The following is a 144179-nucleotide window of genomic DNA, read 5'->3' as shown; positions in this document are numbered from 1 at the left end:
TATCCACCCAACATTCAATAATCTCCTTATAAAAAGGCCCACTTCATCTCCTTGCCTAAATCCCCCAGTGCAACGCCTTCCAGTCAGTGAGGGGAAGCAGAGTTTGTCACCGCAGAATAGCCTTTGCGGATATTGATTGTTTTAAGCGGGTTATTTCTGAGAAACAAAAGACCGAGGAAAAACCTTTGACCTCCCCCTAACCTAAAAGAATTGAGATAGAGGATCTGCTCCAGGAAGGGCGCTATCGTCACAGATAACTACAGTTTAATATGAACTAGATGTGATAGACGCGCAAGAGTCTAGCAAGGCCTGTCTGGTCAAAGTCCTCTCTGTGTCCCATTGTTAAGGATGACCCAGCAGACATTTATTTACCAAACATTTGCTTTTCCACCTCCACGTGAATTATCTTCCTCCCCTTTGAAGTCCCAAACCATTATCCCCCTTTCTCCTTAGCTCCAGATGACATGTAAGTTTCAACTGCTTGATTCCCTCTCGGATCCTATGTCCTTATGGCCCCCATACGTACGCATGTGATAAAGTAGGGTATTTACTCCTGTTAATCAGTCTCATGTCAATTTGACTTTTAGACCAGCCTGAAGAACTTAGAAGGGTAGAATAAAAAGTATGTTTTCCTCCGCCACAGTACTGTGATATTCCTCTGCCCCTCTCCTTCACTCCCCAGAATTCTCAAGTTAACTGATAGCCAATCTTTGCCCCTAGTTAGTGTCCTGGTTTTGGAAAGTGCTGTTCAAGGCCATTCACAATTATTTGTTCACTGCCTGTGCCCTACAGACCAAATGCCAAGCGGAGCAGTTCATAGACAGCAGACATACACTCACAGTAGACCACCGGCTGTTTCCCTGATACCCTATAACTGTTCCATTTAGCACAGCAGAACTTATTTATGTCATCTCCTTGTGCTTGCCAGCCCTATCTCCCCTTTTCTCAGTGTAGGGAAGTAGAGGAAACTGAATTAATGTCCCAAATATTGACTACCCCTCCCTGGGAGCAAGGGAAGCCCTTTTCCTGCCCCATTGATGGCAGACTTTGCCCATGTGACTTATTTTGGCCAATAAATGTGAACAAAAGTGGGATATGTCACTTCTGGGTAGAAGTTGAAGGAATCAGCATTTGATCCACCATATTCCTTTTTCTTCTGCCAAAAGCAAGAGTGATGCTTTAAATAGAAGTTGCTCTGTCTCCCTGAGTCCTAGAGTGAAAATGACAAAGAGTAAATAAATCTGTAGCCAACGTATAATGGACATGTTGTGAGCAAGAAATACATTTTTGTTACTGAAGGCTTTGGGGCTCATTCTTGCCACATGACATGCAGGGGGTGGCAGCACACCCCTGCTCTCTGTGTTTCCACGAGGGGAGGCATGCTTTCTGTTCTTCGGGAAGAAAACACTATGGTAGAAATCCTTCCAGCTTTTCTGCATCCTCCTCCCTTCTTAGAAGATACGGGCCTTATCTGACTGGTGATGTGGGAGAAGGAGGCGGCTCACTCCTGCCAGTCTCCCATCAGAGTCTGCATGTCTGTAGAGAGTTGGCATCTTCTGCAAGGGGCTGAGGGGTAAGCTCCCGGAGGCAGGCCTTGTGAGGGAGGGAGGTGGTGCCAGTGAGTTAGACGGCCGGGAAAATGTTAAGAAGCCCATTTGGGCAAACATCTAAACCAATCAAGCTTTCATTAGTGATAAAGATGATTTCTTGATCTCCACATAACTGTCGTGTCTGAACTTTGAAACAAGGGTGCAATTCATTTGCCCCTTAGGACTCCAAAGCACAACATCTACGTGGTTCGAGTCCATTTCCCCAGCTGGTCATATAACATAAGTGACAGCCCCAAACATTCCCGGGGGGTCTGTGAGCCATCCAGAAAGACTACCTGGCACAACCTGGCAAGACATAGACGGTGTAAGGAAGATGTAAGGAACTCCGATGGCGAGAGAAAGGAGCCCACCCAGGAGCAGGGTCAGAGGACTGCTGTTTGTGAGGTGTGACAACTCAGAAGTCATCCATTTTCCAACTTTCCACACCATTTCTCAGCAAACTGCTTCAGTAATTCAAAACAGGGACTTACTCTCTGACTGAGGAAGTCGTGGACTGAGCCTCTGGTCCGCACCTCTTTGACCAGGTTCGTTCACTTAGAAAATACATTTGCGTCATCTGCCTCACTCATCTCTAACACTTGCCTCCCTGTGAGGAGCTAACCCAGGAAGAGCGGTGATAAGAGTAGACCGATCCATGGCACCCTCCACCCCAAGCCACCGAAGCTTTTGGTTTAGCCTGCTTCATCAGGAGGGGACAACGGCTTCCGGTGGAACATTAAATCTGTGACTTATGAGAACTAGAGAGGTTATGGGACTTGGTGAAGGCCACACAGCTGTTGTCTCTGTGCCTCCTTTCAAACCAAATAATAATCCTAACAGTGACAAGTCACTGAGTGTTTCCTGTGGGTCCAACCCCACACTAACCTCTTGCATTTAATTAAATTCTCATCTAATTCTCACACCAGCCATGTAAAGTGAGTCTTATTATTTATTAATTTAAGGATGAGGAAACTGATAGGAAATGGATAATTTATAACTTGCTTGAAATTTGATTCCATAATTGATTCTATATTGTTGTATTGTAAAAGTTAGTATTACAAAATTATAATACTGTATCATAAAACTTGAAAATTGAGTCTGAGGGCTACTCAGTGTCTTGCATGTGGGGACTCAGACCCTACATGTCCAGAAAGAGATGAGAATGTTAGAGCCGGAAGGCATTACTGAGGGCCTGCTGTTCCCGGGCCTCCACCCCACCCTGCTTTTCGCTGCCCCAAGTGAGTACACACACACAGAGCACAGACACTCAACTGAGCTGCCGCAGAGCAAAGCATCCTCCCAGGGCCGGCTACGGCTGGGCCCTGCAGCCGTGCCGATCACTTTATCCAGACCCAGAGCTCTCTTCCAATGTGCTCGCTGCATTGAGATGGAAACTTGTTAGCCTCGGTTGAGATGTCTAATTTTAAAAATTAAATAGTGTGCTGGTCCACTGACTGTCCTCACTTCTCATGCCTTTGTTAAGAAGGAAAATGCTGGGAGAATGTTCACCACTCATGGGCTTTTATTGTTCAAAGCGTCACCACAAGACAAATGAAATAAATCAACCTCCCACCTTAATGGCCTCATTGGGCGGGAGCAGTGTGCCACACGCCAACGTAAGTAATAAGGAGCAGGCAGGCAGAGAGCTTCCTAGGTCTTGTCCACAGACGAGCACCAGCTCCGTGTTGTTTATTGATCATTTATCTTTACTCTGACACACAAACGTATACAAAAGTTGCGATTAGAGGGCAAAGAACTTAATTTTTCTGACCTATTCCAGTCTTGATTGCCATCCTGACGCACCTTGCCCTCCAATTCTTAATTGCATTTCCTGCCAACCAGCAAAGTCTCCTACGTAACCACAGTACAACCAATAAAATCAGGAAATGAATGCTGTTCCCATCTAATCCTTAAGCCTCCAATCATGTTTTACCTACTGTCTCATTGCAGCCCTTTTTAGAAAAAGGACCCAGTTTGGAATCGTAGGTTACATTTAATTGTCATGCTTCTTCAGTTCCCTGCAGTTTGGAACATTCCTCAGTCTTTCATTCACTTTATTTTTATTTATGTATTTGTTTTGCAATCATCACCTGAGGACATTTTTTAATTGCGTTTTTAGAGAGGGAGGAAGAGAGAAACACTGATGGGAGAGAGAAGCATCAGTTGGTTGCCTCCCGTTCCTGCCTGCACCTGGGGTGGTAGGCTCCTAGACGGGGGACCAAACACACCACCTAGGTGTGTGTCTGGAGGGGGAATCAAACTCAGAACCCTTTGCTCATGGTACAGCACTCCAACCAATCGAGCCTCACTGTCCAGGGCATTTCCTTCACCTTAATGACCTTGACACATTTGAAGGTCACAGGTCAGTTATTCTGTAGAATGTGCCTCAGTTTACGGTTATTTGATGTTCCTCACGGTTAGACTCAGGTTATACATCGTTGACAGGAGGGCCACTGGTGTGATGCCGTGGCCTTCCCATTGCATCACGTCAGATTTCGCATGACTGTGCTTTGTCCTGGTCCTGATGATGCTTGTTTTGAGCGCTGGATGGAGGTGGCTTCTGCCAAGCTTCTCACTCTAGTTACTCTGTCCCCCTTTATCATTAATAAGGATCTGATTGAAAGATACTTCAGGAATAGGTAACTATTTCATTTTTCATTGAGTATTCTATTTACTAATTTCGTTTGGACTTTTGGTTTGCTATTTTATTCAGTGGGCTGTACTCCATTAATGTCATTATTTATTCGAAGCACAAACTGACCCCTATTTGGTCAGAGGGAGTGCTCCGCACTGGCTTCTGGTTTCTTGTGAGTGCCCCCCACATTCCTTGAGCACCTCCTTAGTGTCTTATTGAGCAGAACAGATGTGCCAGGCCGCCTTGTCATTTCCCTGCTCTGATCCTGGAATCAGCCATTTCCGGCTCCTCTCACCGGAGAGTGGTGTTCAGAAACCAGGATCTGGTCTCCAGATGTGCCCCCTGCTGTGGCAGTACCTGGGCTCCCGGGCCTGCTGAGGGGTCAGAGCTAGGAAGTGTATGTATGTATGTGCATACACGCATTCAGACGTATTTAGAAATGGATTGAGACACAGATATAGATGTATGTGTCACATTTTATATCTACATATTGATCATTCATCAATGTATCTTTCATATCTGTGATTTATCATTTGTAGCTATATATATCTGTAAAAAAACTATAGTTCACACTGGTACCTACAATTTAAACTTAACCCCACAGGGTTCCTTTTATCAATAGTTTCTCACTGTCCATATTTAAAACCCCCTTTTCTGACCATGAGAAACCTGGCTTCCACGATCCTTAACATATTTACTTGTGTAATCAATCACCCTGCCAGTGGCCCGCAGCTACCAGCACGCCTCCCCCACGGGGACACCCTTCTCCCCCACTCAGACCCCAGCTTCCTGCTCTAGGCTGCCTCGCTTCCCACCCTCACCCCATCTCCCAGGCATGGAGGGCTACTTTGTCGCCCCCACCTAATGGATCTAGGAAGAAGTTGCTATTAAACTGTTCATGAAGGGAAGGGAAAAAGCTAAAAGGGTGTAATTTATTCTTTTGCAAGAGGAAGGAGAGGAAAGCCCTTTCACCACAGCACTGTGTTATTTGAATGTTCTTAACAGTGAGTATTTGAACAGGCTTAGATTTGAAGGGACTAACTCTGGATATAGTATGCTGAAAATTTTACACCAAAAGGTGTTCCCAAGTATATAATCTTTGCTCAAAGACAGCTTCAACAAGCCGTGATGACCTAACCCAGAAATGACAAAAACAATTTGTACATAAAGACCCTGTGAAAATCTCCTTGTGGTTTGTCCTTCAGCAGGAGGTGGGATGGGTTGGAGGTTGGGGCGAGTACGCTGAGCCAGGAGGCAGGTTTGGGTTCTAATCTTGGCTCCACAACCCACTCACGGAGGATCTCCAGACAGATTCTTAAGCCTCTAAGTGTCAGTCTTATTAGTAAACCCGGATACTCTCCCTAGGCCTTTTCAGTCAGGCAGCAAAGGGTCCCCACAGCTCTCTGTACATTTGTACTGTTGTCTCCCACCCTCCTTTGGGGTGAGCACCAGGCCTGACTCATCACTTCTACTGTGCCCAGCCCTTGTGCGTGGGTGAGTGCATGACTGAATCTCCCAGGCTGGGTAAGTCCTCCTCTTTAGAAGTATCCTCTGTTAGCCCAGCTAAGAGCTCACTTCCAGATTGCGTTGCCCAGAAGTCATGCTTATTAGGACAGCTGGTGCCCTGCAGGAACTTACATCCACCCCACCCAGCACTCATAAAAAGCCCCGATTCCCCGATAAGGAGAGGAAGTGACTGCCGCAGGAATTTGAACTGTGATAACCCGCTGCACCACTCAGTGCCCTGTGGTGTGCGCCTGCAGTGTGCGGCGGCTTGTCGACGAGGCAGCAGCCGCTGCAGCCTCTAAAAGGAATGCGTGTCCCATACTTGCTGCTGAAAGGCTGGAAGGAGAGGCAGAGCCCGGGACGTGTCAGGGCGGAGAGGTCCTGACGAAAAGGGCGTGAAGTGGCCAGCAAGTGGGGACTGGGTCGTGGGGAAGAATGCAGAGAGGGTTAGGAGGTCTTGCTTCCCTGAGTATCAATTTTTAAAGAAATAGAGAATCTATCCTTTTAATATTTCATAGCTGTTTCTCTTTGATCTTGCAACCTGGCCTCTCCTAAGACAGTTTGAAATGAACTTAAAAGTTAATGCGTCTTGTGTTCCTTCATGAACTCTGTAAGCAGCACCCTCCCTCTGGGAATGGGGAATGGTCTGGCTTCTGAGTTTACCGTCTAAGGACCCCATTAGAGTGGCGATGGAGGAAGCAAAGTTTCAAAAATAAAAAGCCAGGTGAATGACAGGAATTCCTGGAGAAAGAAGGTAAAGCCTACACTGTTTAACCCCCTACAGGCATCCCACCCATTCGTTAGGATTATCCGTCAGTGGAAAGAGCTCGGGATTAAGTGAGCAAGATCTGGGTGTCCCCCTCCACCCGCCCTACCCCCACCCCACACGCAGCATTGCCACCTACTGTTCTCTTCCAGAGAAAGGAAGGTGTACCCCTGAACCTCACATTCTCCATCTGTACAATAAATATCCTTCTCTTAGGCAGCTCCAATGCGAAAGTGCCGTCTAAAAGGCCAGCGGCTACAAACAGGCAGAAGGCATTAGTATTATTGGTGACTTTTCTTTTAAAACACACACATTCCCTGGAGGATTAAACCTATTGCTATTCACTTCTTAGTGTTAATTGCATTAGCAGATAGCGTTCTTCTAATGCTTAACTATAATTAGCAGTGCAAAAAAAGAAAATTTTGTTTCAGATCAAACTTCTCTCATGGCACCAGCGGACAGGGCAGAGACCCTCAGAGCTGAGCAGCTGCAGGGAGGAAGAGAAGGGATTAGCTGTGGGTGCTCATGTGAAATGATGGAAATGCTCTGGACTCACAGAGAACTGGGTTCAAGTCCCAGTGCTTCTAGTGACAGAGGGAATTACCTGGGAAAAGGCCTTAAACATCTATAGGCTGAGGTTTTCACACCTGCAGTTCAGTGCCGGAGGCTTCAGTCGGTGATCTGCAGACACTAACACTCTTGGATGCTGTGGTTTAGGTTGTGAGAGTACGATACCTCTCAGAAAATGAACAACTGTCTGGGATATGATATGCTGTTATTGCGAATTATTACCTGAAAAGAATTAGGACTATTTCCTATGAAGTAGTACTTCAGGGCTAAAGTGGGGACAGGTAATTAGTGTCATTTGTAGAATCCCTCGTATAAAGCCAGTGCCTGGCACACAGTGGTTGCTTACGCATTATGGAGACGCGTTCATACAACACAAGCCTTCACATTAGTGCGAGGAAAAGTCAACCCTTATGGTTGTACCGCTGACTGAGTTGTGAGTTCATTCAGTCTGCTTATGGCAGGTTCCCCTGTTAATCTTTCTTTTGGTACCGAGAAGTATTTAAATCGTTTTTTTTTAAAGGAACAATCTAAATATTTAATAAGAAATTGGCTAAACAGATGTAGCTTTATGCAAATGGAGTTTTCCCCAGCCATTTAATAAAGATTATATAAATGTATATTTATATAAATGTCCATTGGCATAAAAAGGTAACAAGTTGCATTGTTAAGTGTAGAAAGGTAGAGTACAGCTCTCAGGCCATGGGGAAAAGTCCAGGACGCTGGCACACCAGAATACGTATAGAGGCCATGTGTCTTCACAGTGGGATTAAAGGTTTGTAAAACAAACTGCTTCTTCCTTTTTTATTTTGTTCCTTATAAAAACTTAAATGGCATCTATGTAATTCACATACATATAACTCACCCCTTTAAAGTGTGCAGTTCAATGACTTCTAGTGCATTTGCAGAATTGTGCAATCATCACTACAGTCAATTTTAGAACTTTTTTAACACCACAAAACAAAAAGCCTCTTATTCCTTAGTCATTACCCCTGAGTCCCTCCATCCCATCCCCTTGCAATTACTAATCAACTTTTGTCTCTATAGCTTTGCAAGCACCCCCTGGTTTATGTTTTAAATTTACACTGATATGTATTAAATTTGCATTTCAGTGGAACTTACCCGAGAAGGCACATTCAATGATTATGCGTCAAAACAACCATCACTTAAGTGTATCCCCTGGACCAAAACCAGGGACCAAAGCTGCATCTATTACTATAGATGGTTTAGACCTGGTGATGATGTTGCTCAGCACTCGGGGTGAGATCTCAAGCTTCCTTTGACTTCTCATGGTGCTCTCAGCCCGGAGGGAGAGCTTTGTAACTTCTGGCTTCTTTCACCTGGGATCTCCTTTTATTGTTTGGAGAGGAGCAGAGATATGACTAGAGCTCTCACCCTTTAATACCCATGTCCATGCTATGGTTCGCCCAGTTTTATTTTTCCAGAGCCACTGGTTCGAAGTGAAGTGCTTTCTGTGTGATAGACCTAGCTCCCAGACTCCACTAGGTCAAGTCATATGTATTTGCTACTCATGTTTTTAAAATGACTGTGTCAACTTGATCTTAGTATCAGAAATGGAATTTTATAATCAAGAGAAATAGGGTGATTTTTTAAAAAAAGTAGTTGCCTATTTCCTAAAGTTAATATATATATGAATTCATTACTCTAATATTTATTAATCAGCTCTTATGTAGAGAGCCCCTAGTTAAGTACTCAATCAGGCAAGAAGGTATAATTCTGACTTAAATAAACTTATAACTTGTATTCCTGCACCTCCAGTCGTTGCACACCCTGTTTCTGTCCTTGTTTACACTGTGAAGGAGGCCAGTCTCCTTAGCTCTGCTGGCAACCAGCATAAGCCCTCTAGAAACCACGGCACACATTGAGTTGAACCCTATGGGGTTACTAACATTCTACCATTTCTGATATACAAAAATGGCAATTTCAAATGGCTCCATCTAATAGCAAAAGAAAAATTTGCACTAAATAGTGACAGTGAATGCTTCAAATTCACCTGCATTGGACTTTCACAGGCACCAGCTCATTTTAGTCTCACACCACCACCACGATGCAGGTAGTTATTCTATCTACATTTTATAGATGGGAAAACAGAGTATCAGAAAGATTCATTAATCAGCTCAAGTTCATGTGGTCAATAAGTAGTCTTACTATCCGGTACACAAAGAGGTCTGCATGACAAAAAGACTATGCTCTTGAACATTGCATTAAAGAAAACATTAAAGGAATTGGAGAGGCAGTAATAACTGTGGGAATAGTCTTATCCATGGGTCTAGCATATAGTGTTTGCTTAATACATTTAGAAGGCAGAGAAGGGAATGATTAATGCTAATAAAAAACCTGAAGTATGAAATCCTTTCCATATCTTTCTTTTATATTCTGAAGGGTACAGAACAAACGACTCCCCTCCAGCTGTAACATGTGCCCCATTGGGTCCCATCTCCATCTGATTTTGTCTCCAGAGATTCTGAGAAATAGAGGCTTCACTCAATTCTCCTTTAGTCAGAAATCTGGTCACTACCAAGAGTCTTCAACCTGTTGGACAAAAATCTCATTTTCACATTAAGCTCTTCTCTTTCCATCAGGGCCTCCAACACTCCCACTATCTACCTACAGTTAAGGATAAGATAAATATTCATGAAAATTAATACTGATAGGAAACATCAGTAGAAGAGTTATACAGACTATGAATGGGTTCTGTCCTCACTGGTACATTCCAGCAGAATTCTACTGCATCTGTGATTCGCACAGTCTCTGGGCAGAAGTAATCTGTCTGGTAGGATACCTCTGAGTTTACTAACAACAATCAACAACTGATAAAACACCAATGTGTGAGCCACTTGACTCCGTCTTGTGATGAATCCACTTTCCCAAATTCCGTCATTGTTACCCACCGCTCTGTACGTTTTGTTTGGAAACGGTGTGCTAGCAACTGCTCACGCAACTATTTCAGACTCCTGGACGTCTATCGATGTTTTTTCGGCCATGGAATGATACAAGTAGTTCTCATAAATCATTGGTACCAAAGGGCAATGCTAAATTCTTCCAAAGCATTCTGGGAAGAGCATGATGAAGATGGCCATAAATGCTATCAGGCACTGCCTGCCACATGAGCAAACCATTCAGTGAGAGGAGAGATACAGAGGAGTGTGACTGGGGTGAGCATGTGCAGGGTAACTAAAATTAGTTTCCAATCTGAGATCCTCCTTTCTGCCTTCTCAGGAACGGCTGTCATTATCCACACTTTTCCCCATACATGGCCCATTCTGGAATAATTGCCATTCAGAGGTCTAAATGTCAACTGCTCTGAAAAAGCTACTGAGACTCTGATGATGAATGAATGTATAACATTTCAAACAGATACTCTGTGCAATCTTATCACTGCCAGAAAAGCAGCCAGGGAGAGAACCATGGTCATATACTGGTGAAAGGCCTCACGTAGGGCCTTGTAAAGCAATGTCTCAAATATACAGGCGCATAGTTGCAGGTTGATCCCTCATCCCAGTAACAGATCTCCGTCTTGACTACGTGCAGTTTTCCAGCCTTCCCAGGGTTGCCTGTAGGCAGCCCGCCCCCCAGCAAGGTCAGAGGCTGGACTGTCAGTAGACAAATGGAAAAACGCTCTCCCAGAGTCAAAGCACAGAGCCCCTGAGAGACCCCCCTGTTGTACAGGCAACGATTTCCCCAAAGTTCTCCCTCAGAGGAGAGGTCACCTTATATTTGAGGCCTTACGAAATCTCATCCTGCAATTACTGTCTCAGTGACTTTCTTTTGACTAATAAAGTACTGCTTGGGGAAAACATCAACCTACCAACCTTAGCTGAATATTTACTGAGGTCTGTCTGTTTGAACTGACAAAATTAAAAAAGAAGCAAATAAATTTAACCCATATTTTATAATTATTCCTGGAAGTATGCTTCCCAATAGCAACCACTGAATGTCACAAGACAACAAAAAAAGTCTTTTAAAGATCAGCTTTAAAAAGCAATAAAATGAATGGTTACCTTGGACAGGTCATAAATATATACCTCAGAACAATAAAAAAACTAACAGCTAATTCTATCCAAATTCACGTTTGTGCTTGGGGCCAGTTTTCTAGTGAATGGAAGTGAGGATGATAAGATCTAGGAATCATGCTAAATGACTCAAAAAATGGCTGACAGATGGCACTGATGTTGAAGATTCAAGTGAAGAGTTTACCTAAAAGGGGGTACAAATAGTTTCAGTGTCTGGAGCTGCATGGAGTCTATATTCAGGGTAACAATTATTAGAACAAAGCCTTATTACCTCAAGCACCATTATTCTTTATTTGTAGATGGTAAAAGTAAAGCTAGGAAAGGTTAAAAAAAACCTGCCTAACCAAAGCAGGTACCAGGGTGCTCTGACCACAAGTCACACTCTAGACAGCAGCAAACCCTGGGCTAGACTGTGTCTGATTCTGGGCCATACATTTTGAGTTATATTTTCAAGCTATGAAAGTGAAAATAAATTATCCAACTTTCAAAAAAAATTTCTAAGAATAAAAAGAATAGAAATTTATCCACAGATTATTCACAGCTGAAGTGGGAATACTACTTTGCTGCAGGGTAAAGAACATTGAAGATGCTATAAAGGAGAACCCCAGAGGGTTGGCTGCTTCCTGAAAGCCCTGCAGCTGGCGGAAGTCCCTGCAGGTTTCCTCCCGGGAGCATGAAAGCAGGTGTGCACAGAGCGGGGCAGTGTGTGGGCTCGGCCCAGGGTGAAGGGAAAGAGCTGATTGAGGGCCACAGGAGGGAACGGAGGGAAAAAAAAAAGTAAAAATCGTGTTATAGACATTTACCAAATTAATTGGGGCATTCATTAATTTAGTAAAACACTTGAGTGAGTGACACTGGAACCTGACACCTTTAACAGCAGAAATTTAGCAACAAAAAAAGGAACCTCTTTCTATGGAGAAATTAACCTCTCATTGGCTCTGTACCAAGACAAGAATAGCAAAGTAGCAAAGGAAATAAAGCAGAAGCTAATCTTTATCTTCTCCCTGGAAATACCCCTATTTCTCCAAGGCCCTCTCCCTCTGCTCCTTGGCAGCCTCCTTTGCAGCTTCTTCCTCCTCGTCTCATTGTTGAACTCCCGGACTGCTCCCACCGAGGACCTCGTCCTGCTCTAACAGACCGCTCTGCTGCTGCACACCATTTACCCGTTTTCTTTACCTGGATGCTGGGTTTGTGTACTGTCTCGGGCCGCCCGCAGTACTCGTCATCATCCCAGGGGCTCTGCGGACCCAGGCGACTTTACTGCTGAAGTTTACAGTGCCACTTTAATACTGCTGAAATTCAAAGTAGAGCTGACTTGTTGATTTTAATAATTCTGGAGATGGCTCTAGTCCTACTTGTATTAACTGGTTAAGATTCTTTAGGGATTCCTTAAAATTGTTACATTTTATTGAACTTTATGGAGGGAAAATGATATGTCTTAGTGACATTTATAGGTGCTGGGATTTATCTATGGGTTGAGCTGCATTGCTCACGAAGTCAAAATTTCAGAACCTATGATACCTATATGACATATTGGTACTATGAAAAAGCTACACATAATTCCTCTATTGAACTTCAGGTTTGGTATATCCAGCTACCTCCTGGACATGTTGATTTTGCTGGTCCATTTCAGTTCAAGTGTGCTAAGCTAAAAATTTCCCCCCAAAACCACCTCTAAGGCCACTGATTTTCTAATTTTTTGTATTTTAAACGGAAGTAAGTTCAACATCATGTTTTTACATGTTCCTCAGCAGTCTTCTCACTTTTCCCTCAGCTGCTTGGGCTCTGAAATCAGAGTTCCTGGATTACAATTTTAGTTCTCCTGCTTGGTACATGGTCTGCTATGGGCACGTTATTTCATTTCTTTGAGCCCCAGTTTCCTGGAGTGCAAAACAGCGCCCTCCGCATGGCATTGTGAGAATTAAGAGAGATCACTCGTAGATAAAGCACTGCACTGTCAAACACAGAGGGAGCTCAATATTTGCTGTTATTATTACCATCCTCATTATTGTTACTTCTACCTCATTCTTGCACTCATTTTACTCATCAGATGATTTCTTCTCTTACTTCCCAGGCTATTAGGTATGGAGTTCCTCAACTTCCCCTACCTCCTCACACATGGCTGGATTTCCACGCATCTTTTCCTCTCTCTGTCCATGACAGACAAAGACATTCCCTTTTCTGTGCCTTATCTTCCGTCTCCCAGCTGTGGTCTCTCTGCCATCCCCTTACTCCAGCAAATCAACGCCTCTTGGGAACGTGGAATAGTGTTGAAGTGAAGGACTGGCCTCTGGAATTGCCAGTCTAGGATCTTCTTCTTCCTGGCTCTCGGTCTCGCATCTGCTTCTGTAGAATGGGGATGATGACAGCACCTAGGTCATGGGATGTGCCAGAGAATTAGATGAGGTAACAACCAGAAGGCATGGGACTTGGCACCTGGCACAGAGTAAGGTCTGAATAAATGGTAGCTTTTTATTGTCATTGTCATGTCTGTTAGTGTTGCCAGAGCAGCGCCTTTCTTTGCCAGCGTAGTGCCACTGTGCACGACACAGTGTAGGTGCTTGACGAACATTTGTTCTAGTGCTGGTGGTGAATGATGAATTATTAGCCATGATAAGTTGTCTCTGGCTGGGGCTCAAGATTCCTGATTCCTCAAAGAGCTGCCTGATATCACCAGCACAAGTTCCAGAGGGCAACACTGATGTGGCGGGGAATGCTCCAGGCAGAATAGTTTTATTTCTATGAGGATTTTCTCCCAAACCTAATGTAGTCTCCTGATGAGCTGGGCTGGACCAGGCAGAGGAACACTTTTTCTCTGGCCACAAGCAGGTTCAAAGTTTAAAACCCAAGGGCAGCAGCAGTCTCCTCGTCTCTTTCCTTGAGGACCACACTTCAACCCAGCTGAGAAGAAAAAACTACCCTAGAGAAAATAGTAAAAAATGAAGGGGCTCAGAGACCCTCATCCAAAAGGTGGGTTGAGAAGGACATGCCTTCCTAATTGAATGATGTCCAGACCCTTCTTGTCTCATCACCCACTGGGAGGACCAGGATTCTCATGAGTTAAGCCCTGGCCAGTATTTCCCAAATCATTCATTTACAGAGAAATAGTCAGTGGGAATGTCAATGTTTTCAAAGAGACCCCTGAGGAAGGAGAGTAGGTGTCTGTGATGTGGGACAGAAGGAGGATGGCAGGATGTAAGAGATGCAAGAGCACTCGGGAATCAGAATGCACCAGCAGTTTTGAGGAACCTTGGGACATTTATGAAGGCTAGTATCCTTAATTTAAATGGAGAGTCCTTGGAACCTTTTCATGCTTAATTCTCTGTACAGTGCTATATAAAAGCCAAGGCAGATAAATATGGCATAACATTCATCACAAATGTGCTCCTTTATTTATTGATTCATTGAGCATGTATTATGCGTCAAGTTTCGTACTAGGTTTGGGGGATAAATGAATAAGATGCAGTCTGCACTCTCAAACTGCCCATGGTATTCAAGGAGACAGGCACTCTAACCTTATCTCGGGGAAGCTGACACAATTCACAAGTGTGCCAGCCATGCACCAGAGCACGACCATTCCTGTGCCTGGAAAACAGCTTGGGGGGGAATATTTTGGAATTCTTTTGATCACACATTTTGTCATTTGGCTTTATTACAGAGTTCCCTTGGGTATGTCATCTTAGCTAAGCCGATGATTGCTGTGTGGCAAGCAGACATCTCCTTAAAATAAGTCTTGACATTTTCCTATTATTCAGCTATCCAAACTCCATTTGGTTGTTTGGCTATTTAAAGAATTCTAATGTTATCCTCAACCAGAATTCTTTCTAAGTTCTGTTATTAATCCCAACTCCCCAAAATCCACAGAGGTAATTAACCAATGAATCCTAAACACAAAATCTGGATAGATAATTCACTGATAATGATTTTGGTGGGCATGTGAAGGACCCTATAAATGGCTCTGGTCTCCTGGACTTCCACACAATGTGAATTGCATCAGAACGAGCTTAATTGAAGGCGCTTATCTAACATTCACTGTGTCATTTTTCAGTTATATGTTCACATTGCTTTGTAAAGATCGCTTAAGCAGAATTGCTGTCTTGTGACAACATATGATTAGATTGAAACTTGACTCTGTCACCTGAACTTTTTACACCGAAGAGAAGAAAAAAAGATTTTCTTTGGGAGTAACTGGGCTTTTAAGGGAGTATTTCCCACCCCTTTCTGTTTAGAAGCCAGAAGATTGATTCTATAAATAGATCTGCCATTTCCACATTACCTAAAACCAAAGATTATCCATGGCTTCAGGTTTCCTCTTCTCTTTGTTTTGTGAATGGCATTTAATGAAGATGGGTTACATGTAGACTCTGATTTCACAGAGAAATGTACGATGCTCACCAACAGTTCCGTCATAACACACTCAGGCTATCGCTCTGATATGGAAGACCTTCTCCAAGAAGCCCTTCTGGCATGCAACCTTCTGAACTTGACAAGCGAAAGTAGTCAGAATAGTGGCTGCCCGCTGATAAGGCCGGTCTCAGTTATTTCTCTCTCCTTCCTTCTCTCTTCCTGCAGACTGTCTGAGGCCGACCGGGTAGACCGCCAGTGTCCCTCCCAACTTTGAGAGTCAACGATTCTAGAGATCGGATATGCCTCAGTGGGCCACGAAACTGGGGAGCGAAGGGTTACTTCTGTAACGAACTATAGAAATGATCCCTGAAAGTGAAGTCTTAAAGGGGTTACTTCTGTGACATTCTGTATGGTTATACACTCTCAGTCCATGACACTGACATTCACAGACGGATATGGTTGAAATAAATCTTTTTTTAAATAAAACCATGTTTGTTTTTCTTCTAGTTATTCATCATCTTGTCATAGTCACTTTCCAAGTTCAATTATATCATGGGGGTGGCTTGTCTTGACCTTGCAGTTCTAAAGAAGGTTCTGCTGGTAATGACTTGAAGAGGGAATGTGCTTTGTTCCTTTAAAGTGTATGTATGATGAAATCTACAGACAGGTGACCATATTTTTTTAAATAAAAAAAGAAAAGAGATTCGTGTTTTGCCCATCCTTCTGGAGAAACAGGACAGAACATTTGAAATTGGAACTGTCTTAGGAAGTTTAAAAATATTAGAGGATTCATTCCGCTTTCAGGGAACCGCATTAAGGGCCAGTGCAGAGAGGCGCATAACGCGCAGCCCGGGTTTCCCCTCCCGCCCTGCCCACCTGCTCAAAGTCCGACTCCGCGGGCTGGCGAGTAACCTAGCAAAGGCGGCTCGGACAAATCGGAAGGAACAGTGGCAAGAGGGTGAGTGTGAATCCAAGTTTCCCCAGCATGTGACCTTGAGGTGATTCATTTAACCTTTTGAACCTCAAGTTCATCTGTAAAACGAGGAAGCAAAACGCCACCTTCCATAGCGGGGCTCGGGTAACACCCCGGGACTACACATTTTCTTTTTTTAAGACTTTATTTATTTATTTTATAGGTGGGGGGAAGGAAAGGAGGTGCAGAAAGATATGAAGAGAAACATCGGTGTGTGAGAGAAACGTGGATCGGTTGCCTCTCCGACATGCCCCAGCCAGGAACCGGCCTGCAACCCAGGGGCTGCCCTGACCGGAATGGAACGGGTGACCCTTCACATTTCGGGACCACGCCCACCAACTGGGCTGGGGTTATTCCTTTTTCCACATGATCCTTCCCAGAAAGCCCAGAATATGTGCTCTTCATGGCTCCTCATGGAAATAGGGTCAAAACAACTTGAAAACTACTAATTTCATTCACCGAAAAAATTGTACTTATTCATGGCTCTTAGTTTTTCCTCTGAGCTGCTTTCCAGATCTGAGTGTCCTGTGAGGCGTGAATGGCAGCTTATCTTGCTGAGAGTGTGGAATAAACCCTTAGCAGCCTCTGGTGTTAAAGGGCTTGACTTATCTCAGTGTGGTGGCAGAACGCCCTGGCTGGGTTTACAGCTTTGTCTTTGCACTCGGCACGGTTGCTTAGCACAGCTGTCAAACACCTCTAGTGATTCTAAGGGCAGGCTGATGGACAGGCCATTCCACTCCGAGGATATCCTAAATCAGTGGGCATGGTCATTTTTAGCATTTACTACTTAAGAAACACATGCCAAAAATTTTTTTGTTGAAGAACTACGAAAATGTTATTTAAGATACAAATAATGTAATCTCCTGCAACCCGTGAAGCTCGCCCCAGTCTGTGAGCAAATGTGTTTGGAACAGGAGGTTAAGTGTAACAACCTCCATTTCAAATGTAATTTGGGAACTCACTAGCCCAAGGAACTCTTGGTGAAGCTTTTTCTAAAGCTAGTAATAATAATACTATTTTGTTACTTTGGAATTTGACAGATAATATTAATGTACATACCTTTTCTAAATGTGGACTGTCTCCTTGCCCCCTCCTTTTTGAGCAAAGAGGGATAGGATAATAATTTATCTCCTTGTTTTCTTCTTCTAGGGTCGGAGATAGCACATGAGGTACCAGTTCTTAGGATGAAAGGCGCCCCGCTCCCAGGACTGCTCCCAAGGCCTTCATATGACCTAGATAAAGGTTCACCATTATTTTTCCAAGTTTAGCCCTTATTTACCCTTTTGTCCAGGAGACTGGCTCATGCTGTGGTGCAGCCCGCAGGGCTGAACGGGAAGAGCAGCAGAAGAAAGAACCTCTAAGCCTCACTCATGTCCCCAAAGTCAACCTATGCCGGTGCCGGCAAGGATGAGAAACAGTGGGAATGCCTGCTGGGAGGAACGGAATTGAGGGATCACCTGGGAAAACAGGTTGGCTGTAAGACTCCTCACAACACACTCTGTGTGACGGGGACGAAGAAACTGTCCCGGTGTCTGTCAAGGGCGTAATGCACAAATATATAGTTATATATGTTTAAAACAGTGAAAATCAATGAACTACAGCCACATGCATCAACATGTATGAAGAGCATCAAAAAACATTCAACATGTGCATCAAAAACCATTCTGTTGAGTGCAAAAAAGCAAGAAAAAATATAGCATGTGTTCATTTATACATGATAATAGGCAAAACTGAAGTATATGCCATTAGGGATATGTTTTTATGTCGTAAAATCATAAAATGTAACAGATTGATTAGCAGAAAATTGTCTAGTAGATAATTGGGTGAAGGAGATGAATTGGGAAGGGTTACATTGAAGGTTTTGAAGGTACTGGTCTTTTCTATTTTTTAAACTGGGTGGTAGGCCCATGGTGTGTTTGTTTTATTATTATCTTCAAAAGTTTTTGTATACTTTATATAAACGCTTTGTGTATGTGACACATGGCATAATACAATTTTAGAAGAATAGTAAACTAATTCTTTGCAAATATTTAGATGAATAGTGTGTATGGTGGTATAGAAACCAACCTAGCTATATAGTGGGTCTCAAAAGAAATGCATGCAACTATAATGATGGATATTTATTTTAAATGGCATTTATGTGTTTATGATGTTACTATAAGTAATCCGAAGAGGAAAACATTTAATTGTTTGCTACCACCTGTTCCTTCAATGGCTGTTTATGAACTACTACATGCCAGCTCCAGGCACTCAGGATACATCAGGAACAAAACTAAGATCCTTGCAGTTGGGGAACACATATTCTAGTTAGGGGGTGAGGGGCTGGCAGAGAGAGACACACAGAAAGCAAGGAGAATGTGGTCGTAATAAATCGTTCCTTATGCTGGCAGGTGATGAGTAAATGCTAGAGCAGAGCAGGCGGTTCCAGGTTGCCTGATGGACTGCCCTTCGAAGAGAGTGGTCAGGGCAGCTTCTACTGAAGAGGGCAATTCTGAGCAAAGACTTTAAGAGGTTGAGAGTGACCGTGTGAATTATCAGGGGAAGGTTGTTTCTGGCAGAGAAAACAGTTGAAGCAAAGGCCCAAGGTGGAGTGTCTAAGAGATAGGAAGGGGCTCTGGCTGGTGTGGCTCAGTGGATTGAGCGCTGGCCTGCAAAAAAAAAAGGTTACAGGTTCGATTCCCAGTCAAGGCACAAGCCTGGGTTGCAGGCCAGGTCCCTAGTTGGGAGCGTGTGAGAAGCAACCACACATTGATGTTTCTCTTCCTTTCTCCCTTCCTTTCCCTCTCTCTAAAAATAAATAAATAAAATCTTTTTTAAAAAAATAGGAAAGGGACCGTAGGACTGGAGTGGAGTTAATAAGTGTCAGCGATACCAGAGAGGTAACGGAGGGATCCTAGGACTTTTGCAAGACTTTGTCTTTTCCTCCGAGAGAGGAAAGACGTGATGAGCTAATGTCGTATCAGGATCTGACTGCCGTGCTGAGATAGACTATTAGGAGGTGGGAGCAGAGGCAGGGGGCCAGCTGGTAACCTGTTTCCTCAGTCCAGGCAAGACGCTATGTGGTACAGACTACTAGTTTCCATTTATTCCTGAGACTACTATTATTTTACAGAGAATAAATGTTATTTGACCACTCTGCTTTTTTTCTTTCTCCAACCCACATTTTAAGTAAACAAATATATGTATTGTGTTCTCAATTTTACAGTACATTGGCACTTGTGTGTCGAATCTAAACATCCAATGTCTTTACATTTCAACAGAATTGTTAGTTTTTCTTTACTACTTCAAAAATTCTCTTACAAGGTTATGGGACAGCCATCCGATGGAATTAGGCGGTTACTAAATTACTGGTTGTGAAGATTATGTGGCAACATGAAAAACCCTTAAGATGGAATGTTCAGTGAAAAAAACAAGCAGCAAAGTTGTGTATTTGTATAGTAGGACTTAAAAAAGGTCCATCACCTCCTAATTGGTCCAGACTGCACTTAATCTTGGACCTCATTTTCTGTAACTCTCCTCTTTTCTTGATTTTCTACAACTATCCTGACCTGGCTGGTGTGTAAGCCTCCCAAGCATGCTGTCACTTCAGAGCCTTCACACAGGCTGTTCCCTCTGCTTACAATGCCCTTCCGGCATGGGCCCCAGGGTCCTCCCTGGCCTCCACCTGCAAGGCCTTCTCTGGCCTTGACAGTGAAATAGCAACCCCTTCTCTTGGCACTTTCTATCCTCTTACAAATATAACTTTGGTTTGTTTGTTTGTTTTTTCCACTGTACTTATCACCACCCAACAGGCACCTCATTTTATTTGTATATCGGTTCTATTGACTCTTTCCCTCCAACTGGAAAGTAACCTCCACGAGATCAGGGGTTTGGTCTATTTTCTTCAGGTTTTGTGTTTAGGGAGTACCTGACGCAGAATAGGTACACACAAGAGATCTTGTTGAACAAAATACCCTTCAAAGACCTCATATTTTTTATTGTTCACCTAATTATTGAATTCACATTATAGGCCTTACCAGACAATGAAGAAATCATGTGAAAAGTTACTGAAAGAGTGAGCTTAGGGACCATTTAAGTCACATCACTGAAGGAGCTGAGTGGAGTTGAGGAGACAACCTCTGTGTGCTAGTGTGTCGGAACCACTGCGTATCGGAACCACTCCGCAGACTGATAAGCCTCGAGTAAGCAGCAACATAAAGACTGAGGGGTCAGTGGAGGCAAGGAAACATTTCCCCCAGTGAAAATGTGGGCTCTGGAGGACGGAGTTGATGAGAAATGCCTCTGCCAAGGCAAATTCTAATCCTGGAAGGAGGTGCTGGGGCAGATGGTATCAGAGAAGAGCGGAGCTCCCTACCTATCCTCCGGGCAAAGCTCCCCCCACGGTGGATTCCTAGGTCTGGGAACAGTGAAGGATGAGGGGACAGCCAGAGAGCAGATTCCGGTGGCAGTCAGGGGATGATCAGCGCATACTCCCTGTCCTCGTATTGAATTTGTAAATTCCCACGCATGTAGCTTGCAGCGCTGCGGATCAGCAATTTTAGGCTGACCTTGCAGTCACCTGCAGTACGCAGTACAGCAGGGCTGAGCAGTGCCAAAGTATCAAAACAGTGCCCTGAAGGTGGGTTACCGGCTGCTACCCGAGCCCTCGTCTCAGAATCCCACCTCCTCTGAATCCAAATCCTCACAGTCAAGTTTGGGGCCTCTGGGCTGCTGTGCTGGCAATACAGCTAGGGTCTGTTCTGACTGGCTGGGGCCTGTTATGTAGCTGGTGCACCCCAAAGTTCTGATAACTTCTGAGTAGGCAGCAAGAGTAGTGTAATGCTTCTGAAGTGGGGTCCAAGGTGGAGGGGGTCCCAAGAACCTGGAGTCATGTCCAGAAACCTCCTAACTTCACTGACCTCTTGTCAGTCAGGAGGGCTTGACGGGTTACATTTTCCAGGGTCCTTGCTGGACTCACAGGAAACAGACAATTCCCAAGGCTGCTGCCCAAGGGGTCTCACCTTGTCTGGACCACGGGTCCCTTTGAGAGGCCAGGGAAACTCAATCTTGGATCCTTCAAATTTGAACAGTTATTGAAACTAGCCTTGAAATAGGGATAATGAGATCGTGCAGCTATAAATTATAAGCTATCGCAGGCCTAGAAGAGGGAAGAAGTCCATGTCCCCTTCTTCCATGCGTGAACTCAGTCTCCTTCCTCATCCACCCCAGCAGAGGTGAGAGGGGCTTAATGACCTTGCAGTTCAGGAAGTCACAGGCATTGAGATGTAGTTATAGACATTTTCTTATTCTATCTTTCAATCAACCTCAAACCTAAACATTTCTTGTTCGGAGACTGGTTCAAATATTTAACCCCATAGTTACACTGGCACCGAGGACAGGGCAGCGAGTGGTATCTCAGTTCGCGTCTTCCCCCTGAGGATGTGAAGAACCAGAACTCTGCAGGGTGGGATGCATGTCTCTGCTCCTGACCCCGTGCACCCGGGTTGTAAGTACCGCCACTTACTCTGCTGTCCTGGGCGGTTACACGCACATGCCTGCCATTCAGAGATTTGGAGTGTGCGTTGACATCTGTGTGTGTGAAGATAAACGGGGCTTGTTTTGATGCAGGACATGATATAGGAGCCCTTCTGGCGTGCTGTCAGAAAACTCACTTTAAAAAGCACCACCTGCAGGTGGTGGCCCGGCCCCTGGACTCACTCACTACTGGACCTGTTCGGGGTGTAACCTATTTTTAGTATGTAGTTGTCTTTTCAGTGTAAGAGCAGAAGTTTCAACTGAAATGGAGCAGCGAAGCGCAACTAACAACTACTAAACAAATGGACAGTTTTGAGGAGAGATTTTCTTCTCAAAATTCTGTTTTTTCTATGATTATTCAAAAAAGTTGCTGCTAAATATTACATTTTAGGAGAAGAAAGAATCAAAAGTTGACCATTAAACTTGGGAGCCTAGAGGGGGAAAAAGTGAAGATATTACAGCTAACCTATTGGGGTAAATGCAGGAAAAGTTAACTCAGAAATTAAGAGTATCCCAGCGTGTCCACTGTCTAGACACAGCCGTCCGAACACAGTGCCGGGCGCCGGAGTGGTCACACAGGGAGTGCACTGAGCAGGCAGGGCGACACCACCAGGCCCTCTGCCTCAGTGGCAACACCCCCCAACCCCCAAAGTTGTCCACAGGACCATCCCGACCGGGCCATGCTGCCACCCCCACTAATTGGAGTTGGAAAGTGAGATGAACTTGATTTATGTGTTCTAGACCAGACATACAATGTATTTCAGACCACGGCATTTGTCATTTTTCATTTGCCTAATAATAGTACACACCAAGCTTTTACTGGAGCCACTTAACGATCAGTTTGAGTGAGCCACGAAGATAGATTTGGCAGGGATTTGGGTCGTGTTAGTAACTCATTGCACGAGTGAAGGACTTGAAAATTGTTGCCTGCCTGCTGACTGTGGACTTTCTGGGAAGAGCTGGGCCGGGGCTTGGTTAGCCTTTCGGTATCGCTGCTCACGCCCCAGTCTAGGGGAACACTGGTTCAAACGTCTGACGGTTTCATTTTTTAAATTAGAGTCAGACTGCCTGGGTTCAATTCCTGGTTCTACCACTTTGTAGCTTTGTGACCTCCAGCAAGCTATTGACCCATAGTGACCCATATAGGCATGGGGATAATAAGGTTATTACAGGGAACACATTAGGTGATACATGTAAAGCACTGAGCACAATGCCTGTTTGTAGGAAAGCATCTAATAAATTTTGGTTGCTTTTATAATAAAGCACTGTCTCTATTTTTCAAAAGCCATTTTAGCCAGGTCAAATCTGTACAAAAAGAAGAAGGCTATTGATAGTGAAATTTATACTTCCTATTGCTAAAAACATAAGATTTTAAAAATTTATATACATTCACTTATATCTATAACTTAACCTGGAGATTTTTGATATGTAGTCTTTCTTAAAAATGTTTACGTGAGGATGAAAGCCCCGTTACTCGAATTAATACAGGTTGCCATTGATGGGTACTGTGCTCGCTCTTAATATTTATTACATGCATGTGTGAAACTGAACTGCGTAAAAGCAGAATTTAGGCATTCCTGCCAAAAGGAAGTGAATCAAAAGGAAGAGAAGCAGAGCCTTTGCAATGAGAAAATTGTCCTATCTCTCAGCCAGTCAGTCAGAATGTGAAAATGTTTACAAAATGCTCATTAAAAGAAAAAAGGATTGCAAGATAGAAACAAAATCTGGTGCACAAGTTTACACTAGAGAGATAAGAAAGGCTAGGCCCCTATAGGGGATTTTGTTATCCAATTACTGCAACCTGACTTTGGGGGAAGAGGAAGAATGGTAGGGGGAGGGAGAGAGAGGAAGAATTTCCAAACTTGTCTCCAGTGACAGGAGACATTTACGCTCGGCTCCCGCAAGATAAAACTGCCACTTAGAGCCCAGGAGAGCTAGACCTTCCTGGGTTGGCCTGGGGGCTCGAGCAGAGTCATGGGTCCTCTGGCCCTGCAGCTGTGCGCCGTCCTCTGCCTGGTGGCTCACTCTGCTTCTGGCAGCCCCATCATGAGCCTGGAGCAGTCGCCTCTGGAAGAAGATATGCCCCTCTTCGACGATGTCTTCTCGGAGCAAGACGGTGTTGACTTTGACACACTGCTGCAGAGCATGAAGAATGAGTTTCTCAAGACATTGAACCTGTCTGACATCCCTACGCAGGATTCAGCCAAGGTTGACCCTCCAGAGTACATGCTGGAACTCTACAACAAATTTGCGACAGACCGCACCTCCATGCCATCTGCCAACATCATTAGGAGTTTCAAAAATGAAGGTAAGTTGACATTTTATTGATGAAATTTGGTTTGGATTCTTTTCCCAAGAAGTGATAAGTAAATTTATAAGGCTTGGGAATAAAATAAAAGGGTGTGTACACAGATAACACAAAACAATGCACACGATGGCTTATTCCATGTTAATGCTTATTTTCCAAAGGGTTTTAAAAGGTATTAAAGAATATCTTTTAATTCGCAGTCCTAAAGTGTCTACCATTTCCACATTATAATTGGGTCTTTAAAGTTTTTTAATTTTGACAGCAAGTAATACAAAAAATTAATGTTGGCTTATTACTCCACCCTTATTGTTACTTTTCCAGATAGACCTTGGTTTCTATTTGGCTTTTGATTGATTACAAAATAGGTCAACTTCTACTTAGACTGAAAATTATGATAATAAAAAACCCCAGAAAGTTGTGATTTGTGTTTCGCTCAAACTTTGGATGAGTTTCCCTTTTGTGACCTTAGTTAGAAGTTGTTCAGACAGGATGGAAACTTATCATAGAGAGCCTTCCTAAAGTTGTGCTGCATTTGATGTGACAAGTATATCCTTGAAGCACCGTTTGTAGTTCAGGAAGTGTTCATGGCCCAGTTAATGATGCAGCTAATAGCTATTTCTTTACGAGAGTGATGCACAATCTTTAAATATCAGTGGGAAAGTGTTTTCTCCTCCCAGATCTTTACTCAGTAACTAAATCTAATGAACTAGAAAGTTAATCCTTTGTTTATTATGGTGTTAGTAAGCAAAACAAACAAACAAACAAACAAAACCCCAAAACACCCTGATACCTATGGTTAAAAACTGTGGGTCCAAAGAAACTAATATTAATATTTGTTAATATTTACTAATTATGCTTTTATACTCATTAACCAAGTACAAAAAAGCATTGTTGCACCTGGTACAAAAAAGTGAAGATTGATGTTGGCCAGACCTTCTTAAAAAGAGAAAGGTGGTGTCAGAGAAATAGCTCAGAATTTCGAATTTTGAGAGCAGGTTGACTTTGTAGCTGTGAACAATGAGCTTAATTGTTTTGAACCTCAATTTCCTCATCTGTAAGTTGGGGATAATATAACTATATAATATAATCAAGCAATTCAAAAGAGATTCTGAGTAAGAAACATTCCATTTGCTATGAAGTGTTGAATAAATATGAGTTATTCTCTGGTTGGCTTTTTTTTTTAAGATTGTATTTATTTTTAGAGAGGAGAAGGAAGGGAGAAAGAGAGGGAGAGAAATGTCAATGTGTGGTTGCCTCTCACACATCCCCTACTGGGGACCTGGCCTGCAACCCAGGCATGTGCCCTGACCGGGAATCGAACCTGCGACCTTTTGGTTCTCAAGCCAGCACTCAATCCACTGAGCCATAGCAGCCAGGGCTATATGAGTTATTCTTGACTAATTCCTTAAATTCTAGGCATTACAGAAAATTTTAAGTAGGTATTGCTCAGTCCTTGGAGATACCATTTGCCTTAAAAATTTAGTTGACAGATCAAAATTTCTAATATTTAGTAACATATTGGGTATATTATTTAGCAACATTTAATAACATTATGGAAATGGCATGATGAAATTGCAGATTCCTTTGGAGGTGAGTCTGAATTGAAAATGAACAGTCTCCTTCTCTGGGAGCCTTTCCTTCCTAATGTTTCTGAGCCCTTAGCCCTAGGTGCCTGGTTTAGGGTGTGAGCGGAAAAATGCTCACATTCTCCATGAAAATCAGAGTTTTTCAGTTCTCACTTCTCCCACAGAGGATTTGGATGGTTCAGGTCAGGAAGTGGAGTTTGCAGAGCTTCTTTATCATTACTGGAGATCAGTGAGGGCAGGAACACCTCTCCCTAGACAACTCAGGTGCCTGCACCTCTGCCAGTGTGCAGGAGGAAATGCGCAGCCCCCAAGACATGAATTCTGCACTGGGCTCGTCCTGTCAGCTGCTATTGTCTCTCTGGTGACTCTTCGGGTCTGCTCAGTGCAGCTTCCTAGGAGATAAAGTCCAACAAAACAAAACAAGACAAAACAAATCCCCCAATCCCTCCAAACCTAACTGATCAGAAGGAAACAATTGTCACCTCCAAGGTGGAAAAAGCACTACGTGTATTCCTGCCACTGCTCTGACCTAACCTTGTCATCTGGGGGAAGTCACTTCTCTGCATCGAGCTTCCATTTCTTCTGTGTAAAATGAACAGAGTAGCGATACCTGCATCGCAGGGACAAAAGAGCTAAATACAACCATGCTTGCAGAGCACCTGGAACAGGAAATTTGCTCAGACACATAACTCCTCCACCTATTACTATGTTTGCAAGTACACAAGAGACTTTTTTAAAAACAGCTTTATTGAAATATAATTGACATACAATAAACTGCACATATTTACAGTATATATAATTTGATAGGTTTTTCTTTTTTTTATCCTCACCTGAGGACATTTTTTCATTGCTTTTTTAAAGAGGAAGAGAGAGAGAAACATCTATACAAGAGAGAAGCATTGATTGGTTGCCTCCCATATGTGTCCGGACGGGGCATCGAATGCACCTGGGCTGGGGATCATATGCACCCAGACTGGGGACCAAACCCGCAACCTTGGTATGTGCCCTGTCCAGAAGTCGAACCTGCAACCTTTCGGTTATGGGATGACGCTCCAACCAACTGAGCCACACCGGTCAGGGCAATTCGATAAGTTTTAACATATGTGAACAGTCACTGAAACCATCATTACAATCAAGGTAGTGAACATGTTCATCACCACCAAAAGTTCGCTAGTGCTCCTTTGTCGTCCTTCCCTCTCACTATAGTGAGCCTTATTCTGCACTTTTCTCATGGTCAAGCAACCAGTCTACTCCCCTATTTTTGGTCTTCACATGTTCCCTGTCCAAGGGGAGTCATCTCCTCCATTCTTTAAGGGGGGGACAACTTCCAATCTACTTGATGTAATAAGGACATATGTTATGAATCAGTTTGATCTGATGCCCAGAGTCATCAATTAATCAGTATGTTTAAAGACCTGCCTCTAAGGCATCACGGCAGGCTGAAGGTAGAGAAAGGAGTTTAACATGCAGTACCCACCAACATGATGACAGTCTAGTTGGGAAGATCCATTCATGAAAAGATAACTGAAATACAAAGATGTAAATGGCAAAGGTCAAAGGCAAGATAGAGAGTGAGCACTCAAGTGGTGCAGAGGGGCGTGAATGTCCAGAGAGGAGGAGGGGAAGGGTCGGTCTCACCAGGGGAGTCACAACTGGACAGGTGCAGATGAGGGGATGGATGGGGCTTTCCGAGAGTCACAAGAGCCTAACCTAGCCTACACTGGGTGTCAGGTGCAATACCCAGTAAAGGGTTGTTGTGGCAAGTGGCAAGGATATCGGTCTACTTTAAACAGAAGGGTTTATAATTTATTTCATCTTTCAACAAGAATCAGTGGAACAAATGCCATGTGTCCTGCACTGGAGAGGATCCATGAAAGTAATGACTGGATCGAGAGGTCTAGACCTGGTTACAGCTGCTCCTGAGAGCCGTGCTAGAGAGCTGAAATGCATGCCATTGCCCAACACTTCCCTCTGGCCGTGTGTACAATGGCTGTAGGCCATATCCAGAGGAAGGGATAAGTCCTGTGAAATCATTGTACACTTTTATTATTGTGAGCTAGAAACATATCCCCATACCACCTCAAACCCATCATTATATAAATGCTATTGCTTAGGACAAATCTAAAAGGGGTAGGAAGTATAAAATAATCAGATCACATTAAATAAAAATATTAAATTCACAAATTGGGTATGTAGTTGGGAAAATGCTGCCGAAGATGATAGAGAACCCTTCACTGGTGGTCCTGAGCCTCGCTGGTCTCATGGAACCCTTTGATGGATGACCAAGTCCCTTGGGGATTCCTTTTAGAAATGTATTACCTGGGGCAAGAGTACAAGAATTTTGGACTCCTATAAAATTCTTAGAGAGTCAACTTGATAATATTTGGAGATATGCTTCTAAGACTAACGGACCTTTAAAAATATATTTCAGTAAATACTCTTGAGCGATTTGACTTGCCCAGCCCTATGCCACGTGCTGAGGGGGTAAGACTAAGGCGCCAGTTTATCCCTAAGGTTTATGTCCCTCCTTCTCACGGACTGCATACCCAAAATCACCTGCTGTGACCCCTTTGGTTTATGGCCAGCTTCCTGGCCTCGTGAGGAGGGGTCAGCAAACATTTCTGGTAAGGGGCCAGACACATAGTACATATTCTAGGCTTTATGAGCCCTGTTGCTCTCTTATGACTGTTTATGCCTTTGTAGTGCAGGTAAGTCGTCACGGATAATACAGAAACAGAGGGGTGAGGCTGTGTTCCAATAAAACTTTATTTCCCAAAACTGGTGGCCCGTGGGCTTTAGTTTACCATCCCCTGGTCTAGATGGAGGTCTTGAGGAAGACCAGTGCCCAGCTAACTGTGTGGAGATATCTGCCCCTTACAAATGCAAATGTGACAAATAATGAGGCCCTCATCCCCAAAAAGCTTCAACCCCCACCACATGTTTCATTTGTTAGCTCTTTACTGGTTAGAAGAATTGGGGGCTTGCCCACACAATCCCCAAGGTCTTCCCAGTTCTATAATTCTGTGGCTGGCAAGCTACACGGGCAAGCCTGGGCGACTTTTCCACCATTCATTCAGCTGCCATTTTCCTCATTAGTCTTGACAGCTTAACTCAATTTAGCATTCTACCATTGACTCGGTATTCTCTGTGTCAAAGAATGCTAACATTGTGTTTATTTTCTTTGATATCCCCACATTTTTTCTGTATAAAACTTCCTTCATTGGAGGCCCTTGTATGACATGAATAGTCTGTTTTTTTCTGTAACATACTGCAAATCTGATTTTTTTTTTTTAGATCTGTTTTCCCAACCAGCCAATTTTAATGGGCTCAGAAAATACCCTCTCCTCTTCAATGTGTCCATCCCTCAGCATGAAGAGGTCATCATGGCTGAACTCAGGTTGTACACATTGGTGCAGAGAGATCGCATGATATATGATGGAGCAGACAGGAAAATTACCATTTTTGAAGCACTTGAGGGCAAAGAGGACAACGAGGGGGAAAGAAACATGCTGATCTTGGTGTCCGAGAAGGTCTATGGAACCAACAGTGAGTGGGAGACTTTCGATGTCACCAGTGCCATCCGGCGTTGGCAACAGTCAGGCTCATCCACCCACCAGCTGGAAGTCCACATCGAGAGCAGACACGATGAAATGGAGGGCACTGGCAGGGGACAACTGGAAATAGACACCAGTGCCCAGAATAAGCATGTCCCTTTGCTCGTCGTGTTTTCTGATGACCAAAGCAGTGAGAAGGAACAGAACGAGGAACTGAGTGAAATGATCACCCATGAGCAGCTTCTGGAGCTGGACAATCTGGGCCTTGATGGTTATTCCAGTGGACCCGGGGAAGAGGCTTTGCTGCAGATGAGGTCGAACATCATCTATGACTCTACTGCCCGCATCAGAAGGAATGCCAAAGGAAACTACTGCAAGAGGACCCCGCTCTACATCGACTTCAAGGAGATTGGCTGGGACTCTTGGATCATCGCCCCGCCTGGATATGAAGCCTACGAATGCCGTGGTGTTTGCAACTACCCTCTGGCAGAGCATCTCACACCCACAAAACATGCCATTATCCAGGCCTTGGTCCACCTCAAGAATTCCCAGAAGGCTTCCAAAGCCTGCTGTGTGCCCACCAAGCTAGAGCCCATCTCCATCCTCTATTTAGACAAAGGTGTCGTCACCTACAAGTTTAAATACGAAGGCATGGCTGTCGCTGAGTGTGGCTGCAGATAGAAAAGGAGTTTGTTGCTTATTTAATAACTGTATATGTGTATATTTTGTGTCCTTATTTAATAAGATTATTTAATAAGGGTGTACAGATCATAGAGGTTTACTGCCTTAGGGAAATGGACAGGTGAATTTGTTGTAGGAAATGCTTATTATGTTACACAGTCTCATTTCTTCCAATCTGTTTTTCTCTGGACTTGCCATTTTCTGACAATGCCACCTCTAATGGCAAGTGGCAAACCCATACTGCTTGTCTTCTATGTCGATTTGAAGCCAGGACCCCCTAAGCAGAAATATAGTGTCAGAAGGCAGACATTTGTGTATGTATATGTGTACATAGATAAACTTATAAAGCTCTCTGGGTTCTATAGAGGTACATTAGACTCACACACATGCACGACTCAATCAAATGCGTGTATACCAAAGCCAACGGTCCGTTCTCAGTCACCTCTTCCCTGAGTAGGATTTACGTGAAGACAATCTGCACCAGGAATTTAACCCTCCTGGGAACTATTACATTTTCTAAATACTATCGAGAATACAGGTGAGCTTTCATCAGTTGAGTTTCTGACAGTGTTCAGAGCAGCAGGGCCTGGTAAAGGATGTTTTATGTTTGAGGAGAGGGGTTATTTGATGCAGAAACCAAATGGGTTCAAGAGGTAATGGCCTTAACGTACAATAGCAAGGGGTAAACCCATGGGGGTATCGACATGCTCTAGAGGGCAGCGCCTGGTCAATAATGGAAAACAGTGGGGCTTCAGGGTGGCATCTGTTTCTGAGATAAGATGAAGGCAAAGCCAATGTTGGCCTTTATTGCTGCAGGGGGTAGAGGAGGTGGAAGGGGGCACATAGGGGAGGAGGGGAAGAGAATCTAGATGTTATCCTAGGATGTACCTATGAAATTATAAGCAGTTCTAATTGGAGAATTAAATCTTTTGGATGAAATAAAATTTTCAAAGAACAAGAGGAGAAAAATCAGAAGGGATCTGTCTGTTGGACTCTTCACTTCTTAATATTTTTCTTCCATCCTTAATATTTCTCCTTTGCCTCTGCCCTCTACATTTGTTCTGTCCACCTTTTTCCTTCCCTCTTTCTTCTTTGCCCCAGAGCCTCACGTCCTCCCATTCCTATGTCCCTTGACTTCATGGGCCTTCATTGTTTCTGCTGTGACCTGGAGGGACACCTAAAAGCATTTCTTTCAAGATGAATGAAGTTAGAGCTCTAATTTCTATTTTCCTCATGACATTTAATTTGATTTGCTTTTAATAATATCTTTTATGAAATGGCTTATTTGTGAAGCATTCTTAAGTATAAGAAAAAGAAAATGAAAGTCCAAATAGATCCACCTAAGTAATGAATTCATAAATACACACAAGCAAATGACTAGAAAGCTAAGCCTGAATTTTGAAATCAGGTTTGTCCCATGGGAGAAGTTCTATAGCCTTCCCATTCTGCAGTCTTCCCATTTTGGAAGTGGCCAGGACCAAGGGACTGGGAAGTATTGGCAGCAATGGTCCGCTGGGTCGGCCAGCAGTTGGCCAGCGGGAAGGACCCTGAGACTCTGGCTGTGGTCTTAGCCCGTCCCCACCTCCCGTAAGGTGTCCTGGTCTCTGTGCAGGAAGGACCAGAGAAGTGGAGTTCTCAGACTGTTCTGACACCTGCAGGCAGGAGGCACAGATGTTTCACGCTAGAATCTGGAATGGGATTTCGAGTACATTGTCCCCCCTCACCCTATTGAATGTTTCCTTCAGAAGTCTGGCAGGTTTTTTACCCTTAGAAACCTCCCTTTCAGCCTCCCTTTCACAAAACTCTTGGGGTTATAAACTCATCTCACACTAGAAAGCAGAGGCAAGGGAAGCTATTTTGAAAGACATTTTGCCCAACTTGGACCTCGCCTCTGTACATCTGGATGCATAGATTCTGGGAGCAAACAGAGGGAAGGTCCTGGGGAATTCACTGTCCTGAAAAAGTGGTATTCCGACCATCAGGGACTATACAGTGAGTGATATTTGAGGTGGTCAGCAATTCAGAAACATTCATTTATGGAATAGCCTCCCTATACAACGGTGTGTGTGCATGTGCGGTGTGTGTGTGTGTAACTGGCTCTGGAAAGCCACACTTAGAGCCCTCAGCGGGATGTGGTGCATCCTTTACATCCACGGTACACACTGTATAATCATATACTCTACGGTACTTCTTATCTTTTCTAAAGGACACTGTAATAGATATACGATAAAACCTCAGTTGAACAAGATAGTTCTAGTTTGATAAGAGTCAGGCAATATTTCGTCTAAAATATGTAGGACAGCTGGCAAATGCTGTACAGCCAGCAGTCCTGGGGTGAGTGTGCCCTGATGTGTATCTCCCACCCTGGCCTATTTCAAGGTACCAAAGTCATGTCAACCAGCTTGTAAAAATTCCCGAACTTCACAATTGCTCTCAGGAGCCATGCTTGCTGACTCTGGCACCCCACTGCTATTAGCACCCTGCTCACGCCCTCTGCTGCCTCGCCCTCTGCTGCCTCGCCAGGTTCCTGGAGAAGTCTTGTCGCGAGCAGCTTTGATCACTCTTCTGTGAAAGGCACAGGAAAATCTAGGCTGTCTGCAGTCAGGCTGCACATCCCAGATGCTGCTTCTTTTCCCGCAGCCCAGACGTAAGCATGCATTTTCCTGATTTTCTTCTTCCCTGTGGAAAGAAGGTGCAGAAAGCCGCATATCGGTTGTTCAAATGTGCTAGTGACTTTTTAAAATTTTTGCTTTCTTCTCATCAGAGAATGAAAGAACATAAACCATAACCAGAGGAGTCCTCCCAGCTCTCAACAGGCCTCTTGCAGCGTGCCTGCATGTCTCGAATGTCGCTGCGTTAATATGAGGCCATAAAATCATCAGAACCTTAGGAAAGTAGGGCTCACTAATGTCTTCTCTGATCATAGACCTTGGCTACATCCCACGCCAGTCTTTTCTTTACAGGTTAATGGCCACGTTATCCTCACTTAAGTCGATAATCCCAAACAGTTCTTGAGGAGAATTCTAACAGGGAGACTTGGGCAGCCAACAGCCACAGTAGTCACGTAAAAGTTTCTAGGTGTCCTGCTATTTATTGATGGATATATTTATTTTTGTATGATAGTGTAGAATACCAAATATTTTATTTTTATGTTTGTAATTCCCTCTTGGGTAAAATAGTCTTCTGTGCTCTTCAAGTAGTGCCTTCCCCGGAGTATGGCTCCTTAACAATATCTGGCCCACATTTTTATTCTTTTTGCATCATCATTTCCCATTATTTTAGGGAGTCTTGCAATAAGCCTGCCATCGTCTTGTATATTTGTGTCTTGGAGGCATGCTCTGAGCCCCTGGCATATTTTCTGATGTGTAAATAGTACAGTTTTAACTGAATGGTACTTTAAACTGAAGCATAGACGTTCCAGAAAATATGTACCCAATAAATTCTTGTCACTCCATGAGCTGACATTGTCATTTTTCCATCAGAGACAAATGCTGTGAGGGACTATGATTGCTGCTCAGTATTAATCGGCGCTTTTCATTCCCAAACTAGGTGCTGCTCTCCCCACCCCCCACCCCTGACTGCATCCGCTGCTTGCCTTGGCCCACCGATTCAAGGACTTGGTTGGATAAATCCCTTTGTAATTGGGCCAGCTACTCTATTAATGTAAAAACTGTTCATTTAGTAATTCTTAAAAGAGTCAGCCTCAAAGTGCCTAATTCTTTGCCTGTGTATAATTTTTGGCCTGGAAAAATTAATGGTAAATACTTTTCCCAGAACTATTAGCAATTGGTTTGGTATTATTTATGATCTATACTCTTCAAGTATAAGATATTTTCCTAGAAAGGAATTTTACATATTACTTCTTGTCAAACTCATCGACACCCCATAAGGCCCAGCAGTGTTATAGCAAAACAATGTATAATTTGTCTGTAGCCCAGAAGGGACGTTGCCCTGTTTAAGAATTGTTGATCTTTTCAGAGAATCACTATGGGTTACACGTGGCCCTTTGCCATCTGGTGAAAAAGGAACACCACTGTGACTCTGCATTTTCTTGCCCCCAACAAGCACACTTGATCTCACACATCAGAGGGAAGGAAAGTACCTAAGGCTGTACAATAACCACATACAAGGGTGTTTCTGGGCGTGGAAATGTATCCTTGAGGTTCTAACTTCGTCAGGGATGACTGCTCTGATCAGCATGCGTCTGTTGCGCATGAGCACTTGTTTGTGAGTGTCTGGCCTGATCACAGCGGGATGTGGACAGGCTCGTGCCCAACTAACCAACTTCCACAAATACGGAAGATCAGCTGACACCACGGTCACACCGAATCAGCTGAGGCATGTTCATCTTCTTATGTTCAAACCCTGTTTGTTATCTCTGTCCAAATGTATGTAGAAATTATTAGACTAAAAGGAAGATGGAAAGAAATATTTTACACCATGTTGGTAAATTAAATGTGTACATTCAGAGTTATCTTGTTAAATAAAATGGAAAAATTATTTTGATAATTATTTGAGACTTGTTTTTCCTTGAGATGAAATCTGACTTGCTTTCTTTCCTCACTTTTTTTTCCATCTCCACTTCACAGTATGTCCAGGTGGAATCGAACTTCCTGCTATGTCAGTAGCAGATGGCCTGAAGAAACAATAAGTAGGTTTTAGCTTCTGAGTGGCCTCACCAGAGAGGGAGGTTCTCTTGTTACATGACTCTCCCACTTCACACTACTTTCTGTCTGTAAAGCCCGTGAATTCCAGAGATTTATGTGGCAAATGATAGAGTCTCCTCTTTGTCAATTACTGAGAAATATTTCCTCTCTGAGTTTAGAATGAGGCACACTAAAGAGCAATTACTTTTGGGAAAATATCCAGGTTAAATTTCACTGAAATTTGATTACTGAGCCTCGTAGAATCTCAGGCTTAGAAGGGACTTTTAAACGTTATCTTGCATGCTCCACTCCCTTCAGCAGCCCAGCAAAAACACTCCTCATATCTTGCAAATGTCAGAGAAGGGAGTGTGCTGCCTTCTTAAGGGCACCTATTACGTTTTCAGAGGACTCTGCCTCAATTGTACTCAGTTTAGCAAATAGTTCAGCTCTTTATGCACATAAGTCACCGCAGGAGAGAAAAAGGTAAGCAGAAGGTTGTTAGAGAGTTCTCCCTCACACGGAACTGAAGTCTCTCCCAGTGTCCCTCATAAAGTCCCAGTTCATAGCTCTACCTAATCCATCCTCGTGAAGGCCCCACAGTTTGCAAATAGCTCTCCTGCCCTTCTGGATGCGCTGACCCCCGTTTCCTGCAGTAGTGTGTGTCTGACCACAGACCAGACGCAGTGAGCTCCCTCAGCCAGATGGAAACTTGTGGAAGCCTGCAATGGGCGTAGACCTGCCCCTGCCACCCTGAGCATGTAATAGGCCTGGTGGACAGACAGACCCTGCTGCTTGTTCTGGAAGTTCATTCTTATGGCAGAATGTGGGTATTGAAGGACCTAGAGTCCCAGGTGGATACAATTCCTTCCATCAGATAATCATCCTGCACCTCTTTTGGGGGGTATCCTCTGAAGTCCTGGCTGACAGGCTGTATCTGGCCAGCGTGTTAGCAGGGAGCAAAGCCCTTGTCCCTCAGTATCAGGACAACTGATAAGGGCAAGACAAGCATTCTAGTCATGGAGGAAAGAAAGCTGAGAACACACGTTGGGGCTTAGGCCAGGGCTGGACATAAAAAGCCCAAAATACCATTCTTAGTCTTCAAGTCGAATTCTTTAGCAAACTATTCATTCTTTTCTGTAAATAATTCCATTTATGGATGTCTCTCACAGTGTGGTGCCTGGACCGGGTCTTCACAAGTGTCTGACCAGAGTTTGGCAGCTCAGAACCAGCCACCTTTGTTCTGGGAGTTTCTTGTCTACTAATACAGCCTGGGACTGCATGGGGCAGACATGGCTGCAAGTTATTTGGGGGTAGAAAAAATTATTTTCAAAGCTGAGATTATACATTTAATAATAAGTTATGGCTGGTGTGGCTCAGTGGATTGAGCACTGGCCTGCGAACCAAAGTGTCGCTGGTTTGATTCCCAGTCAGGGCACATGCGTGGATTTCGGGCCAGGTCCCCATAGGCGGTGTGCAAGAGGCAACTACACATTGATGTTTCTCTCTCTCTTTCTCCCTCCCTTCCCCCTCTCTAAAAATAAATTAATAAAATCTTAAAACAATAATAATAACGTGATATGGTTTCTAATAGTGCTCCTGATATAAATTGATCTTTGTAGTGTTGTAGGAAAATAATTCCATGAGACTGGCTGTTTGTGACTCCAGTCACATGGCCAAGAGCCCACTTTTGCGCAGAAGTGACTATTTGTAAAGAAGGGGCCTATTTGGAGAAGGTGAGAGCTTGTTAACTTGGGTGGTTATAAATGGATTATGTGATTATCTCCGACTCACTCTCCCGAACTGTCAGTTTACAAGAACCAGTTCCTGCCCTCTCTTAACCTTCCTTAGACCATTAGCACAGATCCAAATGCTCATCTTGTCCTGAGAAGAAAGTCCAGAAACACATGGACACCCCAGTCCATTTTTACTCTTAAATGTGGTTCTAAGGATCTTATCAAAAATTTAGGCCAGTCAGTTCAAAGTGAGGTTCTTTGGTGGAAAGCGCGAAGCCGCACTGTGAAACCCGGCTTCTGCAGAAAATTCTCACTCATAGGACACGGGCCAACATGTTTGCACAATATGGGAGTGGTGTTAGAAAACCCATTTCTACCCCCTTATTACCATTTCTACCTAAAATGCATGACGTGACCTGACCAATCATGAGGAAATATCAAATAAACCCATTTGAAGAACATTCTGCAAAATAACCAGACTGTACTCTTTAAAAATGTCCATGAAAGGCAGAGAAAGATTGAGGAACTGTTATAGATTTAAAAAGACTACGCACACATGGCCACTAAATGCAGCCTGTGATCCCGGATTGGATCCCAGGTCCCCTCAAAAACGGGCAGAAAGGACATTATCCTTTTGTTAAATTCACTGTTGCTCAGCTGGTGGTGCCCAACTCTATCAATTGTACACTGGCAAGTGACATTCACTTTTAAAACTCTTCTGCATGATTATTGCTCTTTTTCCGAAGCTGGGAGAAGTTGTGTGGGAGGAGTAACTGGGCTTTTGCCTGATACAGTGTCTAAGCAGCAAGCAGGCAGCGTTAAAAATAATGCCTTTGCAGAGCAGGCAAACGCCACGGAAGAAGCAGACGAAACAGGCATCAGAGGAAACTGTTGAGCAGTGTGGAAAACCTGAGGTCAATACACGAGCTCCAGCAAAACATTTTCCTGAAATAACCAAGCTCAACCCTGCATTCCCTGAAAAGAAGCATGCTTTTCAGGCAACGAACCATCTGTTTCGAGTGTTTAGAAAACGGATCTCCAATCACGGGTAATTTAAACTTCCTTATACCCCAGTTCAATGTTTGATAAGAAAAGAGTGCTAACAGGATGGGAACGGAGTTACTATATTAAGCCCAGCCAGAACAAAAACCAGCCCCTGGCAGTTATTTTGTTTATGCTCCAGACCCTTCTGCTTTAATTAACATAATATTTACATGAGACCAGCTCCTGTTACATCTTTTGCTGCAACGGTCACATGTTTTGTTCTTTGTTGTTGTTGTTACTTTTTTTAAAAAAGTTCCTGCAAAACACAGTTGAGAATATGCCTGAATGAGGTACAAACAGTGAAATCACGCCATAGCATCCTGCCTCCCAAAGGACCAAGCCCACCTGCTTTGCACAGTTTGGGGTCAGGTATCAATCATGTCACCAGGTAAAATACAGGATGTCCAGTTAATTTGAATTTAAGATAAACAATGAATACTTTTTTTTTACATTTTTTTTATTGTTGTTCAAGTACAGTTGTCTCCATTTTCCCCTCACCACTCTCCCCAACCCCAGCCATCCTCACTTCCCACCCTTGATCCTACTCCCCTTTGGTTTTGTCCATGTGTCCTTCATACATGTTCCTGACAACCCTTCCTCCCAACCCCCCGCCCCTGTCATCCTTACCCACCTCCCCTGGTTACTGTCAATTTGTTCTTAATTTCAATGTCTCTGGTTATATTTTGCTTGCTGAATAATTTGTTTAGTATAAGTAAGTCTCAAATGTTGCATGTGACATACTTATACTGAAATAAAAAAGTTCATTGTTTATCTGAAATTCAGATTTAATTGGGTGCCCTGTGTTTTTATTTGCTAAATCTGTCAACCTTAGTCAAATATTGCTCAGAAGTTTGCATGAGTGGAAAGAGCCAGGGAAATATGAAATATTTATCCCCTCCGTTCCCAAATAAGCTATTCAGAGGGTCATAAATCGAGCTACCAGGGTTCATTGTTAAAGGACAGCTCCGAGAGGTGAAGCTGAAATCCACTTGGCCACAATACCTGCCAGTGCTAAAACAGTAGCGATACCTAACACATCATCCTCACATTTCCCTGGACATCTTACCCTCAGAAATTCTCTTGTTCATGTTGACTTTGCCTATTTTAGATGTTATTATATTGACAAAAGTGAAATTATGGAACAAAAGATGTGCACATTTAGCATATATCATTCTGAGAAATATTGGCAAGTTACACTCCAAAATGTTTACCTAATTATACTCCATCAGCGGGTACAAGAGTGTTGGATCTATACAGGTTCCAATGTTCAATGCTATTGCTTTTCTTAGTGAAGGCTGAAATGGTTGACTTGTGTCCCCTAGAAAAGGTATGTTGAAGTCCCAACCCCCAGTGCCTCAGAATGTGACCTTATTTGGAAATAAGGTCTTAAAAGAGGAAATCAGGTTACAATTAGGGTGGGCCTAACCCCGTAAGACTGACGCCATTATAAAAGGGACAAATTTGGACACAGACAGACGTGAACACAGTGAGAACATCATGTGAAGATGAAGGCAGAGATCAGGGTGATGCATCTCCAAACCAAGGAACTCCAAAGATGGCCAGCAAACCCCCGGAAGCTAGGGGAGAGACACAGAACAGGTTCTTCCTCCTGGCCTTCGGAAGGAACCAGCCCTGCTGACACCTTGATCTCAGACTCCGGCCTCCAGAACTGGGAGACAATACATTTCTGTTCTTCAAGCCACGCAGTCTGTGGTACTTTGTTACAGCAGCCCTAGGAAACTAATACAGATGCTAAGTACAATAAATTTGATTTAAAAAATTTAAATTTATCTCTGCAATGATTGGTGAGTTTGACTATATTTCATACATTTCTTTTCTAATTCTCTTTATTCCATCAATAGACTTTTCCTGTCTCTAACTTATTGTTCATATTACTTATATTCTTTGAACTGATTTGTTGAAATTCTATATTATATACAATTAATGCTTCGTTATATTCTATCAATAGTATTCCTGTTTGTTCCTTACCTTTCTTAACTTTTCAAAAATTATGTGTTTTGATGTTTAAAAGTTTTACATTTTTATTTAGTCAAATCTGTCAGCACTGCTTGTCCTGGCTTCATAGAGGAAACAGGAAAGTTTTCCCTGGCTAGGCCATCATAAGCCAAATTTTCACTAAGGCTGGAAAAAGTTTAAAGCTTCACTTTTTTTAAGTTCTTCAAAACCCTCCAGTTTTGCAATTGCCTCCCAATCTATAGTTCTTGTAACCTGAACGCCAGTTGCTTACTCCTTCTGTAATGCCCAGGAATCCAGGGTCCAGCCCCAGGTTCTTCTGTAGTAATGGCCCTTCATGCCTTTAAGCAGTGTTCTTGGATGGTGTTCCCATTATCTCTCACTGTGTGACACTCTGTACCCAAACAGGGTTTGCAACAACAGTTGCAAAATGATGGCTGGGGCTTCGTCATCTTGAAGCCTTTCTCATTCACACGTGTGACACTTGACCAGTGGCTCCTTGAGTCTCTCTCTCGTTCGCTCTCTCTCACACTGTGTCTCTGTCTCCTTCCTCTTCTCTCCATGTTGTGTCTCCACATGGCTACCTCAGGTAACTGGATTTTTCATATGGTGGCAAAAGGTTGCCAGAGTGTGTATCCCAAGAGCAGTAGTGAGGCAAAAGCTGTATTGTCTTTTATTATCTAGCCTTGAAAGACATGCAGCATCACTTCTGCCACATTCTATTGGGTATGAGTAGTCACTAAGGCCAGCCCGCAATCAACAGGATAGGAATTAGACCCCATCTTCTGAAGGAGGGATGTGCTGATGAATTTTTAGACATCATCTAAAACTGCCATAGATAGTATCCAAGCAATCGCTCAGCCAGTTCTCTCTTCCGTGCGAAGCCCATACCAGGTCCACGAGAAACACACAAGAGTGCCTTGCCTTGCCTAACCCAGAGACAGCATGCCCATCCCTGCTCAACAGTGACATTTCTTCCGTACTCTTCCACCAGATTGAGTGTGCCCATCCCTGCTCAGCAGCAGCATTTCCTTTTCACTCTTCCACCAGATTGAGTAACCAGCTCGTTTTTTAAACCTGGATTTACTGGGTGGATGTCAGAGTTGAGTTCTTGACACCCCTCCCTGCAAAAATAGGACACACATATCAAGCGCTCTGAGGGGTACAATTTGAAGCAACTCTCACACTGGAAGTGAGGAGCAGGCATTCTCCTTCCTCCCCTTAATTCCAGCAACAAGAGCTAGTCTAAGAATGAGGATACAATTAAAATGAATTCACAGTCACCAGAATCAAGTGTTCAAGAGTATTTGTAGGCATGGAAAATATTTCCTTAATAGGAAAATATTCTTTCTTAAATGAAGTCAAATCATAACAGGTTTCAAAAACTCAAGATGGCTAAGAAATACATTTAAGCTAGAACTATAAGTTTCTTTAGTTCTCTTGTTTATTAGATTTTAAAGCTCTATTTAGAATTCTCGTTCTTTGGACAAAGAAGTCAGAAAAAAATTAAGTGACCTAACTAAAGTTATCTAATCAGTCAGTGAGAAAATTAATCACAAGACCTAGATATCACAACTTGTTGCATCAGGATTCAAACTCATGCGACCAAGATGTTTTTAGTAAAGTTGTATTATAAGATCTGCCTCAATACTTGCTTGTTTTAATGGTCAGAAAATAAACAAAGAATTCCAGATCCTACTAGACTATACTTTTCATTTTCTAAGCATTAATGAATGTATTTTAACAAAAGTCAATTTTTAACAAATAAATACTACTGAGAAATTTTACTTAGTACATATGGATCTAACTAATAGGATTGAATGCCATTGGCTTGAAGAGCTGCAAAGTCAGAAGCAAAGTGCTTTTGAGACAACCCAGGTCATGGTGTTGAAAAGCTCCTCGTGGAGTTAAGCAAAGGCTGAAGGCAGTGTGGATTCACAAGGCAAGTACAGTAACCAAGTCCCATGATCCATCACCTGCAGGTTTGTTGTTTTTGCTATGACAACTGCTTATCTTTGTTAGAAGCTTTCGGATCCATAGCTGACACTTGAGGAAGTGACTTTTCTTAACTGGCTTGACAAACAAAGACTGAATCCAAAAATGCAGCAACACAGCAAGAGATTTCCATATGGAGGATACTAGGGAATTTATTATAACTGATCTTTTTATGATCACACAAGTGATGTCCAAAAGATGCTTCCGCAGCACATATACTAAAATTGGAACAATACAGAGAAGGTTCACATAGTCCTGGCACAGGATGGCACACAAACTCATGAAGTGTTCCATAGTTCTTCAACAACAACAAAAAAGACACTGCACGGAGAGTACTTGTTATGCTGAGCTCTGATATTCACCCGTAAGATGCAGTTCATCAATCGCCTAAAGCTAATTTGAGCCCCTTAGAGCTAAAATTAGTGCTATTACTAGCACAATAATCTAAAATCAATAATAGAAAGATGGAACTGTTGGCCCTTGTGCTCAGGCCAATTAGACCAACCTGAAGTCCCGATGCTGAACTGCAGACTCTGGTATGCCACTCTGAGTCTGCGTGGCCATCTCGTCCACTGGTACAGCCCCAGGCCCTGTCTGTCTTCTTAGACCATCAAAGGATCCCACCATTCTCTGAGAGTAGTCTAGAAGAGGGTGGCAACACCCTACCCCCCCACCCCCCCACCCCCACCCCCTGCCCAGAGGCCACACCACACACATAAACAAGTAAGGTGGCCTGGCCGCTGGGGGCCACTAGAGGGCTCAGGCTCCAACTGTTGGCAACAGCAGCTGTGCAGCTCCAGACAGTTGTTGCCTCAGTAGAGTTTAGGCCCTTGTGTACCAGATCTTCCAATGTTCAAGATAAACTAAAAATCTGGAACTTAAAAATTTTTGAATTTTTCCAACTGATTCCAGAAAGTGTCTACATTCTGGAAAGTACAACTAATGCATATCTGTGAGCCAAATTTGGCCCATAAGCTACTTCTTTGCCTGTTCTGGCCTTGAGGTTAGTTGGAACATTGGGAGAAACACATTCCTTCTGACTAAGACTATGACTTTTTCCTCCACAACCCATAGTTGTGGCCATTGTTCAGAATTGGGAAACCATTCTTCTTGAGGGTCATTCCCTCTGTTTGATTCCCAGCTGCTTCTTTTGGTCAAGATGGATCAAGAGTTGGGCACAGTACTTCCTCACCTCCCAGCTCAGGGGAGTCTGCCTCTGCTCCCTGGTAATGAAGAGCCAGCAGCATCCGTAAAGTCCCCAACAGCCCTGTTAAAGCCTACCCTGGATCCTGGCATTGTTCCTACAGTTCGACACTAGAATGAGACTTTCTTTAACAAAGGGGCACTCTATGTCAATGGTTCTAAAGCTAGCTTGTGCATCAGAATCATCTAAAGAACAATATTTAAAACAGAGTCCATGGTCTTACCCAGGACAATCAGATTTAGCCAAAAAGTATGATGTCAGGCAGCAGCTCTCAAATGTCTTATTCTCAGGACACCTTGGCATCCTTACAAATCATGAAGGACCCCAAAAGTTTGTGGTAATATGGGTTATATCTATTTATATTTACTATATTATATTAGAAATTTAAACTGAAAAATTATAAAATGTATATCATTTTATTTCAAAATTAAACTCATTGTGCATTAATATAAATAACATATTCTTGTGAATAATAAATATATTTCCCAAATCAAAATTCATGTCATGAGAAGATTGGCATTACTTTACAATTTTGCAAATTTCTTCAATCATCTGGCTTAACAGAGAGCAACTGGACTCTCCTCTCTGCTTCTGTATTCAATCCGTTGCCACACATTGTTTTGGTTGAAGCAGAGGAAGAAAATGTGATCTTCAAATTTGTAGTTGAAAAAGGGAGACATATTTTAATAGCTTGTTCAGATAATTGTAGATATTATTCTCTAATATTACACTAAAACTCACTGAATGAGTTTCCTAAAGCAAGGTGAAATCTTAAATCAAATCAATGAACTCTGTACTTACACTAAAATCCATTTATCTTCTCGTACTTTTAAGTGATCTTTCACCCAAGAGTGATTCTATAACATCATGCATTTGTTATTTAAAAAACATCTGCTCACAGATCTACTAAAAGTTGCATTATACAGCATCATCACATATCACATATCCCCTGAAAACCCCGTCGCACACTCTGTGACAGGATGAGAGTGATAAAAACAAGTAATGCCTTGGTAATATTATGAAAATAGCTCTGGCCTCTGTGGACCCTCTGGTGTAGCAAAAAGAGCACTTTCCTAGAAATATATACATCTGGATTCTGCCTCAGGCTATGCTACTAACTAGCTCAGCGAACTTAAGAAAGTTTCCTCGCCTTTCTTTGGCTCAGTTTCTCAACTGTAAAATGGAAGTTTGGAACATGAGTCAGTGTTTATCAGAGGACACCAATGGCATTCAAGGCAGAAAAAGTTGTTGGGAGGGACAGTGCCTCATGCTGTAGGATATTTAACATCCCTGGCTCTCCCACTAACTATGAGTAGTGCCATACCCCACCCTGTGACACAGCAGACCCTCAGCAGAACCCTTTGGAGGGTGATAGTACCTTCAGTCCAGACCTCGTGGATTAAATGAACTTTAGGCTTTCTTTCCATTTTGAAGCCATCTCTATTAAATAATTTAACATAGGACTTCCAGCCAAGACAGAGGCCTATGGTAGATACACTGTGCCTCCTCTTACAACCAAAGGACAATGACAAATTTAAAAACAAAAAACAACCAGAACTGACAGAAAATCGAACTGTATGGAAGTCTGACAACCAAGGAGTTAAAGAAGAAACACTCAACCAGACCGGTAGGAGGGACAGAGATGGGCAGCTGGGTGGAAAGGACTCTCGGCAAGGCAGCAGCTGGTGGACAGGGAGAGGCAGGGGCTGGCAGAGTGGGTGGTCCCACATTTGCATGCAGATAAACTGGGAGGAATAATTGGGGAGCGAGACAGACTGTGCAACCCAGGGTTCCAGCATGAGGAAATACAGCCTCAAAACCTGTAACTAAAAAAACCTGTGGGGGCTGAGGCAGCAGGAGAAACTCCCAGCCTCACAGGAGAGCTCCTCGGTGACACCCACAGGGTCCTAGAATGTACACAAAACCACCCACCTGGAAATCAGCACCAGAAGGGCCCGATTTGCTTGTGGGCAGCAGGGGAAGTGACTGAAAGCATGCTGAGAGCTGAGCAAGTGGCATTGTTCCCTCTCAGACCCTTACCCCACATACAGCGTCACAACACAGCAACGTGGATTGCCCTGCCCTGGCCAATACTTAAGGATCCACCCCCTACTATGTAATAGGCATGGCCAGACAAAGAAAAAAAAATGATCCACATGAAAGAACAGATCAAAGCTCCAAAAAACAAAAAAATACAACTAAGTGATGAAGAGATAGCCAACCTATCAGATGCAGAGTTCAAAACACTGGTAATCAGGATGCTCACAGAAATGGTTGAGTATGGTCGCAAAAGAGAGGAAAAAGTTAAGTCTATGAAAAGTGAAATAAAGGAAAATGTACAGGGAACCAACAGTGACAAGAAGGAAACCAGGACTCAAATCAACAATTTGGACCAGAAGGAAGACAACCAGAACAGAATGAAGAAACAAGAATTCAAAGAAATGAAGAGAGGCTTAGGAACCTCCAGGACAACTTTAAACGTTCCAACATCCAAATCATAGGGGTGCCAGAAGGAGAAGAGGAGGAGCAAGGAATTGAAAACTTATTTCAATAAATAATGAAGAACTTCCCCAATCTGGCAAAGGAAATAGACTTCCAGGAAGTCCAGGAAGCTCAGAGAGTCCCAAAGAACTTGGACCCAAGAAAGCACACACCAAGACAGATCATAATTATATTACCCAGGATCAAAGATAAGCAGAGAATCTTAAAAGCAAAAAGAGAAAAGGAGACAGTTACCTACAAAGGAGTTCTAATAAAACTGTCAGCTGATTTCTCAAAAGAAACCTTGCAGGCAAGAAGGGACTGGAAAGAAGTATTGGAAGTCATGAAAGGCAAGGACCTACATCCAAGATTACTCTATCCAACAAAGTTATCATTTAGAATGGAAGGGCAGATAAAGCACTTCCCAGATAAGGTCAAGTTAAAGGAGTTCATCATCACCAAGCCCTTATTATATGAAATGGTAAAGGGAGTTATCGAAGAAAAAGACAAAGGTCAAAAATATGAACAGTAAAATGACAACAAACTCACAACTATCAACAACTGAACCTTAAAAAAACAAAAACAAACTAAGCAAACAACTAGAACAGGATCAGAATCACAGAAATGGAGTTCACGTGGAGGGTTGTCAGCGGGGAGGGGGAGGGGGGAGAATGGGGGTAAAGGTACAGGGAATAAGTAGCAAAAATTGTAGGTAGAAAATAGACAGGGGAGCTTAAGAATCAGTAAAATGGAGTAGCCAAAGAACTGTACAATGGTGGGGGGACTGCCTGAGGGAATGGGGGGTGTTGGGTAGAGGGGGGCAAAGGAGGACCAATCAGGACAACTGTAATAGCATAATCAATAAGGTATAGTTTTAAAAATAAAAACAAATGAGGCTGATCTGAAACTATCTCTGTTGGCAATGAAAGTCCCACAGATATAAGCCAAAATTGCAATGAATGCTGAGAAGAAAATTCCAGATTTTGAAAAAGAGACAACCGTTGCCAGAACTTTTCCTTTGTAAGCATCTGAAAAGGTTCGTAGGTGAATCTCGGAGCAGCATTTCCCCTTCTATATTTGGCAGTTCACGCCAAGTTTGTATCACTCCCTCCTCCTCCAGAAAGAAAGAGACTGATACAGATTTGTACATTCTGGTCCTCGCAGAACCTCTCTTTAGGTCCCAGAGAATGTTCACTTCCACATCACCAGAGAAATGAGCGTCGTGAGGAGATAAGAAAGCAAAGTTACCTACCACTAGGGTTAATGGTGCACCTGTTTGCAACTTGGCTTCCAGCTGACTGGGAATTCTGAGAGCAGAATTCTGGCAGGTGTGTGTATTTCATCATCGTTGCAGAGAGGAGGGGAAGGTAACCTCCGGGTAAAGCTTCTGTATGCTTGTGTGTCTCTGAATTAAGCACTCTCAAGTGGACCTTCTGGGTCTGTGGTTCTTATTTCTGTTCTTAAGTGGCCTAGAAACTTAGCCACTCTTTCCTGAAGCTTCTACCAATGACCAATTTAAGTACTTGATGGGGAATTGGCAAGATGATTTGAAGCTCTCTTCCAACTCTGTAAGTATATAAATTTACATATTTGTACAGCTGGCAAAGGCTTCAAATTCATCCCATTCAATCCTTTTATTTTTGACATGGAAGCTGAAGCCAGAGAGGCTAAAATGAACTTCCTAGATCAGAAATTTCTTTTATAGCAAGAATGACTTTCTACTTATTCCAGGGTTCTTGAAATTGAGACCCCTGTGCTTCCCCGAAGCTGTGTAGCTATGTGCACGAGGTACACAAGAGTGATAGGATTCAACCTGAGACACCTTCCGAGAGCTTCAGTTTTACCCTGAGGCCAATACTTAAAACAAGTTTCATGTCACATGGACTGCTGTTCATATCACATGTATCATATGTCCCCCAGATCTCAGAAAAGAGTCTGGCACAGTGGGTAATCAATAAATATTTGTTGGATGAATGAATAAATAAATGTTAAAAATAAAATATATTTCATAAAAAATTTTAACTCGCAGTGGCCTGAGGGATGTCGTGGAAATGTCTGAGAAAATTATATTGAAGCTAAAACCAGGTGTCTCAAAGAGGCAGCTATATTGTGGCCGTGTGCCTCATTTGAAAATCTTTCTGTATATTACAACATCTAATGTATTTAAAAATCAGTGAATAAGGAAATTGCCTCATTTGGTCATCTCTCTGGGACACAGTTTCTCCCCTTGCCACCTACCTGCATGATTTCTCATCACGTTGACAGAGAAGGATTTCCCAAACCCCTCAGACAAGGCTGAATCCTCCAGTTGTTCTCCGCTGGGCCCTGCCCTTCTCCTTTGTAACATTCAATACATTTAATTAGTGTCTGTCTTCCCAGATAGACTGTAAGCTTCCCTCATGAAGCATGACTCATGCTGACCTCCCTCATTGCCCGAGATCTTTAACACCTTGACCAGAACCTGACACATGGTGGGGACTCAGTAGTAGGGATTGGAGGTGCCTGGCTTATTCTGCTCCAATCCAGAAGCAATGCCTGCCAGACTTTCAGCAGCTTCTATCAGAGACTAGACAGTGTCTCCTGCTGTTCTACTTTGAGAAGCTGAAACAGCTGCAGGTCACTGACCCTTCAGATCCCATGGCCACTCACGGTGACTCAAGATATTTGCCCATCTCTCTCCACGAGGGTCACTGGTTCCCAAGGTTTCCCTGTTTCCTAGTTGAAAGCTATGAGAGATAGGGAGTCAAGGAAGGAAGCTGGTAAAAGACCTGGTTGGAGGCAGCGTAAGTGCTTCATAAGGGAAGAGGATGAATTCAAGAGGTATTTTCAGAAGCAGAATGACCTGAGTTTGGATGTGAGGAGAATAGAAAGCAGGGTGTTGAGAATTCCAGATGATTCAGTGTTTTGGAGCTTGGATGCCTGGTTGAATGGTGACACTAAGAATGGTGAAAGAGAGGAGGGTGTCTGAAAGGAAAGCCAAATAGGTCCAGTTAGAAAATATTGAGTGTGAGGTGCTCACCGCTACAGTGGATGTGTCTAGTAGTTAGAAATGAGAAAGGTCAAGATTGAAGACCCATAGTGGGGAACTGGAAAATGGCTTAACACATCACCACCATATGACTCCCGTTCATAGTCAGGTACCGGTTTCTCTATTCAGGATCCCAGGGTACAGTCCCCTGTTGGATACATCCTCTTTTTCCTTCAGTGACTGCTCTGCCTGTGGCCTTTGGGTCAGCATCACAGAGGTTGTGGTGGCCTCAGTGGGAGACACACAGGTCAAGGCACTGGACTTGGCCCAGCCCCAGGTACAGACTCATCCCTAACCATGACCCAGGAGGGGGCAGTCATTGCAGCACCGTCAGTCTTTGTGCTAATGGTGATGCGTTGGGATGTGGAACACATCAGTGAAAATACAATAGAAATACACGGGAATTTATAAATCTTGATAGAAAAATGGAAACTTGTAAACAATTTTATAGAAACACATGCCAAACAAGGTAAAACTGTGATGCATGTCACAGGAAGACAGGAAAAGTTTATTGGGTCCTCATTTTGGGGGGGGTCCTCATTTTGTAAGGGATGCTGCGTGGTCTGCCCCCTGTAGACACTCAGCCACATGTCCACTCTTCCAGCTCTCCGTTCAGCACTATCATTGACTGTACCTGTTCTTGGACTTAAAAAGACCCCAGATCCCTTGCCCCCACCCTCCATTTCATCCTTGTTTATCAGCTTCCCCAAGTCTCATTCTCCCGTTCAGGTGTCATGGGTCCGCTGTCCATCAGTCCATCTGCTCCCTGGCTCATATCCTCATGTCACTTTGTCTCCTGTCCTTTAAGCTCATCCACAAGGCAAAGCTCTTAGCCTGGATTTATATGACTTTTGCTCTCTTCACTCCTCTGGGGCTGCTTGGGGAAAACCCATATAGCCAGGAGATGGATGCAGACTCTCCATCCTCTCATAGCCTATAGGCCACAAGACTGACTATCCAGGGCTGATGAGACAGGATCAAAAGTAAGTAAGAGCAAAATAAAAAATAATAACTAACATTTACTAAGCTCTTACTAAGTGCCAGGCAGTGTTCCAAGAGTATCACCTAATTTAATTCTGTGGCAACATCATGAAGTAGCAGATGACAACAGATTCACTCACTTACTCCGGCTTCTTTGCTAAGAGACCCCAGTTTTGTTCATACCCATGGCATGGCTCATCTTTGGGCTGAGCAAACCAAGGTTGCTGACACGCTTTGCCAGACACACACTTCCCCAGCAGCCAGTATAGCGACAGGTCATCATGTGACTGTTCTGAGTAATGGGAACTCTGGGATGTCTTCTGGGGAGGACTCTTCATCCAGATGAAAGGAAAGGTATTACTCAAAAAGAGAAAGGCATTTGTCTTCTGCTCCTTCACTTTGAATGTGATCATGTAGCCTGGAGTTGAGGTGGCCATTCTGTTAACCTGAGGTGACCAGTGTGAGACAAGCCAAAAGGCTGAAGCTGGCAAGGGAGGGGACCTGTTCAAGATGCTGGAAGATGAGCTCTCCTCTTGAGAGAGTGGCTGATGCACTGGTAGGCACTCTCCCCTTGAGAGAGTGGCCATGCTGTCCCTTTTCCTCCACAGGACTCGGTAGCCCATGTGAATGTGTCCATTGCAGCCACAACACACGGATCCTGTGGCCCATGATCCGCATCAATCGAGGTTAATAAAAATAGCAGATACAAAGGCTCCCTAAGGCATTCCCCGGACGTTAGGACAGCAGTGGAGATGTAGTTAGAAGAAGGGACTGCGAGAAGGCAAAGCTTTCTTCACAATTCATTGGAGAGTATTCATTATCAACGATCAACATAGGTTTATTTGAAGCTGGTCTTTCCTGAAGAAAAAGAAAAGAAGGAAGAATGAAGGAGAAAGAGGAGAAAGAAGTGAGAGAGAAAAAATGAAATGGAGATAGAAGGAACAAAATGAAACAGCAGGAGGAGGAGGAGGAGGAAATTGAAATGGAAAAGGAAGAATGCTGAGAGTTCATGTTAGATGTTTCTCCTGTTTTCAGCAAACTATAGAGAAAATCAACTGCTGAGATAAAGAGGCAAGAAAATGCAGGCTGAGTGGAGTAGAAAAGAGGCTTACAGAACCTGTTAAGAAGAATGTAGACAGACGATCAGTGATAAGTCAAAGTATTGAAATTTCTTCAATCAATAAACAATTACAGAGCAAAAAAAAAAAAAAGATGCTGGAAGATGGCCCAACACATCGCCACCAGATGACTCCCGTTCATAGTCAGCTCCCTGTCTCTCTATTCAGGGTCCCATTCATCACAACCTGCAGTTCTTTTATTTATCTGTTTTCTTGTATCTGTCTCTCTCTCCCTCTAGAAGGACCTTGTATAAGGACCAGGACCTTGCTTTCTTGCTTCTCTCACAGAGGCTGGCATTCACTGGTGCTCCAAAATATTAGGTGGAAAAAAAAAATAACACGCCTGGCACATGGTAGTCAAAAATACCTAAAATTCAACCGAGGCTGCCGTATTGCCTGTCTTTCCAAAAGCTAATTATCAGTAATTTTTGTTGTGGAAAACACACACAAAAAATATTCAGGTGGAAGCCATGGAAAAAATTGTTTCAGTGGGATAGTGTCCACAGTGACAAGGACTCCATACTTCTCTGGGAGTCCTGATTCTTCAGCTCTGAGCCAAAGCACGCTCTCTTTAAAACCCCTTCTTTTGAAACTATTGGACATACCCTTGAGGTATTGAGGAATGCCCAAGCATCCCATTCTAGGTTTTAACAGAGCAGGGGCTGGACATGAGGGATCTGCCCTATAGCCAGTGTTGAGATACTTGTGATGTAAGCACCAGCCCCCCATTCCAGTCCCCATCGATTGATGCCCCCAACCTACCTGTTCAGATGGAAATGATGAATTCAGAAAATATCATTCCCTTAATAATTCCTCCAGCAAAGGGTAATATTGGTTGTCACCATGCAATAGAGAAGAAAAAATCTTTTATTTTTTATATTGTTTTTCTTGGCACACCTGTCCTTGAGCGTACTACACAGATGATTGTAAAAGAGGTGGGATGAGGAAGGACCCTGAGGATGCCCTGCCCACTGCTCTCACCCCGTCAATCCAACACAAGTCACTCCCCCAAAGCAATTCTCTAATTAGAGGGAGTGCCCTGTCTCTGAGAGGCCCATGTGCTCCCAGATGGCTGTGAGACTCCTCTAAAAAGAACCACAGACTCTTAAGGAGAGAAGCTTCCTCTGCCATCACATTTCTTTTCTTTTCTTTTCTTTTTTTTTTTTTGGAACTGTATCTTTATTATTTTTATTGTTATTCCATTACAATTGTCTGCATTTTCTCCCCATCCCTCCACCCCACCCCAGCCAATCCCACCTCCCTCCCCCACCTCTACCCATCACATTTCTTGAAACTCCCTGTTGTCTCAGGACCCTGGCACACAGAGCTACACAAAAACACAATGAAATTTAACAAGCTTGCTTCTCTACTCCCTGCTTTTGACATCAGTAACTATTACTTGCCTGTAAGTACTTTTTCTGTGTAGGAACCAGGTTTCCCCCAACAGCTCCTTGTATTTTGCCGGCATTGTTAACATGGAACACAGTCTGAATTCGAAAACCGGTTCCACCAGCAACAACAGTGAGATGCTCGGCGAGTGATGTGATCTCACCCAACCTCCTTTATTTATTTGCTTGCTTATGTATTTAGTTAGTGAAATGGAGTCATCCTAATAATACGTACGGACTTTATTATCAAATTAAATAGAATAATCCACGTAAATGGTTTGCATAATGTCTGGCCTATGGTTAAAGCTTAAATTTGAGCAATAGTAATCAAAGTATAATTAGCTGGAATTATAACAAATGATGACAACTTATCAAAAGTTATCACCCTCGTTATCATTACAGTGATTTTGAAGAGAATGGGTGATGGTGTAAAGCCCCCTGCTCTTGAATGCTGCAGTCACCCCTTATCCTTTGGGGCTGTTTTTCTTCTGTAGAACAGTCTCCCTCAAAAGATTGCTGGAAGGATTAAGTGAGGGTCCGTTAAAATATTAATAAATAAAGTGGTAGGGCCTGGCTAGTGATTAAGAATTTAATAAACAGTAAGTTGCTCAAAAAGAGCACCGTGACAGAACTGTATTGTCTGTGAGGGAAAACAGAAGCTCAGCCATGCTTTTTCTCCAAGGGTGTTTTTTGCTCATTTTGAATTACTTTGTAGGCAAAGTGATTAGGCACAGAATTGCGATTCTGAGTTCCTCAACCAACAAATTTTAATTAAGCCAGAGGTTCCCAAACCTTCTCAGTTCACACTGCTCTTAGTTTGTCAGTAAGTGGTTTGTGGTGTCCTCAGGCCAAAAAGAGTACCCAGTGGCACCATATACTAAATAGTTAAGTCTAAACAATTTACTAAGCATTTATGTCCTAGCAATTTAGTAGCTTTTTGAAAAAATACATATACATCAAAATAAAGACAATACTAGTTTTTGTTTCATTTTAAAACAACATAGAAGGAGAGTGTTAGGGTCAGAGCGGCCTCCCTTTCCAATTTTGTAAAGTATGCACTTATATGCAATATAATATGCAATATTATATTATATTATGCAATATCATAATATATATATCAGTATAATATCAGTATAATATCATACTATAATATTATAGTATGCAATAATAAAGTATGCATTTTACTAAAATTATTAACAATTCAATTACTAATGGGATATGTGTTTTCGTTGGGCACTGCACGATTTCTCAAAGCCTGGAATCAGCTTGGATGCTGCCACTCTTATTTCCCTCTCCACAGTGATTTTGGGGCGACACACTTTACCATAGCGACAACCCAAAGCCCAGCGCAATGGATTCGATGTCACTGAAAGGAATGCAGTTGATCAAATATGGAAGCTGTGAACTCCCGCAAGCTGGTTTCTGCTCCGGACCCCGTAGATGTTGAGAATTGCTGTGTTTCTCTTGACAGTGTAAGATATTGGGGTGCCCTTGTGAGTTTGCTGTAGCTCGCAGAGCGGGGCGCCGCAGCACAGCTTGGGAGCCACCAGAGTAGTCAATTACTGTGTACCAGGAGCTCTGCTACACGGGGTCTAGTGGGTGACCCAGTCTGTGCCCGTGAGTCTTACAGGTTAGTGGGCGAGACCAACATCAATCAAATCCTCTTACCAAAACAGGCACTATTACAAACTACGGTAACTGCAATGAAGAAAAACCAGCATGTTGCCAGAGGCACCGTTCGCAGGCCAGAGGGAGCACTCTGTCCACATCCGGCCTCAGCAGGTGTTTCCGTTGGCAGCCACAAACCTTCAATTGTACTCATCCTTCCTAAAACAATGACTTGGACAGAGAAGGAAACCGGTATAGCCAAAATTGAGGCATTAAAACTAACAATGTTAATAGTAATGAGATGCATCTGACGGGGTCAAACAGGCCCATCCCTCACTCAGTATCATCTTGTTACCCTTGGTTCTCCGTGACGATACTCAGGGGAGCTCTCCAAGGAAGACCGCTTTACTTCAATAAGGCTGTTGCTACAAATGCCAGCAGCTGGGTCAGAGCGCGGGCTTTCAGAATGATGCCCTTTGTCCAGGTCCCCGGCAAGCTGACGCGGACAACCTGGAAGCAGGCTGTCCGGTCTCCTGGGCCTCCGCGCTCTGGGCCTTCACCCTCACCTGTAGATGCCATTTAAAAAAAAAACTCGCCATGTGAGAAGAATTGAAGAGGTGGGGCAAGGCCCCAGGCCTGTCTTGCCCCTTGCCGTGTGGACTAATGAGACTCTCAGAAGATAATATTGTGGTGGAGAGTTTTGACCTCAGCCTCTCATCCCCCAGTCCCACCATTTTCAACGTTTTTTATCTCATGGCAAGCATAAACTAATTGCTAAAATTCTGTGGCACACCACAAAATATATTTTTCTGCCAACCTGGCAAAAATAGGTATAATTTTGATTGATTTACCATAAAAAATAATAATAGTAATCACCTACCCTTTTTGCACCAGAGTAACTTAAAAAAAACAGGTGCCTATACTTGTATATAAGGATTTCTGGTACCAAGAATTAACCAAGCAGATGCAAACTCATTATGTAACATGACCAATGAGATGCGACTCTGTTATATGACCTGCATGTTTATGGTTCAAGACAGGGCATTTGCCCCAGAATGCTATCATTGTGCTGGCTGTTGTTTTTTTACTTGACAATCTAAGGGGAAAGAGGTCAGTGCCCCTGACTAAATAGTCAGGTATTGCATGTTTTAAAGATTCTTGCGGCACATGGTTTGAAAATCACTGCCCTAGTCCAAGGACCCCCTCCAGCCCCTCCCACCCCCAACCCTGCCCCAAAATACCCTCACCCTGTGTTCTAGCCCATCCTGGGGTTGATGGAGAGGCATGAACCTAGAGCTCCCACTAGTGGCAAGAGTGGACCACCACCATTTCTCGTCTTTCCATTTGTTTCTTCCCTGTTCTCATTGGGTTTAACAGCCAGGACTATGATCTACAAGCAGCATTCAAAAACACCATCTTCACCTTTATGGAGACATTTCTACAGACACTAACCGTTCTCTCTATGGACCGACAGGGAACAATGCCTCCAGGCCTTTGTGAGTGTCTTGGCATTGTTGACCTCCAAAGTCTCAGTTACTGGGAGGGACTTGTAAAGTCACTCACTCCTACCACCACCTTCCCCCACCCCTTAATTCGTTCTTTTCCTAAGGGCTGTTCAGGATCAAGAGATGTGAATTTTACACACACACGTGCAATCAGGTTATCTCTGCCTTCTACCAGCTGGAAGATAGGTAGGGCTGCTGGGGAGTCTGGAAGGAGTGGCTTAGGAAAGCTCTACACAGCCGGCGATTAAGAAAAATACTCTCCCCTCTCCTTTCCTTGATGATGCTTCTCCCTGTCTGCCTTTTCTCAGTGCCAGGGTGGTGAGACGGGGCCACCCAGCATAACAGGTGCAAGTTCACATCAGCCCAGGTGCAAAGGGCCCCTGTACTACCATGAGGTCCAGCACAGGTCACTGAGGGATTAAAATGTAGTTTGGAGCAAAGTAGTTATAGTAATAAAGAATGTGCAACTGTCTGGCATTTTCCCACAAATCCACCACCGTAATAGCTGGGTGAGTGCGGGGTCGGGCACTCGGGGTTCTTGGGTCAAGTTAAATACTGTGTCATCACATCTCAATAATAAAATATATTCCAATGATAGTTTAACAAATAATCTAATTAAAATGCTGTATATTACACGTAAAAGCCAGGTTTTCTGACCTCCACCCATTGCCCTTTTTACACCTCTATGAGTCAGCAAAATTTTAGACTTCTGATGTTATTCATCTTCTCTGATAGGAAATTTTAAATAAAATGAAATGATTACCCATGGTTTCTAGTTATGAAGATATTAAAATTCTTCCTGGTGGGCAGAAGAATGTCTGAAGGATGGGATGCCGCTTCATTAGAGATCCCAGTGACAGCACCAGAAAGGGCGGCAAGTGTTCAGGGCTGAACTGTGTTCGCCTCCAAAACTCCTGTGTTGAAGCCCCAACCACCAGCACCTCAGAATGTGACTGTACTTGGAGACAGGGCCTTTATGGTGGCTCAGGTAAAGTGAGACGTGAGGATGGGCTCCCCTCCGATCTGACTGGTGTCCTTATAAGAAGGGGAGATTAGGACACAGAGGAAAGACCACCCGAGGACAAAGAAAGAAGGTGGTCAAGCAGACGGGCATCAGAAGAAACCACTCCGGTTGATGCCTTATCTTAGACTTCTAGCCTCCAGAACTGTGAGAAAATAAATTTCTATTGTTTCTGGCAGCCCTAGAAAACTAATACAATAAAGCTGGGGTGGGGGGCAGGGGGGCGGTGCAGGGGGGGAGTTCTGATCATTTTAATGGTGTTACAGAATTTAAAATAATGTTATTTAATAGAGTAGAACTGGGATTCAAATTCAGGTAATTCTCACTCTGAAGTCATTAGGGAAACGGAAAATGGTATTAAATGTCACCACCTTGGGCTGTTCTGAAACAATGGATGTCAAATGGCTATTAAAGAATGTTTGGGGGAAAATGTTTTTGTTTTTGTTGTTGTTGTTGTTTTAAGTAGCAAAATTGCCTTCTAAGGGGCGTGGAAGGGTGGGTATGTTAGGGTCACTTCGTCTCTGTCCTAGCATATGAGGCATCCAGCTCAAGGCTCAAGTCTGGCTTCTGACCCCTTCCAGGCATTTCCTCCACTCCAAGCGCTCTGCTGGGAACATGGTTCCCGGAAGACAAATCGGAGGAGCCAGGTCCCTGTGTAAGCACATCTTACACTAAGGGTCAAGGACTTAAACCTCCCCGAAGTGACTTTATGTACAATAATAGCCCATTTTCTCAGACTACATCAGGAAGCCCAGATGCCCTCACGGCGGGCAAGGATCCTCATCCTCCAGCCCATGCACTCAGAGGAGCTGGGAAGAATCTCTTCTGGGGGAGAACAGCAGTGGCCCTTTATCCACGGTCTCACGGTTCATGGTTTCAGTTACCCGCGGTCAACTACAGTCCTAAATTTCCCCAACCATCAACACCATGTGCTCCTGACATCCAACCAAGGACACTGTCACGGCTCTGTAATCCAGGGTCATCCAGAGCAGATGATCCTCCTCTGATGTACGTCAGGAGGTGGATGGTGGCCTAAGGCTACATCACAGAGCCCACGTCACTCACCTCACTTCATCTCACCACAGAGATGACATGCAGTGATAGGCATTTTATTGTCTCACGTCACCACAGCAAGGGTCAGCACAGCACAGCAAGGTATTCTGAGAAAGAAAGAGACCACATTTACATAACTTCTACAATAGTGTACTATTATAATTGTTCTGCTTTATTGTTAATTGTTGTTAACCTCATACGATGCCCAATTTATAAATCAAACTATATCACAGGTACTTATGTATAGAAGGATACATAGTACATACCGGGTTTGGTGCCGCCCTTGGTTTCCGGCATCTGTTGGGGGTGTGGAGTGTTCCCCAGGAGGAGGGGAAGCTCTGTAGGTTTTGGGTCACAGAGCCTGTTTGAGGGAGAAGTCTTCATTGTGGGGTCTGGAAGTGCAGGACACCCTGACCCTCAGGCTAATAGCTCACATTTGTGTGGCTCCGTGCTTCAGCCTTGCTCAGTGGGGGGATAGTTCTCAGCATTACCCCAGGTCACAGGTGAAGAGAGTGATGGCTCACGGGTGACCATGAGGGGCTCCCACAGTGCCAGTGAAGTGAATGGCCCGACACTGCGTTCAGAGGAGACCCCCTTAAAGCAGCTGAGTGCAGGTTCCTGGGGAAGCATTGTCCTGGCCATTGCCCTGGGCCCCAGGGAAAGGCAGCCAAGCTGGCTGGGGAACACGTCCGGCTGGCACGGCAGCACCTGGAGGAACACAGGGACCAACGGTGTCTGCACGCACAAAGGGTGGGAGGGGCAGGCACTACAAAAGTGGCTCTGGCCTCACCATTCTGTACGTGCCCACGACACTGAGAGAAGGTATTTGAGCTCATTCTGTTGGTAGAAAAAGGTATATGAGGCACAGTCTCCTGATGAAGCTATTAGATGTATAGTAAGCCTGGAAGAAGACTAATTACAAACTTGCTACAACTGCCCCAAGGTAATACCCCTGTTTAAACTTAACCAGGGCCACCCGCCACCTAGACTGGAGAAAGGAGGTAATTTTAGAATGGGGAATCTGTGCTTCTAAATTTGCAGCCTGCTGGTCTTCTCCATCACTAAACTTTTGATAGTGACTTCCTTACCGACAAAACGAGCTTCTCATCTGCCATAAGTAATAATGATAGTTAACAATAATAGTAACAGCTTCACTTACTAATAAAGACCTATTTTAAGATGGACTTCTTGGAAAGTCTCCTGTGATCTAAGAATCCTCTTATCCCCTCTATCTCTGAGCTTTTACCAAGGTCCATGCTACAGGGGCAGCATGCCTGAACGTTCCCGTTCTCCAAGTGCTTGGCTGCCATTTCTGCCTCCCTCCCCCCACCCCAGAGCACCCACCGGAGAGCCCTCCGGCAGCCTGTGTGGCTCCTTGGTGTGACTGCAAACTGTGCTCACTGTGGGCTGGCACAGCACAGCAGTCACTTTGTGTGGAAGAAAAGACCCCTCGCCCTGGGGGAGGGGTCAGGGTGCAAGGCTTGAAGGGCAGGATGTGGACTTGGATCTGCGCTCACCCCCTCAGCTGGACAACTGCACAGGGCAGCCCAGAGGCAGGGAGCTCTCACCACCCCCAGTCCACTCCCCCAGAGCTCCAAATGGTGAGCTCTCCTTGCCTTCTCATCCTCTCTACAGGGGTTCTAACCACCTTGCCCGGCCTCTGCTTTGATCAGTGGTCCAAGAAGAGGCCTCAGCCTTGCATTGTACTTTCTGTGTAACTCTTTTCCTGTCAGGTGCGAACTACACTTACGCTCTTGCCTCCCTTCTCACTTCACTGTGGTTTCCAGTAAATCTGTTTCCACTTGGCTACGCTTGGCTGTTAATACGTGGAACAGACTAATTTGCCAAAAGCCAATTTGTCAGGTGAGCAATTCACCCAATCACTGGAGATTGCATGAAGTGTTAGCAGTGCCCCAACGTGCCCCGCGTCCATCTCCACCCCCAGAAGCTGTCAGGAGAAAGTTTCCTCTGGACGTGAGACAGTTTGCAGAGTCAGAGTCAAAGGCAGGGGCAGCAGCAGAGCGAGCTGCTTTGCTGTGAAACAGGGATGCTGCTCTCGAGCTCTGGGCTTCGTCAGGGTTAACTCAGTCATACAAACAAAGCTCTTGGAACAGCCTGGCAGGCAAAATTCAGCACCCGATAAATGTTAGCGATCATTACTATTAAAACAATGATGACTTTTAATTTCACACATGTGTTTAAATTATATGCATAAAACTATACACTAGATGAAAAATAAAAATAGCAATTTAAATGGGAATGCCAGGACAAGAAGGTAGATAGAAATCCCATGGGCCAATTCAGTGGTCCATACCCTTGGCCTTGTTTACTGGGGAGGGGGAAGGGGCTAGAGATTGAATTCAATAACCAGCGGCCAGTGATGTAATCAATCATGCCTATGTAATGAAGACCCTACAAAAACCCCAAAAGTTGGGATTCGGAGAGCTTTCGGGTTGATGTATACATGGAGATGCGGGAGAGCACAGAAGCCCCGCATCCCTTTTCCCGTTTCTTGCCCTGTACACCTCTTCCATCTGGCTTTCCTGAGTTACATTCTTTTATAATAAATGGTCACATAGTGAGTAGAGGGTTTCCTGACTTCTGTGAGCCACTCCAGCGGCTCTCAAGTTCCATGGATTTGTTCACGACTAAGTTACTATTATACTGAGATGATTAGGTAACATCGATTGTCAGGCTCAGTTTTCCCCATTTGCAAAATGGGTATATAACATGAACCCATTCTGTACCTCTCAGGCATCTCATATCCTAAATGAGTGAATACATGACAGGCCAGGAAGTAGGGTGGACAGGAGTTTCGCTGTGTGGATTGGACATGGGACAGGGGAGCAGGTAGATTTTAATATTATCATTAGTCATGACTTGAGCCAAACTTAGCAGTTTTAAAACCGTGTTTAATAATACTACCTGCATATTAAAATCAACAGGGAAGACTTTTAAGCAAACAAATTCTTAGGCTCTACTCACCCCCTCCAAGATTCTTATTCAATTCATATGAGGTGGGATCTGAGCATCAGAATTTTTTCATAAGCTCCTGAAGGTGATTTCATTGTGCAGCCAAGACTGAAAACCAGTAATCAGTAACGTAAGTCAGTAGTATAAAGTAGGTGGAAATGGCATCATATAAGGTGGGCCTTGGTTATGACCACGGGTGAGCCCAGCTCTGCATTCTGGAAGCACTCAGCAACTGGCGTTCAGTGAGTTTCCACTCAAGACCCCGGGGAAAAGGACACTTGGACAAAGGCCAAGAATCCCAAGGATCACGGAAGAGCGGGTTAGAGGAGCCCTCAAACATCATCCAAACTTAATTCCCTTCCTGATTGCTGTGTGAGCCCTGGCAATTCATGTCTCTGGGACTCAGTGTCGCTAGCCATTAAATGAATAGGTTGGATTGGATAAGCTCAAGAGTGTCTTCCAGTGCTGTTATTCTGTGATCCTAAGATAGTTTTCAAGCATCAGAGAAAAGAGATGTTGCATTGCACATCATGTTGGTCTTCTCTGTGCATTCCTTGTCTGAAGTCACTCAGCAGCTCTCTCTGATGCTGGCGGAATGCCAGCCTGGGCCCCTGGAGTGAGAGGCAGCTGGAGCTCCATCCTTGAACTTTCCTCCACCCAGTCTTCTCAGGCAGGATGAAGGCTTTTGTGAGACTCTTGTAAAGGCAGGTCATTTGAATAGCAGGGGCAGGCTCAGAGTGATCTCTCGGCTCCCCAGCAAGCACATGGCCTGACCACTGATGGTATCTGCAGAGGAAGTGGTGGAATGTGGAAGTTTGCATGACGACAGTGCACGTACATCCTCCCGTCTTGAGCCAACAGCTGCTGTGCCCTGATTGTCCTTGATTGTCCTCTCACTTGGCAGCCTTGGGCTGCCTCAGAGTCCCCTGCTGCATGCTTTGCTGAGGGGTGGGCCTCTGTGCAGAGCACTTAAGGCATTGGTCAAAAACAACAACAACACTGTTTATTGCTTACATCTCCGGCTGAGGCTCTGTGCTGGTGATGCCACACTGGATCTCGGGGCCTCAGACCTGGACCAAATGCCATTGAAAGGGAATTGTTGTGTCTGAGTGTTTGTTGCCACCCCCAAATTCAAATGGAGAATTCCCAACCCCCAAAGATGATAGTATTACAAGGTGGGGCTATTGAGCAGTGCATAAATCACAGGGGCGGGGGAGCCCTTGTGAATGGCATTAGTGACTTATAAATGAGACCCCACAGAGATCCCTAGCTCCTTCCACCATGTGAAGATGCAAGGAATAGTCTGCAACTTGGAAGAGAACCCTCCCCTCACCTTGATTTTAGACTTCCAAGCTCCAGAACTTTGACAAATAAATACCACCCAGTCTGGAGTATTTTGTCATAGCAACCTGAATGGACCATGACAGGAATCACCCCAGCCAATCCCCTAATGCAAAGTGTCTTCTCTGGTGCACAGACTTACTAGAAAACCATCAGATCTGCCTCAGACGCAAGAGAAACGTGCTTATGTGCCAAGCTTGAGGTTGTGAGGGCAATGAGGAATTTTAGTAGGAAGAGGACAAGGGGTTTTAAAGTGTATAACGCAGACCATTTTAGGCCCTCAGCCTCTGTGCAGGTAGAAGAGAGGATATGGTAAGGGGACCAGGCAGCTGGAAAAAGGCAGATCTAGTAGATATTGCTTATGGAAGAACTTTGAAAGTAAAGGTGGGAGCCCCAGGGGTCAATGACATAGAACCAATGACATAGGTCAGTCTCTGGGTTCTGCTTTCTAGAAACTGGCACCTTGGTCCATGTGAAGCTACCTTTTCATGCATCTCATGGGTACCCTTTTGGGGCACTGAAGACAGTAACACCAGACCCCAGATCTTCTTTCCTGCTCCTTCCTTGGACTCATAAGGTCTCAGAGTCCTGGAAAAAAAGCTTTCTTATGGTCCCTTTTTATGGGACGTGGCCCAGGAGCAAGTAGGAGCAGCATAAGCAAGCAGGTTCCCTCTTGATCATGAAGAGGAAGCAGCACTCCAGCTTCTGACTATCTCAGTGTACTCTGCTATGTCATTGTACTGATGGAAGGGATAGGACCAGAGGCATGGAGAGACCAGGAGGGAGCTGGGATTCAAACGTGGCCCTTCCACTCAGCCTGAGCTCTCACTCCAAGACCCAGCAAGGTCCTATAACGTGGACCTCCAAACATGAGACACTAGGCTTCCTGTTTGTGCCTTCAAACAAATGTTTGTTTCCTTTCAATTGTGATGCCAGTTACTTCTTATTCAAGGTTTTAGCACCCAAACAAGCAGTGTGAGGAACTCACGGGATCACATGGGAGGGAACGGATGCCTGACAGAACTGCGCACACTCATCAACGTAAATTAGGTGTTTAATACATGTTTCCATGTTTGTTGCTCTGTAATTTTGAAAAAGTAAACCCCAGGAAATCAAATATTTGATTGCTTTACTTAATGATGTTCCAAATCATCCCCCAGCTTCCCAATCTTCTGCGAGCAGGCCCCTGAGAGAAGGCCCCAGGTGTCGTCTTGCCCTCAGTCAGACAGTCAGTCCGTCCTCAGGGGCTGGGGTGGGTGGAGAGGGGCCTGAGTAGCAGGACTGAGAAACCCTGACCCTCCCACCCCACCCCCATCTGGACCTTTCACTCCGTGAGTAATAGGTCATGGCCGCAGGCGAGGGGAAACTAACCAGAGTGAAGAACGCAAACAGAGGAGGAGAAAAAAATGCGAAAACAAAGAGAGTAAAGGAGAAATGGAGGAGACACAGACGCTGGGGAAGACTGAACTTTCACTGTGGTACCACAGATTTCAAGCCACTGACTAAGTCACGTGGCTTCAAAAGTTCAAGTAAATTTAATGGAGCAATGGGGTGACGCAGCCGAACTCAGTCCAAGTAATACCTGCTGGGAACCCAGCCGGCGGTCTCCAGAGCGGAAAGCATATTTGAGACCATCTATTTGTATTTGTTGTTATCTGATTATCCAATTTCTGTTCTGTATATTAGACTGTTCCTTCTCCCTCCACCAAGGGTGGGAGGCCCCTGACAGTGGGCTCAGAAGACTATTCCATTCAGAAGGAGTGGCCGCCTCCATGGAAACCAGTTCTTTCCCCACCCTGTCAGTGACACTTCCGTTAGAGCAGTGAAAGTCTGCAGGACTGTTCTGTATATGTTTTATAATATATACGATATAGCAATATAGTAATAGGATATGTATATAATTTATAAATAAATAAATATTCCTGTACTAGGGGGTACACACACAAACATTTTCTACTAAAGGGGTGCGTGGTCAAAATAGATTGGAAACCACTTAACTAGAAAACCATTAAAGACTCCACTATCTTACCTACCAAGGCCTGGGGCCTCACCAGGGGCCTCTGCCTGCTGGCTTACTGTGGAGGAAAAGTCTGCTGTCTAGAAAAGCCTAGTGCCTCCTGTCCCTTTAACGGGTGAAATCACCTGTATTTTGGTGAAACAGAAAAAATATTATTGTTATGATTGTAACTGTGTAAGCCCCCAACCAGCCTCTAAGGAAGTGACATCAGAGTGGGTCTAACAATACAATTGTGGCCACCGAAAGGCAAGAAAGGACTGGAATCCAGTCTGTGTCCTGCTCACCGAGCTGTGTGCCTGGAGAGGGGTGCATCTGCCCCAGGTGAGGGGGGGGGCTTTTACTAACTCTCACAAAAGGTGTATAAATCAGCAGCCCTGCTTTTTTCGTTTGTTTGTTTATTTGAATATAATTTTGTCATTAATTTGCTTTCATAAATACAGTTTACTATCCATTTTCTCTTAGGCTAATGGTAATTCTGAGGGTCCAACCCCTGGAGATTGCGCATCACTGTGGGAGTGGCAGAACGGGGCTCCGGCTTCAGCAGGCGCAGCCCCTCCAAACCATGGTGAGTGCTCAACCTCAGAAGATCATTTTCAGCCCCAGTGTCTCAGAGATGCCCTGAGGCCATCTGACTACACGAATTGGTCCACACAGAAAACAAAGAACCAAGCCTCAGTCTAGCCTTGCTTGGGGGAAGCCTATTTCCTAGGTCCTGGGATGAGGCCTGCCTCAAATGTCTCCATTGGACTAGCCATCCAGCCATGGAAGGTTCCATTTCACTCAGCCTGAGACCACAGTGGAATAATGCAATCCTTCTGAATACGGCCACAGGCAGTCACAGATGTCCACATATGTCCTTGCTCACCCTTATCTTCCTGCAAATTCCACTGATTTATTTACTGGGAAATGTGTTTCCCCTCCCCCCCCAGGCGTTCTCTCCTCTTAGGGAGTACGTTTGCTTCCTAGACCTCAGGTACCAGGGAGAAAGGGAGCAGTGTTGGGCCTCTGTGGACTGCCTCCACCATACTCCTGGACCCTCACGCATCCACCTTGGGCTCCTTCATCGATTTCACAAATTCCTTGACCTCTTCTTCCAGGGTTTTGTTCCTCCTCTCAACATCCTCCCGGGAGCGCTCCACATTGCGGAGGCTGATTTCCAAGACTGCAGACTTCTTCTTCTCCTTCTCCAGTTCTTCATTGAGCTTCACCACCTTAGCCCAGACGTCATAGTTCTCCCTCTCAAGGCTACAAGGAAGGAAAGAAAGGAATGGAAGAATTGAGTATTACCTCTAGACTCTGCCTTCACTCTTGCTCACAACCTCTTCTGTCTATTTTCCTTTCCATATCATAAGACCCCTAGCTAACCTGTACCACTTATTTATGTCCCAACCCTGATGGGAGCACTCCCTAGGAAACTTGAATTCCCAGTCATGTCTGAGCACCTGTTTTGACATTTAACACCATCTTGTGACATCTCTTGTATTGTTGTTTTTCATGTCATTTCACATTTTGTACCTTCTACTAGATAATAGTCTTTGAAAGGAGGGGCCATGTCTAATTATGTACATTTCAACACCCCCACCCCAGGCACCTTGTGTCAGTCCTGCCCAGGTGGTGAAAGACAAATATCATGTGATCTCACCTGTAAGTGGAACCTAATGAACAAAAACAAACAAACAAGCAAAATAGAACCAGAGACATGGAAACAAGGAACAGACTGAGGGGAGGGGGGAGAGGGATAACAGGGGAAAGAAGGGGAAAGGTCTAGTCAAGGAACCCATGTAAAGGACCCATGGATGTGGACCACAGGGTGGGGACTGACTGAGGGAGTAGGCGGTGGGGGAAGGGAGCATGGGCGAGGCAGGGGAGAGCAATGGAGGAAAAATTGGGACAACTGGAATTGAAAAACAATTTAAAAAAATGTTGATTGACTGCTAAAGCCCCACTCATATTCCAGATTCCCAACACCTTTCTTACACTTGAGTGCCTTCTCATACTGCTTCAATGGTGAGTAGCTACCAGTGCCTTCTCTTATGAAGGCCTCCTAGGGATAAAGATTTGGAGAAGTCCAGGGAACTTCCCTTTGAGAGCAGCAGTCCTGGCAGTCCCACCCTCCCTTCTGAATCCTGCTCCAGGTGACGAAGCTATTGGATTCCTGAATTCAGAGGATCTTCACTGTTGTTGGCCAAAACCTTAGTCTAGTCCCATGTGCCCCCAACCAGGCTGTGCTGAATTAACTCTTAGGAATGAGAGTACATACGCCATTTTTTAAGCCAAAAGAGGACATTTCAGGCCTGTGGGAAGATTGTGTGATTGGAAATTTCATTCTGAGAGGTGCTACCTCTCTGCTCCCTCAACAGTCTGACCGCTTTGTATGGAGATTGGAGCTCCCATCTGAGCCTGTGCCTGACTCCTGTCTCCAGGGCTTTGCCCCAATCTGCGTGTATTGGTCCCTCTCCAGAGCCTTGTCTACCACTGCCTATTGCTTCAAAAACTAAATTAGACTCATTCCCTCTGGTCCTCCCATTACAAATCTAGTTTTCTTCTCCAAATTCTCCACATACCTCTTGCTTTGGGGGACATCTCAAATGAGACACTATGCTAGATCTTGACTAGTGATTTCAGTGGAGAGGTAAGATCTGAGTGGACTTGGGAACTGGTCAACCCAGGTTCAAATCTTAGCCCCACCAATGATTCAGTGTGAGACTTTCGGGAATCTTTTTGTCCTCCCTGAGCCTCCATTTCTTCTGTAAAATGGGGATATTACCTATTTCAAAAATTGCTGTGGGGATTCCATGAAAAGGTATGCCTGAAGCATGAAACTCAGACACTACAGACTGTTCCTTCTCCCTCCACCAAGGGTGGGAGGCCCCTGACAGTGGGCTCAGAAGACTGTTCCATTCAGAAGGAGTGGCTGCCTCCATGGAAACCAGTTCTTTCCCCACCCTGTCAGTGACACTCATGTTAGAACACAGTGAAAGTCTCTCCAGGACTGTTCTGGTCACTGCCACGGTGTCACACAAGTCTTGTAGTTCTACAAATGATTGACTTGTGGCCTGGTCTCCCGCCCTTCTCTGCCCTCTCTGCTCTCAGTTACTTCCTCATGCTCTAGCCCACCCCTGCTCCAGAGTGGATGAACACACAGACCCACTCCCTTCCCCTGGCCTCTACACATTTGCTTCTCTCTGCCTGGCCTGCTCTTCTCCCACATGTAGACCTGACTTGTTCCCTCTTCTCCTTCAGGCTTTAGCTTTAATGCCATCTTCTCAGAGGGCCTTCCTGACCACCCTGTTTAACACTGGAACCCCCTTCTTGAATCCCACAACCTTCTGGCCTGTTTTTTTTCTCTCCACGGCATTTTCCACCATCCGGCATAGCATATATTCTCATCACTTATTCGTATTGTCCGTCTGTTCCCGCTGGAGGGACAGCTCCATTAACACAGGGACTTTTGCCTATTTTGTTCAGTGCTATTCCCCAATAGCTGGGATGGTACCTAGCACACAATAGGTGCTCAATAAATATTGTCAGAATGGATAAATCACACTGATATGAAAAAAACATTAAGTTCCTCTTAATTTGTTAAGGTATGTTCATCCTTAAAGAATCACCATTTGGAAATAGTTGATTAAGCTACTGAAGCTACGTAATTTTTCATGAATTTAATTTAAAGCTTAGAGTTTTCACTAACTTAGTCATCTCATCATTCCTTTTATGACTACAGATTACTGTATTCTCTAAACTGAAGGTTTATAATGTCATTCTTTGGCAGACGAGAATAATCCTTACTGCTTCTAAAGATGGAAGGTGAGTGGCTTCCCACTCTATGTGACTCACTTTTTAATCTGTTCTTCATACGTTTGTTTCTGTGTTTCTATTTCCTTTTGCAGCTCCTGGACCATCCTTTGCAAAGATTCAAGTTCCTCGTCTCCAGAGTTCTTTGTCCCAGGCCCGGTTTCAGAGTTTGGGTTGGAAAGAGCATCTCCCTTGGAGTCACAGGCCTGGGAGGGGAGTGCACCTGCTTCACTCCCAGGGGGCCCTGGCAGAGTAGGGATGTTATCATAGGTGGAAGTCCTCTGGGAATCAGAAAGGTTGGGCACACCTTGAGACATCGTTCTCCTGTGCCCATCCCCTGCCTTCACCTCTGAAGAAGGTGACCAGAACTCATTTTTAAAGATCTCCATCTTGCTGTTGTTGGCACCTTGAAAAGATGCTGTCAAGAAACATTTCCGATTAGGGAGTGTCTGAGTCCTTTTTCGTGATTGCAGCTTCCAGTCTCCTGGTTTTTCCCTGGGAGCTTTGCTACTGTCTTCCAGACACATGTCACTCGGCTGCTGTCCAGTGGGGCTGGTTGCTTCCGAGTCACTGGTCTAGAAAAAAATGACCGTGAATGTCACATGGGTTTGTCCCATGTCACAGGTTCGCCGCGTCACAACGTGTCAGGTTCCCCAGAAAAGAATTAGAGACTTGAAGGAAAACATCTCTGGGCCGCACACCTATGAAGCTCTGATTACAAGACATTCTCTTCATTTGTCACATAAATTGATTATCTGACTGACATTATTTTTTAAAGAACATTATAGTTGAAGAAACTCATATTCTAGAGGTGAAGAACTAACTGAAGCATTGTATGTTTGTGGTAAAAGAGTCTGAAGCCAGGATTCTCTTACAACTGTAGAATGGGGAGGCTTTTCTAACTATGACTCAAAATCCAGAAGCCATGAAAGAAAAGCTTGATAAATTCAACCTACATGGCATGACCCCCAAGACTAAAATGAACAAAATTAAAACAAAGAAATCACTGCATGCTAAATCAAGTAAAACATGATAAACTGGAAAAAAATTTGCAGCGCATATCACTGACAACAGGCTAATTGCCCTAATATATAAAGTTCATAAAAATTGAGAAGAAAAAGACCAATAACCAATTGAAAAGAAAAAGACCAACAGCCAATGAGCAAAGGACGAGATAAGGCAGTTCACGGAGGAAAACGCAGCTGGCCCTTACATATAAGAAAAGATGCTTGGACTCTAATAATACAAGAAACTCAAACTAAAAGTACTGAAATACCAGTTCTCACCTATCAAAAGGATAGTCCCCCTCCAAAAAAGCCCCCAGAATTTGACAACACCCCTCTGCTGGGGAAGCTGTAAGGAAACAGGTTCTTCTGTGCATTGCTGGTGGAACTACAAAATGGCACATATTTCACCTGATAATTTTAATCAAAATTACACATCACAAATCTATTTACCTTCTGACTCAGCAATCACAGTTCTGGGAATTTAGCCCAGAGATACATCTGCCTGCATACAAAATGAAGCACAGTTAAGGTTATTCGTTGCAGCCTTATTTGTAGTACAAAGGAATGAAGTCAACAGCGGCTGGCTAAGTAGACTGTGGTGCAAGTGCAGAACGGAACACTATACACCGGCTAAAAACATGAGGTTGTACGAGGTAGCTGTCTGTGCATCGACATGAAAAGCTCTCCAGTGTTGACACTTCAGTGGAAAAATTCAACATACAGAAGAAAGTGTGTGTGTGTGTGTGTGTGTGTGAGTGAGTGCCTGTGGGTGTGGAGAGAGAGCATGTGAGATTGTTACATTTTGTGTAAAAAGAGAGGCAAATAACAATTTACATTCATATCTGCTTATATTTGCATAAAGGAACACTGGAAAGACATAAAAAAGTAATAAAGGCAGGGAAGGATGGAGTGGGTAGAGATAGAGAAGAGAGCAGGAGTTCTCAGTGTAGCTCTTTTTCTTCTGTTTTATTTTTCTCAACTATGTATACATATTATATACATATGTATATATGTATGTATGTGTGTGTGTGTGTATATATATATATGATTTTATTTATTTATTTTTCAAGAGGGGAAAGGAGGGAGAAAGAGAGGGAGAGAAACATCAATGTGTGGTTGCCTCATGGACACCCCACCACTGGGGACCTTGCCCACAACCCCGGCATGTGCCCTGACTGGGAATTGAACCTGCGGCCCTTTGGTTCACAGGCTGATGCTCAATCCACTGAGCCACACCAACCAGGGGCATATTATATATTTTTCAGTTAAATTAAAAAGAAAAAGAACAAAGAAGAAATGAACCCTGAATGTGAAATTAGAAAATCAAGGCTGAAGTTCTCCTTCTGACCCTTCTAGCTAATCAACTGTTTCAGTAAGCTCATCAGGAGTCAGCAGTACCCAGGCCTTGAGGTGAGAACTACATCTAAATCTCATCCTGTAACATTCTAGTGTTGCCATCTTGGGCCAGTTGGTCAACCTCCCTGAGACTCGCGTCCTCAAGCATAAAATGTGCGTGATAAATTCTGCCCTACAGAGTTACAGTGAGGACTCCAGAAGTGATCTGTTTAAATTTGCCAGCACAGTGCTGTGCATAGCTGCCCACACTTACACGGAAATCTGTCCAGTGAGTATAAGAAAGGCTAATCCCAAGGACTGCTAGGATGATTCTATTGCATGAGGTATGAGGATTTCTAAATGTTAATTTAATTTTTGAGTGTTAGTAAGATGCATTGTGCTGAGACCACTTAGGAAACATTTCCACCATCACTACCGGTATCTACTATTTTTTTCAATCCTTTCTTAAGCACCCTTGGGATTAAAAGTACTATAGATAGTTTACAATACCTGGTCAATCCAAAATTTCTAATTCACTTCTTGATCACACATAAAGAATCAGGCTGCTGTATAAAGTTCACATGTTCTTTTATTTAAAAAAATTTTTTTCTATAAATAAGTGAAAATATTTGACCTTTGTGAATTGTTGCCCTCAGAGTCTAAATTTAAAAGTCTGCAGAGTTTTCTGACATTGGGAATGTGAGCCCCAGCCTTTCATTACAAAGAGGAGACTGACATTGCTGAGACAGCTTATCAGGGAATGAGAAATACTACACGAACACACCACATGCTTTGAGAAAGAAATCACGTTTCGTGGGTTAGCAGGAAACCAGCTCTCTCTGGACTTTGACCCAGAATTTTCAACAACCCTCAATGAAACATTTACAAGGTGATGTATCTTTTTCTCCATTGAACCTCCCTTGACTGTGCTTTAAAGTGTTTCCCTCTGGGGTGAGCTTCAGTGAAGAGCCCCATTGCTCTCAGTCACCTGGTGACTGGCACACAGGTCACTAACTCCACCTCCACCATGCAGAGACTAGATTTTGAAGAACACCAAGCTTTCAAGACACAATGAAAGGAGTCTGTACCAGCTGTGCTCGCTGCCACAGCATCATCCAAAACTCCCCAAACTGCCACCCCACTGCCATCTCACATGGGATGGCCTGGATTAAAGAAAGAGTCAGACAGAAGAAAGAGGGCTCTCTACACCTTACCGTGTTGCTGAAGCTATTTGTCCTTGAAATTGGGACGTCTTCAGAGGCATCCCAGCCCACAGAGCTTCGAGCCACGGGAGGTTTCTTGGGGTCATTTTTGGGGGCTGGGGGTGACAGGGGGGCATCCTTGGACTTGGGGAAGAGGACTTCATGGTCTCTGATCATCATGGTCATCACTCTTTGGATCTGAGGAGTTCCTGAAAGAAGAAGAAAGAGATTTGAAGTGCTGGACCATCGGGCAGGAGGAAGGCAGTCCCCAAAGGTCTCTACCCATGGGATGTCTCCAAAAGTGACTCTAAAACCGCATGGCCCCAAAAGACCTCATTTTTCTCCTCATAGGATGCTTCTTAATTGCTTGAGATGGGTGGGAATGAAGAAGGATGTGAGAGGATTTTTTCAGCCAACACTCCACTGGGTCAGTCTTTAATCAGGAAATCAGCAATCTAACAGCAGAGAAAATTAAAACATCCGTCTCTCCTAGTGTGGTCTTCAATATGACATCCGGTATCTTATTGCCCACATAGTGAATACATGCCAGGCATACTGCCCCCCAATTCCATGGCCAGCATTAGTACTCCATGGCAGGACCGTTGCTCACTGACCTAACACACAGCCTCGGAAGCCTTTTCAACACAGCTTCCCAAGTAGCCTTTTTTGTGAGCTGGCTTATAAAATGAAACTTGTTTATTCTTTCTGGGTAGGGGTATTTAAACATAATAAAAGATTAAGAAACACTAGCTAACTGTTGTGCTAGCGTATTATACTATATTAGGTAAATCTTTATTAATATCTGCTGTGATCTGGAAAATGGACATAATTCCTGCCCTCCTGGCTTCATGGGGCTATTTTACAATTCAGACAAGATAATCAGCTCAAAATTCACGCCAAATTGCAGATCAGTTCATAGACATAAGGGCTAGTGTTGTAACTGTTGTTAGTTCCTCTGTATCTGCCTTACCACAGGATCAGCCATACCTCTCATAATCACAGCAGGGTCTTCTACCTTTGACCTGATGAGATTCACACCAATCACAGTAGCCAGGTTATCCACGCTCATCTTGTTAACAGCACAGTTCAGCTGGATTTCATGTAGGAACCTGTGGACAGCCAGGAGATCCCAGAGTAGGAAATAGGAAGTTGCGAGAAGGAAGCATTTCCAGGTACCAATGAGATCTCAGAGATGGATCTCAACTCTCCTCCTGATCTCAGGAATTCAATCAGCCTGCTCTTCCCCGAGAATTTAGCTCCACCCCAAAAGATTCAAGGCCAAGGAATAATAGAAACCAGGAGGGCCCTGTCTAATGGAGGAGGTGGTGGATTTGAGCTGGGAGCAGGGAGGGGAGTCCCACTGGCAGAAAGCAGCATCCAGTTCAGGGAACTAAGAGGAGACTAAAAGGAGCAAAATGGGTGACTACCCTTGTCCTGCCTTTATAAGCTTATTTCCAAGGCTCTTAGCGCTCATTCCACCCAAGTCTCTAGGGAGGAAAATCTCAGAGATGGGAATCCACAGTGCTTCCTTATGCATCCTCCGATTACAGCACCACGCATCTCAAATTCCCAGCAGGTGCTCAATAGTTAACCATCAATTTCTGCTATAAGTCTATTCATTTGAGGCATGCAGTTCTCAGATTCATAATTAAAAAAAAAAAACTAAATAGATCAACAAGGGAATTCCTAAATACTTTTTCTAAAAACTATTTTTAAATAGATAAGCTGAAGCACAATAAAATTCCAAATACAGAAAAATTATCAAATAAAGGTTGGTGTGTCCAAGTGAGGAAACTTTATGGAATATTATGAAGTTATTTATAATTTTGTTTTATGACATAGGGGAATGCTCACAATGAAACACTGAACCGGAAAAAAAAAGAAGCAGGATACAACTATTTATATGTATAAATATGGGCATAATATAGATATATAATTTCAATTTGGAATAAAACATTGTCCTAGTACATTTATATTGATATATATTAAAAAATGTATTATAGAGAGAAAAACATCCAGAAGGAAAAACTTATCCAAATGTCAATAATAATTTTTGCTGGGTAAGAAGATTATGGGCAATTTTTATTTCTTATTTACAGTATGTTGTATTTTCCTGGTTTCCACATCAAGCATGTATCACTTTCTATAATCTGGAAACCATAACAAATCACTGTATTTTAAATTAAGGTAAATTTTAGCTCTGTCTGGCAAGGAGATCCAAGCTCCCAGCTCATCCGGATCGGGATCCGTCCCCAGGCTGCATGTTGCAACGGAGGTGACACACAGCAGGTCCCCAGAAAGAGGAATTGAAAGGGTGGCCTGGAGTGTATGTCTCTGGGACTCTAATTTATGGCTCAGAGTCAGGAATATGGGAGATAATTCTAGAAACATTATAAAGATTCTGGGTTCCGCTGCATGTCCCAGGACTCTGGGCAGCACTGGGAGGGCCTAAGGAGGAAGTAGGTATTTTTGCGCGCTGATCAGATTTTCAGGGGCTCCTTTAAATTGTCTTGTGGACACAGGAAACTACCTTGGAGCTATGTACAGAGTTGACCTTGCAAAGATCCGAACCAGAATCCCTGAGTGTTCCAAGACACTGTTTCCTTTTCTACCAAGGGGCTTCTTTCTGCTGTGATTGAAAACTGTGTAGCTGATACCAAGGGACTTACCTGCAGACGTAGCTCAGGAGGCTGTAGTTGTCCCGAGGAAGGATGGAAAGTTGCTTCATCAACTCCTGCTGAGCCTGGAAAGAGATTTTAAACAGCAGTGAATGAGGCTGCTCCTTGCCAGCGATGAGACGCTGGAACATAACTGGCGTGTCTGTGTAGCAGCAGCACTTGGGCAGTGTTACTGGAGTGTCACATCTCAAGCATTCATTAAGCAAACAATTTTGAGTATGAGTTGTTGAAGTCCTTGCCTCAGGGTAGCACCAGGAAGAGGGAATAACAACAAACAAATGAAAAAGTGACACTGCACAAAAACGATGAGCCTCTCTACACAACCAGCTGACACCTTGCAATATCTGTGAATTTATAGTTTTTTTAAATAAAAAGTTATTGAAAAACACATACCAAACTGAGGAGTTATCACAGGGAGCTCTAGCCCCTGCGGGCAGCTGCCGCTGAAAGGAGAAAAGAAGAGCTCCCTGCCCTTCCTCTCTCTGGCACACGTGTTCTTCATAGGCCCATGTCTGACTCGCACGGTTGTCGTGGAACTGCACATTCTGACCTTTCACCTGCTTTCCAGGTTGGTCAGCCTGACCTTGTGTCCCAGTGGGTCTCAACAAGGTCGTACTGCTGAAAACCCTTCTCCGATGCATCCTCCTTCTCCTACTGATTTTAAAGTGACATGGGGCTATTTGATTATAGTCTAATTCTTTATCGGGCTGTTACATCCCGTGAAAGCTGTCACCGTAATTGGCTTCATTTGCCTTTTGTTGCCAAAGAAGTTCCAGCTGGACAAAGTATCTCACCAAAAGGTAGGGTCCCCTGACCCACTGCTGCTTGCCTACCGAACAGTGTTCAGTAACCACCACCTTCTTTCCAAACAAGACACCTAACTCTGAGACACCAACCTTTGCCTCATCGGCATTCATGAGATGCCCGCAGAGCAGGAATCCCTCATACTGGCTCCAGGGAACCACCGGCTCTGGGAGGTCTCGGAGGTAGAGCTTTAACAGGGAGGCCACTGTGTGCACATCTGTATCTCTGAAAGAAAATAAGCAACGCTCTTTAAAAGCAAAACTCCAGGCGTCTCCTCCCCTCCCCACTGATGATCCACTGAATAGAATCCTATGTTCCAAAGGGGAGCTTTGCAGAGGAGTAGAGTCTGATAAAGGTGTACCCACCAAAACATTTGTGCTGATTTCTTTATGGAATAATAACCCCAACACTTTTTCCTTTATCAATTCTACCCAACTGCCTTAAAGGAAAGTTCAAGGTTTACTTTTTCATTAAATCTTCAACTGTTCAATCTTCATTGCTTTCTTCTTTCTCCAAGTCATTTAGCACCTCACAATTTAGCATTCTGTACTTAGTACCTCATTTTTCATGTGATAACTGGTTTATATTCATGGTCCATCGATCTACCTGATCCCTCAGAGCCTTAAAATAGTTCTGGGATTCATTCATATATTTATGCAATCATTCATTCAATCAACAAGCATTGAAAGAACCCACTAGATGCAAGACACTGTATCAGGCACAGGGATTTCAGCAGTGAACCCTAGGGACACACAGGACCCCTCACCTCACTGAACCACAGGGCTGCGCAAACTCAAATCTTACCAAGTCATTACAGTACTGTGTGGTTAGGGGAGGTCCAGGACCTGGGGCTGTATGGAAATGTGGGAAGAGACACTTAATGCAGAGTTGGAAGCCATAGGAGACTCTTCAGACGAGATCTGTTTAGGGAGGAGTAGTTACAGCAGGAAGCAGGCAGCATGTGTATCAGCCTGGAGGGTAAGGGGAGGAGACCCTGCTGCAGGAACTGAGACAACATTTATCTGATCGCCTGATTAGTGGGAAGAGATGGCTCTTCAGCACAGCTTCTCTGGTTTCCAGCAGGGGTCGGACACACCTTGACCCAGGAGCCAAATCTGGCCCACTGCCTGTAATTTGTACAGCCAGCTAGCTAGGAATGGCTTTTACATTTTTTAATGGTCGGAGAAATAACTCAAAAAAAGAATATTTCGTGGCATGGACAAATTATATAAAATTTGAATTTCAGCATCCATAAATAAAGTACGACAGGAACACAACTATGCTCACTCACTTTTGTAGAGTCTTTGGCCGAGTTGAGCTAAGAGCAGAGTTGAGCAGTTGTAGCAGAGACCAATCTGTCTAGCCCACAAAACATAAATATTTCAGATGTGGCCTTTTCAAAAACATCTGCTAACCCCTGGTTTACAGAGCTATTGCATTTTTTCCATACAGAAAATAAGCCTGAGTCTACCACATACTTGAAGATCATTAGTAAAGAAATATTAATTTACTTCATATCAAGAAAAACTGGGGCTCTTAAGAGACAGTGCCGGCAGTGTTTGAAAGCTGTGATGTGGTAAGAGGTTCAGATAATTTGAGTGTCCCCCGTTCTCAGCAGTAGGGAATGGAGAATCTGCTGGGCGGAAATTCCTCCTGCGTGAGAGACGGGATGGGTGGATTGGACAGGAGAAGGGAGGCATTTGGGAAAGCAGACACAAGAACACCAGGGCTTGACAATAAAGCTCCGTCTTGGCAATGCGTGCAAATATTTTAAAATTTTGTTTTTGACAGCCAGCAGTGGGAACTGCCTTCTTAAAGCCTCCCGCTTTGCTGCCTGGGAACTCTGCTCCTCAGCGGGCGAGGTCCCTGTCTGTGCTCCATGGCTGCCCTCAGGAAACCAGGGGTGGGGATTCTGGAAAAGGCTTCCCTGCTGAGTCACTGCCTGAAAATATCCTGGGTAAAGTTCTCTTGCTGAAATACACAGGAAGTTCCCAAGAAAGTGTCAGAAAGACAACCAGCTGGTACCTTGCAGGAGTGGCATCCTCCTAATGTCCCTGCACCACCGTCCACCCAGGTCTTAATCAGAATCCAGGGTCTTCAGTTTGACTGGGGCCTCTGCCTCTCACCCCACGTCCAATTAGTCTCCCAAATCCCCTCAGTTCTACTATCCGAATGCCACACGAAAACCTCTTAGTCCCTCTCCTCCTTCCACTCCACGGTTTCAGGAGTTTGTTGTTTTTGTGGCTTGTTTGTTTGTTTGTTGCCAGGATTAGGCTCAGCCTTCTGTCTACCCTCCTGCCTCCAGGCCCCCAGCACTCAAAACACACCTGTGGAAAGAATGTAGCAAACAAAGAATCTGAAATGAGGAAAACAGCATAGATGATACGTCAACGAAACAGAATCTTTTGAAGAGAAACAACAAAAAACAAAAGAGCAAAACTACCAGACAGTTTAATCAGGAGAAACTAAGTCGGCAGAAATATCAAACACGAGAAGAGAAGGGGGTCATAGCCACAAATACAGTATAGATACTCAAAGTTATAATTAAAGAACACAGCTATATAAATCCTCTGAGAACACCAGGATCCCAGAGAGCTGCCCGATTCATTTGACCAGGGGAAGATAAGGCTACTTCGCCTGGCTAACTCTGTATGCTTGTTTATTGTGTCTCAGCTTAAATGTCATTTTCTTGGGAACCTTCCTAAGTCTACCAGACCATATCAAAAGCCCCTGTTCTAGTAGTACCATAGTACTACTAGATTCTCATAGTACCATCTATTTTTCATCTTTAGCACTTAACATATGAAGATTATGCAGTTGTTTCTATAAATTTGTGGTTTAATATCTGTGTCCCAATGAAGCAGGGCTGACTCAGATGTCATGATTATAGTCTAAGCTTCCAGCAGGATATTTCCTGTGCTTGCTGTTCCTCCAACCCCACAAAACATCCTTAAATAATTTTTTTAAATCAAGGACTAAGAGCAAGTCAGGAGCCAGGTGGCTTCTGAGTTGGACCCCTGGCCCCCCAGAGATTAGCCAAGGCTCCTCAGATGGCTCTGCCCACCCTCCCTTTGAAGCACTGACCCTCCGACGCAGAAAGCCTATGTGTGTTTCTCACAGAAATAATAGGCATCAGAAGTACATCAGCCTTGTAGCCAGGCAGTATCCAGCCTCATAGAGACTGGATGGACAAAGAGATTATTAAATTCATATTTATATCTTTAATGAGAGCCAGACACACCTGCACTAGATCATAAATTAGAGCTCCCTTGTTTTTCTTTGTCCTAGTGAGGTAATTTGGGGGACTCCTGGTGAAACTGCACATGTGATCCATGTAGAGTGTCTAGATGAGCACCCACTAGGGTCATGTGGACCCAAGCATCAGTCCTGGGTGGACCCTGAAGAGCCCTTCCTATCTCTGGATGTGTGAACTCAGTTCTGGCGGTAGAGATGAGTGATAACTTTCCTCCTTCCAGTCCCAAGTATTTCAGAGGAATCAAAGACTCTGACTCTACCACCCAGGCTGATTTTATAGATGCGTAAGCTCAAGCCTAGGGCAGGTATTTGGCAAACCCCTCAAATCACCTCTGTTCCTCCTGGCTGACTTCACATTGCTTTCGCAACAAACCACCTGTATCTTTTGATCAACTCAAAACTAATTAAAAACATAAGAAGAAAACTGAATATAAAGATGTTGAGCTTAATTGAACAGGTGCCTGATAATTAAAAGCAATTTATGGTGCCGCTGAAAGGTCCCTAACTCCCAGGCCCACAACCTGCTATAGTTCCAGGAATAACTTCACCCATTGCTTTCCTATTAAAATACAGCACCCTTGCTAAGTTAACCTATTACATGCCAAGAACCGCAAAGACAGACCTATGGTGGCCCAAACTCAGTGGCTGTGAGAATGGAAACAGATGGGTCTTAGACAGGCTTCGGAGGGAGAAAGGACAACTTGGGGACTGAAGCGAGAGGTGAGGAAGAGGCAGGCAGTGCGACTGTTCACACAGCATGACACCCAGCTATTTGCTCTTCCCCAGGGTCAGCCCTGCTCCTCAGCGCTAAATAAGCCTGTGAGGAATGTCGACCTCTGGAAACTGGATAGTGCTCAGGCCTGTCTCGCTAAATCTTGGTTTATGGGCTGCTGATTTGGAGAGAATAATGGCTCTTTCTTGTCAGCAGGACAAGTGCACGCAGGCAACCGAGGTAAATATTGCACAACAGGCACAGCGTGCGCTATGTCACGGCAGCAGCGTACCAGCTGAGCGTGGCAGGCAAGAAAACCTCAGCTGGGAGGCTGGAGGAGGTGGCGTGAGAGGGACGTGGGGGAGACGGATGGGGAGGGGGAGAAGTGCCCCTCCATGGATGAGGAGGGTGGGGGAGAAGTGCTCCTACACATGATGTGCCCCAAACAGGGCGGGTCAACTCCACTGAGGAGACTCGGGAGAACACCAGGCTGCCAAGCTGTTAGTATATACTCCCTTCACAAGGGCTCAGAACTGAATTCACAGTTGGGTAGTATTGTGCTTTCCCAAACTAACAAGTCCTGGTTCTGCGACTCCAGGACAGCTGAGCAAGACAATCGGAGCCCTTGGGTCTAGACAAGGGAGCCCTTGGGTACATTCTCCACCTCGCTGTCTGTTGTATAGCCAACTCGGCTCCACAGTTCTTATCTGCCCCAAAGGCCGGGACTGAAGCTAGGACCTGTCTTTCTCCCCTACTCCACATTTCCCTGCCCCTATATCCTAAACATCTCCTGACTCTGCCCAGCAGGCTCTCCTGTCTCTCAGGTAATTGATCACCGTGCCCTCCTAACTGTGCTCCAGACTCCCAGAGTCTGAAGAACGAGCAACACAGAAGGCCCTTTCTATGGCAAGCCAAGGCTCTTGGAAGTGTTTGTGTGAGTCCCATAGTTCAACTGGAAGAGGGAGGTCCTCTTACCCAAGTAAGGCAGAGGAGAGGGCGAGGTGGAGATAGCGTACCTGTCAAAGGAGGGTCTCTCCCCTGCATCAAAGGCATCTCTGAGCTGCTTCACCAGGTTGTCCTGCCCTGGCAGTCGGAAGATGCCCTCTTCATTCAGGCCATGCTCGAGGATGAACTCCGCACACTTCTCCACAAGGATGGGCACCAGGTGAGGGCCAAATTTCTGCTCATAGGCTACGGTCTCATCCAAGCGCTGGCCAAACACCGCTGGGAAGAGAAAAACAAGATACGCCTGTCACTCTGACTTCCCTTGGATGAAGTGACAGGCCAAAGGGCTTTGCCTGGCTCTTGATTTTCTGTGTTGTCTACAACCTCAAAGCTTCTGTGGAAATGATACTAAACAAAATAGAGGAAACAAATCACCCACAATATTTCCTGGGACTATAAATTTGGGGTTGGAAATTGGGGCAGTCTCTCTCAGTCTTTTTCTATTGACACACATATTTATGCATTTAAAATAATAATCTACTTTTACTGAGTAAAAGTGGGTTGTTACTTGTATGCTAGGAATTGCGCTTAGCACTTTGCACAACTTTTCTTATTTAATCTCAACAGCAATCCCATAAAGTGGTATTGTTGTGATACTCACCTTGCTGTTAAAGTCACTGAGCCTTATGGCACTGATGAACTTGCCAAGGTCAAGTGCCAGGGCATCCCACAGGCAAAATTCAAGCCCGGGCAGTAAATGCAAGAGAATGTGCTCTTAACCGGAGCAGCCGCCAGGTCATTTTGAATGTTCTGCTTGTCATATAGCATTAAAGCAGAACAGTCTGCCCCACAGATGTCTCAGAGCATATTAAACAATTATGGCATTTTTTAAAATTTAGGTTGTTTACTATGTTTCACCATTATTAACATTGCCACACAGAGAACATATTCATTCACCTAGCAGAGTTCCTGGAATGTACATAGTACAATGTATTATTTCTAATTCATTGTTTAATTATTTGACATTTGGATGAATGAACATAGGCTTTTTATTCTTTTGAACTATTTCCTTAGGGCAAAGTCCCACATGTAGAATTACTAGGTCACATGGCTTGAACATTTTTATCACTCGATGGTATGCAAATTGCTTTCCAAAAATATTGTTCCAAATTACACTGCCTCCAGCAAAGCATGTGTGGGCCAGCGCCTCCCGAGTCCTCTCAGCGCTCAGCTCTGGCCTTTCCCCACCCCAGTGGTGTAACATGCTCAGTTTATAAGTCGAGATCATCATTGGCTACTCATTTTTTCCCCTCCAGGTCCCCATGCCCTTTGTATCCTGGACGTTCAGAAGATAGGTCATGGCTTCAGCTCTGTCCTGCCTGAGTTTCCCTCTGTTATAATTAGGACTGTGTGGCACCGACCATTTCAACCCATGGACATGGCTTCCCGAAGCCCTTTGGTTTTCCCATGATTCTTTCCCTGGTTGGTCCCCTAGACCCAGTCTCTGATTAAGGTGGATTCCACCTGTAAAGAGCTGTAATGAGTCTTGAATCTCCTACGTCCTTTCCACCCCTATCCACTGCCCTTGGCTAGGCCACGCTGGACTCCTCTCTCACCAATGACTGTGTTTCTTCTCTTCTAAAATGTTCAAAGCCCTTCTGCTACTTACCCTTCTAAACTTCTGGTCTACTTGAGCACATTCCCCCTCTTTTTAATAGTCATCCACTTCTTCCCAAATTGCCACAGCAGTGTTTTTCAAATTACCCCTCAAAGTCCTGGGGGGTTCCCCTGAAGCCCTTCCCTCATCACATCGTGAGCTTGAGAGGTGAGGGCATGGGATCTAGGCGCAGCTGAACAAGTGGGTCTGTGTTCTCCCTACTGCCAGGGGAGTCCAACCTGCAGCCCACGGGCCACATGCAGCTCAGGACGGCTACGAACTCGGCCCAACACAAAATTGTAAATCTACTTAAAACAGTATCTTTTGTGATTATGTGTCGCCATGTATTTAATGTGTGGCCCAAGGCAACTCTTCCTCTTCTAACAGAGATGGCCTCAGAGATGCCAAAAGGTTGGACACCCCTGAGCCTACTCACAACCACACCTGCTGGGCTCTTGTATATTTTACTTGTGTTTCAGTGAAAATGATTAAATATTTTTGTGATTGAAGTTTGAGAGCTGGTACTGGCATTCTTTAGGTTGGCATTCAGCCTGGCCCCCTCCTACCTTCCTGGCCTGACTTCCTGCCACTCCCCCAAAGGCACCTCACCCTCGTGTTCCCAAAGCCCACCGTCCTCTCCAGTCTTCATGCCCTTGGATGGTCTCTTCTCACTGCCCAGTCTGTTCGTCTTTCCCCTCACTGTCTGCTGGAATTCTTTGTCTCCCTTGGCCTGATTCAAATATCATCACCTCTGCTCAGCCTTCCCTGACCCCAGCCTGAGAGATTCTCTCTCTACTCTGTGTACCCATATCCTTCTGGAATATCCCAACCCCTTTCCACACTGTGCTGTAATTATTTGTGGGTCCCTGTGCCCTCTGTATGACTGTAGGCTCCCCGATGCTAGAAATATGGGACAATCTCTTTATATCCCCAGTGATTAGCATATAACCTGGCAAAAGGTAGAGAGCCAACAAATTTTGCTAAATTATTTAATGAATTACTTCATCTTCAAGCAAATGCTTTCCATGGCTAATAATAATTTTGGCATTTGTTTAGTTTGAACACTAGTAGAGATCTCAACAGTAGATAAATTCGGCTGCACACTAACAGTTTTGAGTGCCCTGCATGTGCCAGCAGCAGGCCTATGCTGGGCTATTCAGGCACGGAAATGTTATGTTCAATTAGCTTCCCATCAAATCGTGTAAATAAAAGGACCCCTTAGAAAATAATGAAAAACAATTAGAGAATGTCAATACGATATAGAATAAGGTTCTTATTGGTCCAGGAAAGGAGCTGGAAAGATATTTTCACCAAATTGGAGGGAAATAATTGAAGTAATCTGACTTAAAATATAGACTACATGGCATTTGTAAAATTCCCTTTGAGGGGTCCAGGGAAGAACACTTCAAAGGGAGGGGTGGATGTGTTCCAGAGCAGCTGAAACTTAAGATAAAGGGGCCCATGGGACCCCATCAAGGAAAGACCTCCCAAATATGATGTGACAGTGTGCACGGAGATGTCGGAGCTGTCAAATGTGAGCTGCACGTCTGAGGTCCCCAGGCGGAAGCTCCAGTTCACAGGTGGTCTGGAACTGAGCTCCTTTCACACCCCTCTGCACAGTCAGTTCTGTAACGCATCTCCTCCTCTGGGCCTGTCAGCCTTGTCCTGTGTTCATTCCCTTTCCTCCCGCACTCCACAGTCGTTCCAGTGTCACTCAGCAGTACACTCATTTCCCAAATTTCCTTTTCTCTCCATCGTCTGTACTCTGCCAATTTCCACTACTCTCTCCCTGCCTTCATCAGGCCATGGAGAGCCATGAGGGAATGTAGCAGAATGGATCATGGAAATTTGTATTTCCAAGCTGTGTAAGATCTTGGTTCCAAACCTTCACCACCCACCTTGAGCTCCCCACCATTCCCTCTCCTAGCTCAGCAGGGGGCCTTGTCTCCTCTTTCCCTTATCTCCCCAAATGCAGGATATCATGAGTGAACTCTTCCATTTCCAGTTTCTGCTTTTCTCATCCTTCCTCCAGCATGTCTGCCTGTCTCTCTCAGAGGAAGAAAAGGACCCTGTGCTTTCCCTCAAAGGTGATGTTTCCTTCAACTGTGTGTTTCATCCATTTTCACCTCTTCTAGGATTATACTTTTCTCTTTTGTATTTAAATTTTTTTCTCTTTCAATTAAAAGAGCCCACATGAGTTTAAGTTATTGTCAATTTATTACTAATCTCCTACCCCAGATCTCAAACAATCAATACTCCCCTTGCTTCTGCTCACCAGTATACTCATCAAAAAATGTGTCTACTTCTCAAAAGCGTCATCCATCTTCACAGCCTTTACTTCTTCCCTTAGCATTCACTTTTCAACCCCTCAACCCATCCCCGTCTGGTTTAATCAGCCTGCATCTTTCCAGCCAATCTGGTCAATAAAAACACAGGGCAACTCTGACCTGTGTTTATTCCACACTCTATTGGTCTTCACTGAAGACTCCAATGGTATTGATTCTTCTTCCTCCTCAAGACTTTCTCCCTACATGACTACAAAACCATCCACTCTCATTTTATTCCCACATCCCTGTGGGCTCCTTTGCAGTCCCCTTTATGTGCCCCTTCCTCTACCTTCTGTGTCATTTCCTGGCACTCCAGCTCAGTTGTCCTCCCACTCTAGACATTCTCCTTGGGAAAGGTCATATAATTCCATACATCTAAATATCACCTACAGACTGGTAACTTAAAGTCCACATATCTGGTCCAGATCCCTCTATGTCCATTATCTCTTTCTCTTTCATTTCTTTCTCTTCCTCTCTCTCTCTCCTCTATTCCATTGGTCCAATATATAATGACAGTTCTCCCAGTGTCCTCTTCAATCTCACTCTCATCTGCCCCCAACACTCACAAATCACCCCTTCTCCTGTAGCCTTCCTTGCAGGCAACAGCATTCAGTCAATCCAGCAATCAAACACCAGACACTTTCCTAGGCATACAAAGCCATTTCCTGAGGATACAAAGCCATTAACACAAGGTACTTGCACTCAACTAACCCGAGTAGCTAACATGTGAGTGTTCAAATTACCTGCAACACCCCTCTTTCCCTCCAGATAGATTAGTACAACCTAAAATGCACTTTAAACTGTCTTTCTTCTCTACCCTTGCTGCTACTTTCAAAATTACTGTAATAGTTTCTTTTGTAAACTCTGGTTTTTGCATATTCCTCTCATTGGAATTCACAAATGATTCAGCAAATATAGACTGCGCATCTGTTGTGAGCAAGCCTCTTTGGTAGCTGGAGATTATGATAGAAACAATGAAAAATGGTCTTGCTCTGACTGGTGTGGCTCAGTGGATTGAGTGCCAGCCTGTGAACCAAAGGGTCACCAGTTAGATTCCCAGTCAGGGTACATGCCTGGGTTGCAGGCCAGGTCCCCAGTAGGGGGTGTGCAAGAGGCCACCACACATTGATGTTCCTTTCCTCTCTTTCTCCCTCTCTTTCCCTTTCTAAAAACAAATAAATAAAATCTTTTTAAAAAAGAAAGAAAAATGGTCTTTGCTCTTCTAAACTCTGGAACAAATGCCCTTCCTTCTTCTCCCCACCTAGAAACCTGATCTTAATGCAGGCTGAGTTCAGAGGTGTTCACCTCAGAGGGACTCACTCACCCTCCTCTGTGCTCACAGAGCTCCCTGTATATACCTCTGTTCTATCACCTCTCACGGAGTTTTACAATGATTTATTTAAACATCTCTCTCTTCCACTGGACTGTGGGCTCCTCAAAGGCCGACAGCCTGTCTGGCTCACCATCTATTTTTACCTCCTGGCACAGAGCCTGGCACATGATGGACCAGTCCTCAATGAGCTGTTATTACCTGCTGTCTCCCATCCCTCCTCTTCTCAGCCTTGTCTCTCCTGAACGCACTCTGATCAGCATTTCTTCATACTTGCACTTGTCAAGATCAATGGCCTAATTCACATTTTTTAATCCTGGGGTCACATTCTCTGCCTTCGTATTAACTTCTCTATCAGCAACATGTGACACAGCAAATCACCCCTTCCTCCTCAGACACATTTTCACATGGCTTCTGGTCTGCCACTCTCTCAGTTCTCCATTTATCTCATTAGCTGCTGCTTCTCAGCCTTCTCCAATGATTCCTCCCTTTCTCCCTGTCCTCCAAATGTCCGAGTGTCCCAGGCTTTCCTTTCCTCGTCTGCACATACTTTTTAACCTCAATGCTTTATTAAATATCACCCATATGATAAAGACTTCAAACTTTATGTCTCCAGCCGGCAAACCAGCCAAAGCTATTCTCTCCAGCAAGATGTAACTGCTGCAAGCTCTACAGATATCAGGACCAACAGGGTCCCTTCTCACACGAGAGAAAGAGCATCCTCGTTTGTTTGTTTGCTTCTTTGTTTGTCTAGGTCAGGCTTCGTCATTCTTTGTCTCCGATCATATATGAGGAGTTCGGAGTATGAAACATCCCTGGAACTCCAGAGACCCAATCCTCAGTTCTCCCTCCCTCTGACTTCTGGGTCCTGATTGCCACTCTCTAATCCTGGGTGGACAAGAAATAGCCTAGATAAGGGGACATAGATGAACTGAGACGTCCCAACGAAACTCAGGAAGGTTCCAGGGAAGGAGGAAGACAGAAGATGGGGCTGGGAGATACTCAAAGACCACTCTTCAAGGACACGAAGGGACTAACCTAGGCCTCCCGTTCTGTGCCATCCCTCCTAGGCTTCACCTGCCCTTTCATTGAACTAGTGCTCACGGCTCTTTCTACCCTCTGCCAGCCACTCATTCACTCAGGACTGCTTGTCATGTTGGACCAGTTAACACTGAGAGAGGCATTTCTGTCTTAACAGACAAAATTGTAATTGATCAACTAATTATAATATGTCATATAATAATTCTTAATAAATTTAATTAAGCTACTTCTATGACAAACTGCCCTAGAAGCTTTCACATGTGCTCTCATTTAGTCCTCATAAGAACTCTAGGAAGTAGATATTACTGTTCCATTTTACAGATGAGAAAACTGAGGCTCAGATTAGGAATTTGTCCAAGGCCATACTTGCCTCATGGTTCTAAATTCAGTGATTTAATCCCTTCTGTTTAAAGTCAGTGGAATAAAATTATCTAGGAGAAATTTGAGACATCAGCCAAGTCTCATGGGGAGGGAGACAGAGGTGGAGAGCTGCCCAGTCTCTGCTCACAGGCCATCCTCCAGCCTGTATTTCTCAAGACTCCGCAGTTTTGATAAAAAGCCCCAGGACACTGGGTTGGTTTGGGGAAGTGAAAATGGAAGGATTAGCTGTCACCTCCTTTCTAAACTGGTCCCTCCTTCATCATCAAACACTCCTGGGTTCAGGACAAGAGGCCCTTCCCACCCCAGGTCACCAGGAGAGCCTGCCCCACCCCCATCCTGCTCCCTGCTTCCCCCACTTCCCACCAGCCCTATGGGCCAAGAGCTGGTACCTGCTTCCCATGGGCTCGGTTCCAGGAGCCTTCCTATCCCTGACAAGAAAGGGAAGAAGGGGAGCCTTAGCAAAATGTCTTTTAGTGGAAGAATTAAATCACAAAATAGGTAAGAAATACCTTGCTTTCGAAGCTTGCGGATTTTCTTCCTGAAATTCCAGCCAAAGAGCAGTACCAGGGAGGGAAAGCCACAGCCCATTTCCCACTGCGGCATCCTGGGAATATGAGGCAGGCAAGGGCGAGGAATCACAGCCTCTGCTGGGCCAGCCTCAAGCCTCTCCTCCTCCCCAGGCTGGAAGAACCACCCTCTCTCGCTTTCAGACCAGCACATGCTTGTAAATACTGCTCCGGTTCTGACTCCAGCACAGAAACTCTGGGATCTGCAGGCACCTGCCCCAGGCCCTCCCTTCCTCCTTCCCACACCACTTCCCCTCCCCACTCACCTTTACACACATGACTCTTGGCTTTTAAAGAGTGAACATAAAGCTGTCAAGGCCCACAATAAAAATAAGTGCCTCCTTTTACTTAGCAGCTAATTGTCAACTGCCATTCAAGGGATACCATGGAGGTGGGTTAAAAAAAAATCCCTCCCACAAGCCCTTACCAGCATTGCCCCATATATCAAAGCATCTGGCAGGAACACAGGATTTCACTTAGCGTTGATGAAGCCAGCCCACCCTTCCCTGGAAATGCTTTCACCGCCGCAGGTGGTTCAGTCAAGCCTTCAGAAAGAGGTCTTGGACGTGGGTTGTTGGATAAACTGAGATGATTTTCCTCCTCCCACTGAGATGATTTAGCAAATAGAGCAGCAACCCTACCAGACAGACCCAGGAGACTTGAAATGGACTCTTGGAACCACTAGGGTGGGAGATGGGGGTTGGGGTTGACAGATGGGGGTGGGGGTGCTGATGGGCAGGAGCAGGGAGGATTGCCAGGAAAGGCCCTGGGCAGTGTGATGTTGCCAACCAAGTGTTCATCCCTCCATTCACTCACAGGCCAGGAATAGAGGACTCATCTTGGATACCACATTCTTGTTCATGGTGTATTCATTCCCATGTCCTGACAATGTTACCTCTGAAATACTTCACAAACCTATTTACTTCTCTCCATCCCCAAACACCCCCTTCCAAGCCACCTTAGAATGAAGACTAACATCTTTAACAAGGCTATTTCCACTGTTATCACCTTCTTCTCAATCCAGAGCCTATTATTTCTGTCACAGGACTTTGCCCATGCTATCTCCCTGACTGAGACATTTCCTCTTCCCATTTCTCTGCCTAGTTAGCCTCTATTGGCCCTTCAGATTTAAGCTGTTCACTACTTCAGGGCTTCCCTGAATTTCTTGATGAACACAATCCCCTTCCACATGTTATCACGTGTTTTTCCTTTGTGGTACGCTTCAGAGTTATAATGTTATGGTTTTCTTCAGAGTTTTAAAAATTAACTTCTCCGTCTTCTACTATACTGTGAACTCCTTGAGGGAACTGACTTCCTCTTTCCTTCCTCTCTCTTCTCTCTCTCTCTACCCCATCTCTCTCTCACTGTTGCACCCCTGGTGCTAGTACAGCGCTTGGCGTGTGACACATGATCCAGAAACATTTATTGAGTAAATGAACAAATTCCTATCTGTCTGGTGTTAGGATCTTGGGAGAGAGGAATGAAGGAACTAATGAAAATAAGTAAAAATCGTCCCTTTTAATGTCCAGTTTAGCTAAAGAGAAAGAACCAGAACACATGGAAGAACAGTGAATCACAGCAGCAGCATCCTCTCACAAGCTAAACTCTGCTACAGATTGTGAAATCATGTTCTGAAGGCCACAGAACTTAAAAATGAAAGGAAATAAAGGAACCTAGACATTTAACAATTCAATACTCATATACTCTATGCCTGGTGTTGGCAAACACACAAAGACTCTTAACGCATGGGACCTACCCCAGGGTCTTATAATCTGGTTGGCCCAAGCAAAGTTATGCACAATTTAGTGTGGTGCCTATGGCCTGGGAACAAGTTTCAGATGGCCAGGCTCCAGAGGAAGAGGGCAAACCGGGTTCCTACTGAGTAACACTTTGCAACGTGAACTGCCTACTCCCTGGGGATGGGACAGAGACCAGGTTTCAATGTGGGAATCCAGGGAAGGCAGGGCCTTCTTACTAAAAGAAGGGGGTGTTTTGGAGAAAATGGCCAGCTGTGAGCCTGGAAACAGAAACGGAGATGTGATCTTCTCTCTTCCTTTCTCCTACTTAAATTGGGAAACCTGGAACTGCATGTAGTACTTCTGAGTAAGGTGCTGCTCTCTTAGTTGTGATTGATAGTAAGAAATATGTATTTGGTCTTTGACTCCTTTCCTGGCACACGGCTCCTAAAACTCTTGAAATTTCCTATACAAGAATTATAAAGGTATCTTTTATCTTTTGGAAAGTACCTAAGGATGGGGTGGGGGGCTTGTTGCCAGCAGAACCAACCATGTGATTAGAAGTTTGGAACTTTCAGTCCCATCCTTCGAACTCAGAACTTGGGGGAGGAGAGAGGGCCTGGAGGTTGAATCAATTGCCAATGGCCAATGATTTAATCAATTATACCTGTGTTGTGAGACCTCCACAAGGACCCCAAAGGACAGGGTTCAGAGAGGTTCTGTGGCGGTGAACACGTGGAAATGTGAGCAGAGCAGAGCTCCTGGAGAGAGCATAAAGGCTCCATGTCCCTTTCACCACACGTTGCCCTACACCTCTCTTTCATATGGCTATTTCTGAGTTACATCCTTTTATAATAACTCTCATCCAGTAAGTAAACTGGTTTCCTCAATTCTATGAGCCACTTTAACAAATTAATCAAATCCAAGGAAGGGATCGTTGAAACGTCCGATCCATAGCCAGTCATTCAGAAGCACAGGTGATAATCTGGGCTTGCATCTGAAGCATGTATGTGATCAAGGTCAGTCCTGTCAGACTGAGCCCTTAACCTGTGGGCCTGATGCTATCTCTGAGTAAACAGTGTCAGAACTGAGTTAAACTGTAGGACACAGAGCTGGTGTCTGAGACATGTAGGAATCATCTACACAACCACATTGGAATTGGTTCCTGAATCAGATAAGGTAAGAGGAATGCTCAGGTCCAGCTTTGAGGCAGGAGGAGCCCTAGGGAAGAAGTTGGGTGTGTTTTAGAAACCATGTGAGCCATCTCTCCCATCAAAGGAGAAAAGGAGCCAGAAAGGAGACGTGGGCAGGAAGCTTTGCACAACTATCACTAGAATGACTTCTAAAACTTAAAGTTGGGATTCATTACCTGGGGTGTATCAATGAACTACAGGGATCTGAAATTATCCTGCAGTTGAATCGTTTTGTCTGAACATTTTTCTGGGGAGAGTATCCAAAGCTTTTATTGAATTCTTTAAGGGGTCTATTCATTTACTGAATAATGCACATAAGCTGGTCGTCATTTAACAAAGTGGAGAGCCTAGGGGAGAAGAACACAGTGCTGCTATGGGAAGAGGGGACCATTCCTTTGCCCATTCATTTCATAAATATTTATTGAGCATCCTCTCTGATTACATTCTGAGATACAGCACTGCTCAAAACAGAGACGGAAAGTCCTGCAAAGTAGATTGAAGCTTTCATTATAGTGAGGGGAGACCAACTGTGAACAAAACAAATGGGTAAAAATGTTAGAAGGTAAATGCCAAGGAGTAAAGTGAACCAGGAAAGGGAGACAGGGAGGGCTGGAAGTAGCGTGGGGAAGGGGTTCAATGTTAAATGAGATGATCAAGGGCAGGCTCATTGAGGTGATGTCTGAACAAAGAACTGAAGAAAGCAAGAGACCAAACCATACAGCTACCTAGGGGAAGAGAATTTTAGACAGAAGAAACAGCAACAGCAAGGACCCTCCAAGCCAGAAACATTTTTCTTCTTTGGAGAAAAGCAAGGAAGCTGGTGAATCTGGAGTGGAATGAGCATGGGAGAAGATTCTGGAAAACAAGGTCAAAGATAATGGAGGGGGCAGATTGTACACTATGAGTCATTATAAGGGTTTTGACTTTTCCTCAAGATAGAAAAGAAGTTATTGGACAGTGTTGAGTAGAGAATACGACAGACAGGTTTAACAGGTTCACTCTGACTGCTGTGTTGAAAACAGACTGTAATTCAGACAAGACAGTATGGCGCCTCAGCCAGGATGGTAGGAGTGAAGGTCGTGAACAGTGGGGAGGGAGGGGGGGTTCTGAGTGGAAAAAAACATAGAAAGTTTCACAAAGTGTTGCAATAAGGCAGCAGCAATATTCTTAGAGCCTTCCCAGTGGTTGACGGTGCATGCCCTGCCCATCTAGCAGACCCAGGGGGCACTTTACAAGAGGCATCCTGCTGTGGGGAAGAAAGCCAACTATGGAGGCAGGAGCCCTGGCCCTGCTCCTCCACAGCTGAGTCCCTTGGACAAATCATTTACTTCTGAAGGACTGAAGTTTCCTGACTTACAAACAGGGAGAACATATGTCTGACTTGCTCCGGAACTTCAAACTGGACTCGCTGCCTTCAAATGTCTTCTCTTCCTGAGATCTATCATTTTGAGTTCAATAAGAGGCTTAAAGAACATCTGAAATACCACATCAGTGCCAAACCCTGTTTCTTGAATAAATAAATAGTGCTGTACTCTTCTTTCTCCTCCCTTGGACTTTCCCCTGCCCACAGGACTTATGCTTGACTTGCTTCTTGGGGTGGTGGCCTTGGGGTGAGAGGAGGGAGAAACCCCCGTGTGGATTACGACAGAGTGCAGCAGTTCGCTGTGGCAGCAAGGCTGAGCCGAGCACGGCATGGACGAAGATGCTGATTACAGCACACAGACAGTATTTTCACTCAGAGCCACTGAATGATTAGACAACACCTACCGCCCTTGTCAATACAGACAGCCTGTAGCACTGGGCTGGGGAAAATGGAGAATGTCAACAATTTCACAATAGAGAGCAATAAGGAAGGTGGAAACTAAACTTAGGAAGGCTGGATAGCATGTAATAGAGCTTTAGTAAATAAAAGACTCATCTCAGCCCGATTAGCACCATAAAAATGTTTTGTTTAGGAAGTGGGAAATAGTAAATGAAACTATGCTATTCTTGGTTTGTAATAGATTGCCACTGTTCAGAGAGATGAAGGCAGGTACTCTCGAGTTTGGCTGTCTCATCCAAGTCACTTTTATTATAGCCCCCAATGGGCAGGTCACAGGCCACAGAATTGCCTCCCTGCCCCAGATCCTGGGTTCACAGGTGGACTTCAGACACCAGCTGAGATCACCTGGGGAGAGAAGCTAGAGGCTTGACAATACGCATGGCCTCAGAGTTGTCCTCTGGTCTTCTTTGAACATTGTTCAAGGAAAGATCATGTCTGGAGCTACTTCCTCCCCATCCCTGAGATGTTACAGACACCTGCCCAGAAAAGCCTGCCAGAGTCCTTACCTCCAGAGGGCGTGCCAGCAACTCTCCTAAGGAATTTAACCCACTCCTCCATCTCTGCCTGGGAGCTGGCCATGAGGACATAGGGGTCCTGTCCCGCGCGACTCTGGTCCCATGAAGCTGGAGGGAGAAGTAACAATAATGAAGGTCTCAGAGTGGTAAGGCGCTAGAGCAGGGCAAAGCAAAGAGACGCGGAATCTAAATCGCTTCCTCAGTTCAACTAAACAACCAGTCAAACAACACCAAAGCATTATCTACTTATCCTCAGTGGCACCGAATATCTGTGCACTCTTAATTGGTTTTTGCTGAAGCTCTAATTCTATAGACAAACCATTGACCATAATAATTTGCAATCAGGATGACTTGGGCTGAGTGCTACTCCCATGGAGGACAGAAGCCATTTGCTACGAAAAAGGAAGAGGAAATGCATGGGGGCAGTTTCAGTATTAGAGGAGACAAGATCAGCCCATGCAGATTTGAAGACTTCAGTTCCTCGTGCCAGTCAAGGATACTTCATAAGCTAGCCTTAAACTCAGTTGTGGGCGTGAGGAAGAGAACAGCAGCTCAGGGGGGAGGGGCAAGAAACATGTGTGCCTTTCTCACAACATCAGTGCTTCCTGTTCAGGGTTACTGACTACTCTCCTGCCTGCACAAGACATTGCAGATGGTAAGTTCTCAATACGTATCTAATGGACAAATGAAGTTTGTTAGGACTTTCTTTACTATTTTTACTTTAAACATGAGATTATAAACAGGTATATGCAGTGTTTCCTGAATTGGTATTCTCACATTGACGAAGGGGTAGAGAAAATGACAGGGGGTTGGATGTGGTAGGGGAGAGGACCAAGAGAATAAGTGACAAAAGAGAAAAATAGGGACAGAGAAGGAGAAGAGAGGAAGAAGGAGAGCATCAAACATGGGTCTTGGGAAAGACAAGAAAATAATAGCAATCCCTTTCAATTACCAGATACAATTACCATTTCAAAGTGCCTTTGTAGACACCAACCCATTCTTCTCTCAATATCAGGCATTTCCCTCAAAGAGAGCCTGTTTTAGCACCACATTTGTGCTCAAACCTATATTTTCTTGCAGGAAAACAAAAAGACTTTTAACTTCCCATTGGTTCTGGTCTCTTGAACCTATCTTAATGTCACCAGGCCTCACCTTCTTTTACCCTTTGTGATGACCTAATTCTGAATTAACCTTATCATGGGGTCATCAGCCCTTCTGAGCAGAAGTGTTAGACCAGGGAGCCCTGGCTATTTAGGAACATCCTGAGATCTGGGTGTTTCCGAAAGTAGAATGGGAAGCAAAACACTCTCAGGTCGGAACTAAAACATTCCATAGAAATCACAGAGCCCTTTGCTCTAGTATCATTTCCACTCTACAGATAATGTAAAGGAAGCCCAGAAATGCCAAGGCACCTGCTCATTTGTACCCAGTTAAGTTACTGCCAAACTCAGGGCAAGGTTCTTGGTCTCCCTTTTTCCAAAAAAGTTTCCACTAGCCCATATTGCTTCAAATTTTACCTTGGCCAAAATTCATATGGCGTCCTTCCCCTTCATGCCTACACTCTAATCTTCTGTATTACTAAGAACATGCCTTTTCCGTTTACCCTGTTTCCTGGGAGAGCCTTTAGTGTGATCATGGCAACCCCACTGAGAAACATCCAGCTCTCAATATGTTTCAGAGCAGCCAGGGCTTCCATGGACTCACCCTTCTGGTCAGAAAATCTGATAACCCAATGACAAGATTAATCCTACATTGGGTCATCCCAAAGACTAAAGAAGGTGATGCACAGCGATATTAATACGGGTTCAAGAAACCAGAACCAAAAGGAATTTTAAATTATTTTGTTGCCCTATAAAAAAAATAATGTTTGGGCACATGGAGGTGCTAGGATGGGCTCTCTTTTGGGGAAATTGCCTAACATTAATACAAAGCCCACGAATAGCAACTCTTCCCTCAGGGACATGCTTTTTCTGACTTATTTTGTTCAACCTATATCACATATTGGGCTGTTTTCCTTGTCAGAAAGGAGCCTCCCTTCTTTTCTGCCCCTGCCTAAGGAACTCTTACCTATTTTTGAAACTTCACTCAAATGTTGTCTTTTCTAGAGACCCTTTATTAGTATCTTCTCCTCCCACTCCAAATTAAGTGGGGAGTCCCTATTCTATAAATATTCTACCCTTAATATCTTACCCTTACCTCTCTCACAGCAATAGCTAAATTATCCAGAACATCGGTTTCCTTATCAGTAATATCTAGGTAATTACTTAATATGTCCCAAACTAAAACCCTGATCTTCCCCCCAAAACTTGCTACATGCACAAATCTCAGCAAATGCACCCTTCCCGTTGGTTAGGTAAAACCCTTGAAGTCAGCCTTGACTTCTCTTCCCTACGCCCAATCCATCAGCAAATGACATCCCCTCTACCTTCAAACTGTATCCATAAAGTGATTATTTCTCACTCCTTCACTGTTCCTATCTCTGACTTGGATAATCGCAATATCCTCTTCACTGGTCTCTCTGCTCCATCCTTGTCTCTTTTTATTCTCAACTCAAAAAATTTTAAAACATAAGTCAGGTCACCTCTTTGCTCAAAACTTCCCAGTGGCTTCCCATCCTTGTAGAATAAAAATGAAACATTTTATAATTGCCTGCAAGTGCCTGTAAACTCTGTGCTCACTTCTGACAGTATCCTTCTCTTCTCTCCTGTCATTATTCCATGGTAACCACATTGGTCTCTTTGATGCTTCCTGAACATGTGAAATAGGCTCAGAGACTTTGCACTGACTGTTCCCCTTCCTGGAATGCTCTTCCTCCAGATGTTCACTTAGCTCACTCCTTCAGCTCCTTCCCATCTCTCCTCAAAGGTCACCTTCTCAATGATGCCTACTCTGCCTGCTCTATTTAAAATGGCAAATCAACCACTGCCATCCCCACCTTGACCAGTACTTTCTCTTTCTTTGCTTAAATTTTTTCTATGGTGCTATTCCATCATAAAAACTATAGAATTTACTCATTCATTTGTTTTTTTTTGTCAGTCTCCTCCTATGTAGGCTGCATGCAGTTTATTTTATTCTTTGCTGGATTCCCAGTTCCTACAATAGTGCCTGACTCATAGCAGGTGCTCAGTAAATTTGGTGAATAAATGAATGACCTCTAATAAGGCAGCGCGAGAATTAAAGGCCACATATGCAGAAGAAATAACCCCCTTATCCCTGGTGACTCCCTTTGGGTAGAAGAACAGATCGTTTTTCTGCTATAGGTAATAGGGAGAGGAGAGCAAGCCTGCCCTGAATTTTTGCCTGTCCCAAATAAAGAAAAACATAACTATAAGAAAAGTCTTCTTTGTGACCTTTGTGCAACTAACACTGATAACCACAGACAGAGGGCTCTGATTAGAAAGCTCATTTCTTATGCCAGCAAGTGCCACTGAGAATCATCTTACACAAGAGGATGACAAAAAGAGGAACTGAAAATTCTCTGCATCATTTCATAAAGGGTTGTCTCACTTTAGGTTGGGAGGAGCCTTGGAAACGATGGCACCTTTAGGCAAATTGTTCCGCACCTTATTATTGCTTTAGAATTGTTGTCTGTCCTTATGAGACTCTATGTGTACGTGCGTGCACGTGTGATTTGTCTAAGAATTTCCCCAGCAGCCCAGGAGATGCTTGCAAGTGTAAGTGATAATGAGAGGACAAATCTTCATTTTACCCTAGCACAGCAGTCCATGAGGGTACTGGACTGTGGTGCAAAGACTGTGGTGAATTTGCAGCTGGAGCTTTCGGTAGGGCTACTGTGGACTGAAAATTCAGGCTTTGGGACATGTGTTACCATGGACGGTTGCATCTCATGAATTGTGCTGGGGAAGCGATGCCAGGAATGAAAGACACCCCTGGGAAAAGGGTGGGTTTTCCTGGAGAGAAAGGACTAAAAAGTAAGTGCCACGTTTGAGGAGAAAGAGAGATGGCTAGACCTCCAGATAAGAAAACAAGAGCATGCCTGTGAGGGGCTACCTGGGAGGAGCTGCACTTAAAAAAAAACAAAAACATTTTTCTCTGTTTTCAATAAATAGTCATAGCCAGTTTTGGGATCGGCTTCTACATTATAATTTCCTCTAGTTCTTCCCAAAATAACAAACACTTATGTGGCACTAACGGTATACCAGGTGCTATGCCAAGTGTTTCACATATATTTCTTTATTTAATCCTCACGATTATCATCATTGTCTCCATTTTACAGATTAAGAAACAGAGGCAGGGAGAAACTGGGTAACTTGATCAGAGTTACACGAACAGTAAGTGGCAGGGCTGGGTTTTGGACTTGGGCAGGATGGCTCCCAACTGGGCGCGTCTCACCTCTGCACCACGCTGCCTTCTCTGTCAAGTTTCGTGTGCACACAGCTGCCTTGTGTGAATGGTAGGAAGGGAGTTAAGGGAAGGGGTTTCAGGGGCCCTGTGGCCTCCCCTGTCATGTCAGCAGGGCGGCGGCAGCCTGGCTGCACAGCCGGAGCAGCAGTTCTGGGGCTCCTAGCGGGCCCGGGGCTGGCAACTGAGCAAGAGACAGAGACAAGCAGCCTCAGTGTGACAGTCACACAAATGCAAACAAACTCCCCTTGAGACAAGTTGAGACAAATTCCCCTTGCCCCTTATGCATTCCAGGAAGGTAAAGTAACTCGACTGGGAAAAGCACCCTCCACGGTGCTGCTAACACCTGACGCGTGCCAAGTGCCCGTAAGTCGGAGCTGTCACACTGAACCACAGGAGACTGTTGGCTGTGGACCACCTTCCACCCACCAAAATGGCAATTCCACAGGGTTCAATTTAGAGTTTGACTATTAATTTTAATGTCCTCCTCACCTAGACTTCACTTGGTTTAGTGAGTAGGGAGGATGTACTTTTCCGACCAGTGTCCCACTGCCTAAGGGAACACCTGGCTCCAAGTCCACACTCATGCAATGCATCCAGAGTTGAAGCGAATGCACACCCACTTGGTTCACTTGCTGGTTAATGAACTAGTATGGGTTTATTGACTAAGTACAGAACTACTATGCATCCTTATTAGGTTGGTGGGGAGTTGTTGACAGACTCACTGAATATATATGAATTCAAGGATCCAAAGAAAATGCGAATGTAATACACCTCTGTCCCATATTTCGTTGCTTACCTGGAATGATTTCAAAGACAAACTTCCCTGCTTCTTCTGGGTTTGTGGCAATCTCCTTGATCGTACTTCCTGGTAGATACATACAACCCTGAAAGATCAAGTCAGGCCTTTAAGACAAGCAGCAATTTTATCACCTATTAGCTAACATTAAATTGAAAGACAGGATGGGGAAGGGATAGAGAAGAATATGGAAAACTAGCTTTGAATGGGGCCCTTCTGCTATTCAGGCCTTGGTCTAATTAAGTGGCTGCTGTCTGAGAGCAAGCTAGGAATCTAGAGAGAAAAGAACAAGGTCCTGACAGGAGAATGAGCTGAAGGGGCATCATTAGCAGCAATTGTCTCTTCCCCCTTTTCCCAGGACCCGACTTCCTGGCTAAACCAGACACCAGGTCTGTGAGTAGGCAATGCTGAGACTGGGCAGACCGTACACACCCCCTTGAGAACTGAACCACAGTTAGCCATTCAAAGGCAAGGAGTCTTCCTCCTTGCTAAGCACCTTGATATGCTATTCATTCAGTCCTTCTAACAATCCTCCAAGCGAGGTATCATGATGCCCACTGACAAGTCAGAAAATTGAGGATCAGAAAGATTCTGTAATTTGCCCAATGTCACAGAGCCGGTAAGTGGCAGAATAGGAAATCATCTCAGAAGTGTGTTCAAAGCCTCTCATACATGGATGTGTTATTAGAAAAACAAGTCACTTCCACGGTGTGTGTGTTGAACGCCTCACCTTTTACAGTGCACTGTCACACGCCCGTCTCATCACATCCCCATGACAGCTCAGATCGGCAAGACTTGCCACTTCTACTTTGCATATGAGGAAGCCAACGCTTTGAAAGTCTAAGTGACTGCACAAATGGACATGGTTCACATGTACTAGAGTTAGTGACTCACAGTCTGTGTCTCACAGGCTGTTGGAGGTAGCATGTCTGATTCTGAGCTAAGCAGACATGCATGTCTCTATTCTAGATCGAAGTGCGGGGGAAGAGGGGTGGCAACAAAGAAGCTATGAAGGCTTCTTAAGGAACTCTCGGATCAGCTCAGGAGCTAGAAAGAATAAATGTTTCTTGAGTGTCTAGAAATAAAAATGTCTAACACTGAATGAGAAAGTGGAAGAAAAAATGAAATGGAGAAGGAGAAAAGGGAAGAGGAGAAGAAATGTGAGGAAGGATAAAGGAAGAGGAAGAGGAGGAGAGGAAGGGGGAAGGAGAAGAAGAAAAGGGAAAAAATAGTCTGTAAAAGGGAATTCTTCATGTTTTTTACACTTCTCTAATTTTGCTACTTAAAAATAACCTCCACTTCCATGGTCCTCACCATCTTTAAATATCAATGACCTCAGAAAAAAATTACCCTGAGGTTGTGCTGCTGGGCTACTTTTCATGAGTTATGGTACCAAAATAAAAAGCCCAGTTATTTTTAGATAGAGGGGAGCACTGCCTGATAGGGAGGGGGGAAAATGACATACCTGCCCCTCTCAAGTGCCTCTCTAAATTATTATTTGATACCCCAAATCATTTCACCCAAAAATAGAAAAAATAAAATATCAAGTATGTAAATACCATTTATTGAGAGATTACTAGATGACAGGCTCTATGTTAAATGCTCTGAATATATTATCACATCTAATCTCCAGAGGAACTCTATGAGGGATGACTGACACTTTCCTCATTGGAGAGATGAAAAGGTAAGGCTCTGAGGGGTTAGTCATCCAATCCAACATCACAAAACTAGTTCATAGGAAAGCTGTAATTTAAATGTTGGTCAGTGGGATTCCAGAATTACAAGGCTTTATTCGCAGGTCCCACTTTCTTTCTGAAAGAAATAATGATCAGAGTTAAACTAAATCACAGCAAGGCATGACAAATTGTAAGACAGTTCCCCAGACTGAGCACCATGGCTTTGAACAGGAGAGAGGAAGAGCAGGAAATAGTAAAAAGCTTTGGTGGGGGTGGGGGTGGGGTGGGGACAGTGATGGGGAAGAAGTATTGTCTGAGAAAAGGAAGGACCTAAGTTGCCTATGGCCACTTTTGCCTACTTAGCAAGTTGATTGGAGTAGACTCTGTAGAAAAATGGAAGGAGGGAGAGGTTTTTGCTGGAGGCCACAAATCCTACAGCAACGGCGCTGAGGAAAGAGGTGTGTTCGTGGTATGCCAGAACTCGCTCATGTTGACTTAGAACTGTTACATTTTCAGGAACTCTGTGAACCAAATGTTAAACACAGCCATTATTAAAAGTTTAACTATGTAAACTTACAACGAAATATTTTATATTAAAAATAAAGGTAATAATACTAAGAATTCATCACTTCCTAATTATTTACTAATTTTAACCATGATTTTTGTTCCAGTGTTTATTCACATCTAATCCGTGTGGTAGAAATTCTAGATAATATTGTGCTACTACTGCACATTTCTTCTCAACTCTGCATTCAGTGACGTCACGTTAGTAGCTTGAGTCAACCATGGAGGGAGTATTTACACCACAGAAATTGGCAAATGCTTCATCCAAATCAGCTCCCCTACCACAGTATTCCCCAGCACACCACTGTAGACAACCACCTGGGTAATTTCACAGAAAGCAAGAAACGAGAGCATGAGACAATTCAGCCAGGATTATGTAAACCATCATTGTAGCAGAAACTTGAGGGCACATTGCTGAGATTCTGTTTTAAACAACTTCCTTGACAAGGAAACTTTTGGGATGAGTTATATAAAGCTAGGTCACATAGTTACAGAGCGCTAAGCTGTGAGGGCTAGACAGACCTTTCTGAGAACTCAGAGACAAAGAAAATGCACAGACTGCCTTCCATCAACCCTAGAGGTTCTCAAAAGCTATACACAGGAGTCCATCATCAGCATTCCATAGCTTGTGTAATCATTATGTAATCATTCTCCTTTGTGGGACATTAGGTCCACTATTTCTCACTATAAGTAGCACTCCATGTATCATTACTTTTGGATAGGTTCTTAAAACCAGAATGATTGGGTATGATTTTTCTTCTTTTTTTTTTGGCTCTTGGAAATCTGATCAAATTGCTTTCTAGAAAGGTTGCACCAACTTGCACACACGCCGTCAGTACATTTAGGGCCTTTCCATCTATCTGACTCCTCTTAGACTTTTAGGGTATCTTCTTTTTGGAGGTCTTCTGGGGTCAGTGTGTGTGTTCTTTTTAAATTTACAATGAGTTTGTATTTTTGTCATAGAAAAATTAGAAACTAAACAAAAAAGAGGAAAATTTTGAATTATGTGTAACTCTAGCACCCAGAGATAACCACAGTTAACACTTCTGTGGATTTCTTTCTAAGCCTTTTTCAATAAATACAGATTCATGATTTTTTCCTCAAGAATGGGACTATTATACACTTCAACCTTTGTTGTAAACTACTTTTTTCCCCAAAAACAATATTATGGATATCTTCCAATTTCAATAAGTATTAATTTAGGGTATCAATGGCTGGATTGTATTCTATTGTGCGTATGTGTGTGTGTGTGTATACATATGTATATATATAGAGAGAGAGGTCCCCTGATATAATTATATAATTTAGCCTCTACCACTGGGCATTGTTTTCATATCACTACTATAAACAACACAGTGGTGAAAACCTGTACAGCAAATTTAATTATCTACATCAATGTTAATCACCCACTTAGGATAAATCCCCAAAACTAGAAATCCTGGGTCAAAGGGTTTGTATTTTTAAAAGGCATATGACCCTCCAGGAAGGTTGTATGAACTTCCGTTTCCACCAGCTGTGCATGAAAAGTCCTGTTTCCTACCACACTGAAATGTTTAGACAATCTTTGCCAATTTGATTTAAAAATCTTTGCCAGTTTGATAAAGGGACAATGGTATCTCATTGGCTCACCCTGTATGTTTTCAATTACTACTGAAATTGAAATTTTTTGTGCTATTTGGGCATTGCAGTTTTGGGGAAATTGACTATTTGCGTCATTTGCTCATTTTTCTATTGAGCTGTTTCTTAGAGACTTGGAAGAATACTTTAAATATGAAGAATATTTGTTTGCTATATGTATATAAATAATATTCCTGCTTATTATTTGCTTTTCCACTTTATTACGTTGGTTTTTAAGGTACAGACATTTTAATTTAAATTTGCTTTCCTTTGTGCTGCTTTTGTTGCTATGCTTAAAAACTCCTGCCCCCCAAAGATTATGAGAATAACTACATTTTCTTTTAGGATTTTTATTAACTCATCTTCCCATGTAGGTCTTTAATTCATCCGGAATCATGAATGGCGTGAAACATAGTGTGCAATTATGCCTTTACTTTTTCTTAAGAATTTAGCTCCTGTCTGTTGCTTTCATTGCATTTTAGATATTTGCAGTGTCTCTGGATCACAAAACAATATGAAATGATAACATCATAAAAGCACTATATTTTGAATAGATTTTTATCTTAATAAAATAATTATGGATATATTAAAAGTCTACAAGGATATCCTTTTAATTCTTGTTTTTAATGATAATATAGGAACATCAGCCTAATGATGTTCCTATATTATCCCAAATTATAAAATGAATTGTAAAATGTCCATACAATAGATTATTTTACTACCATTAAGAATTACATTTTAGAATATTTAATTAGAATGAACAATATTCACAACATATTAATTTTAGTTAAAGAATATTATTATACTTTTGCATTTAGAATATTATTAATTTTTTCATTAAAGAATATTATTATAATTTTGCATTTAGAATAAACAAGTTTCTGAATGTATATATGTAGAAGAAACTGGAAGAAGTAAGGATTTGGGTGGTTATTTTTGCTGATGGGATAATTTTTATTTCCTACTTTGTGCTTTTCTACATCTTATAAATTTCCTGCCAGGTACACATATAGCTTTTGTAATCAAAATACACATATCTACACATAGTAAAATATTCTTTCTAAGAAGTTCATTTTATTTCTAAAGCCTCTTTTGAAAGCTTTTTATATCTGAAATGAGTATTTGATTTTACCCAATGCTTTTTACAGCCATCGATTTAGCGGTTGTGTGGTTTTACTTATATGACTTATTGATCTTGACCTCTTGATCCGATGCATTATATTAAGAGATTTCCTACAAAATAAACCATACTTACCATCCTAGAAGCAGCTTTATCTAATTATCTCAAGATAATGTAATCCTGAGAGGACTTCGGGTTTCCTTCTCCAAAAGTAAGGGAGGGAAGCTAGGACCTTCAATAAATTATTTTACCCTTTGACATCAGTTTATGCTTTTATAAAACTGCATTTTCATACACATGCTTTATATCATTTGATCCTGTGACAAATGCAGGCCAGACACTATTGTTTCACTTTACAAAAAAAAGAGGGGTCTAGAAATACTAAATAATTACATGGTCAGATGATAGCCGAGCCGGAAAAACAACACAAACTTGTAGAGAACATACGTTTCACCCTCTCCACCCCATGGAAGTAAATCCCACTGAGCTCTCCTTTCCGCTGATTCTGGAAGGCCCACACATTGTTGTCAACTCCCTCACTCTCTGCTGATGGAGGCCTTCCCACATCAGCTATCAATGTACCAGTCACCACCATCTGAGCCTGTAATTACCCGGCTCTGATAGAACTGGGTTGTTCATAAAGGGAAGGAAGTCTGGTCACAATGCATAGGACACTGAGCAAGAACCCAGTCTGCGATGGGGTCTCCGGCCCTTCTGTAGCCTCTGCAGTGACGGACACTCGCAGCCCTTAGTGGAGTGCCTTGTTAACCAGGTGCTGCTGATGCCTCAGGGATCCTTAAGTCTGTCCTTAAAGAGAACTGTCCTCTACCAAAATCACCGTCTCCTTTCTTCACACACGCTGCCATGTACCCCCAATATCTTCACCCTTCTTGGGGCTCTGGGGGAGAAGGGTCCAGAAGGTTGCAGAGTCTGTCTTCCCTAATAAGTTCTTTCTGGCCAAGCCCACTCTTCCCCTCCAGAGACATGAGCTCTAGATAGGGTGACCAGTTGTCCTGATTGCATAAAGACATAAAGTTCATACCTGGGGTCTCAGGATCATTGTTAATAGCACATCCTTTCACTCTCATGCACCATGACAGCCACAAAGAATCAGTGATGCTGTGACAAAAGATCTAAGGCCAAGCCCTGGCCGGGTGGCTCGGTTGGTTGGAGCATCATCCCCTATACTAAAACATTGTAGGCTGAATTCCTGGTCAGGGCACATATCTGGGTCGTGGGTTCAATCCCAGGTTAGAGAGCATATAAGAGGCAATTGATCTCTGTTTCTCTCTCACATCAATGTTTCCCTTTCTCTTTCTCTCTCTCTCTCTAAAATCAATAAACATATCCTCAGCGAGGATTAAAAAATAAAAGATCTAGGCCCAAGGTTTAGGATCAAAGCCCTCTCTAGCCCCATTTACTACATCAGGAAATCCTGTTAGCTATACTTTCAAAGTATATCAGGAATCTGATCGTTTTCCTCCAGCCCACAACTCCCACTGAGATTCTAAGCATCATAACCTCTCATGCTGTGCCTCCTCCCTCCGGCCCTGAATCTATTTTTGAACACTGTATCTAGAGCCATCTTTTTTACAACACAAGTCAAAGAATTCCCCCTTTCTGCCCATCACCCTAAGTATAAACACTCCAATCCTTACCATGACATACCATGTCCTTTGCAATCTGTGTCCCAATCCTTCACCCCCCACCCCACCGTCTCTGACCTCAGCACCTCTGATTCTCTCGGTCCTTAGCTCTGCTGACCACACACTGACCTCCTTGCTCTTCCCCACACATGTCAGACAACTCAGGGCCTTTGCACTGGCTATTCCCTCTGCTAAAGTGTTCTTTCCCCAAGATCTGCCCAACTACTTGTCTCTCCTCCTTAGACGTCTCCCTCCTCAAACGTCACCCTCTTCATTAGGTCATTTTGACCACCCTTTTTAAAATTGTAACACCTCTCCCAAACGCTTGACCCATTGTTAACCCATTCTAGTTTTTCCTCGTAAAACTAGTGATTTTCTAAAAAACTACATAAATTTTGTTATTTATTATGTTTATTCTCTGCCTTTCCCCTCATCTTTTAAGTTTGACACGGCAGAGATTTTTATCTGTTTTACTCACTGGTTTATTTCAAGTACCCAGAACAGGGTCTGGCACATAATAGATGCTCAATAAATACTGGTTGAACAAACAAATAAATAAAAGCCCCCAAATCAATTTTCCTAAACCCAAATTCACTGTCTCTGAGCCCTTGTGCTTGGCATTACATCAAGACCATGTTGCCAGCCCCAACTTAGAACTCATTTAGGAAGTTCCACAGTGTTCACCTCAGGGCTTCCTGGAGGAGGATCACCCTGCCATCTTTGCAACTCAGGATATGTATCTAGAAAATGCTGAAAAGGAGAGAATAACCTCCTCTTAGATAAACCTGTGTCTAGTCCTAGTAAGAAGGCCCCAGTTAGTTTACAGCGATTTAGGTGGGCTCCACACCCACCTCCTGCGTGCCTGGACAGAGAGCTCTGGGAAAGGGGACAGACAGCCTGGCTGGTACCTGTGGCTTCACGTCCTCTTCATCCTTGTAGTAGTAGAGCTGCTGTGCCCTCAGCACGAAGTACCTCTGCTGCCAGTTTTTTACGATGGACCTCTGCTTCTTCAGCCAGCCCATCTTGATAGGCCTTTCCAGCGGGTTGGGGGTGGAGGACGGGTGGAAGGCCGCCATCGGCTCGCCGGTCATCACACTCCTTGACCGAGCTGTGGAGAGGAATAGACAGGCAGTCTGACTGAGGGACATGAAGCAGTGTGCAAAGAGCGGGTGGAGAGGTGAGAGAGGAACCCCCGAGGGGGCCGAGAGGTGGGTGGAGCCCCAGCCAGGTCCACCTCAAGAGTCCGGATCTCTATCAGAGAAAATCCCCAGTGACCCAGAGCCAACAGCTCCGGATGAGGCCGAACTGAGACCTAGAAGGAGGTGAGAGCCAGCGGCCCAGTGCACGCGCAGTCTGGCAGCTGGGGTTGGCCCCCTCATTCTGCAAACCCCCCCCCCCCCTCGAAACATTGGCTGGAGACTTCTGAAGAGGAAGTGGCCGCAGCATCTGACAAAAGGTGCTTCCTTTTTCCTGCGTGGGAGTCAGTATCTGACAAGAGAGAGGAGAAAATCATGCCTCCCTCTGAGGGTTCAGGGTGAGTCCTACGCAGCTGCACAGGCACCGGAAGCTGCCGGGCATTCTTTATCAAGGAGGAGCCGTGTGTGACGCTCTGGCCTCCCTGTCAAACAGTCCTTCCCTGACGGACTTGCAAAACGCCGGCCGTCCACACAGTTCAGCATGCAGGACGCTGGCACCTCCTGAATTTTCCTGATGACTGTCATTGAGGGCCATTCTGTCCTCTGTCCACTGAGACTGTTTACAGCCCTTTCCGCTGGACCAAAGGCCTCCCTGTGGCTGCTCTCCTGCTCCCTTTTCAGTCAGGTTGTCCCTCCCATGTGGCTGCAGCACACAAGCGTCAGAAAGGAAAATGAATCAGCCAGCAGACCACACGTGCAGAATTTGAATCCAGACCCCTCAACCCACTGCATTGTGTTGTTGGCTTTTGTTTTTACACAAGGACTCTGCCTGTCATTGGATCAGGGCCAAATGTCCACAGTTTGTCTCCATGGTCCTTCCCATCTAGTACAACTATCTCCTTTTCTTCCCTCCACAGTGATAGATTACCCTGCCTGTGGTCCCATTTCAACAGGCCCTCTCGTCCTCGCCTTCCTTCTTTCCCAGACATTCAACAGTGCCCTCAAAACCACACTGGAGCTCCTTGTCTCCTCGACCTTGCATGGTGCTCCACACTTGCCAGTCCCCAGTGTCTACATTACTCTCTGCTGGAGGAAGTCTCCATCTTCCAATGCCTTTATTCAGCTTTTGCCAGTTCCCTGAACATCCACAACTGAACTAAGTGAGCTCCACTCTCCCCACATCGCATCTCACCTGGTTAGAGACCAGTTTTTCCCTCCCTGGCACTTTCACCCCGAGTCCATTGTGCAACTTCTCTGAGTCTCAGTTTCCTCGCTGGTTAAACCAGGACAATCATAGTCCCTACTCTATGGAACTGTTGTAAAGATTAAAGAAGCTTACATATATAAATCACTTAGCATGGCCACTGGTCCAAGGTAGCCAATGTTACTTGTTTTTATCAACAGTTGACTTTACTTCCTGCTGCCAGGATGGAGATCAGCTTTGGGAACTCCTTAAATTTCTCTCTCCATTTCAAAATGCCATTATATCATCAAGCTTTCTCTACTCCTCCATCCCTATCCCTAATACATCAAATTGTCAACTTTTCCCATTGCTTTGGATTCTCTTCTTTCTATTTCATTCCAAGCCTGTGGTTTTCAACCTTTATTCATGTTCATGACGTACTTTCAAATACCAACATTTTATATAGCATTACAGAATCATTCTTCCATCAGTTCTAATCATATAGAGTTACCACCCTATTTACATGTGTCACCTTGCAATCCTCTACTGCCACCTGATGAGGACTCTGCCCTAAATGGGCTCCCTTGACCTTCACAAGGAGTCTGTGTTCTTGTCACATGTCTTCATTCTCAAGTGCCAGCTTGCAGTCACCCCTTACCTCCCACCAGGGACTGCAGAGGTCATACCATGTTGTACACAAGGGACAAGATATGCTTGATTCAACAACTTCCTATTGGACAGGTATCATAAGAGTGCATTTACTCAACGGTAGGAAAAAGTAATCTGACATTTTGATGACAGTTTGTCAGCAAAATTACAAAGGTTTGCTTTACATCTGTGTGTCCTAGAATTCCAATTAAAATTTTTCTCAGATCTTGCTCCTTAGTTAACTGCTATCTCCCAGATCTTCCATCTGTAACCTGTAGAACAGACATGGGCTAACCACTTACTCTACGGCTCTGCAAATGATCTGAAGGAACCATAGGAGGGTTTTGGCAGGAATACAATGGAGAGGAGGGAATCCAAAGAATGGTGTACAGCTCTGTGTCTCCCTAGGTCTGAGACTATAACTTGCAAAGACTCATATCTGTCCTAGAAAGAGGGCAGGCAAATAGTAGGGAGAGATGAAAAGAATGATTCATACACACATACACAAAAAGGTGGAAGAGTGGGGGATTCTTCCCACCTTAGTATAGCCTCTGTGTGGCCCAGCCCAGTGTGACTTCTGTAACCATGAAGCTGAAGCAACATTAGACTCGGGAGGGAGGGACCCTTCTAGCAGGGGCATAATGCAGAGTCTTCACTTGGCTTCTGGGTGATTGCATCACCACATGGAGCCAGCACAGGAGAGGAGGAAAACAGACAGATGCCACCTGGCGATTACAAGGACTTGGGCTTCATGAGCTACACCCAGAGACCCAGGGAAATCATTAGGACCTCTATAGAAGATAGGAGAAGCTAAAGGTCTCCAACGGCATTGAAGAGGTGGGATGTGGGGAGCAGGAGCCAAAAAGACACTGTAGATTGAAGAGAACTAACAGCACAGAAGAAATTGTTTATGCTTTGTTGTGGCAAAAACAACAATGACAAAAACAAACACACATAAAAACAAAACTTCCTTCTAGAAGCATCTGTGCATTGCAGATTGGCCTAGCAAAGGTAGGTATGAGGATCTGATGTTCTTAGATTTGGCCAAGAGGAGCTTAGTTGCCACCTTGTCTGCCTGCATATTGTCAAGGCCTTGACTAACCATCTTTTAGATTCCAGACATGATGCTGTTCACCCATACATCCACCCAGCGTTTCTTGAGTGCCTGTCATCATCCCCAGTATAGGTGGTATGACTGTGGTCACTGGGACATGTGTTAGGATTTAGAGTGTGGATGGCTCAGTACAAACCTCTCCACACTGCTGAAATTAGGCCCAAACACGGGGGAGATGACATGTGGGGCTCCATTGAGCCAGTGACTAAGCAGGGGAACTTTCTGTCCTATTCAGGGCCATCTTTCATCCCAGCCCTCAGCATTGCTCATCTGCCAGGCGTACCATGAGATGACTGACAGATCAAGGAAGAAGGCCTGCTGGGCCTTGAGTTTGGCTTGCTTTTGACTAACTTTCCTTATTAGCTCCTTTGAACAGTCTGTCTTTGTGGGTGAGACTTGTTCCCGGATAGAGTAAACAAAGGAATCTGTTACTATTAATGGAACTATTTCTCATAAGGAAAATAATAACTATGATAAGCTTCATTTGTGATCCAGAGGTTGCACACTGAGTGCACGCTCCCAGCCCTGCAGGAAGGGTTTCTGAACCAGGTTGTAGGCCGGAGAGGGGGCTGCAGGCAGACCAAGCAGGCAAGGCGGGGGGCAGATATAGCACACTCTGGGGAAGGGGAAAATGAGGACCCGTTAAGTCAGAAACCCACCCTTATTCTAGTAGAAAGAGAAAAAACAGCCCCTAGCATTGTGCTGTCCAGTACAGCAGACACTTGCCATGAGTGACTATCTACAGGAAAATGAATTAAATTCAGTTAATCAGTCACAGCAGCCACATTTCAAGTGCTCAGTAGCCCCATGAGGCTCGTGGCTAGAGGGGTGGACAACACAGATAAAGAACACAGCCATCATCATCTCAGAAAGTTCTATGGGCCAGAATCTGAGAGTTATCATTACTAAACATGGGACAAAATAGGCCATAAACGTTGGACAGTATTTCATCAAATAGAGAAATCAAGTTGGAGGGCTCCAGAAAAAAGTGGCTTCAGGTGGCAGAGTGAGAAGTCCAACCTTGATCTAAGAGATAACAGGGAGGCCCATGATAAAATACAGACAAGTTCTATAATTGTACTGCATATACTGAATTTTAGTGTGCAGGTGAGTGAGGACACCAGAAAGGAAAGAAGAGAAATGGAAGAAGTATACATTCCCAGGTATAGGGAACCGTTCCATGAGTGGGAAATATAACCCAGCCCCGACTCGGAAAAGCCAGTGGGGAGCAAGGTCTGGCACATAAGACCCATGCCCACGGACAGGTTCTCCCGTGGGGAATCAGGTCTGCATTGTACCTAGGCTGCTATGAGACTTGTTTTTTCTAAAACTCCCTCACCCTGGATTGAGGCAGCAAATGTTTACTGCGTATCTTTAACTTCTTAAAGTCTGAGCTAAACCTCCCAAGTATGGAGTGTAACCAGTTCAACCACTTGTCCCCTTGATCTGTAACATCCTTCTCTTTGAAGTAATTAGCAACATTCTTTATTTTGTTATCTGTAAAAGGTAATCACCTACAGCAAACCTGTGCATAGTAAATGAGGACCATCCTGGATGTAATGTACCCAGAAAAGCAATAAAAGCCTGTCCAGACAGGGGTCGGGCTCTTTGGCCCTCTCACTCTGTCTCTCTCTCTTAGAGAATGGCCACATCGTCCCTTTTTCTCCACAGGATTTCTGCAGTCCGTGTGAATTTGTCCATTGCAGCCACAACACACGGATCCCGAGGGCCAGGATCCCCATCACCCAGGAATGCTGTTTCTGCAGAAGCTAGCTGGTTTTGCCTCAAGTTGGAACAAAAAAATTAAGGAAGTATAGACAGAGAGGTCAGCTTGGGAAGTGTTATCACTTCCTTTTTCTATCTTCCCATGTTCTGACCTCTAACACCACCCCACCCCCCAAATAATCAATCACAAAATCTTCTAGGGTCTACTTTTGAGATAGTTCTTTCTGTTCTCAACCCTGCCTCAGTTTAGACTCTATTTTAATGATGGCTCCGAATTTGTGGGTGAGATGGAAATAGTTCATCAAAAGCTGGAGGAACTATGAAGGCTATTTTCTCAATATGCCAACATGAGAAGTGCATTAGCCTAGGACCCATGTTTGAAAAGAGAGTAGAATTTATATGCTGTCACCCTGGGAGCCCCGTTCTGAGCTGCAGACCCATCTATCCAATTGTCTGCAGTAGCCTCCATGGGAATCTCGGGGTCATCATGATGCTACCTGAACTTACCACCTTATCCTCCTCACCTCCCACCATTCCCCTGTGTTGCATCAACCACTACACCCAAACCCGCTTTACCTCCACCAATCTCTGTGATGTGCTGTGAGTGACCTCTTCCAGCCAACCAACCAAACCAGAAAGCTTCCCCATTCCTACAGTCATCACAATCAAAAACTTTTTTTTCTGATCCAGCCTTCCTCACTACCCTGACCTGGCTCTTTTGGGGGGCCCTTCTATCCTTTTCCTAGATTTCTACAATAGTTCTCTGACCTGTCTCCTTCCTACCAGACTCACTGCTGGCCCACTGATGACATCATTTGTGACATGGTCCTTCTGAAACACAAATCTGATCATGTACTCTCCTGCCTAAAAGCCTCTGCTGACCCTCCAACATCTTTGTCCTAAAATATGAAGGCTTACCTCCCTACCACGGGGTTCAAGTCCTTTGTGGTTTTCCTACTGCTTTCACTACTCTTCCTCCACACCCATCAAGCACATCACCCATTACAATAAGCTATTTTCTTTGCTGGAATATTCTCCCATTCATGCCCCCCTGACCCTAATATGACCTCTTGGAAAGCTTTTGTTTATCCTTCAAGAATTGCTTCAGGCCCCACCTCCCATGAGAAGCCTTCTCAGCCCAGCCAGACTCAATTACTCCCTGGGCTCTGTTCCTTCTTAACTAGGTTCATATGTCCATCAAAGCACTTATCTTCCTGCCTTGTCCTTTTTCCTACTGTCTTCCCTCCCCACCACCTTCTAAGAAGACAGGGACTCTGCTTTGGTGTTTTGGACTTGCTCGTTCTTGTATCCCCAGCAGGCAAGGTGAAATAGGGCACAGACTTTTACATATGCAGCCTTGGGTGAGTCACATTCTATCTCTAAGGGTTCATTTCCTCCTCTGTGAATTGTGATAATAATATGTACCTTGTGGGGTGGCTAATCTGTAAGGATCAGTAATGATAAGTGGATAGGCTCCAGCCAATATCTGCTTCTTAAACATAGCCATTACAAATGGAAGCTATTATTATTAGCACTATTAGTATAGTATGTACTAAATTATATATTAAAGGAGAGAAAGGAAAGCAGGGATGAACAAGGAAGAGAGAGAGAAAAAAAGAAAAAGGCTAGCTAAACATTATATAATATCCCAGGTGTAAATCCAGAGCATGAATTAGGATCATAGCAGTGGAAAATGAAAGAATAAGAGACACAGCTGTGAAGCAGACCATGGGACCTCAGCAACTGGCTGAACAAGGAGGACTGGGAGGCAAAGACTTCTGGGAGATTTGGGGTTTGAGTGGCTCAGGTAAAGTAGCCTCCTCTACTCACTCATTTGACACACAATGGCTAAGTACTTGGCATGGCCCAGGAACCCTGTCAGGTTCTGGGATATATGATCAACCAGACACAACTCTGGCCCCAAGTAGCTCATAGACCTGGGAGACCTGTTCATGGAAGCAGGGAAGAAAGTCAGAGAATACGGTGGGTGTGAATGGGCAGGGCAACCAGCTCCGGGCTTAATGAAGTATGAAGGTGAACTGAGAGCTTCAGACTTCCCTAGAGTTCTGGTTTTGACAGGTAAAGCCTGTGGATTAAGAAAGAAGGAGAAAAAAAGAAGTACAAGGGAAAGCGAGGAGCTTTGAGTGACGTGAAAATCTCAAATCTGAAAAGGAACACAATAGTTGCTCAGAAACCAAAGCAAAGGATGAGCACAGAGGACACCAGCATCGAGGGAAGTATGTTTAACTTGAGGCTATAGAGATGAACTTGATACAGGACAAAAAAGGTTACTATTTCCCTTCGGACTTTAAAGAGAGCTTGCACTAAGTCTAAGTATGGAAGAAAGAAAATGCATCAAGAAAATCCAATATTCCCAAGAGTTTGGTGATGGGACAGGGGTCTGTTACCTGGGAGGGAAATGAAAGAAGAGAGGCTATCATCCTGTGCCAAACAAATATCTCAGGCCAGATCTCCCTATTTCACACTCTTGGGGAACAGATGATGCTTGTGGGTGGAGAAGTAGCTTCCTCTGTCTTCAAGTGGATGGATGCAGCCACACACTAGGGTAACAGCTTAATGAGACGAGCACCAATTGAGTTTCATCCCTACTCAGCCTTTCTGCCGAGACCCTTGGACAGGGCACACTTATACAACCTTACATATTCTGCAAGACACTATTTAAGGATATAAAGCATCATTCAAAAGCAAGAGGTCCTTTTTAAAGAAGGATTTTAAGTTTCTGATCTTTGCTTTCTCTCTCAGAAAGGTGCATGTGACTACAAAGGTAAACTGAAGGCTCACTCCATGGCCTCGGGAATAAACATCATTGTGCTTGTACTGCACATCTGCAGGTTAGAAGGTGCTGGAGTTATAAAGAGATTCTTGAGGACAATGCCCATGTATTGGTCACCTTAGTATCCTGAGGACCCTCCAGTGTCTGTCTCAGAAAGGTCGTTGGGAGGAATGAAGAAAGGAAGCGTATGCCTGTGTGTGTACATGCACACGTGTGTGCACATTGTATGGAGAGAATATAATGTTCAAATAAAAGATTCAGAGGATGGGTTCTCTTTAACAATGAAACTTGTCTTTCTTATCCCTTTAATTAATCAAAAAATTTATTAGACATTTCTTATGCACAGAGCATGGTTTAAAAAACAGAGGACATCCTATAAATTAGTGAACTCGAGACTTGTGGGGTTTCGAATATTTACTGTGCACCCTAACAAACAAAAACGTGTCCAATGGCTGCTTCAGTTGCAGCCTATCTCATGACATACTCTCTTTGCATAAAAAAGGGGGAGTTAGCAATCAATCGTGAACCACAAAGTGTTAAGGAGAGATAAGCATCTTGCTGAGACCTCTATTTCTGACAAAACCAGAATGGGAAGAGTACCACCGATGAGGAGTGTAGAACGGGCCCTGACAGGGAGACTCAGTTGGGTGGAGTGTCGTCCCCAAACACCAAAGGGTTGGGGATTTGATTCCCTGTCATGGCATATACTTAGGTTGTGGGTTTAATGCCTGGTCGAGTACAGGGCACATATGGGAGGCAACTTATATATATCTCTCTCTCTCTCAAATCAATAAACCTGAAAAAAAAAAAAGAATGTAGAATGGAAGCTCAACCATCAGAAAGTAGGTTCTCAAGGGCAGGGGTTTTAACAGATTTTCTTCGTCAATCTAACCACACCTCCTAGGAAAACATCTGGCCAATTAAAGTTACCAACAAATATTTGCTGAGTGAATAAAATAAACACCTTAGAATGAAATGTGAACCACTATCAGGTGTTTTATATTTGCAACAAACATTGGCCAATTTACCTACGTGTGGGGTTTCTAGACATGTTCCCCACTGCCCACTCGAGCGGAGTGGACAATAGACGTCATTACTGATGTAATGATAATCCACATCAAAAATGATATATTTATTGAGCATTTACCATGTGTCAGCCACAATGCAAACACTTTATAAGACTAGTTCCATTCAGTGCTCACACTAATGCTTTACGGGAAGAACCATATTGTCATCCTTGTGTTCCAGACGAGGAACTGAAGTTCAGAGAAGTGAATTGGTCTACCCCAGTTACACAGCTAGAAATCTGATTTCAAAGCCCAATATCCATACCCAGGTCACGCAGTCCCCAGAGAAGCATGTATTCCAGGGATGAAAGAGGCACCTAAATTGAGAATCAATGTCTAGTAATTCACAGGGTTAGACAGTAAGAGTCAAGTGAAGGAGAGATGGCACCTCTCTTCCTCTGGGAAGGGAACAAAGCCGTTCCTCCTAACCCATCCCGTGAGACACTTGCCTCAGCTTCCACCCATTTTGCCTTAATATGATGTGTAAACAACTTGGTGTTATTTTTTTTCCATCTAATGTATGCTCGGCAAGGCTCAGCAGACCTTGAAAAAGCAGCGACAACACAATGGCCCTGAAACCTCAAGCCCATCATCACCCAGGCTGCGCTGATACCCCAACAGGAAAGTGGAAATATTAGATGATCCTGCTATGTCTTATCAGCTCTCTGCCCAAGCTCATTTGAAGAGACCTAAGGATTCTGACCAAAGCCCAATGTGGCTGAGGCGTGGGAGGGAGGAACACAGAACTAACCCAAAGTGGGCCCAGCCTGCACCCCACCCCAGCTGAGAAGGTAGCTGCTGGGGAACGTGTGAAACAGCAGGCCTGTCATCACTGCCTACCTGATAAACAGGGATTCGTACACCCTTGCCCACAGCCTGCACACACACGCCCCTGCATGCATCGTCCTCCACACGCCATACACGTGCAGGCGCTCGGTCTGTCCAGCGATCACACTGTGGGAAGACGGCCCACATAGGAGAAAACTGGGTTTTTAAGTTCAGAGCCTCCAGGCTTGCTTTCTCTATCCCTTTTCCCCCTTTCCAAGGCAAATGCCCTCCATTTAAAATCACCCACCGATCAGGAGGATGGGGAACTTTTAATGTCTTTCCATTTTCAAAACCTGGCATTGAGACATTAGGATAAATTTATCCTGTGATTACTCTCCTGATTTTTTTTTTAATTCTAAGTTTCATTTTTAACTCAGATATGAAAAACTTTTCTCTCTGCCAGAGGCAACAAGCTATGCCTGAAGACAGCAAAGGAGCTTCTTCTGTGCAGGTGAAATTCAACCACACAGGCTCTCATGGGTGAAACAAATTTACATAACATCAGTAAAGAAATATCTAAATGTTATTTCCTGGCTGCTTGCTTCCATTCGCAGGAATTGGGCGGGTTTAATTGTCCCATGTTCTATAGCGTACAGAAATGGCCTTCATTGTTTGACAAGTGAGCATTTCAACCTAAAGAGCAAATTCTGCTTTGGAAAGGGACTTAGCACACATAGCTATGTCTTTTGCAGGAAGAGGTAAAAATGTGGTCTTGGTAGCAATAAGGGGAGAAGAGAGAGAGAAAGGAGGTGGGGGTGGAGACAGGAAGGAAGGGAGTGAGAGAAATGGCTTTCTGTTTCTTCTTAGACCTGCAAGATCTTCTGCACTCTGGCAAATTCCCTCCACGTAGGCCGTCTTCCAGGGCCACCCCTCTGGGTGCACAGTTACTTTAGAGCTTGTGTGTTTGAATTTCCATTGCAGTTGCTTCTTGTGGGTGTGTGTCTCCATTGCAACACTTCACTGGGCCCCCTCTGCCTATCTTTGCATAACAGGAAGCCAAGCATAATAACAAGAAGTGTACAGAATTGTGAATGCTTCCTCCTCAACACTGCCCAGGGCTGCCTATTCCTCAGCACAAGGTGAAGTGGAGATTTGGCAACTGGGGTAGACACTGTGGCTCGTTAACTGTGTATCAAGCTAACTACCTTCCCAGACATCCATGTAAGGAAGGGCCTAGCATCACGCAGGACTGTGGGACATGCTCTGCAGTAATGTGGTGTGTTGGACCAAGAGGTCATTAGAAGTATTGATCTTTCCATTGTCAAAGCTAGTCATTTGTTCTAGGTCAGAGGTTTTGCTTCGTCACTAACATTCATAAATAAATAGCGCTTTAGAATACTTCAAGTATTTTTGTATTTTATAAACCCAAATGAATTCTGCAGCCCCAGTATTTCACGGCAGTGATCCAGCCAGGGCAGTGCTCAAAGACTGGCACCTATGATCAAGTTCTAGGCCTTGCTGAGGCTACTAGCCATCACCCACCCTGCAGATGTCACTCCTAGGGCCTTCACTGGTTTTCAGAAATAGTAATCCTTAACCTTGAAATTCTACTAAGAGTGTGAACCGTGAACAATTCTTGCAGTGGGATGGGCCTGGCATGCAAGTCATAATAAGTTTCTCTTATTCTACAACCTGATAAAAAGATTCTATTAAATATCAAGGCAGTTAAATTATGGATGGAGGATAAATAATGCCAATAAATTATTAATTAGTTTTGTAAGTGTGATCAGGCAAGGTGGTTAAAAAATAAAATGTTCATATCTTTAAAGGTATGTACTTAATCATGAGGAATAAAATTACACATTATCTAAGATTTGCTTTAAAATATCCCAGCAAAGAAAAGGAAAAAGAGGAAAAGAAATGGATAAAGCAAATGTGACAAAACCTTGATAATTGTTGAATTTCAGTTATACATAGACGTGGGGGTCCATTATATTTATTCTCCATGTTGAGGTTTGAAATATGTGTAGGATAAAAATGCTCTTTTTCAAGATTCTATTAGGCTTCACAAAATAGATTCTATTAGGCTTTTTTTTCACTCATCAGCCATCACCCTGAATTTCAACTTGCTTGTTTTCCCAGGCCTGCATTTCCAGACCTGTTAGTTATTCCTCTGAGCACAGCAGTGACACTGTGCAGATGCTATACCACACACGTACACACTCCCCCTGGGACAGACCCTGCCCCTCCATTTCCCCTGCACTGTCATTTTATCAGTTAATGAAGGGGGAAGAACCGAGGGACTCCTGATGTTTCCAGTTACAGATAGTATTTCCTGTAAAGTCAACTTTTATTCAAACAGTCAGTAGTGTCAATTGTGTGTGTGCGTGAGTGTGTGTGTGTGATTCCTCAGGGTAGGAAAAGGAGGAGTGGACAGTCCCACCTTGAAAACAGCAGTTGCAGGAAGGCAAAGAGGCTCTGTCTTGCAGAACAATGCTTTGTGAATGGGAGTGCAGTCTGTGTCATCTGAGGCCTGCTACAGGTTCACTGGAGAGAATGGAGGGGCGGACTATCAATATTTGCCATGACAACAGTTAGAGGAAGCGATAGTCCATAGTCTACCACTGCAACAGGACGGATTGTCGACACTTAAAGATAGCGCCCCTGGCCCGGTGGTAGAGAGGCAGGCAGTGCGGTTCAGTGAAAGGCGGATCTGATTGGTCCAAGTTCTGCCTCAGACATGAGTCAGCTGTGGAATACTCTTGGCCTTTGTGAGCCTTCATTTCCTCAGTTATAAAATAAAAGAATGGAAATAAAACACCTTAAATGAATTTTCAACTCTAAATTTTTTGATTGACCTATAAAACATCCTTCAGCCAACTACTTTGCGTAGTAGTGATATGGGGAGACTCGGCCAAATGGCCGGGCAGAGGAATGTCCAAGTGAGGGAGAGGCCCTGAGGCAGCTCAAGAGAAGTTGCATTCCCTGGAGTGAGGGAGGGGTTGCAGGAAATGCCCCAAGCAGTGTGACATTGCCCCTGCCCCCCTCACCCAAGCTAGTAAGGTGCTTGAGGACAGATTCCCTGCCGGGGGTGGAGACACGGTAGGAGGAAGCCTTGCACAGAGTCTGTGCAAGGCTAGAGCACGATGGACAAAGGCAAAACCCTCCTACCCCTTCCGGTTCCTGATTGAAGGGGAAACCAGAGGTCATAGAGGCACAGGTACCTAAAGGTTAATATGGCAGCAGAAGGAGGTGCAGGCCTGCCAGTGTAGCCTGGGAAAAGGGCAGGATTGGCTAGGGAAGCTGCACACAGAATTTTGGGCCCAGAGATTTAAACAGAAAGAGGACAGAGGCTTAGCCCTTCTCCTTCCCCTTGCCCACCCCATCTGGTGCCAGAGGGTACACGGACCAGTGGGCCCCAGAAACCGCCTGGTCTGACAGCAGCCCAGCACCTGGAATGGGAAGCAGTGGTGTGGCAATGGTGGCACTGGCCCCCCCACACACACCACGCCACCCCCCCCCACCCCCATGCACACAGACTCCAGGGAGGGAGAGTGAAGCCAGAGAGCTGTCCACTTCGCAGCTTCGAGCTACAGATAAGGATGGAGCAGGATTTCTGGACACTGTTTCAGGTTCGAGAGGGCTGGGTTTTATCTGTGTGAGATTGGCCTGGAGCCAATTAAGAAAAATGGATTTGGCCAAAGACATACATACTCTGGGTGACTTTAATCAAGTAATTTCCTAAATTCCTGGTTAGAGAGTGAATTTTAATATTAGGCTGAAGAAGATCCCCTGAGCAGTCCCAGTAACCACACAGAGTGAAAGGTAGAAAGACAGAAGCCGCTGTAACCATTACTCAAGGATCGATGGTTCAAGTGTGTGGCCAATTTACTCTGAGGTGATACCCTAGCTCCCCAATATTACAGACCCTCCACCTTCTGGATGTGTCTCTCCAATTCTAAACCAGACTTTATGAATCAAAACTGCAAACACATCCATGCTCTTTTAACCAAGAAAGTCTTCTCGTCACTTAGTTAAGGCAATAATATATGTATATTAAGTTTATTTACAACGGTATTCACTTCAGGACTATCGTGTAACAAATGTGCAAAACTAAATGTCCAATAACATGGAATCAGTTGAATGAAGTACAACGGCCATAAAGTAAAATACTTTATAGCCTTAAAGATGGTGCTTTATTGGCTTACATTGGCATGGGAATACATTGAGTTCATGCAGGCAGGTTAAAAACTGCTTCTTCCAAAATAGTATATACAGGGTGACTGCATTTTGCTTTAAAAAACACACATATATGCACATATTGTGGCATGGAAAAAGCACAGATACATATGCAGGGCAGCACAGGAAAATGTAATGGCAAGGTTCACACCAGGCTGGTTATTTTCCAGAGATGTGGGATTATGGCTAATTTTTATGTCTTTTTCTGCTGTCATTTTTTTATTTTAAAAAATAAGTTCTTTGTAGCCCTGGCTGCTGTGGCTCAGTGGGTTGGGCACCAGCCTGCGTACCAAAGGGTCGCCAGTTCGATTCCCAGTCAGGGTACATGCCTGGGTTGCAGGCCAGGTCAGGTCCTTAGTTGGGGGGGGCACGTGAGAGGCAACCACACATTGCTGTTTTTCTCCCTCTCTTCCTCCCTCCCTTCCCCTCTGTCTAAAATAAATAAACAAACTCTTTGTTATTTTTATTAAAAAATAAAAATAAAAAATAAGTTATTTGTAAAAGCTCTATGCCAGTTTTCTCTTCAATGACCTGAAGGCTGGGTCTCCCAACCTAACCATTTTAAGACTTAAAGTGAGTCAAGAAGAAGAAAACACTGAGGGGAATTTGTCCCAATGTTAGGAAGAATTTATAGAATCTAAACCAAAGTGAATTCCCAAAGTTTCGAAATATTGCATTTCAAGAACCAGCTCTGTCATCTTGGGCAAATCATCCTTCTGTGCCTGATGGGATATTGCACCAGCAGGATACAGGTGTCCTTTATGAAACGTAACATAGGTAGAGATTTGCTTATTATTATTATTGTCGTTAATAAGAATGAGCCGGCAGAGCTTAGTTTCTATGTATAGAAAATAAGGTTTTGGAAAAGGATGCTTGCTAAGGCCCTTCCCAGCCCCCAATTTCTTCTATTTTCCGCATACGAACAGTTTCTACTGCTACCATATTGTGTGCAGCGTATACGAGCAGAGAAAGGCAGCAGAAACGAGAGTTTCATTATTCCGGGAAGAAAATCAAAGAGAAAGCACTCACTCAGGGAAGGAAAGGACCAGCGCAGCTTGGAGCTGTCAGGCAAGACAACGCAGAAACCGTAGAACCTGACCACGTACATTGGGGAGAGCGAAAGGACACTGAAAATGCGGAGGGAGCGTGAGGGGGTTGCTCCGAGGGCCCACAGGAAGGAAGAGCCACCTGGAATTCCATGCGGTTTGACCTCATGGTGTAACAATTCCATTTCCAAATTTCCATTGGAACAACCAAAGAATTACTTCAGTGATAATGAAAGAAAATGAGAAATGCTATCTGTATGCTGTTTGTTGGGAGGATTTCTGTCCGATGTCAGATGGTGGGGCTGACCAACCCACCTTCAGTCTATATAGGCAACAACAGCTGCCCCAGAAAGGGGGAGGGTGTTTCAGGAAAAATCTGCACCAACTCCTAGAAAGGAGCAGCAATGCTGGGGCTGGGAGACAGCAGAGTGCCCCAGAGCCACTTCTGTAAGTGCTCATAGAACAGAGGCCTAGCTGGGGCATGTGGCTGTCAGCTTAGCCCAGGTACAGAGGGTCCAGCCTGAGAAATGAATGGTGGTCCCATCTTGCTGCCTCCTAGTCAAGTCACCATACAGTGAGGGTAGGGGGTATTTTCCGATTAACCTGGGGCTGCCCCAGGAAGAAAAAGAAACAAAGAAGCTCCCTGAACAGAGTGAAATCTACTCGCCCTAAACTGAATGCTTCTTAAAATGTTACATGTAAGCTTACCATTCCACCCAGCAATTCCTCTTCTAGGAATCTATTCATGAGGAGTGAAATGCACATCCACAAAACTTCCATGCAAATGTTCCCAGCAGTGTTATTCCTAATGGTCAAACCAGAGACAATCCAGACTCCATCAGCCGGTGATGGGTAAGTATGACGCTGGATCTCCATGCCATGCACCACCACTCGGAAATGAAAAGGAATGAAGCACTGACACGGGCTGCGACATGATGAACCTCGAGAGCAGTAAGCCCAGTGAAAGGAGCTGAAGGCAAGAGACAGCATGTTAGGAGTCCATATGTAAAAAATGTCCAGAAATGCAGTCCTCTGGAGGCAGATCAGTGAAACACTACAAAGAAAAAAGGTGACAAAACAAAAACAAATTTACGACATTTCTACCACATCACATAATTAAGGGTTGTGGAATGGGAGAAAGTTTCCATTGCTGTGACATTGGGCTATACTGTTAAAAATTTCTATGGTTTGATTTCCCACTACGTTTTTTTCTGCTATATTGCTAGCATTCAGCCTGTTGGGAACATTTTATTATTTTTTTAAAAATTATATGGTTTGACAAAAGAAATCATTCTAAAATTTATGAAAAATAAATTGAAAAAATCAATGTCAGCATCTTGCTTAGAACGACTGACTTGTGGGAGATTATTGAGAATACGCTTTGTCATCAAACCCTGTTGTTTACCAGCGTTGCTGTTCATTTCAGGCTGTATCTCACAGTACGTGAGAGAGGCTTTGCAGAAGGCAGAATTTCTCCTGTGACATTGCTATTGGCATCCTGCAACCTCTTCTAAACTGTCAAGCTTTATCAGCTGTCTGAAAAAAAATGGTTTGGGTGTTTCCCTTTCATCACCCACAGTTCTCACAAAAATGTTGGGATTTAGTTGCATGCATCTGCGAGCAACCCGAGTGCCTCTGTCTGACCCGGGCTTCTTGGCGATCAGATGCGGACCTGGCCCTAACTTGCCTTTGTGTGGTTGACCACTCCCTGACAGTTCTCGCAGCCTCTACACCAACTTCGTGTTGCCCGAGGAAGAACTAGAAGAGCATCATTCTTTTTCCTCCATGTGTTTGCTTTCAGCCAATGGTCACTGAAGGACAAACTCAACATGGAAGTCTTGGGTGCAGAGGCTGAAGAAGCAGGAAGCTAGACAGACACACGGGAAATGGAAGAAGGGGAACCACCAATGGGCAACTTTGTAACTGACACAGTGACACATGGATTCACTTCTGTTTTCGAGTCTCTCTGACCTGACACATCCTATAGCATAGGAGACCTTTTCAAGGTGAAAAGTAATTGCAATGTTTGGGTTGGGTGTTGTTTTAAAGGAAGAATTTCACTAACCTCATAGAGGCACTAAATAGAGATTCATGAAACAAATAACTATTATGCCTTAAAAGAAACTGTGATGGGGCACAGAAAAGAATTAGTAATACAGGGCCTGGCAGATGTAACGCCTGCTTGAGTGTGGTTGGCAGGGTCATAATATGGGTGTAATAATTTATAGTTTTAATTTGAATGTTTCACCTAAAATGTCCTATGGTGTGCTTGAGTGTGATATTGTTATGTTACAGAATTACATGCTTATGATTTTGTAATAAAAGATTTTGTTAAAAAGGGGGCATTATATGTGCCTGACCCTGTATTTTAATGTGAATTTTTTTTAATGGGAAAAAAGATTAACTTCGTGTGCTCAGGATGAATCATGTTTTTCTTCCTTCAACTCCACCCTTCCCCTCTCTCCCCTTTCCTAGCGTTTTTCACCATGCCAACTATGGTACGGCTGACTTCAAATCAGACCTAAGAAAAGTGGGAGGAGGCCCTGAAATCATCTCTTTCTTTTAAAAAAGCGGCCCCTGAAATCATGTTTCTGTGAATACATGGGAAGGTATTTCTGAATACAAGTAGAACAAACATAACTAATTAATTACTTGAACATTAAGTTCCATTGACGTATAACATGGGTTTTGCTATATGAGCGTATTTTTTAGGAGATGGGCATCCAGAATAACTTTTCTACTTGCATAATTTGGCAAAAGAGGACTCAGAACGACATTCTAGAGTGTTCAGCTACAAAAGTAGCACTGATATTTCAGTCTTCCAGCACTTTCCCCCCATATGAAAACTACTTCGGAAAATGTGACTTTTGTGATCTTTGGGAGGAGGCCTGAAGGGGAGGGCTGAGGGTTCACAGTGACACAGGAAATCTGTGTTTGTGATGCTGAAGTGTGTGGGTGTGTTCACATGGGCAGTGCTGCAGGGCAGTGAACGAAAATGTCCGCAAACCACGGCAGGCAGAAGCTGACTGGCAGCATCAAAGAGCCTGTAACATTTATGAAACGAATTTGATACCTACAGACGATCCTGGGCTGGGATGATCAAAAACAACTCTTGACATCAAAAGTGCAGTCTATAAAAGAAAACTCTGATATTGGACTTCATCAAAATAAAAAGGTTTTGCTCTATAAAAAGCACTAAGAGAATGAAAAGCAAGCCACAGATTGGGAGGAAAATATTTTTGAAGTACATATGTGACAAGAGAATTGTATCCAGAATACATAAAAGTTCTCAAAACTCAACAGGAAGGAAAGAGACCGATTTTAAAGACAGGCAAAATGTTTAAACAGATACTTCACCAAATGAAAAGACGTTAAACGTCATTAGTCATCAGGAAAACAATAAGTAAAACCACAATGAGATATCGCTGCAAACATTTTAGAATAACTATAATAAAATTTGAGAACAAACAACATCAAAGACAAGTGAGGATGAGAAACTGCTGGAACTGTCATCCGTAGTTGATGGGAACACAAAATAGTACAGCAACTTTGGAAAACAATTTGGAAGTTTCTTCCAAAGTTCAACGTACGACCAGCAGTTCCACTACCCATGAGAAATGAAACATTATGTTCACACCTGTGGACACCTATTTATAGACCCTTATTCATAATCTCCAAAAACTAGAGTCACTCCAATGTCTTTCAACTGATGAGTGGCTACATCCATGCAATGGAATACTACTTAGCAATAAAAAGTACAGAAATATGTATACAAGCAATAACATGAATGAATCCCAAATGCATTGTGCTGAGTAAAAGAAATCAGACTCCAAAGGCTATATACTGTAGGATCCCATTTATATGACATTTTGGAAACGGCAAAACCACGGAGATGGAGAGCAGGTGAATCGCTACCCAGGGTTACGGTCGGTGAAGAGAGGCTGCCAAAAGGAGACAGTAGGAGGGAATTCCTTACAGTGATGAAACTGTTCTGTATCCTGATTGTGGTGGTTATCACGTGACTCTATGCATTTGCCAAACTCCGATAACTACAGATAAAAATGAATACGTTTCCTTAGATGTCAATTTCAAAATATTTTTTCATCTGCTCACATTTCTTACACAGAATCATCTGACATTCTCACTTTTTTCTGACCTTCAAAAGTTTCCATAGCTAATACAAGTTCTAAATGGAAAAAAAAAGTTACGCCTACCATTTTACAGTGACTTGGGTAAGGTGTGTGGCCTCAAAAAAACATGGAAATGTGGAGGAGATTAGCACAGCAAGCTAAATCTCCCCAGATGGTAAGACAGCAGGACCTCAGAGTGGATGGCTGGTGCCCCCTTGTTTAGTTTTCCCTTTCACAGATGTTAAAAGAGGCCAGGGCCATCCCCAGCAACAAGCCCACACTTTTGTGAGAGGAGTCCAGCTCTGCTCCTCACCCACACTGTTCATTTTGATGTCCCAAACAAATACAAGAGTATAGGCGGGGGTGTTTCATTCTGTAAATGCAATCTCTTAATTCCAGTGCACTGGGTTTTAGCACAAAGGACAGCACAATATTGCCGAGTTAGTGGCGTTAAAGACCCTGCAAAGGACTCTCTTGTGAAAAGTAGAAGAAAACCCACTGGGTAGTGCTCAGAAGACCTAGTATACGGTCTTGGTTCTGCTGCCAACTTGCTGTGTTCATGTTTGGGCAGGTCAAATAATTTCTCCATATTTTCTCATGGCCTTAGTCAACCATTTTTGGCTGCAAGAAACAGATTCTGAATCAAGCTAGTGATAGATAGATAGATAGACAGATAGATAGGAAGAAAAAGAGATAAGTGGTTCTCAACTGGGAATGGTTTTACCCCCCAGAGGATGCTGGCAATGTCTGGAGGTATGTTCAGTGGTCACAAGTGGGAGGCCTACTACCGACATCTGGTGGGTGGAGTCCAGGGATGCTGCTGAACACCCCACAGATGGCAAAGCAAGTGTTCTCTGGCCCTAAATGGCAATAGTGCTGAGGTGGATAAACCTTGATATGAATATATACACATACACACACACACATAGATCATGTGTGTTCGTGTGTGTATTATATTTAAGGATAACATTATTTCAAAAAAATCTAAGATAATGTTGAAAAAAATATCATGGCTTCAGATGAGTAAAAATCAAGGCCAATTTCACCAGCATCATGCTCTTAGCAGAGTCCAAGAGCCTACAATTTTCAGGGCTTAATTCCAAATGCCATTCTCTGTGAACCTCAGATGGAGCAAAAATAAGACAGATGCAGCTTGAGCCAGCTGTCCACCCTGCTCCAGTCAACACTGTCCAAAGTGGCAAAGTTACAAAGGCCAGGCCTGCGGCCACCCATGGAGACTGGGAGCCCTCTGAGAGCAAGAGCCGGTGCAACAGCCCCGAAGAGGCCTATCACATTCATCTGTAAAGTGCCACCAGTGCCACCTATTTTCTAGAAGCCTGTCATTAGGCAAGTGGCTGTGGGCCTCAGGACCCTGGAAGGAGAAATAGCAGGTACCTCCTTGAAACGGAATTTTTAATCCGTCTTTTTTTTCCCTTTCTATCTTGAAGAACAGTTTGCATTCTTTACCCTGCTGCAGAACAAACGAAACCATAACTTAGGCTCCACAATTTGCATGGCTGATCTCACGAATGCTAATGAGTTTTGCTTCTTTCTGGTGGTCCCAAGTTTTACCTCCTTAGAGCTGTCTGGACGCGGAAGGTAATTTTTCTGCCTGCCCATTATGATACAAGGCCCAAGTGAGATTATACAAACCGCAGTGTAACTGGGCCCCAACACAATAAGCAGAGTCCAAAACTCTATCATCTACTATCCACGCACGGTCATATTATTTTGAAGCTAATGAAATGGCAGCCTTGAACCTACTCAGCTCACTTGCGTCAGCTCCAGAGGTTTGGCTGCGCCAGCCAGACCATCCCAGCCCTGGTGGATGTGCTGCCACCTGGTGGCCATGGTCAATTTCAGGTTCCACATCAAGGAACAGGATGTGTTCCTGAGGCTGGTTAGGACCTGCAATTCAGCAACAAGAAGCAATTCTAGGAATTTCTCAGTAAGTTGTCAGCATCGCTTTGGCCCCAGCCAGGAAGACTGGGCCAGAAAAAGTCTATGGGCTAGGGAACTCATGTGATATTTTTGCACTCAGCCTCACCTTTTCCTCCACATCTCTCTACACACAAGACCCAGAAAAATCTTTTGGAAGGGGAGCAGGACAGAGAATGGGAGTTATCTTGCCCCTTATGTCTGGGCTAATTATTACAGGGCTCCTTACTGAGGGGTTTTCTCTGCTTGTACACATACAGCAGTGGTTTTCAACTTTGTAAGATTACGGACCCCTTTGGATACATAAAATTTTTCATATAATTTCAAAATGGATTATGGGCTTACTGAAGCCAATCCAGGACACGGAGAGAAGGATACTGAACTTGGTCTGATATAGGTGGTAGTTGGGTATAATATATATAATCGTAAGCCGCTCTGAAGTTATTTGGAACAGAAAGGAAAAGCAGCAGGAGTAGACATACAAGAAAGAGGAAAGCTATGCTCATTGGAGAATAATAAGGCCCTAACTGTCCTGTAGAATGTTCCAAATGCCGTATCTATTCATGCCATGCATCCTCCACCTTCTCTCTTAACTTAAACGTTGGGTCCCTGTTTTCCACGCCTGGGTTTTTCCTGCGCCTTCCCATTCCCACTCCCCTCTTGTCCCTTCCGGAATCCCTGACAGACCCCAGTGAGGATTAGACCAGTACCCCTGACTCACTGAGTGAGCATGAGCAAGTCCTGCACCCTCCCTGGGCTCTGAATGAAGAAGAGCATCCTCGTCCCTTCGGGGATGGAATGAGACACACTGTGTATGGGTGAAAATCAGCAAGAGTCACGTGTGGTGATCGCAGTGGGGGAGGGGCTACAAGGGGAAAAATACAATAGAAACTTTTTTTAAAAAAAAGATGTGGTCTACAATTTTTGGAGTCTGCAATATTATTTCCAGAACAAGTCTTCGAATAATACTCCACAGATAATTCATGCTTAGAACAGGTGAAATAAGTGTCAGCTGGACTTTCTGGTGCAGAAAGAATGTAACTTCCTTCTCCCATGGGTCGGTTGACAAACAGCACCAACAATATTATTAGCCTCCCCTCCCTGTGCACGCGCACACATCATAAGCAAAAAACTTTCACCTTTCATTTCAGTAACATCCTAAAACACCATTTTTACCTCATGCACCGTTGTACCTTACTAAAAGCTATATTCTGGGATATAATGTTTTAAGTATTGTACTAAAAAAATGTCAAAATTCAAACCATAAAAATAAAGTCACACAACACCAAACATTTCAGGAATCCCCTCCCCGGCCCCCTCTCCACCTGGACAGGGCGTGGCCCTTGTGCTGCCACATGTGTTTAGGCGGCACTCGGAGAAGCAGGTCTCCAGTGCTGCTGCATATCACCTGGGGACTTAACAAAATCCGGGTACCTAGACTACACCCCTCGCCACTTAAAATCAGTACCCCTGCAGTGGAACCGAGGCAGCAGAACTTTTTAAAACCTCCCTAGACAGTTCCCATGGGCAGTCAACGTGGACAACCAATGATTTAGAGGAGGGGTGGGGAGGATTCAGCTTAAGAGTCTGATGCCAACTTCCCATGATTCCCTTGAGTCCTGGAAAGATTGTTCTGATCAGTGAAACTATCTACACATGGAGGCACCGGGGAACTTGCAGAGAATAAGTTAAAGACAAAGAAAACTGGAGGCTGGACCACGGTTAGGAGGCCTGCAGTGCAATCTGGGCATGAAATGGAGATAAGACAAGTGGGCGGATTTGAGATACAGGTAGGAGATAGAATTAATAGGACTGGTGTGTACCACTTGGGGTAGGAAGAGGTCCTGAGTTCGGGGACTGGCTAAGCAATGACCCAGTTCCTTGGGATGGAAGGTGGAAGAATGTCAGGTTCGGCTACATAAGTTGTAGGGTCCACTGCAAAATGATAACGTGAGTCCCACTGTTCAAAAATTACTGACTTTCAAGATGGCGAGAGCAAAACATGAAACCAAACTTGGCCCCTTTTGAGCTTGTGGCCCTGCGTGGCTGACTATACAGGCAGCACATCCATGCAGCCGGTTCTGAGGAGGGGGCCTTGGCCCCTTGATGGAGCGGAGAGGAGTGGACAATAGCAGGGTTGCATGGAGAGAGACAACTAGAAATGGAAGGCCACTGGACTGAGGACTCTGTCTATTTGAAGAAAACACAAAAATGCTAGCTAGAATTATTGTAGAGATTTCCCTCCCAGTGGGTGAATTTCTTGTAGAATATTTGAACCACAGAAGTGCCCCTGAGGCACTACCCAGGCACTAACTGGCTGGTGGCATGTCCATCATACCCCAGACTCTGGAGATGTGTTTGGTGAAGGAGTTTATGGAATGGGCAGTTCCAAGTGGAGAAGATGATAGAGTTGTGTGCAAACTTTGCAGTGGTGACATAAGCCAATATATCAATTGGAGTTTAGTATAGGAAGTCAGACATACTTTAGAAGGTATGATCTTATTAGGATTATTTTTACTATATGTGGCTGATAAGCTTATGAAATACTTGGAGGAGCTGAAAGAGTAGGCACTAGGTGCCTGGAACACCTCCCAGAGAAATACAGACCTGGTACCCTCAAGGAGTTACCACCTTGGAGGCCACCACTGGAGAAATTTCACAGGTGAGGCCTCAGTACAGTGGGTGCTGCCACTGCCCCTTGGGTGGGTGGGTGGCCAAGAGGCTGGAGTATGCACACTGGAGCTCTGCTTCCCCGAAGCCTTGCATGTTCTGATCTTGCATGCCAGCAGAAACATCCAGGAAGGAGTCACAGGAAGACGCCTGCACTTTCTTCCACTTTCCACATCTCATATTAGTGAATTTAATTGGCATCATGTAATCTATTTCTAGAATCCTAGCTGCAAGGGAGTCTGAAGAATCTTGGTTTTAGCTTTTTAATCTCTCCAAAAAGGGAAAAGAAAGGATGATTTTTGTGTGACATAGTGCAAAGTAACAATCTTAGCCTGTTTTGTCATCAGAAATCGCCTAAGAGTGTAATTACTTTATGAACATGTGGTTGATAAGCTCATTTTGGCTGCTGGTGGGTGGCTGGTGAGTCAACTCGTGGGGCTTTGAATAGTGTCCTCCCCAGCTGCACACCATATGGAGGCTTCTCTCTTCCGCTCACCTCACATTCTCCACTCTTCCCTCCTCCTTTTTCCAGACCCCTCCATCTGGGTCCCTGTCATACTCTCTTTGTCTTTTTTCCTTTCCTCCTCTCTTTTGCTGCTCTTCACACCTTATCTCAGCTACCCATTTATGCTAAATGGCCCTATGACGACATTGATATAGGACTTCGGTATTTGTGCTTCCTGAGTAATGCTGCCTGGTGCCTGAGCTAGGAGCTCTCTGGTTGCTAAAGATGTTAAAGAGAAGAATTTGTGGGGGAGCAGGGCTAGTGAGCAGGGTTGGCGAGCAGGGCTCCCACAAGTCCCTCAGTCTCAGGGTGGAAATTCTTTGGCTACACCAGAGTCTCTGTCATCAAGAAGACTTTGATTATAAGAGCAAGAAGAATCCCTTGTGACCTTATCCAGAAATCTAAGCCCTGTGACTTAGTCCCTGACCTCTCTCCACAACAGCAGAATGCTCAGTCACCCACACACTGTTCCAAATTAGTTTCAGAAATCAAAAGCCCTACTTCCTTCTCCACCAGAAAGTCAGAATTGACTCTCTGGGTCAAACCATTGCTCAACACTAATGAAGACGGTAAAAAAACAATGTGCATTTGTCTTATTTTGACTTACTTCAATTCTCTGGGGTGGAGGAAAGTGAGAAGACCTTTTTGATCACTTACTATGTGCCAGACACTGTTCTTGGTACGATGACCTAGAAGTGAAGGAAACAGACAAAACTCTGCATTCAGGTCAGCTGGGGCCTGAAAACCATAGACATGCAAACAAATGAATATTAATTCAGGTACAATAAATGTTAAATAAAATGAAATAAAATAAGATAATGGGACAAAGAGATTGGAGTAGTGGAGGCTGTATTAGATACTGTGGTCAGGAAACACCTCTTTGAAGAGGTAATATTTGAACTGAAACTGAATGGAGTGGAGGAAAGGCCACGGCAGGAATTGTGGGAGGGCATTTCAGAACAAGCAGCAGACAGGTCTCGAGGTAGCCTTGAGCACCGAGTGGCTAAGGAACTAGAAGGTGAGTGAAGCTGAAGGGCAGACTGAGAGGAACCGAAGAGTGGCAGATGGGTTGGAAGAGAGGGGCAGGGGTCACATCCCACAGGCAGGGACCACTGGTTTGAATTTCATTCCATGTATTATGAAGGTTTTAAAGAAGATATGACATAACTTGATTTCTGTTTTTAGAAGACATTGAGTCTGGCCATGGTAGAGAGAATATATGGTATAGAACAAGAGTCAAGGCAGGAAGACTAGATAGCAAATAAGTGCAGTAGACTAGGCAAGAAGTGATGGTATTTACAGTACCAGAGATCATGGAAATCATCAGATTGAACACATTAATCAGCAATGGATATAAAAGTTTTTCTGGTGGATTCAATGCAGGGTGGGAAAGAAAATAAAATAAATGAAAGATGACTGTAGGCTTTTAGTTTGAGCAACTTGCCAAATGTTAGTGCCTTTTATTAAGGTCAAGTAAACTGGGTGGAGAGGGCTGGGAAGAAAGACCATTCCAAATTTTGGGTTGGACACGCTGGGTGAGAGAAGCCCATGAGACATCCTCATAGAGGTGTTGAGCGGTCTAGAAGCCACAGGGAGGCTAATGTATAAAAGTGCACATGGAATTTAAAACCATGGCCAGTGGGAAGGGAGAAGATCACCCAGCAAGCAAGGGTGGATGAAGAGAAGAGGACGAGGGACCTGAGCCCTGAGACCAGAGCTGGTTTCACAGACAGGCAGCCTGTGCAGACACTCTGGGCCCCACTCTCAGATGATCTCTGTGCTTGGCTTAGTGCTCTGCTGCCCCCATCTCGAAATGCTTAGTGATCTGGAACAAGGAGCTCCATATTTTCATGTTGCACCAGGCCCCACAAATGATGTAGCCAGTTCTGCCCAGGACACTTCAAAGTTAAGAGATCTGGTGGAGGAGGAGACTCCTGCAAAGAGGACTCAGAAAGAGTGGCCAGTGAGGCAAGGGGAAGCTAGGAAGTGTGGTATTGAGGAATTATTTAAAGGAGGAAATGGCTTAGTGTGTCAAATGCTGCAGAGTACTGGAATGAGGAGGAGATGGAGGATTCACCCTTGGCTTGTCAAGGTACAGATTATTAGTGACTATGGTGAGAACCTTCTTGGTGGGGTGTGAACCAAACCAGGCCCACCACTGACATTTGAGACCCTGTGGCAAGAATAGAAATGGAGGCCTCATCCTGCAGCCTATACCCCTTTCTCTTCCCACCTCCAGCTCCATGTCTCACAGTGAGGGACCTCACACTCACGTCCATGGACACATCAGCCCAGACATGCAAGTTCTGTCCCGGGTCTCCCTGTAATCTGCAGAAAAATCACTGGAAGCACCCAGGAACACATGTGTGTGGGCCCCAGAAACAGCTCTGGCCTATACAGAATTTCACAGTCCCAAGTGGTCTAGAAGGCAAGCAGGGCACAGGCTCCAGGTGGGCGCATTCCCCTGGCCAAACACCTCACCCTGTGAGGAGGAATTCAGCTGGACCCTCTAAGATCCGGGCCTCTGGGTGGGGGCCCTTATTGCCCAGGGCTAACGGTAGTACTGGAGGTGAAGATGTGAGTTAATGGAAGTATTCGGAGGCAGAATAATGAGGGGTTCTAATCAGTTGAACATATTTTTCTTTATGCATATAAAGTGAAAGTGATGGTGGGAGTAGGTGGTAAGGCTTTGAGAGCCAAAAAAATAAGTTTGAGGGGAAAGGAAAGTAAATTTACTAGGTAGGCGTAATAGGCTTGTCTGGCTCTGTTGAATGTCTATCTAACATGATGGGTCACAAATTTTAAGTAAGTGCGGGCGGCTCAGTGATCTGATTTTCCCAGCCTCGCTCAGCTGCCCAGGTACAGGCACCAGCTAGGTGGACCAATGGTTTAAACAGGGTTAGGGGCTCTTCCGGGTGGTTATGACAGTGGCAGAGAAAGGCATGGGATTCAGGGGTGTTTGTTTTGCAGTTCTACAATGAGAGAAGTAGGAATCTATGCTAAAGAATACGTAATGGATCATTGATAGTGAAAAACTCATAGAACCAGTAAGATCAAAGAATTGCTGGAGCCGGTGCGCTGGGCACGTGGGGTGTGGTGGTCACAGTGTGGGAAGAAAAAAGAATTCAGTGATGGTACAATTATAGAGATGACATGGTTTACTTATGAGTATGAGTGGCAGAGCTGATTGGAGGAAGTATTATTGGAGATGAGGCCAACAAAGGAGAAATACGACCAATAGTAAAACAACATTTGTAACCAGGCACTATGCTACATGACTTGTACACACATTTTTGCTTATAACAATGCTATAAAGTGGGCAGAATTACTGCCCCCATTTTTCAGACAGGAAAACTGAGGCACAGAGGGATTAAAGCTACTTGCCCAAATTCAAAGAGATGATTAAAGTCTGAGCTGGAAATCAAATTCAGGCTTAATTGACTTCTAGGGTGGTGTTCTTAAGAATACTCCACCCCGCGCCGGCCCCCATACCACACACTTAGGTCTGGCTTCTTAGTTGAGTTGGGGGGCTGGTGAGGTAGGGGCTGAGGGGGAACAGTTTCATTGAAGGAACACTTGTTATCTGGAATCTCACTTTTTATGTGTAAAGACATGAAGATGACTAAATCATCACTCACTTTTATTATAATGCTGGGGGTTTCAAGCCACAGAAGGACAGGCTACAAGGATAACTTTGTTTTGGCCCCAGACTGGTTAAATTCAGGGCTTTCTAGAGAGAAATAATAGAAAACAGACTAAGTTGACCAGTAGAAATGGTAACTACTGTACATTGTCTGCAGGCGCCCTCTATTGGCTATTAATCAGAATAGCAATCTGGGACTGAAATGTTTTTGGAGAGCATAGACTTGAATTAACAAGTTAAAACTTGCCCCTTGCAGATTTTTAGGGGCTATATATAGCTCAGGTCGGGCAAGGAAACTTTAGCTATAGAAAAAACCCTGTGCCAGTTTTTTAAATGTCATAATTACAGTGATGTCACTTACGAACTGATTCTCTTTAGTGGGAGAGCCCTGCTCCCCTCTGAGTGTCTCTCCAATGAGACTGTGAGCTACTTGAGGTCCAGAACTTAATCTTTTCTCATCTTCATATATCCTGAGCCTAGTACAGTGCCAAATGTATACATAGTAGGTGTTGGGTAAATATATGTCAACCAGAATAGAAGGAAAGTAAATAAAGTGGTCAAATCCCACGGACGAAGGAGGGATTCATCCTACTTGGGCAATTCAGAAAGGCTTCCAGGAGGAGACAGGTGGTGGTGGCCACGGTGATGGGGAAGAAACTGGAGAGCTGGGGAAAATCCACAAAATAGAATGTCAGACCCAGGGCCAGATACAGATTCCACAGGGCAGGGACTTCTGTGTGATTCTGAAAAGCAGTACCGTGCCCCGTGACTGACAGGTGCGGCTCCCAATGCTTCCAACGAAAGCATGAGCAAGAATAAGAAATGTCATAAGCACAGATGGAGGAAACTCACATGGCAGATTCGGGTAGATTAAAGAAAGAATCTGAAAAGAATTCTGACTTGAGTATTGAAAACAACCCTCAAAAATTTAAGATTTTAAAAAGTTTTCCCATAATTGCATTTTTTTACATTACACTGTGACCTTGCCAGAAATTCAATTCGGTAGATGTACAGAGCACCTATCACAATGATGGCATTATTTTCTCAAAATATCTGTTTGGTTTTTGTGTGTGTGTGTTTGTTGTTGTTGTTGTTGTCGTCGTTTTTCAGATATAGAGCACAGGGGACTTTCCTGGTTTTCATACTGACTGTTTCACATCTCAGCCACCCCCTGAATCTGAGACTAATTGGGATGGCTGGTCACCCTAGCTGAGCTGGAGAACTGGAAATGGCTCAGAAAGGGATTGGTGCCCAACAAAGAGAAGGCAGGATGGTCTCAGAACACAGCACAAAGGACCTTGGCTGAGGATGGACCTGGGGTGACAAATGTACCCTGTACCTGTTATTATAATAACTGGGGCTGTGTGCATGGTAAGAGTTCTCTGCCACCAGCTTTGGGTGCCTGGGCTCCAAATGCAGAGGTGCACAGAATAAACTACAGAAGGGTAGTGAGAGGGAGGGTATGCACTCACACAAATCCCTCTGTAGCAACAACAGAAACTGAGGCCAAGGAAGACGGAGTCCCATTTTGAAGGTCCTGCTGCTTCCTCACAATTATATCTAAAAATACGGATCTGAAAATGAATAGCAGGTCACGTGCAGAATTCTGACAGTAAATAAGAAAAGCTCGTCAGCTGCTGCTCTAACCCACATGTAAGTGATCACAGACATTAAGCATTGACCCCAGTGAGGCCCAAACAACCAACATTCAACCTCACTCCAGAGGCCAGAGGTACGTGTGGGATTGGGAGATGTTACAGCTCTGGAGGAAGTGGCTACTCAGTAATGAGGGAGGGTCTTCCGGGCAGTGCACAACCCAGAGTCCCCGTTTTCCTCCCCAGAGGAAGGGGAGTTGGAGGAACACTCTCACCACAACAGCACAGAGATGGTGACATCTCGACAGCCGCTTTCTGCAAGAACTTGCCGGAGCTCCTTGTTATTCTTATTGGAGAGTCACCGCTCAAGGGAGAAAGGAAGGAAGGAGAAAAGAAAAGAGGGAGAGAGGGAGGGAGGGAAGAAAGAAAAAGAAAAAGAAAGAACACTGGTATCGCTACATAAACGTGATTGATAAAACGCACATGCGTTACGGACAGCACAGTGAAACCCTGCGGCTGAGAGCAGTAGGAGCAACACATGGCCAGTCCACTGCGGACCAGCAGGTGGCTGTGGGCCAGGAGAGTGGATCCACACATGTTGTAGAGACTATTTCTCTAAAGAAAAGAAAGAAGAACTGAACTGGACTAAGACAAGTCAAACCCTAGCACTGCTGGCTGTGGCTTTTACCAGTGACTTGGTTAATAGGAGTTGATATCATACCTACATGGTGGCAATGCCCATAGTGGAGATACGATGGCCACCAATGTGTATGAAGTGTGTACCGGGGTGCTATTATGTGAAGGCTTCGATAGAAACCATCTCCTTTAATCCTCACAATAACCATATGGGTAGGTACTGTGTGCCCATTTTACAGACGAAGAAACTGAAGATGAAGGTCACAGACCCAGTAATTAGTGATGGTAGAATTCAAATTCAGGTACTCTGACTCCAAAGCTAGCTTTCTAACCACCCTACTATATATAGCTGGCTTATTTTACTGTAGCTAGTTCAGACTTTGTCTGAAATTTCTTTTTGTTAAGTTTTAAAGTCTTTTAAAATATTTTTTAAATATTCTACATTAGTCTCAAAATGTTTATACTATAACGCTTCTTCCCCTTTGAAACTCCCAAACCAACGAGGAGGCATACAAATGGTTTAGAAGGCACAGGCCCGAGGTTCAGCGGCAGAGGCTCGCCTGCCCCGTCTGGAATGAAGATCTGTGTGCGCACATCTGTGTGGGCAGCACAAGGAGGAAGCAAGGAAACGAAGCAGTTGTCACATGAGTCAGTAGCAGTCCCGGTGACGGGCACCTCACAGCTCATGGAGGATATGTGGTGGCACCAAAGTCGAAAAACACTTTGTTTTTAAAGATGGAGGTGTGGGTGAGGGAGTGCTCTCAGTATGAGAAGTATAATATCGAGAATGCTCCTTGAAATGGGCCTACTATATAGAGGTGAGTAGATGTTTTATGAATGAATGTATGAAATAAACGGGATGAGATGATCAGCATCAGTGTACTACAGCTGCCATCATTTTATGTAACTCCGGAGACATGTGTGCTCGTGGAACTGGATTTCATTTAGGAACTAAAAACTGTAGTGTCTAGTTGCTGCTAGTAAGTATGAAATCTGCTCACAGGGTACCTGGGTGTACTGATGTAATGCATGCACTTACACCCTCTTTTTAAAAGAAAAGAATAAATGGGGTTTTCTTATTTAAATAGAAAACAGAAAATTTGCAACCAAGACATAAATTTGTGTCAAAGACAGAGGAAAATACTGTTGCGATTGAACATCAGTTCGACTCTGAGCTTCCTGACAGCCAAGACAGACTGAGAAACACAGTAAGTTGCACAACCGTCTTGCCGGAAGGGAGGAAGCGCGGCAGCCTCCAAGGAGACACAGCAGTTGTGAGCACTGAATTCTCAACAAATTTCGCACATGGAGCCACACGTAGGAGAGTTGCCAACATTGACCGTTCCCTGTTCTCATTTTTATAACAGTCAGGAACAAATGTCATGAAATCGTGACTTGCAGTATTGATAAAAAATGAAGGTGTAACTTTAAAGCATAACTCAATGAACCCAGACTGTGAGGCTGTTGAGCTAGTGTAGTTCGATCTGAGGTTGGAAATGAGATTATCTATGAGAAAGGAAACACATGTTCGCTGAACACCTAACGTATGTTATGGGCATGAAGTATTTTCTTCCTTTCAACACACGTATTATTAATCCTATTTAATAATTAAGTTAAGCAACTTGTCCTGGGATTCACTGCAAAATTAGCAGAAGGGTCCCAAGCCCATGCACTCTTTTCTGTGCCACACACCCTCTCGCCCCCCCACCCCGCCTCCACACTCCTATCAAGAAAAGCCAATGGGCAACTTGTCCCTCAGACAATCTTTTGTCGATGCTGCTCTTTACAGGCATTTGAGTTTATTCTCTCCAGGGAGGCCCTGGAGCACTGGTGTTGGGTATTACTGATGAAGGGCAAATTTCTTTGTTCAAAACCAAGCCATCTGTCGGTAGGGTTGACTGGTGTCATGAAAGTTCAGGAGCACTCACTGAGCTCATCTCAAAGGAAGCCCACAGTCTCTAGAGCTGTGAGCCTCTATTTAAATGGCTTAAGGAAGGATTATTACGCCCTCCTTCCAGTGATTTGTAGACATAGGGACTCCCAACGGACAAGATGTCTACACCTGTGACTAAAGCATGGATAGGAATTGAGTGGTAGTAAGGGAGCCCCGAGTAGGGAGGGCTTCAGGCCGATGAGAGAACTGGGAACTGAAAAAGATAAGATGTGACTGAGGTCTGCTGTGTGAGTGTGGGTGTGCCTGGGGAAGCGGCCGTGGGAAGAGACAAGTGGGCAGGGGATTAGGCCAGGTCATAGGGACTTTCAGTGTTAACAGTTTCACAAGGAGGAGCTATACAAAATTAGAAAGTTTTTTCTTCTCCAGAGAGCAGAGACAGTGTACAGGAAAAGCGGTGTGAGAAAAAAGGCAAGTCCCAGACTCACTGAAGAACACACAAGTCCGTGTCTTAAAGAAAACAATGTGGCAGTGAAGGGAGGATGCGGCAGGACCAGCTCCTGGGCGAAGGCTCCCTGCGGTGGCTCCCACAGCGGGGCTCAGCCCAGTGCTTGTCTAGATGTCCTGGAAGTGCTTTCCTTGCCTGTGCCCCTCCTAGCCCATAAGCCCTGCAGAAACAGGGAGCGGGAATGCCTTTACATTTAGCTCCCAGACCTATGGGTAAAACTTTTTTTTTTTGTAAGGTGATTTTTGTTTTTTAAAAAAGTATTCAAAGTGTTAGGGGTGGAGAAGCTTACACAAGGAGAAAAATGATGATGAGTAAAGCATAAGACAAAAAAAGAATGTAAATTATTTCCTCTCTTTGTAACTTCTATATGTCAGTTCCCATCTGGGGAGTCTACAAAATTTATGCACCATCCCCTGGATGGAATCACTCTGGGTGGCCTGGGCTCCCCGTGGATCTCCCAGGGTATTTTCCTGGCTCCCCACAGTGCCCTTTGGTCTCAGTTGCTGTGGCCACAGCTGGGGCTTCACTTCAGCTCTTCACACACTCACCCCCTTCTCTTGTATCCAATTAGTCAATCATGGTGCTGCTTCATGAAAGTTACACTTCTTTTCTTTCAAGCAGCCTTGTGTGTGAAGGAACCATTATCACCAACTCACTCTTCTCAGTTAGTCCTAGGATCTTTCACACCCCCACAGCGGGCATTCATTACTCAAGGGTCCATGACCCACTTCTGAAGGGACAGGAGGTATCTCCCTAGTTCTCCCACTGGACACTCTGTGCACATACTTTATAAACTGCGAACGAGAGACAGCAGACTAGCACGTCTGGAAGGTACTATGACTACGTACACCAGGCCAGGATCGTGCGGCATCTCCCTCTAGACGCGTTATCAGAGATACACGTACCAAGAGCCACTCAGCTCACCACTGCTGTCCCTCCAAGTGCAGACTGGCTCCCAACCTAACACAAAGTATCCGTAAGAGACCCAAACCCAGGATTTTGACTTCCTGTCATTACTCAAGTTGGCCCTTGCTCTCCTGATGTTTGGGATAACATCAGTCTCTGTTCCTCAAGTGGCCAGGACGTTCTCGGCCTGAGCAGTAAGAGGCGTGTGCCTTTTGGAAAGAATTTAATTTTTGCCTAAAGGTAAGTCAATGACAACATAGGGACAGACATTTTTACTTGAACAAGCAATAAAGACAGGTAGCAACCTTGAGAGGAGAACCCCTGTGTCCATGTTCACTGTCTGAGGAAGGCATGTTCTTGTCCCTGACTCTTGCTTGCACGTGTGGGGACCTTTTTCCATCAGGGACCAGGAGCTGCTCAGTAAGTGCAAAGGCTTGAGCCATGGAAAATAGACTACATTCGGTCCAGAATCCAGGCCAGTCCAGATTAGTTCATCGTAAGTTTCACAAAGCTGAACACAAAACGCAGACACGCTCAGCAGGGGCTGCGTGGTCTTAGGATTGCCAGCCTGGGGACCCAGCTTTTTGGTGTTGAGATAAAGCGAGAAGTGTGCTCAAGTAGGCTGGCCTGGTCACTGGGGGGCTATGCCACTCTTCTAAAAAAACAGAACAAAATACACTATCCTGGGTCTAGCAGCCCAGAAAGTCTACAGATGGCCAGGTGTGGGGGTCCTGGCTTATTTCAACCTCTGCAGGCAGACAGGGGCTTTGCAACTGGCTGCTGAGAGCACCTGTCGCCTCTAAGACCTGTGCCAACATGCCTGGCCAAGCACTTTGGAATTTGTTTTAGCTTTGAGTATTTTTAATAGCACGGTTAATACTTGTTCATTATAGAAAACCTGCAAAATACTTATCAAATTATAATAACTATGTGTGGGGGTATATCTCACCCATAAATCCTTCACCCACAGTTAAGTACTGATAACACACTGTGTCCATCCCTCCAGATTTTTTAGGGTTTCTTTACATGTTCATGTCTTGTTTCATTTCACGTGCAAGAATGAAATACATTCTCATGTACCTATTACTGAGCTTAGGTACGCCTGAAGCTTCCCAAGGGCATTTCCCTTCCTTTCCGCTCCAGAAGGAGCAACCACCCTGAACTTAATATTAGTCAACTCATTTTTCTTTACAGTTTTCCCATACACATATGTAACTTTTAACCTAAATATAACTGAATCTTGTTTTGCTCTTCTGTGACTTCCCTTTTCTCCCCAATATTAAGTTTGTGCAATTCATTCTTACTCGAATGTGTAAGTAATTCATTTTTGCTCTCATGTAGCACTTCATGTTATAAATACTAGAATTTAGTTTTCCATTTTATTATGAATGGACATCTAGGTCATTTTCTGTCTTCTGTTACGACAGCAACACTACTGTTGAGCTTCATCCTCCTGTTGGGTCTCACACCACAGGAGCTTCTCCGGGGGGCCGGCTCCGGAGTGAGATGCCGACCTCTTAGGGTTTGTGCGTCGGCGTCACTGAGCAACAGCAAACTGTTTCCAAAGTGGTCGTATCCTCAGCTGTAGGAGAGTTCCTTGTGCTCCCCGTTCTGAACACCAGTATTGTCCGGCTTTTTCATTTTAGCCAATTTGTGGGCAAAACCCAGCATATTGTGCTTTTAATTTACATTTCCTGACTATTGTGATTAAAAATATTTCCATGTTTATTGGCAATATTCTTCCTATGCTGCAAAATGTCCATTCATGTTGTCTGTTAATTTTCTTTATTATTTGTATTGACTTACGGGGTTTCTTTGTATATTTAATTCTATCTCTGTATGTAAGTATCTATTGATACATCTTTCTACCTAAAATCACACTTTCAAATGTGACTTTTTTAACAAGAATAATAAACTACACCGCATAAAGCTGTATGGTTTTGTAAATTGGTCTAGTTACAAAGGTCTTAAGTACAAATGTTTTCATTCCCTTTACTCTGATTTTCTAAGGGACAGAACTAGACCTCCTATCAGACAAATCATAATTTACTGGATAAAAAAAGTGGGAAAAAACCCTCCACTATTGTTATCACTCACTTTACTATTTGAGAGACTAGAATAATGATTTTTTTTCTAAATAATTTTTTTTAACATTAAATTTCAGAGAGAAAAAGTTGAAACAACCACCCCTCCATAATCACTTCCATCACTATCTCAGAGTCGCACGCTCTCTAGGGCCTGCTCTCCCCTCCTTTGGCCTGGGAGAGCCAAGAAAAACAAAGAGATGCCTGTGACTAGATACAATGTGGGTGGTCCTGAAATTCACCCAGCAACCTTCCAACTAAACACTCCCAGACTACACTCCTCTTAATAAAGCACCTACATGCAAAGCCCTGGGTGTCAGACCTGCGGACTGCGTGAGGAAGGTTGCGATGTCCTGCAACCCACCCTCCAGGCCTTACACTGGAGTGGGAAAGACAAATATGTGAAAGCATCAAAGATTTGAGCAACAATGTGGGAAAGTAGTGGAAGGCTGTCACAATCTTAATTGTTGGATTAAATTGGATGATAAAGGACCAAAGGAAGAAAGCTGTATTCTTGGTGCCACCTCAAGTCCAGTCTGTTGGCTCTGCATTTCCCTTTCTTCCAACCCCACCAGGATCAATAGGCCACATGCAGGGTGGCCAGGGTCGGTTTCTCCCCCTCCCCGCCCCCACCCCGCTCCCACCCCGCTAGGCCCATTGTGGTGGTCTCCCGGGAGCCCTGCCACTCCTCGGAGCCCTCTCCAGCTCTCTGAATTGGAAGTCCACTGGAGAGTCCCTCCGCCGCTCTCAGAAACTTTCACTTTCACACCAGCCCTGGTTCAGCACTCACAAGATTTAGGGGAAACTGGAAGCTCAGACTGCCACAAAAAAAAACCAACCCTGCTGGGGCCCCTTCTGGGCCACATAATGGGTCAGTTTCTTGCCATTTTCCTAAGTAAGTGCTTATTCTATATGCTACTACCCATCCCCCTGAAGTTCTCACTTACTAAGAGCCTCTTGAAAATTAACCTGGACAGTGAGTCACAAGGTAATATTTGGGTTCCAGTTTCAAGTGACCTTAAAGCCACACCCTTTTGGTGATCATCTACTCCAGTGGTTCTCAACTAGAGAAAATGTCTCTCCCCAGATGTCTGGCAATGTCTGGAGACATTTTTGGTCATCACAACTGGTGGTGGTAGGGGATAGTATTATCATCTGGTGTGTAGAGGCAGACGATGCCGCTAACACGCTGTAACGCACAGGCGGGCCCCCATCACTAAGAACTACCCAGCCCTAGATATCTGTAGCAGCCAGGTTGAGAAACCCTGATCTACTCCTCACTAGCCCAGGCTGGAAAAACCACAGGCCATTGGCCTCCTTGACACGACTCCCAGTTCCACACGTCGTCTTAATAGAGGTGAGCTTCTCTGACAGAAGAAGCCAGTTCACATCTGGACACAGGGTTCTGGAGAGGGGACCAGATGTCCTATGGCTGAGTTGAGGACACTCTTGCCTTGGAGGACTCAGTCTATAATCTGAATTCTCATCGATGTGATGCTCACCAAAGGTATTGTGACTACAGTCCAATCTCTCTGGATGACAAACTTATAAATGGCAAAGACAATGACAAGGCCTCCTTTGTATTTCATGATGCAATTATTTTTTAAAGATTATATTTATTTATTTTTTTAAAAAGAGGGGAAGGGAGGGAAAAAGAGGGAGAGGAACACTGATGTGAGAGAGAAGTATTGATCGGTTGCCTCTCTTACACACCCCAACAAGAACTGAACCCACGACCCAAACCCATGCCCTGCCCAGGAATCAAACCAGTGATCTTTTGCCTTGGGGAACTATATCCAACCAACTGAGCCTCACAGGTCAGGGCTGTAAATATTTTTTACTAAATAGTATTCAATGATATCATCTGCTGGTAATTAGTCATTGATTCAATCAATAAATACTTATGGTGGGCCCACGAGCCCCCGGCACTGTGCTCTATTCTAGGTGAGTGGTCACTCCGAGTCTACCAACGTAGCCCACGGACCCTGCAGCAAGACATCTTCACTCAGGGGGATGGAGGGGTGAGCGCTCGTTAAACTGCAGAGGCTTGGGCCTCCCTCCCGAGATTCCGGTTTCACAAGTCGGAATTGTGCCCAGGAGTCTACATTTTGAGGAAGCATTTTAGGTGACTGTGAAACAGATTCTCCATGGGACCATGATTTAGGAATCATTGGTAGAAAGCATTAAATCTGCCCAACCTAATCCCAGATCTGAGAATATGCAGACCTAAGCATTAATGTGGTAATTTCCTATATCCCTGAAAAAATTCATTTAACCCTTTAATCAATTAGTCATTTAATCATTAATGTTCTCACATTTCCCGTGTTTAAACAGAGGGCAAGTAAGACCTGTCCAACACAGATGGTGAGAAGGTAAATAACCCCATGTAAACAGAAGCAGGACACTTTCAAAGGAACAGAACCATAGAAGTTGTACTTGTAAAAACAAATTTTTATGACATATAATAGAATGTAAACTAGCCAAATACATTGGTGGCAACAGTAGTTGGGAGAAGAACCTCTTGCTCACGTAAAAGAAATGCACGCCGGTGGCTCTCCGAACCAACCCGTGATTCCTAGGTTGGGTAGGACTGCTAACCCTCCCTGGTTACCGAGATAAATGGTTTCTCTGACTACTCCCAATTTTCTTTCAAATCCTTCCTCACGCCTACATACTGATATTCCATTATACGACTTTACAATGGATCATCTAGCAGCATGTTAATCACCATTAGAAGCCCAAGTCTAAGCCTTGCTCCGAGCAAACCTTGTCCAAGCCATTAGAAACACCTAACACTTGTCTAATATCGAGGAAGTTACCTCACCGTGTGGATAGAAGTATAAAGCACAGGGAATCACTTTTGGCCCAATTGCTCTACCCTAAATTACTGTGAACAGTTTAATAATAGAAGAAACCTATATAAAGAAACTCTTAACAGTTATAGAAGAGATTAAAATCAATGTGTCACTATCATCATTAATGAGGAGAGGTACGGATTAAAGGCCAAAGAATTCAGAAAACATGCCAGCATCCTTTAAGATAATTATCTAAAATGCATTGCTTTTTTTCAAATCCTCTAAGAATTCCCTTCCATCCTGCCTCTTTAACTAGAATTATCTTTATTATGCCTTCAAATGTCTCCATATTCCTGTCTTGTCTGCATTGCTTACTTTTTCCGCAAATACCAACCCCACCTCAGCCCCAAGTCCACAGAGAGGGCCTGGAGACCCAAGGGCTCACAAAACAGGCTGCCTTGAGTTTACTCACAGAGCAAGCACTGCAAAGGACTACTCTCTGTGCTCCCATCAAAACCCACTCACAATATAAATGAGTGTCCAAACAGGAGAGAAATGATCCTTCCACAGTAGACAAAAACTCACAGTTTTGTGTGTAATAACCGTAGCCTTAACCCATCCAAAGTAACTCAGATCCCACACTCTGGGGAGAACCATTGCACCACCACCTCCAAACAAAACAGAGCCCTCTCTCAGCATTTGGGAACTTTGAGGCTACCTATCAACTTGAATGCAAATTTCCCCCCAGCCCAGGTTTGCCAAGATCCGTTTTTAGGTAAACTCTGTACCCTGCAGACCAGCATGCAAATGGTGGGTGCTCAAGTAGAAGAACCACAAAGGCAGCAAAGAGACAACGACCATACCTATTTTCCCAGCCTCTCCTTTCAGGTTGAAGTCCCAGTTTCTTGGCAACTTCAGGGACATTTTGCTTGTGGTTCTGGTGAGTAGCTGCTGAAGTGATGAGTCTGTCTCAGTTCGCGCCCTTCTTGAGCTTTTCGTGCCTTTTTGAGCTTTTGCTCTGGCTTGTGTGTGGGGTTTCCGTGTATGATGGCTTCACAGGCAATCTTGGCTTGGAGGTTGATTTGCCAGCGTGTGTCCTCCTTTCTCTCAGATGAAAGCCCCAATCATCTGTGACTTGGGGATCGCACCCAAACCCCCCAAACCCCACCCACAGTCCCTAGGGGCTGGTCCCTCGTGAAATGTGCACCCTGCTCCTCTTGCTTTCAGTTTTACCAGAAATATCCCAGTTGACACTTCGCTCTGCGTCATGGGAAGCAAAGCTCCCGTTTGAAAGAATCTCAGGCCTCACTGAGGAGAGGTCGTGATAAACAACGGCTGCCTCTCAGCTTTTTTTTTTTTAACTGTCTGCTTCCTTGCATTTGAGGAAGTGGTGGCTGTTCAGGGTAGATGATACATTATGAGCACTCTTTCTTAAGAAAATGTTTTTCGGAAATGCTTGCATAAGTAGAACAAGTGCTCTTATAAATATAAGGTTATAGCTTTGATTAACAGAAAAAGAAAATTCCAAGACTCTTTCCATGTACCTCTAAGCCCTCTTCCTCGCCCAATGGATCAAGCCTCCAAAAAGAGTCAATCAGACAATCAACTTTCTCACAAAGTTACCTTTCTTCAAATGTTTCCTGCTCTGAGGATCACATGGTAAATTCTCCACCTGTTCAGGGTGAAGGTTCCATGTGCCCTCAGCCTGATGCAGGGAGGTTCTGATGAATGTAGCTAATAAGTTTGCTTTGTGTGGGGAGCCCCTCTCACATGTTAATGGTTCTTTGGCATTGTGTACAGGGTGTGGGTTTGAGAATCAGACCACATGGGGTCAAAACTCAGTTCTTCCACTTCCTAGCTCTGCAGCTTTTAACCAGCAATTGGATCTCTCTGGGCTCCAATA

At 44.2% G+C, this 144179-nt stretch overlaps 2 protein-coding genes and 1 non-coding gene across 6 annotated transcripts; 2 read left to right on the top strand and 1 right to left on the bottom strand.

The window, feature by feature from the left end:
- Nucleotides 1-23882: 23882 nt before the first annotated feature.
- Nucleotides 23883-30216, top strand: BMP10 (bone morphogenetic protein 10). The gene is made up of 2 exons (XM_024558618.3): nt 23883-24239; nt 29120-30216. Exons 1-2 carry the CDS (start codon nt 23906-23908, stop codon nt 30058-30060), a joined length of 1275 nt encoding a protein of 424 aa, XP_024414386.1. The 5' UTR covers nt 23883-23905; the 3' UTR covers nt 30061-30216.
- Nucleotides 30217-41650: 11434 nt separating this feature from the next.
- LOC112303145 (U6 spliceosomal RNA) lies at nt 41651-41752 on the top strand. The gene has a single exon (XR_002974627.1). It is a non-coding gene; the product is annotated as a U6 spliceosomal RNA (small nuclear RNA).
- A 20717-nt stretch (nt 41753-62469) lies between these two features.
- On the bottom strand, nt 62470-143272 carry ARHGAP25 (Rho GTPase activating protein 25). 4 transcript variants are annotated; one of them, XM_045193876.3, is made up of 11 exons: nt 143140-143272; nt 104164-104363; nt 96633-96720; nt 91463-91579; nt 78975-79182; nt 74084-74216; nt 73179-73252; nt 71497-71618; nt 70522-70718; nt 67008-67540; nt 62470-64415 (listed from the first exon to the last, which is right to left on the bottom strand). In XM_045193876.3, exons 1-11 carry the CDS (start codon nt 143198-143200, stop codon nt 64208-64210), a joined length of 1941 nt encoding a protein of 646 aa, XP_045049811.1. In that variant the 5' UTR covers nt 143201-143272; the 3' UTR covers nt 62470-64207. The 4 variants fall into 4 exon arrangements, with proteins under 4 accessions (XP_045049811.1, XP_045049814.1, XP_045049813.1 ...); XM_045193879.3 differs by lacking the exon at nt 143140-143272 and adding an exon at nt 119684-119796; XM_045193878.3 differs by lacking the exon at nt 143140-143272 and adding an exon at nt 104490-104636.
- Nucleotides 143273-144179: the final 907 nt, after the last annotated feature.

This window comes from Desmodus rotundus, chromosome 5, assembly GCF_022682495.2.
Source record: "Desmodus rotundus isolate HL8 chromosome 5, HLdesRot8A.1, whole genome shotgun sequence".
NCBI lineage: Eukaryota > Metazoa > Chordata > Mammalia > Chiroptera > Phyllostomidae > Desmodus > Desmodus rotundus.
Note: the sequence above shows the minus strand (reverse complement) of the source record. Positions and strands in the feature narration are given on the sequence as shown.

Excerpts from the sequence above, each read along its gene's own strand:
- BMP10 (XM_024558618.3), top strand. The coding sequence starts at position 23,906 with ATGGGTCCTCTGGCCCTGCAGCTGTGCGCCGTCCTCTGCCTGGTGGCT. Across the intron at positions 24,240-29,119 it reads TAGGAGTTTCAAAAATGAAG|ATCTGTTTTCCCAACCAGCC; the intron begins GTAAGTTGACAT and ends TTTTTTTTTTAG.
- ARHGAP25 (XM_045193876.3), bottom strand. The coding sequence starts at position 143,200 with ATGTCCCTGAAGTTGCCAAGAAACTGGGACTTCAACCTGAAAGGAGAG. Across the intron at positions 73,253-74,083 it reads TGAATGCCGATGAGGCAAAG|GCTCAGCAGGAGTTGATGAA; the intron begins GTTGGTGTCTCA and ends ATCTCTTTCCAG. Across the intron at positions 70,719-71,496 it reads CCCTGCTGTGATTATGAGAG|GAACTCCTCAGATCCAAAGA; the intron begins GTATGGCTGATC and ends TTCTTCTTTCAG.